Here is a 127553-nt window from a genome sequence, read left to right on the forward strand (position 1 = left end):
TTTCTTTCCCAGGAAAGCACATGAAAGAATGAGATGGGAAATTCTTTGTCCTCGCTTGAGTAAAGATTGGTTTTTGTATAGGTCCTTTTCAATGCAAGGACTAATTTTTTTTTTCCCCCCCTGTTTTCTTCTTCTTCTTCCTTCTTGTTTTTTATTAGAAAATTCGGACTATCGCGCTAATACTCGTGGAAACACACAAACTTGTTCCGTTCTGGTGCATGGGGTAAGGAATCCATCCACAGAAGGGCGAGTACGGGCCCAAATTGCTTTGAGTGAGAGAGATTGCGATTCAAGTACAAAGCCGACGTCGCTCAAATCGATTGCTTAACTACCCATTCTCCCTTCCTTTTATCTTCTCTTGAGGGTAAAATATGTTGTTTTGGAATGAGATGGCATGACCCAATAGCCAGGAAACATCCTATGATTTGTTACCAGCAAAAATTTGGCTCATTCCCCTAATCTAGCTCCTTGAGGAAAGCAGGAGACATATAGACGTTGTCATAGCTTTCTGGTTTTATTTCTTTTAAGCATATTCTTCTTTTTTCTGCGTGCCTGATGTCTTTGCTTCTGAAAAACCCAAAAGACACAGTATCCCAATATCATATATTACAGTTATGATATGGAATTTTCCCTGATCCTACCTGCTCGATTGTGTTAAGTGAAGATTGAGGAGGATCAGGTTGGTGGTCAAAAGAACAATAAATGCAGCATAATAGCTAAAAGCTACAATGAACAACTTTTTCATTGCTGGACCCAATCTAGGAATCAAGCATATTAAACTGTATGGAAAGCTACAAACAGAGAGATGATTATGGTAGCAAACAAAAGGTGAAGGTTTGCAATGAAAACCAGAGGATCCCTCATGTTTACCTACATGTATGTGCTTTTAAACAAACTTGGCAACGCTAATCGGACGGAGACATCGTCAGACTTTATAATCATAGTGAGCACATGATACAAAGATAGCTGCATAAGGATTGTTACTGCATGCAATTCAGTATCTCACACTGAAAAATCCAAGACTGGTGATGGTTAAATTCAAGCACATCTTCCACAGAGAGAGAGAGAGAGAGAGAGAGCTCTGGCCCTGATTCATGGCATTTTCTCAGGAGAATAATGAAAATGATGGACAACTCAACTGTGAAAAGGACATTCTTAGAAGGAAAAAATTTTCACCTTTGACAAAATACAAGGAATCCATTGAATGGACAGCAATAACAGAGGACGAGGGCCGTCAATCGGAAATTTTGATCCTTCCTTTTTCCCTTTAACTCTGGTCTCCAATTATGCCAGAGAGACATGCCACTGCTAGTCACTCCAAAGATTTGCAAAGAAGAAGAAAAGAAAGGCAAGATGAGAAAATCTTTTGGCCTTCAAAAGGTAATGCAGCAAATCAAGAATGCCCCCACTGATTTCAATGGCATACAGGAATAAATGCAGCCAAGTTAATATATACCCCACTGTCCCTACAATCTGTTTCCTTCTCTTCGTGGCAACATCCCTACGAAAGAAAGTGCGCTGATTTTACTCAGTTTTGAAGAAACCGTCTCATCTCATACACACCCTCTTTTCCTCTCTACTATACTTGAAAATCCCATGCACTCAAGAACATCATGGAAGCTTTCAGCTTTTCGGGGTTGTCCGGATCGTTTTGCTTATTCGGTCTCTCAGCGACCCACATGGGGCCAGCTAGCGATCCCCACTGGAAACAACGTGTGCATGCAGGTTTGAGAAGTCAAACTCTAATGGATTCCTGATGCTGTCCACAATCCTCAAGAAAATGTGAAACTGACTTGTGAACTGTTGCATTGTCCGGTCTTTTTACTCTGCAACTGCTTGTTCCATTGTCCGATTTCTCCTTTTTTTTCTTTCGGTTTATTTGTTTTACGGGTTTCCTTTTCATGTCATTGCTTTAAGATACAATGATTAAACAGATCGCGACAACATCAGGTTAGAATGATGCCGATGCCCATGGTCCTAGCATCTTGCTTGAATGACGGGACCATAACAGATGCGAGTCACAATAATCAACCACCATAATTCGTGCATGTTCAACTTACACGGCTTTAACATCTCAGTAATCAGTTTTACCACCGTGATTTATCAGATAAAATAATCTTTTGGATCAAGGCCAGGAGATTACAGTGTTAAATAAAATCCTACTACCCCCAGTAATGCGCCCAAGTATGCTAGTGCTAGCAGCGCTCTGCAATTCATAAAAGGATATGTCAGATTCCTATTTTTCCTGCCCTAATGCTTCCAGCATCAATTCTGGGTTATTCAAGAGCTGAAGTTTGAAACAGAAGCTCCAAGAACCACATCAATGCGTGCTATTCTCTATTGAAGATCTTGCAATATCACCTTACCTTTGGAAAATGAGTCCTTTCTTCTGAAATGCTTTTAAGCTAAAAATGGCTCAACCAACCTCCTCGACAATAGTTTACAAATTAACACAAGAAGGGTAAAGAAGATCTTGTGAATCTGTTTTCTTCTTTTTGCAGGCTCTAGTTAATTATAATTAGTCTATCCGGAGATGACTGATTGGATTGGATTGATCATTCTGGCAAAAGTAATTGCAGATGCATAATCACCAACTTCATGTACTGAAATGAGCAATATAACGAAGAATATTTGCCAATTTTGTTCAATTTGCCACGCCTCTATCAATTATAGATCGAGAAGAGTTCTCTAAACAATAACCAGATTCAAAGTCAAAACCACTAATATGATTCAGTAAACATCATCCAGTGCAAATCGTCTTTGAATGTCATTCATCATGTACTTCCTCACAAGCACACACTTAACTCAACCTTGTTGCACTGTTTACAGCATAGACATTGACAAACGAAGCTAGAAAGCAGGATATGTTTAAACAAGGTGTAGACAAAATTCACCAATCATAAGTTACCAGTAAGTATCTCAATCCAGTTCAAGGAAAAGTAATTCGACTTCTATGAACACAATCACTATGTTGCTATCATGATACACTCCTGTAATTGTCCCAAATTTGTTTTGACAAAGTTTGTTTGTATCTTCAGCATCAATAAGTCCTTTTGATGCCATTGTATATAGGTGCACAGTTTGAGTTGACAACAAGTCGTTGAACCCATCGTATGGACTCTTCAATGAAGTTGATTCCTTACCTGATCTTGCCTCTCCAACTGTATAGGGGGATAAAGATCCTTCGAAAAATTTATTGACTGAATGGAACCAGAGATACTTCTTGTATCCCCACTGCAAAGTGCCATCGATTTGTTACAAAATTGTAACTCTTCCAGTAGTTGTCTCTGCATATCATGATAAGAATATCTGCAAGCTTGTTTAGCCTTAGCTGATTCAGTGAGATTCATATAGCTTGGTTTATAAACTTTGGTCTCTTCTCCTCTTTCAACCATCAGCACCTTAGACACTGGAGTCAGAGAGGCAGATGTTGAAGCTGACGTTGTGCTTTCACCATAGAGGGATTCTGAGATTGGATCTGAAGATGAGCCAGTAATTTGACAGCTGGAAGGAGGTTTAGCACAGACTTTGGTAGTTATATTGTTACGTCTCACTCTAACCAAATCATGGTCAGAAAAACATGAATGGTTACTGACACGATGGTCTTGACTTTTTCGAGAAAAGACAGTTGCTTCTGATTGTCTACTGTGGGTTTCTTCCATTAACCTGTTCTCCCATGGCTTAGTTGCCATCCAACGATCTAACCAGCTCCATCCTGAGCTACTCTTATCCAAATGTCTGAGAGACTCTGCAGACTTATATTTCCTTGAATTTGGGCTTGCACTTGATCTTGGTTGCTGAGACAAAGTATGCATTAAGAGATCAATTATGGTGCACAAAAATTTAAAAAACAAGTAATATTGACCAACATGAAGAATCCTTTAACAACTCAAAATTATGAAAATGTGCAAAGAGAATTCACAGTTGCCAGAGAATTCACAAATCTGTTACCTGTTGAGCTAGGGAATATGCCAGTGCTCTCTCTCGCTTGATGAGTGCTTCTTGTCTCATTTGTAGCTTTGTCTTGACTTCTTGCAGAGTGCCAGGGCTAGCACACCAACGTTGCTGAAATTCACCATGGTATACATTGAGATTTGATTATAATTCCCAGACAAAGTAACAGTGAAAGAAATAGGATCTGCTTGATCAGGTGAAAAGAGTCCCATCTTTTCATGATTAGTGAAAGTGGCCTGAACCTATACCTCTGCCTGCCTAGAGGGATCCGCTTGATCAGAATGTTCAGCAAATAAATTTTGGATATCTTGCCCTTCTGAAGATGTTCTTACAGACTGTGCCCTCACGCGAGCTTGAGCTCGAACAAGGGCCTGCATGCACCTGAGTGTTATTGCAGCTTGCTTTCGGACCTGGCGGCCACGATAAATGGCCTGAATACGGACAACTGCTCTCAAGGCTCTCAAAGCACGCCTTGCCTACATATTTGGAGCAGTGCAATAAGAAGAAACCAGTTCGACACAATCACGAGTTGATTCAGACACAAAGCATGCAGATGCTGCTTAGAACTGCTTACTCAAAATGCAGATTTCAAGTCCATTGAAAATGCTAATTGAAAGGGAACTTTGCCAATAAACGAGGTCGAACATGTTTATCGGCTAATAATCTCTGGCCTACGATGTAGATTATGTAAGCCCAAAATATCAGCTTGCAAAAGTAAGCAAATTAGAGAATTCTTCATGATTCTGAAAAGGAGCAAAGTTCTACAATTTCTGTAAGCACCAAGTAACATGCTTAACAAAGTCAACTTAATCTAGCCTTATGCAGAATCAGGACCTAGAAGAGCTACATCGATTTCATCAAAGCTTTTTGACAGTTGATATGATAGAAGTCAAAAGTCTTTGCTTCATATACTCATCGAGCAAGCAAAGCAAAGATAATTCATAATGATTCTAAGCTAAAGGCGCTCGTGGTAACACCTGATATTGGTATCACTCAGGACCAAACCGCGATCTATAGCAAAGAAAGAGCAAAACTAACAAAAACAACATTTAGCAAAGCAAGAGCAAAACTAACAAAAACAACATTTCTTTATTTAGCTTGAAAGTAAGAGTCAAGAAGAGAAATGGGAATCGGGAAAACAAATGTACCAAGAATGCCCTAAATGCAGTCTGAATCCGGATTGCGGCCCATTCTTGCTTGATGACCACAAAATTCTTTGGTGGAGCGCGAAGCAGAGTAGCCATTGCAGAGGCCAATGCAGCATCATCAAGGGTGCACGAGGAATCGGACAGCTCCGAAGCCGCAATGTGGCTCCCCTTCAATCGCTTCCCCATTAAACCGATCCCCTCGGAGGAGCTCCTCCATAGCCTCCATTTCTTCTTTCCCTTCTCAACAACCTTCTCCTATGACATTTACACATATCCAAGTCAAAATTCGAGAGACCCTCTACAATTTGACAAGATGCAACTCAACCAAAAGTTCCAATGCCCATGTTACTGTGCTCAAAATGCAGACTCCCATATTTATGTAACTTCAAACGCAGGACACTGACTGGGTACCCTTAAATCTGTCATGACAACAAGAAATCTAAACCCTAAGAACCTGTTTATAGCTCAATACTATCTTTTCGCACCCTGCAAGGAAGATTCAGCTCGGAAATAGAAGGAAACGGTCTATAATGCCCAAAAAGAAAGAAAGAAAGAAAGAAAGAAAGAAAGAAACACACACAGCTTACTAGACAGAATCTAAACCCAAGAACAAGATTGCACAGTGAAGGAGATTAGATTCTTTCAGTGGACAGAGTGGCACGTGAACATGGCCCGGACGCCAGGACAAGCTTGACAGCGAAATAAAGGACAGCGAGAGCAGTTTAAGTGGGACTTTACTCGATCGCTGTTGGGCTGGGACTTTCTGTGACTGTGAGGGATGAGCGACTTCAGCCATTTGCCTCCGGACGCGCCCATCGAAGACGAACAAGAGGAGCTGCGAGACGAAGAAGAGTTATGCACGGGTAACGGGGAAATGAGGTTGTGGTAACTGGTACGTGAGCTAGAGAGAGAAAAGGGAGAGACAGAGACAGAGACAGAGAGGCAGAGAGGCGTTTGAATTTCGAATTTTGAAAGGAAAAGGAAGGGGCAACACCCTCAACCTGCTGTAACGTAACGGCCATGAAGACACGCCATCATTGACTTTCTTTTCTTTAATATGCAGCCCAAAGTGTTCTCCTTCTCCTTCTCCTCCTTCTTCTTCCTCCTCCTTTTTCTTTTCTTTCTTTTTTTTTTCAATTGTTCCGTCGAATCTCTCTCTCCTTTTCTTTTTTTGTCTGGGGGCCTTGCTTGAGTTCTTCACCACTTCTTCCTCCGACATTTTTTTGTTGAACTTGTCATCTTCCCGCTTTGTTCGATTTGTACGTTTAAATTCTGATCACGGGCTTTAAGGCCTTACTTGTTCTGACTAATTACGCACATAAAAAGAATCAAGGACGACCCTCATCATCGATCTTCGCCGGACTCTTAATTTGGGTTGACAACCCACCGATGCCTAGATTTAAGTAAGGGCCGAACCACCCTCACATGATGGTAGCCACTAGCCCACCATCTTTAGAAGGGGTCAGGGTAAGGGCAACGGGCTCTATCACTACTCGCAAAGCCGAGGTTGCTGCTCCTCTTCCTCGTCACAACGAGGATCGGCGGTCGGACCTAGGCATTCTCAAAGGTTGCCGGTTGACGACACTCTCTTTCTCTCTTGATTACTAACAGTTTTGTCTTTTCTTCTTCTATTTTGGGCGTCGCAGGAAGATTTCTAATAGGCGCTTGTCAAGTAAAAGCTTAACCCATGTGGTGTCGATACTTGGCACTTCAGCAATTCGACGAGATAAGTAACAAATGGCGACGGGACGACTTGAGGCTACAAATTCATCTAGCCAGAGGACTGGATTTATGCAATAGCAATGGCGACAATAGAACAAGAAAAAAGTTCGATTGATATACACTTTCTTTTTCTTTTTTATCGGACAATGACAAGTTGAAATGATCCGGTTTAACTCATGATATTAGTGTCGGCAGTAAATCAAGGTTTCGTGTCTATTAGGTAAGCAATCTACATATTTTTTTCGTAAGGACCTAAATAAGTTCTCCTCCAAGGACCCATCCTAAAACCGGGAACCGCTCACTAAGAGCTGGTTTCGAAAAATTGTAAATTGAGAACCGTCCATTGGTTCCATGAATCCACTTGGAAACTAGACCTTCGATCCGGTCCGGTTCCTGGATGGGTCAATGGAATTGGTTCTCGCCAAGTAAATGGAGGTGACCAAGAGCGAGAGAGGGAGACGATGAACGGTCAGAGGTGCGGCCATGAGTCGATGGGAGTCGAGGCCGTGAGTCGATGGGAGTCAAGGTCACGAATCAACAGACGGAGATGGAGAGACCGACATGAGTAAGAGTTTGAGACAGATGAGCGAGTTTCAAATTAAGAATTTAAGATTTTTTTGTTATGATTATAATTAGATAACATTAGCGATCCAGTCCGAGAGGGCAGTTCCCTAATTAGAACCGAGAACCGAACCGATTTCCTTAGGAACCACCAATTTTGGGCAGTCCGAGTGGTTTCCTATTCCTTTGCACGCCCCTAGGCCTTGGATCCCATCGGGATACCCTACAGCTTGGGCTTTCACCGTGAACCAATTGCTCTCAAACCTCCAAACGAATATTCTTCTCGTCCCAGAAAAAAAAGATGAGGAAATATTCTATCACTTTATGTTTGCTAAAAAAATTTTGCCACATGCATTTGTCAATTGAGTGGTAAGCTTAAGGCCCGTCCGTTTAGCTGGAAATCAATGATTTTGAAAATATTTTCCCGAAATGGATAGTTTGTATCGCTTAAAATGATTAATTAATAAGAGACATTTATCATTATCGAGAACAATTAATGCCCCTACATTTTCGTGATCAATGAAAAAAAAATTCATTTATGTATTTTTGTAATTATTTTTAAGGAAATATTTTTTAAATCATTTATTTTTGCGAAAAAAAGACTGAACCCAAGCTACAACAATCTTTCATTGAAGAGCGATCATCAGACAAAAGCTCCAGTAATACTCCTGAGTCCTGACGTACTAAAATCTTTCATTTGATACAACGTTATGTCACTCCCCATCCCAAACCAACTTCGGTACATCTTTGTCTAGCTTACCTCAAATTCAAAACTATCCCGTCCAACATAAAGCCATCCATTCTTCACTTTAGTTTGGAAATAAAAAAGGAAGGCATGGCTAACCCGAACCGTGAAAAGCAACAATATTTCGTCCATGTCGGTTTCGCGCCCTTACTGTTCGAAATTTTTGTACTTTTAATTTGTTCAGCCGAGTCTCGTGCTCGTACAAGTTTTCTAACCAAGTTCCTCCAATTTCGAATTTGATCAAATTCAAATGACGTGCCCCTCATGCCGTAATGTATTGTAGAGAAAAATTTACGCAATGTGGGTGCTCAAGCGGGCGTCCACATTGGAAATATCGTGTGCCTCTATATAGGCTAAATTTCATCCCCCATCATACTTTACCGCCATCTGTATAAATCAGTTTTTTCCGGCGCATGTCCACGTGGTGACGCGAGATATACATATCTCATCCGCCTCATAATTTTGGCGACGTTCGACAACCACGTCAACTGAATTTAATCATATTTGGCGTTCGCCGATACGAGTAAAAAAACTATGAAAATAGGAGAATTTGGGACGTTATCTGCTTCGAATTAGCATCGGTGAAGATTAAAATCACCGATCTTTTATCTTATTAACGAACTACATTTGAAAAGCTCTGCAATTCCTGACCTTTCCCGGAGATCCGATTCTCTTTTTCTTTGGCAGGAGGGGCGAGGGAATAAATGGTGTCTGCAACTTTTGATTTCCTTCTTCCTTTTACAGGAGTAAGGCCACAGCCATCAGATGAAAAGAAGAAGTCCCACTTCGCCATTTATGAAGTCTGCACAGATTTATTGGTTTGTTCATGAGGTAACTCCTGCAGGGAGCTTCTCAGAGATGCCACAGAAAAAAAAAAAAAGATTCTTCCATGGAATAGTATCTTTAAGACTGATCACAGAGAGAGAGAGAGAGAGAGAGAGAGAGAGAGAGTAGTTGACTTTGCTTGTGTTGAAAGGAACAACTTTTGATTTTATCTGGGGAGTTGGGGAGACGATTTCACGAGCTTCGAGTTGTCAAATGGAGGAGGAGGAGCTGATAACTCCTTCCATCAGCCTCTTCTTCTTAGCTATGTAAAGCTGGAACGACTTTGCTTGTGGAAGCAAAGAAGATATATCTCCACTCCAGCCCACCAATGCCAGAGAGGAGCAGAGATTCAGAGAGAACTTTTGTTTGCTTTTCGTGAACAGGGGCTCTTTTGGGTAACTTTCATTATATATATACACTCTGTCGATCATCATCGTCCGCATCCGCATCGAAGCTCACCCTTTTGCTAATCATCATCTGCATCATCGCGAGCAGGAGCAAGGAAAGGAAAAGATCAGAAATTTCCCATCATTGGAAATCGAGTCTGAGAGAGAGCGAGAGTGGAGCGGGGAGTAGGGATGATGCTGATGATCATGAAGAGAAGCTGCGTGGCTCTCGTGCTGGTTCTGCAGTTGCTGAGTGGGGTCTCCGCAAGAAGCTCGGTTTTTGCACGTAATGGCTATGATCGTCACGGGGTTGCTCTTCATCAAACTGGTTAGCTTACCCTTTGCCTTCTCCTCACTCTTTTTTCTTGGCCATGAAACCCAGTTCACATGTCATGAGTATCTTTTCAGCGAGATCTGTTGAGGACAGACTCCTTATGACTTCATTCTCTGGTTGCCACAAAATATCTTCTTCATCCTCATTTGAATTCTCGTGTCCACCATAGACACTGACCCATCTCACCATATTCTCCACAATGGCCGAGCAGAGACCGACCCGGAGATGCTTCCATCTTCAAAGCACCCAAGGACCTTATCAGAGAGAGCGCAAGAAGAGATCAGGAGCGGTGATGATGATGATGAACAAGAAGAAGAAGATGGGAAGCAAATGGGAGTGAGCAAGATCGGGTCGAGCCCACCGAGGTGCGAGCACAAGTGCTATGGCTGCACGCCCTGCGAAGCCACCCAAGTGCCAGCCACCCACGACGGGCACGCCCATGTCCGGGTCCAATACACCAACTACGAGCCCGAGGGTTGGAAGTGCAAGTGCGGCCCTGCCCTCTATACACCTTGACCCTTCCATTGACGAAACACAAGGATCTCTCAATCTTTATTTCCTTCAAAGTTCGATGTAATTACTAATTGACATGTTTCTCGCTTTTCGTAAATGCGTTTTGCCACTCTAAGGTGATAAATAAGCATTACTAACTTGGGAGTTAGATTAATGTTCAAAACAAAAATATTTATGACGTCAGCACTAATTAAAGGGAGAAAGGCTTGGAGGCGTTTTATTATATCAAGTATTAGGAGTGATCGGTTCCACGGTGGGTGGTTCTCACCCTAGAATCGAGAACCATCCGCTAGGGACCGGTTCCGCAAAATGAGAATCATGAACCAACCGCTCGTTCCATAGACCCATCGGAGAAGCGAACCACCGTTTCGGACCGGTTCTAGATCCGGTTCACAGATGGGTCCATGGAACCGGTCTTATCGAGTACCGAGCACCAACATCGGTTAAAAAAGATTGTACACGAGTGAGCCGATGAAGCCTTTCCCATGGGATAAAGAGACAGCATGAGCATCCGGCTTCAAACCATTACATCACAATTTGCCCCAAAAGATAATGAACCGAAGTTTGCAATCTTTAGCACTAAAAGTCCAAACTAGAGCTTAGTGTGGTCATCGACTCAATTAACAACTTAACATCATCGACCTAAGTTTAGTAAATAACGCACTCAAATCCTTCACCCTTCTAATATACGGTTGGTCACGTGATTGAGAAAAATAATAAAAATATATATATTTTATATAAATAGATTTGGTCCGGTTGGTCCGAGTGGGTGGTTTTCACTTAAAACCAAGAACCGAACCGGTATCCGCCAATTCCAGTAAATTGGAATCGAGAACTGGACCAAGACCTGGTATGAACCATCCAAAATTAGCTGGTTGAGTACGATTCGCTTCGGTTCGGGTGGATCCAAATTTTTTTGCTCACCCCTAGTAAGTGTGGCATCAGCACTATTAAGGGGGGTTAAGCTTAAAGGTTCGAGCATGTCCAGTAGCTCCCACGAGATTCAATGAAGGGTTCAAAACGGGGTTCGAATCGGAGGAGAAGAAAAGGCAGAAAAGTAGGTGACCAATTACCAGAAAAGAAGCAAAGAAAAGAAAAAAATTTCAAGACATTCAAAAAATTTACGTAAAATGGCGTCTTCGTCTAAATTTGTCTATGTCAGATTGTTGGTCATGACACATAGGATGTCTCTCAATGAACCACGTGAGAAATTCCAACGGAGACTTGATCAATAGAACTTGATTATGTTGTTACTCAAAGATTGATGACCATATTCATATAATCGAAAGGTTTAGGGCATGTTAGCTATTCTCCACCTATGTGATTATGCTACCACTGAGGTTGTTATTAGAACGGCGCATTATATTAGCACTAGTATGGCGTCAGTGCTATTAAAGGGGGTTAAGCTTAAAGGTTCGAGCATGTCCAATAGCTCCCACAAGATTCAATGAAGGGTTCAAAAAGGGGTTCCAATCTGAGGAGAAGAAAGAGAGAAAAGAAGGCGACCAGTTACTAGAAAAGAAGGAAAGAAAAGAAAAAAATTCAAGACATTCAAAAAATTTAAGCAAACTGGTGTCTTCGTCTAAATTCGTCTATGTCAAATTGTTGGTCATGACACATAGGATGACTCTTAATGACTTGATAACCTTGTGAGAAATTCTAAGGGAGACTTGGTGAAGAGAACTTGATTATATTGTTACTCAAATATTGATGACTATATTGATATAATCGAAAGGTTCAGGGCATGTTAGCTATTCTCCACCTATGTGATTATGTTTCCACCAAGGTTGTTGTTAGAATGAGTGAACAGCTTCAGAGAATGAAAGTTAGATAGTTGTGAAGGAATTTGTCCATGAAAGTTGTTCTCATCAAAACCCATTGTATTCAACCTGGTCAATTCCTAAAGAAGAATGAATTGTCCCTCCGATCTAATAGTAGAAATGGCAGATTTCGTAAATTTCCCAAATTCGAAGGGAGATCACTTGAAAGCTCATTTAGGAACATATTCAATATTTTGAGATTCGCGAGATTTTCGCTTTGTATCGGAGTATCGAAATTTATTCACGAGATTTTCATTTCGTATCATTGGTTGTCAATTGAAGTGACTCTAGCTTTGTACAATTCGGTATTGACAATAGCCCTAGTGATATTTCAACATGTATTGACAACATTATTAACTCTCTAAGAGGAAAATTTTCTTTCGGCCTTTTAATAGTTAATAATCTCTTTGCGAGGTTAATAACTTTCATATGAAAAGTAGGTAAGTGATTATACTAACTACTAAATGGCGAACTCAAAATTTACCTAGTGATATTTCAACATGTGTTGACGTATTCAAGTAACTTTTCACCAGTCGCGCATATCAATAACTAAAAATTTTGTCATCATGAAAAGTAACTTTACTTTGAATTTTTTTTTAACTTAGTAACTTCACAAAAAAAAAAAAAAAAACTAACTTCATTACGCTTATGGTTACTTTTTATTAGAGAAGCAATTTTGAGAGGAAAAGTACTAAAAAAATAACAAACCTTTTAATTGAATTGATTTAGTTCTAAATTTTTTCACATTGGTACCAATTCAATCCATCCGGTTGATTTATGCCAAAAATTGCTAACAATGGACACTAGCTATCTTACATGGCATGACTGGCTCTAATATTGACATTTTTTCATGATTTTTTTATATTTTTTATTTTTTTTCTTTCCCTTTCTTCCGTGGCCTATGTCGACACCGACAGAGAGTGAGCATCAGTAGGGGAAACCCTCGGCAGCCACCGGCACAGGCATGGAAGGAAAACAAAGAAATAAATAATTAATTAAAAAATATTTAAAAATATTCACATTAGCGCCGACCGTGCCACATAAGAAAATCAACATCCAAGTGACCCTAAATTGACCGGACAGGCTGAATTGGTATCAATGTGAACAAATTGAAGACTAAATGAGTTGGGTGAACAATTTTAAAGACATTTTCACACCACTCGAGATTTCGTGATTTGTTGGGTGACCAATTTTAGGAGCTGCTTCGGAAGCACCAAATTAATTTTTCCTCTTAAGCGTTTCCCAGAGGACATCTGCTCCTTCCAGAAGGAAATTGCCGGGTGCCCCGACAGCTTGGGCTCTCACCTTGGGCCTCTATTGTTAGTTCTAGTAGATCTGCTCTTCGCTGGAGGCCCATCTCACACCATTTCTGAGTCGTGACGCACGACTCTTTTCACACTTTGATCCCCGATAATGCTGTGTTCAAAAGAACCAATTGCCCTCAAAACCATACCAAAAAAAATGGAATAATTTTCCTTTCCCAGAAAACAGAGGAACTGTATTGTCATTCTATGTTTGCCAAGAAATTTCTGGCTTTTCCCAATGATTTCTTTATGAATAATGGTGAGATGACCGTCCTCTTTGGAATGACAAAGTGACGGTCCTTACACATTTTCATTGCGTGATAGATGGATCTGTGTTGTGCTGTGTATGGATCCCCCACACTCTTTGGCTTGTATTGGAGAGAGAACAAATTTGTGGCTAGTTTCTTACCGTCAGGCTGGCAACACTCTTTTCTTTATTTTCTTTTTCAAATCAGATCCCCGTATTTTTTGATTCATCGAAAAAAGCAGTTTTGCTTTCGCGGATTTTTTTAATCAAGTCCATTTGACGTCCAAATCCGAGTCGGTTAATCTAGTCGAATTTTGCATTAGGGGAATTTGAACGAAAAAAAAAATCTATATAAAAGTGGAAGGATTTGAATGGACAAATTAAACATAGATTGAGGAGACTAAGTAGAGTTTCAAATAGAAATATAGTGGAAATTCTGTGGGATTATCAAAATCGGTTGCTTTCCACCTACCAACCTGCGGGAAATAAAGTTGACCCCATCTTTTATTTTGTTAACTAACTCCATTTGAAAAGTACTGCAATTTCTGACCTTTCTCCGTCATCTGACCCCCTTTTCTTTAGCAGCAGGGTCGAGGGAATAAATGGCGTCTGCAACTTTTGATTTCTTTCTTCCTATTGTAGAATAAGGCCACAGCCACAGCCAGCACATCAAAAGAAGAAGACCCGTTTCACCATTTATAAAGTCTGCGGCACAAAACACAGCTAATCAGAAATTTTCTTGTCAGAGATTTTATTAGTTGCTCATGAGGTAACTCCTGCAGGGAGCTTCTCAGAGATACCCCACAGGAAAAGATTTCTTCCAAAAAATAGGATCTTTAAGATTGATCACAGAGAGAAGAGAGAGGGGGGTTTTGACTTGCCTTGTGTTGAAAGGAACAATTTTTTATTTTTCCTAGGGAGGGAGAGAGATGATTTCACAAGCTTTGAGTTGTCAAATGGAGGAGAAGGAACTGAGAACTTCAGCAGCCTTTTTTTCTTTTTCTTCTCAGCTATGCATGACAAGAAGCTAGAATGACTTTGCTTGTAGAAGGGAAAGGAAGATATCTCCACTTCTTCACACCAATGCCAGAGAAGCAGATTCAGAGAGAAAAACCCCAGAAAGAAAGAAAAAAAAATCATATCTGACGTGAAATTTTTTTGGATTGCTCTTCGTGAACTGGGCTTTTTTGGCAACTTCCACTATATTAAGATGTGAACAATCTGTCAAACGTCATCACCAGCAGAAGCAAGGAAAAGAAAAGATCAGAAATTGCCATCATTTGAGGTTGAGACTGATTGAGATCGAGAGAGAGAGAGAGAGAGAGAGAGAGAGAGAGAGAGAGAGATGATGATGATGATGGAGAAGAGAAGTTGTGGGGCTCTTGTGTTGGTTCTGCATTTGAGTTGGGTCTCTGCAAGAAGCTCCATTTCCGCACAGAATGGTGGTGATCTTCATGGTGTTGCTCTTCTTCAATCTGGTTAGCTGTCTTTTTTTGCCTACTGCTCAGCGCTCACTCTTTCCCTTGTGTTGAAACCCAGTTGCTTGGCTTCTTCTTCTTCTTTTTCGTGCGTATTGTCCTCTTCATTACGGCTGTTGATCTAATAATTAAAGATTGGATTTTTTTTTCCAATTCCTATTTTCCCCAACTTCTGTTTATATCTCTGAAGAATGTTTATCTGAGATACCCATTTTATAAGTCCATTCGATGGACTCAGTTTGATTTTAACAGACTATTTAGGCACTCGTGTCATACTCATAACTCGATCAATCGCCTGTTGTTCCTTATCAAAGTTATCAAATTGACACAAACTACAAAATGTGATCATCTTAAAACTCTGGGGTGACTATCTTCTTCATCCTCATTTGGATTCTCGTGTCCACCATAGACACGAGCAGCATTCCTGACCCATCTTACCATATGCTCAATAATGGCTGAGTAGAGACCGATCCGTCTTCAAAGCACCCAAGGACCTTGTCAGAGAGAGCGCAGGAGATCAGGAGCAGCGAAGAGGAAGAAGGAGAAGATGGGAATCAAATGGGAGCGAGCAAGGTCGGGTCGAGGCCACCGAGGTGCGAGCACAACAAGTGCTATGGTTGCACGCCCTGCGAAGCCACCCAAGTGCCAGCCACCCACGACGGGCACACCCATGTCCGGGTCCAATACACCAACTATCAGCCCGAGGGTTGGAAGTGCACGTGCGGCCCTTCCCTCTACGCCCCTTGACCCCTCCATAGACCATGAAGTAAAAAGACTTCTCGATTTTTCTTTCTTCAAAGTTGGTGTAATTGCTTGCGTTTTGATATTCTAGGCTTGTGGAGCTGACCTAAGGATGATCATTGGTTTTGTTGTTTGAGCCAACTCGTGTACGGAGAGAGTGATATCGACTTAAGTTAGTGAAGTAGCAATTCTCTCCGAGTGGTTGTTAAATTTAAACTTGTTGGTAATCTGAGCTTAAATAGTATTGGGTGATTTTGAGTATCTCTTACCTCAAAAACTAGCTCGAAGGACGAAATGTTTCCTTGTTGTATTTTTTGTTGGCTTCTTTATTTTTAAAATTGATTTTTGGCTTAATTTTTTTTAATTAGAAGGGAGATTAGAATGAGCCGCCCATCTAGATCAAGTGATCCAAGGCGGTGAAGATGGAATTCTAGTTTCTCCAAAATTTGATTTATAGTGTTCAATTTTTGGGTCATTATATTTTCTTAATGGCAAATATTTGAATATTTTTAGATTTTCTTATTATATTTCTTTATGCCTTAATTTGTTGTTTTTTTAAATCAGAGGGACATTAGAATGAGCTTCAAGTGGGAATTCTAGTTTCTGAAAATTGAGGGAAATTATTTAAGTAATATTTCAATTTTGGCCTCGAAAAAAGTCAAAAAGTCAGCTTAAATGTACCTCTAGAATATCATTGTAATGACCTGTTCAATTTGAGAAAATTAGAAAGAACACCAACATAAGTGGAAAGAATATAACTCGTGAGTTCACAATTTGACAATATTCCAAATATTTCCAAATAATTTGATAATATTCCAAAATGAACCATTTACCATCTTCCCATAGAATCTGGTAAGACAATAGTTTATTTTTAGCAAATTACATTACTTCTTTTACGTACACGAAGCGGCCTCAACAATCAACCCAAATAAGCAAAAACTTACATAAATTCCCTTTCTAGCATATGGGAATTGACGTCCGACCCCGGGTGAACTCCTGGTAATAGGAGTGACATCGGAAGCTCCACGAAAGCTAGACACAATAGATAGGACAAAATGGAGAGGGTACCGAACCATGTTTCCTAGCAAATTAATGAGGCAAAAATATCAGTAAAACGGTACATATTCATGCTCTATGAGCGCCGTTGCGCGTTAAAATCCTTCGACAAGGCTTTGCTGGTTATGGGTTCTAGGCCCAGATTGACTATGGCCCAAAGAAGGTTGCTTGCGTGAGAATCTTTTATCGAACTTAATCCGTTCGTTTTCCGAAAAGGAGTTCTGGGTCGCTTTTGGACTGAGAGTGTCAAATGCAATAGATTTACACGTAAGGGCGCGTTACAAACGGGCTTTCGACAACTTCGACGGCCCAATGCGCAATAGTGACGATATGTTGACAGACTTCGACGTGACCCTGGAATTGAATCGACAGGATCGGGGAATAACGTGGGACACAATGCTGGAATTCAATCGACAAAGACCCGGACGAGGAATTATAGGACACAATACCGGAATTGAATCGACAAGTATTGGATGGATGGGTGAAGGGTGCAACACCGGAATTTAATCGACGGCATCGAACCTAAAGAGCGCACGGAATCTAATCGACGACACCTAACTCTGGATATGATACTCGCCGGAATTGAATCGACGACGGAATCTCAAAGCTACGGCCTAGGCTAGGCTAAAGGCTAAAGGTTAAGAGCTAAGAGCTAGTTTGATAATGCAGGTGTTTTGGATTTGTTGTGTGTCCCCGTATCTTTGCTATTGCGAGGTATTTATAGGCAAGTTCTTTAGTAAACCGCCGAGCGGTTTCTTCCTTTGGCCCCACGCTTTGCTTTTTTCCATAAGCCACGTGGAATGACGGTTTCCTAGTCTTCGCGCCTTTTCTTTTACCTCGTGGGGATTACCGCCAACCGCTTTGATCGTGGCCTCTCTCCGCGCTTTTCTTGTTCTAGAAGGAAGTGGCGCCGGAATTTATCCCGACACGTGGCACCTTTCTGATTGAAACGTTCCTTGCTTCGGTGTTCCTTGCTTCAGTGTTTCTTCCCGTAGCCGATTATCGCTTCCTCACGTGCTTGTCACGAGTCTCTCTTGGATTATTTTGAGTGTCAACATATGCCCCCTTAAAAGATGTAAATCGAAGATTTACCTTTTTAAAATATCTTCCTCTCGGTTTGGTGATCTCCAACTGTACAAATGATGATTACGCTCTCCTTTTGATCTCTTTTCCCGAAACGCAACCTTTTCGACTTCGTACCGTCCACCGGCCCTTTTTCACCTTGGTTTTTAAGGATCTTAAAAAAGCTCCCAATTGTCGTCTTTCTTCATCGCAGCTTTTCCCTTAAACCCTAAACCCTTTTCTCTGAGCATTCCAAACTTTCATGGCGACCGAAACTCCCGAGTTCCTTCCTCACCAACTCATCGCCCGCTTCGATGGGATCATTAATAGTGATGATGCTGATCATTGTTTTCTCAAGTTGTTGAACTCTCGACGAGAGCACGCCGGTCTCATTCTCGGGCCTAGTCTCCATGATCACCACCATATTCCATCATCTCTTCGGTCTTGCTTTCCAACGCGGGCCGATGAGCGCCTTCCCATTCAAGCTTCTTCGCTAAAGGACATTTGGTCCATGCCGGCTCGGCGATTTAGGAGTTTTCCGTCATTTGATGACGGGGCTTATAATTGGTTCCAAAGGCTTCAAGAGGATACTCCAACAGTTGGCCTTTGGGAAACAGCGCAAATCGTGACAGCACTTGAGGTCAGCATGTTGACTCATGATTTGAATAGAGGTCTGCTAGGGTCCGTTACAAGCTTTTGGTCCTACTCCACTAATTGCTTCTTCTTCCCGTGGGGTCCTATGTCCGTAACCCTTCTAGATACTTTCGCCATAGCTGGTCTCTCTCCTTATGGGGCCTCGATCAAGAATCTAGGAAAAACTAAGGATTGCCCCATTTCGACGATTCTCTTGCTTATGGGAAGTTCATCGATGCCCATAGTAAAACGTCCGGGGATGTTTCCTCGAGGAACGAACAGCCTTCCTTCTTTTCCGTCGTCGAAATATCTATTCTTTAGCCCAACACTCAAAGTGTCCAAGGACTATTACGATCTCGCCCTTCTTCTAGCAAAAGGGAATCTAGTTGCCCTTGGCCCTCTTGCTCTTGCATCTCTCGTATAGGAGTGTTTCTTATGCCGCTCGGCTAATGTCGAATTCCAAAGAGGATGGTGTATTGTCGTGGCCGCTCTGGATTCTTCAATCTTGGATTGCATTTTACTTCCCTTTCATGTTTGAGAGCGTCCCTTCCTTCAATCCCAACATGGTTCCCTTGAAGCTTGGCATACGACTACTCCAAGCTGTCCCCTTGAAGGTCCCTCGGTGATGTTCGACCTTTTCGGTTCTTTCTTCGACAACTTCTATCTCTCGAGGCCGATCGAATAGATTTCTTTCCTTACCGTTCAGGTGAATTCGATTTTTGTTTTAACTCTCGAACCTTAAAACGGTTCAACCACCGTGATTTTTGGACCTTTGTCCTCTTCCCTCGGGACCTTCCAATCGGGCTATGTCTCAAGGGAAGGTACTATCCTGGTTTTGAACCATATTCCCCCCAATACCGCGCTAGGCAGTTTGGCCTTCGACAAGCAAAGGCCCATGCCCATCCCTTATCTCATGGATTTCCCATCGATGGACAAGAAGATCTATAACATCAAGATTGATGGGCCGTTCACCTCGCCGTGCCGAAATTACCACCATGATGCATCGGCGGTTTTCGTGGGATATCCCAACAATACTTCGCTCCAGCCGGGCGTGACTTCCGAGTTTACGACCTGGTGGACGTCCTTTGCCTTCGAAAGCCCTTTCGAAGATGCCATCTCATCCATCCTCCAAAGCAGTCGGATACTGCCCTTCGGTCCCGCTTTGAAGAAAACTGGGAAAAAGGGGTGCCACCGTGAGCCCTTTCGATTGGTGGTCGCAAACGTCCGACGATCGTTTCGTGTGGGTCTTTTTCTTCCCCGGGTCTTCGCAGATATCGGCCCGAGGTGATTTTTACTTTATTTTCGCCGTTAGGTGATGATTCCGACGACGGAGCCGATGAGGAGACGCTCACTTCTCTTAAACGGCGAAAGATGATAGCAAAGAAGAGCAAATCTCCGGTGGAATCTCCGATAGTCCCTCGGCCTGTCGAAGCGTCTCCAGCTGTTTGTCCCGAAGATCCTTTGGTAGATCTTGATCCACCCATCGGGGTGTCTAGCAATATTGCCATTGCCGAGGATCCGTTTGCACCCGCGGCTCCTTCGCCTTTAGAGCCTCAAGGGGAACCTATTTCGATGACCCTTGCTATTGTCCCGACCCCGATAGTCGAAGCTCCTTTGATAGCTGAAAGTTCCTCAACACCCGAAGATCCTTCATCTCGCGGATATTATCTCGGGATCTTCCCCGTCGCTTCTCTTCTTCGTCGCCCATCGAAGACGTTCAAGCTCATCCACTGGCTCTTCTCGCTCTTCGGATCACCCGAGTATGCCCGAATCAAGCGGCTCACCCGACTCGTAGATTTTCAGCAACCGGGAATCATGTTATCTTGCTCCCTCGACCTTGTTCATTCAGGGGTAGCCTCTTTTGTTGACAACCCATCGAATATTCGAAACATCCAATCCGTGATGGAGTGGTCGGTCAAAGAGGAAATCGCGCGAAGCTTCCTCAAGGCTTAGTCCGCCGGCCGAAAGCATTCTTGGAGCACTTTCCTACTCCCTTCATGCATTTTCGACGTTGTCGGGACAAGGTGCTTGCTCGTCGAACTTTCCCGATCGGCTCTTTTCTCCCGGCCCCGAGACCCAAGAGGCGAGGCAACTTGTAACTCAAGGAGAACAGTCCCTTCAATCCGCCGTCGACGAGCTTGTCGCTTTAGATAAGAAGGAGGCTACCCTGGAGCAACAAAGGTCGGCGATAGAGAGAGAACTAGAGGAGACTCGAAGTCGGCGATCGACAAGATTTCTCTCGTCGATCCTCTATAGAAGATCAACCGAAAACGCTCGCGGCTTCGTTAGAAGAGAGGAAACGAGCCGATTGCGCTCGGGTTATGCAGGCAGAAGTAGACCGACGTCATACTAGGAATATGTACATAGATAAAAATAAGAAGTTTGAACGTTTACTCGTGAACTCGCTTGAGGGAATCAAGGCGGCTTTGTATCCCGATTTTCGTCAATAAAATTTCCCCTTCTTTCTCCTTATTTTCCGTATTGCATTCTCGCCACGATCCATGTAATTGCCCACGTCCGAGTAATCGCCATCACAATCCCGAGTCGGTTACTTCCAAAATCCCTTATAAATAATGATTGCCTCCAAATGAACTCGCTATCAAGTTCACATGAGTACCCGCGCAGCCTTCCCCGCTTGTCGCGCTTCGACGCCTTCTCTCATAATGAGGCCAAAAGGGAACTTTCCTTATCCTTCATGGATCACCAACCCAAGAATGGTCACATAATTTTGGGTCCGCATTTCACAAGTTTGCCACCTCCCTCTTTACTGATTAATTGCTTTCCCCACTTCTCCGAAGAAGTCTTACCCTTCGAGCAATCTATTATCTGTGCCTCGCTTGGTCAGTCGAGTAACTATAGATTTTCTTCATACCCAAGCTTCGACCATCGGTTTTACAACCGGTACAAACGATTAGAAGGAGAAGCGGCTACTACGTGGGCACGAGCCGGGATAGATGTCCTACCGTCCTTTTGCGGTACATTCATTGATCCTTCGGAGTATGGCCTCGTCGGTAGTTTGTGTTGCTTTTGGTCACCATCATCGAACTGTTTCTTTTTGCCTATTGGTCCAGTGACCCCTACCCTTCTTGATATTTGGTTTCGACTCGGTCTTTCTCCATTTATCGATGGTGACCCTCAACCTCCGGACGACCAATTTTCCCTTGATATGTCCCGCCGCCTTGACTCGCCATATGGCGAATTCATGGATCGCCATGCTAAACCTTCGGGACCCATTCTTCTCGAGGAACATACAGCCTTCATTTTATGTTGGCTTTGCAAATATGTCTTTTGTCTCCCCACATGTCGAATTTCCTCAGAATTTCTTGATATGGCCTATGAACCGGCATGTGGTGTTGATGTTGGCCTAGGCCGAATGTTCCGGGCTGCATTATATCGGGGATTGTCGGATGCTCAATCTTCGCCGACGAATAATCATCCCGCCCCCTTTTCGGGTCCTTTATGGATTCTACACCATTGGGTCCGAATGTACTTTCCTCATATGTTTTTTGATCAAGCGCTCACTTTGACGATCGAATCCTCGAAAAGGGATGATGTACCCATGGCGTTCAATCGGGCCCTTCGCTGTGCCCCCGACAATCTTACCGCTTTCGATGACTTCCTTACCGAACCGTTGTCTCTCACCAGTTTTGATTTCTCCAGGCCGCACGTCGATAATGATATCTATAGCTCCTCCAGTGCAGATCCCGATTCTTGTCTTTTCTGGATGAGCGTGTTAGCCCCGGCTGACTTAGCTATGAATTTGTCCGGTGGGGGCAAATTCTCATCGAGACTTGAGATTTATAATCCTCATTATTGTGCTCGCCCGTTCGGGCTTACTCGGGGGATTCCAATGCCGGTGGTGTATTCCATGAATTTCCCTTTCTCCGCCGCAAGAAAGAGGTAACCGACATGATGGGCCATATCGAAGTTGTTCATGCCGTTCTCGGGCGCTTTGTATTTGTCCGCTCTCTCGACCATCCTTGTAGCACCTCATTTTTCGACAAGTGGTGGCTCTCCTATCGCTCCTCTTTGTTCTCAACCAATCTGCAATGGACGTTCTCTCGAAAGTCCGTCGACACTCATTGGGCTTATCGCATCCTCTAAGAAGACTCGCTTCTTTCATTATTCCGAGCATTATACTTGAACAACCAATTGATGAAGGTAAACCCTCCGTTGTTATAAGCAATCTGATAATGAAAGTGAGTACTCCCCGCATTCTTGCTTGATGTAATTATTGATCCGACCTTCTTCCCGGATGATTCACCGGCTTCTGATGGCCGCACGGATGACTTACCCAACAAATCGTGGGTTGTTCATATGAACATGGCGAGTGCCTCGGCTGGCCCATCGAATACTCTTCGCTGCGACTATTCATACCTTCGCGGCAAGTGGTCACGCCCGCATGACTTACTGGGAGGAGGATATGCCTACATATGTAACCAAGCGCCGATCGAGGATGAGATCAAAGCTCTCCTTGCTTTTCCGGCCCATTTGCCCTATCCGGTCCAATGTCGTGCCCTTGGATTTGCCATTAATGAACTTTTCCTCACATTTAGCTCGACTTTACGGTCCTTCGAGGATAAGGCGGCGTGAACTAGCGATTATCGACAAGTTGGAAACAGATTCCCTTCTTTGCCGACAATGAGCCGGCTTATCGACGTAGTGTTCTTGATACCCCGGAAAGTGACGGTTGTACCACCCCGCAAGTACTATCTCGCACAATTGAAGGCAATCAAACAAAGAAGAGGCAATTTGCGAATCATCGCACATTGATATGATGCAAGCCGGTCATCGAAAGGAGGCAATTGTTGACGCCAATTGCAACAGTGAAATGCTACTTCATAGTTTCGTCTTGAGTCTTGAACAGACGTATTGTAGTCCGCTGTTGCTAGTTCCATATTAATGCCACCGTCCTTATCATCTTGTTCTATCATTGAACCGCCGGTCTTAGTGTCAATTCTCCAAAGTTCATCATGACGCGATCTTCTCAGATCACCCTTTTCCATGCGGCATTTAATGAAAGGCGTCGTTTCCGATTTCTTCTTCTGAATTCAAATCGTCATGACGGTTCGTCATGGTTAATAGCCAGCGGAAAACCCGCCACTTGCGCCATTATGGTTGCTTATGTGTTTCACCAATCGCGATATACCTTCTCGCCTCGATAACCGTCCACTATCCTTTATCGCCTCGATCGTCGGAAGGTCGTGGGCGGATACTCAAGATCGTGGGGCGAACCGTTCCTTGGCCTTCATCTATAAATAGGGTTACTTGCCCGGAGTGCGTCTTCATCCAAACCCTTCTGTCCTTTGATTCTTAGAGAAAACTTCCTCAAAGCCTTAATGGAGCGTGCTTCTTCTTCTACGGCTTCGTCTCCCCCTACATACTTCAGCCGTGAGTTCTCGCCTATCTAGAGGGAGATTATCTCCCTTCTGAGTTACACCTACACCATGCTGGTGGCGAAACCGCGAGCCCTCGATAGACTTCACAACCTGCTCAACCGTTCTGCGCCTCAAAATCTTCTCTCCGACCATCCGTTCCGGTCGGACTACGAAGAGTTTGTCACGCTCTTCGACTACGGGCCGGATAAGTTTCACGGAATCGCGACCATGTCTCAAGATGATCTCACCGAACATGAAGTTTGGTGTAAGATCGAAGAGATTGAGAACGGAGAAGTGGTGCACAAGGAACTCTGCAACGTCCAAGAAGCTCTCCATGCCTCTCATGCTAGCGTCCTTCAACTTCGGAACATTGTTTCCGACCGCCCGACTACCAGCCCGGCGACACACTGCGAAGGCCTCTCAAGGAAACCGAGCAACGAGAACATGAACGGGTGAAGCCTCGTGAGACCCGTTCCTTGGCTTCCATTGGGCCCCCTTTGGAGGGTCTCAAGGCCATGTTGGACTCTACCAATGGTCTTCTCGTAGGTCGAAAGAGCACCTTCGCCGGGCCGGAGGGCGAGAAGGACAGCCGGAGGCGACACTGGAAGAGTTGGTCAAGCTCATCACCGTGCGCGGAAGAGAACGCCAAGTTGGAGTGCGGGCGCGGGGCTTCGTGGTTCGTTTCAGTGAGCACTTCCAAGTGAAGGTTTGCTGGGGCGAGCAGAAGAGAGAGAGGAAGGAAGAGAGAAAGAGAGAGAAAGAGAGAAAGAGGGGGAAAGAGAGAGAGTGAGGGATGTATTGAAATTTTATGAATGAATTGGATTTTCTCACTCCTTGTCCTCTAACGCTTCCCGCATTTCCCACATCGATGGGTGGAACTTTTTTAAATACTTCCCGTTGATTGAGCGTTGTAGTTCTCTTCCATCAATTTCCATTACTCGATATGCATTTCCCGGGAGGGCGTCTACTATCAAGTATGGTCCTTCCCACTTCGACGACCATTTGCCGAATTTTTCGCTGTCCAGGTTCATAGGCAAAATAGTCTTCCACACCAAGTCTCCCACGTCGAAACGCTTGGCTTTCGCGTGTTTGTTGTAAGCCTTGGCAACTCTTCGCTTCTGAGCCATCAATTTTTCCAGTCTTGTGGCTCGGTTTTCTCCCAATTCATCAATATTGGTGTACATCATTTCATCGTATCGCTCTTTAGCCATACCATCCTGGAGTTTTACTCTCAATGATTGCACCGTAATCTCCAGGGGTAACACGGCCTCTTGTCCATACGTTAGCATGTAGGGAGTGACCCAAGTGCTTGATCTTTTGGAAGTTCGATAAGCCCATAACACCGTCGACAACAATGAGTCATATTCCCTTAGGTTGTCCTCCAAATGTTTTTTAATCAATCCGATGATTATTTTGTTGGAGGCTTCTGCTTGGCCATTAGCCTGAGCGTAATAGGGCGTCGAATGAATCATCTTGATACCCCTCGACTTAGCAAAGTCTCGTATTTCTTGGCTCGTGAAGACCGTCCCTTGGTCAGTAGTGATAGTCTCTGGAATTCCAAATCGATGAATAATTCGCTCTTCGATGAACTCCCTAACCGTTTTTTGTGTCACGCTTTTATATGACGCCGCTTCAACCCATTTTGTGAAGTAATCTGTGGCTACTAAAATGAAACCGTGCTTCTTCGACGAGGGAGGATAAATTTTCCCTATTATGTCCATTGCCCAACCTCGAAATGGCCATGGCTTAATAATTGGGTTCATCGGTGCGGCGGGTACTTGCCGGATTGGTCCATGCCTTTGGCACGATTGACACCCCTTCGCGTAATCGATGCAGTCTTGGGTGATTGTTGGCCAAAAATACCCATGTCGTCTTAACAACCACTTTGTTTTCAATCCAACGTGATGTGCACCACGTATCCCTTCATGGACTTCCGTCATGACTAGCATTGCTTCCTTCCGCCCTAAGCACTTGAGAAGTAGTCCGTCGATTGTCTTTCGATACAACTCATTGTCGATCAACAAATATTTTAAGGCTTTCCTTTTGAAGTCCCTACCGCCAGAACCCGGGTTCTTCAAGTAGTTTACCAAAGGGGTTCTCCAATCTTGTTGGCCGCCGGTTTCTCCTTAGCTTTCGGATCGCTCAATCATCATTACCCGGGCATCTATTGATGGTAAGGTTCTTACTTGAGTAATGATGTGGTCCGCTAATTCCTTCGATATACGATATCCCGACGCCATCCGAGCCAATTCATTAGCCTCTCGAATTTTCACTCCTCTTGACATGGATTAGCTCGTATTCGACGAACTTCGACAACAATTCTTTTGCCAGGTGGTGATGCCTAATAATGTTTTCATTCAAACATTGATACTCACCATTTAGCCGTTTGATCACCAACTGAGAATCGCCCTTCACTTTAATTGACTCGATCCCCATGTCAATTAAAACATTCGACCCACGATCGGGGCTTCATATTCGGCTTGATTATTTGAGCATTCAAAGTCAAGCCCGATTATGAGTTTTGTTTTCTCGTCGAAAAGGTGATATGACCATGATTCTCGCGCCCGCCGAACCGGATGCCACCGACCCATCGAAATATAATATCTAAGGCGCAATACCCGGATAATTTTCATCATCCTCGACTTTTAAACCCGAAGGGTATTCAAGTAATGAAATCGGATATTGCCTCGCCCTTTTATCGCTTTGAGCGGCACATAAATCGATCGATTTCTATTAGAGTAAACGCCCATTTTGCAATCCGGCCCCTAATGATTGGCCTGGACAACATGTACTTAATCACGCCTGTTTTACAAATTACATGTACCGTAGTCGGCAACATATAATGTCGTAATTTTGTACAAGGCGTAGTACGTTGATAAACATAGTTTTTCGATGGACATGTATCTTGTCTCGGCATCGTTGAGCATCCTACTTAGGTAGTATACGGCCTGCTCTTTCCCTTTGTCGTTTTCTTGAGCCAGCATACTCCCGATCGTTATATCAGCAGCCGATAAATACAACTTTAATGGCCGTCCCGCCTTTGGTGGCGCCAACACTGGTGGCTTGACGAGATACTCTTTTAACCCGTCGAAAGCCACCCGATGTTTTTCTTCCCACATAAACTCTCGCTCATTCTTCAATTTGAGCAACGGGGAGAAAACTTCGATTTTTCCCGAGAGGTTAGTTATAAAACGCCGCAAGAAATTTAATTTCCCGATTAACATTTGCAACTGTTTTTTATTATCGGGAGATGGTAATTCTGAAATAGCCTTAGCTTTGTTCATATCTACTTCTATACCTCTCTTATGAACCAAAAAGCCAAGAAAGTTGCCAGCTTTTATCCCGAAAGCGCATTTCAAAGGATTCATTTTTAACTTAAATTTGCGTATTCTTTCAAAAACTTGCTCTAAGTGGTCCGGATGACTTACCTGGTCCGTCTTGACGATGACGTCATCGATGTAGACCTCCATAAACTCCCCAATCATATCGTGGAAGATATAATTCATTGCCATTTGATACGTAGCACAAGCATTCTTCAAACCGAAAGGCATGACGACCCATTCGAACGTACCAATGGCCCCGGGGCATCTAAATGCTGTCTTGTGAACATCCTCCGCCGCTATGAATATCTCGATTGTACCCGTAATGCCCGTCCATGAGGGACATCATTTCATTATTGGATGCCGAATCGATCAACATATCGGCGATGGGCATCCGGTACTCGTCTTTAGGGGTGGCCGCATTAATGTCTCGGAAATCAACGCACACTCGGAGTTTGCCGTTCTTCTTCTTGACAGGCACGATATTTGACAACCATTCGACATACTTTGCTGGTCTTATGAATCCGGCTGAAAGGAGACGCTCGATTTCCTCCTTAACTTTAAGGATCACTTCGGGAGCGAATCTTCTAGCGGCCTGTTGGTGTGGTCGAAATCCTCTTTTAATTGGTAATCGATGCTCAACTATGCTCCTCGAGAGTCCAGGCATCTCATGGTAATTCCAGGCAAAGCAATCCTTATATTTTTTCAATAGGTTTACCATTTGAACCTTGTATCTCCGATCGAGTAGTTGGCTTACATAAGTAGGTTGAGGACAGCCTCATCTCCGAGATTGACCTCTTCCAATGGGTCTTGAGCTTGAATTACCTTGTCGTCCTCCTTAATTGGTGAGTCTTCAAAATCTAAAATGCCGTCCGCAAGCTGTCGGGCTTGATCACTTTGCTCGCTTCGTAGGCCGCATACCTCTCAGCCGAGGTTTTGCGCAAATAATCGACTTTCCATCGGAAAACCGGGTCGATCGGTTCCACCGGTTCCTTTCTTGGGATCCACTCGGTACTCCCTTTGTCGAAACGGCAGAATGCAATATCTCTTGGGTCCACTTCGAGCGGCTTAGATATGCGAAGGCAATCATCCCAAGCATCACTTTGTCCCGACCGGATATACGGGTCCAGGTAACACAAGTCCGGGGATTTGCTTTTACATATTCCACTTTGTCCCCATTCCAAAATGCTAGCATCTGGTGAAGTGTCGATGGGACACATTGGTTTCCATGTATCCAATCCCGCCCCAACAAAGAAGTTATAAGATCCGTCGGCGTCGACAACGCAGAAAGACGTCCTCGATGTTTTAGATCCGACGGTCGTCGGCGACATATACTCCCTTTACTTCAGTAATTTCGCCAGTGAAATCAGATAACTGTATATTCGATGGGATTATTTCGTCATCATTCCTCCCGATTTTCCTGAAGAAGCGGTATGGAATGAGATTTAACGTTGAACCGCCATCCACCAAGATTACTTTCATTACGGCCGCCCGTTGATCTTGGCATTTATATTGAGCGACCTCAAGTGATTTGAGAGATCTTCCATGGGTTTCCGAATTCCATGGTCTCTTCATCGCTGAAGCAAAACCGAGCCCCTTCCTTTTCTTGCGTCGTTTCTTTATAGCCGCCGTCAGCCGAGGTCGACTCGAGTTGAAACTCGTGTGGTAACTTAACTCGTACCATACAAGAGCTTAGGGGGAAACCGACACGCTAGCAGGGGTTTTAAATCGAGATTTGGATGCGGATGTTTTCGTGTCTTTGTACCCTTGTCCTCTTTTTCTTGAGTCGGGTGTGTCTCTTCTCGGTCGTCGTCGCCAAACAGATTTCTCGGCCTCCGCAGTTTGGTGTGGTTAGGAGCCGCCGCCATCGAGTCATGACCGGGCTGGAATCTCCCGTTGCCGTAGTATGCGGACCCCTGTTCTTTCTTTGCACCATTCTCTTCTGAGTTCGGGTCAAAATTTTCTCCTTTTCTTGATCTTTCGTCACCTCATACCATGACCCTTCTACGGGGTTGCTTGGTATCTTAAGAGTGCGTCGACGATGTGGCTCATGAAGGCCTTGTCGAAAATCTCTGTCGAACTCCTTTCCCCATCCATAGTGGACTCTTTCTTGGGGATGTAGGGTTGATGGACCATAGCTTACGTAATAATCAAACTTGCCACTTGGCTCACCTAAAGTACCAATTGTAGGGTCCCCTTCATCGTATCTCCGCTTAAACGACTTATAAACTCTCCGATGATTGGAACTTCTTCGAGGTCCGGCACTTTCAATGTAAAAAAGCGTCTTATTGCTATGACTGGTTTGACCGCTCTTTTGGTACCCTTCTTCGTGTGTACTCATGTTTCCCAATTTTCGCCTGCAATAAGCGCATAAATTTGTTGACGTATGGCTTTTACTCGACTTCTTTAAAGATACCATTCCAGTCATTACTGGAAAAGGATCCGCGTCTACATCCATCGGGGGTTTCCCTTTGTCTTCAGCAAATTTGATCTTTCCTTGTCGAATCGCTTCTTGAATGTTCTTTTTAAGGACTAGACAATCCGATGTGTTATGGCTCCATGAGTGATGCCATTTGCAATACTTCTTCCCCGCTAATTCTTCTTTGGACGGTATCTTCGCCCCTTCCGTCGCCCTGATTTGTCCGTCGGCCCAATGATATGTCGAAAATTTCTTCTCGCCCGATTCGCATCGAATGAATAATACATCGCTTCTTTTGCTTTAGCCATTATAGTTGACTTTTCTTTCATCCTTGTCGGCTTCAGTGCTTGGCAAGTGTATGGCTTGTGATGGTTAATTGGGCGACGGCCACCTCGACGGGCTCCGTTGATTCTTCGTCGAAATCGGGTGGCTCGACAAAACTTACATCTCCTCTTCGGGTGTGCCTTTTGTCTTTTTCCTTAAGCAGACTTTCGTACTTTGTTGCCATCGTGGATAATTCGAATAGATCCGCACATGGATGACCCACCATCCTATCTCGTATTTCGAATTTCAACCCGTTGAAAGCGAACTCGCCGAATGTTTTTTCTGGTAAAGGAACTAAACATTTGTTCCTAGCCCGTTTAAACCTTGCAACAAACCGGTCGACCGTCTCGTTTGTCATTTGCTTCATCGTCGACAAATCTGCTACCGACAAGTTCGACACCGCTCTTTGAAACCGGCCATGAAACAAACGCTCCATCTGTTCCCATGTCAACACCGAATTGGGTGGTAATGCAAGATACCATGTAAAGGCTGTTTTCGACAAGGATAATGGAAAGAGCCTTAATTTCCAGTGATCCACATGTGTAGCATCCCCACATAGTGCTAGAACACGGTTGATATGTTCATACGTGGACCGATCATCTTCCCCAGTAAAAAGTGTGAACTCGGGTATTTTAAACCCTCTTGGATATGGGATCGTATCCATCCAATCCGGGTATGGTTTTCGGTAAACATTAGCCCGGTATCCTACCATTGGATCAATGTATACGGGTGTCCGGTCAAACACCGGCCGATGGTACTGCGGTTGATATGGCATTTGATATCCAGGTTGTGGAGGATGATATATGGGTTGCATAACCGGCTGAAACATTGGCTCGGGGACCTGGTGGTTGAAGGGCCCGATTCATCTGTCGATATCCAGGTCGTATGGCCCGGTGTCCATACTGTCCTTGCCCCCTGGCTTGGGGTAATTGATCTTGCCCCCTAGCCTGCCATTGCCCCCTAAAGGGTATTGCCCCCTGATTTTCGACAATCATGGGTACCGGTTGTTCATTGATAGGGACAGGGTTATGTTGGGCAGCTACTTCCCGACGAGCAATATTCTCGTCTTGTCGAACAGGGTGTCCCGGAAGCATAACAAGATCCGCAGGTATATCTTGTCGAATAGGATGTCTAGGGAACATACCTATGTTCGCATTTACCGGGGGTCCGGGTTCGTTGGCCGGTAACGCCTCTCTCTCGTTGCGAGAATCCGCGGAGGTGCTAAAGGCTGAGTATTCTCGTCTCCGTAAGGCCTATATTTGGCGGTGTTGTTCTTGGTAAACCGCCACTTGCTGCTGGTACGAAACCATTCCCTTCCCGAGCATGAGGTGGGTTAATTGTAATCCCATGTTGTCCTCGCAAAGACATTCGTGATACGTGTTGATGATTAATGGCCCGACAACCTCGGTCATCCGCCGTACCATGTGATCAGCAAACTCGTTCCGGACTTCTTCGATGGTCCGCCTTATCGATGTTAGCATGACAGGCGTCATTTCGGGATTTCTCCTTGGCTCCTCAACGTTCTGTCGAGAGATCTCGACGTCCTCTTGATGGGCCGTGGATGACTCCATTCGTTGTATTTCTTCCCGGGGCTCGTCTCCACCACCGTCTATGTTGTTACGTCCTCGTGTGCGTGGCATAGCACTTCTCTCGAACCGACACCAAATGTCCCACCGGGCGTGCCAAAAAAGATTGTTGCGCGTTAAAATCCTTCGACAAGGCTTTGCTGGTTATGGGTTCTAGGCCCGGATTGACTATGGCCCAAAGAAGGTTGCTTGCGCGAGAATCTTTTATCGAACTTAATCCGTTCGTTTTCCGAAAAGGAGTTCTGGGTCGGTTTTGGACAGAGAGTGTCAAATGCAATAGATTTACATAGAAGGGCGCGTTACAAACGGGTTTTCGACAACTTCGACGGCCCAATACGCAATAGTGACTGTATGTTGACGGACTTCGACGTGACCCTGGAATTGAATCGACATGATCGAGGAATAACGTAGGACACAATGCTGGAATTCAATCGACAAGACTGGACGGGGAATTATAGGACACAATACCGGAATTGAATCGACGGTATTGGACGAGATGGGTGAAGGGTGCAACACCGGAATTTAATCGACGATACCGAACCTAAAGAGCAGACGCCGAAATCTAATCGACGACACCTAACTCCGGATATGATACTCGCCGGAATTGAATCGACGACGGGAATCTCAAAGCTACAGCTAGGCTAGGCTAAAGGCTAAAGGTTAAGAGCTAAGAGCTAGTTTGATAATGCAGGTGTTTTGGATTTGTTGTGTGTCCCCGTATCTTTGCTATTGCGAGGTATTTATAGGCAAGTTCTTTAGTAACCGCCGAGCGGTTTCTTCCTTTGGCCCCACGCTTTGCTTTTTTCCATAAGCCACGTGGAATGACGGTTTCCTAGTCTTCGCGCCTTTTCTTTTACCTCGTGGGGATTACCGCCAACCGCTTTGATCGTGGCCTCCCTCCGCGCGCTTTTCTTGTTCTAGAAGGAAGTGGCGCCAGAATTTATCCCGACACGTGGCACCTTTTCGATTGAAACGTTCCTTGCTTCAGTGTTTCTTCCCGTAGCTGATTATCGCTTCCTCACGTGCTTGTCACGAGTCTCTCTTGGATTATTTTGAGTGTCAACAAGCGCAGATCTATTCCGCAAACCTAGAAAAATAAAGAAAATAGTATCTCGCTGACGAACATAGGTCTCTATCGCGGTGGAAATCATTTACAAGGCAACTGATATGCACGAAATAGAAGTATCACCACATGCTCGCAATATTTTTGGGGATATAAGGTGATAAATGTTACCTTTTCAGTCAAATCAAATTGCTGCATGATACTTTCTACTTTCCCAGGGTTACATTTTTTTCCAACGTCCTTGGGACGGTAAGCAGTAAATAAAGTCCATAAACTAGAAGCCATCCCTCATTAGAGAAGAAAGAGTAAAGAAAGAAGTAATTTTATTGTCAATAATTTGACCGCTTTGTAATTATTTTTTTTAGTTCAATTAAGGCGATTATTTATCAACGTAAAGTTTGTTACCCAATCTTTTTTGAAATGAGATTTGATTATTCAAACTTCATTTGAAATTTTTGGGAAGTTAATTATTGGAAATTTTGGTTAAATGAAATAGGGAAGTGAATTCATCGCTGCGATTAATCCATGTGCCGACGCGGAGACTTGCTCTCTCATGGGAATATGAATGTATGATCACCCAAAATAGTCATCTTGTTCTTTGACTTCGTGATCCTATGATAAACAAAACGATGCATTTGATTTGGACTGACTGACTAATGAGCGTAAAAAATCATTTGAATGGGATTGAATCATTATTTTTAGAGAGATTATTAACTAGACCAAGTAACGAGATAAACGCGTCTCACCTAACAACACATTCTCACAATGTAATTGAAAAACATAGGCTACAATATTGTCAAACGATAAAAGATTTTTATTATCCCAACATTTATCGCAATGGGGCATCTGATGAAACAGTCCACTAATAGTAAAATGTGACATGATCTGAGATTCGAGGGCATCACTCCCAGAAAAATCTCGCTTTACATAGACGGAAAACGGGAAACTTATCAAAAAAGTCCTAAATCTATGGCAATTGTACCAATTTAGTCATAATTTTTTTTTGTTGCCAATTTAGTCCTAACCTTTTGCGATTGTGCTATTTCAGTCCATCCAACCAATATTGGCCGGTGGCGCCGGGCGTGAACGCCAGGTGGCTAGCTATCCAATATTTTAATTTTTTTTGAATTTTTATAATTTTTTTTACAAATTTTCTTTTCGTTTTTTCTTTTTCTTTTTCCCTTTTTTTTTTCTCTTCCCCCTCCCTTCCCTAACTCTAGCTGGTCGCCGATCGATGACCGGCCCGGAGACAAGGCCGAGGGGCCGAGCCTCGCCATGGCGGAGCGAGGCTCAACCTCACAAGCCTAGATCTAGGTCGGCGAGGTCGAGCCTCGCGCGGCCATGGCGGGGCTCGACCTCACCGTCGCTACCTCGCTTGGCGGGAAAAAAAAAAGAAAAGAAAAAATTACTAAAAAAATTATAAAAAAATTCAAAAAATATTAAAGTATTGGGTCGTTGGTCGGCCGGGGTCCACATCAGCACCGGTTGGCCAAAATTCGCTGGATGGACTGAAATAGCACAATTGCAAAAGGTTTAGGACTGAATCGATAAAAAAAAAGATTTATGATTGGATTGGCACAATTACAATAGGTTTAGAACTTTTTTGGTAATTTTCTCATGGCAAAACTCATATTCCGGCCACGGTTCTTGCTATTCAAATTTCTCTATGAGCAACATTTTGGGGTATACAGCAAAAATGAGAAGGGTGGAACAAACCTCGAATCCGATAATACTTTCGCGTCTGTCCGTGATCGGGCATTGGACAGACTATTTCTCTGCTCAATTTTGTGCATTCGAAGATGACGAGTGATGAGCGTTTTGCTGGTTTGAATAATGCATCCAAGATTTGAGCACATCATACGCTGTGAACCCAATGGCCACTGAAGGCACCACCTGCAAAACATACCCAAATATATGCATAATAACATTCAGCTCGAAACTATATTGTTCGTCGCAGATAAATGTTTGCATTCCAAGTATGTAATCAGACTCTTCACACTACTATAATGAGTTTTCCGTGAAGAAATCTATGCGAGGATGCAAAATTCTAATCTTAAAAAGTCTGCATGGACAGATTGATTAGCACCAGACTTGTTAAGATAGCAAATTGGCGTTCTGGATTGGCTATAACGAGAGCTTGCCTTGATGTAATTGATGCTTAAACCGGCGTACAATTGTCTCCACCCTTGATTGCGAACGATGTTCGAAAGCCCCTCTATGGTGTTCTTGAACCGGGCATTGCCCAGTTCCGCAGTCTCAGCCTGAAAATTTGAATGCAGCAAACATTGTTGAGCCTGATAGACAGAGTTGATGCGCATGTTGATGTTGGGTCGTGGTTGGTTTTCCTTTTTCGCCCTATTTGCTTGTCATGGAGATGGAGACATCAAAAGTTGAGCATCTTTCGGTGTCGGAGTTACCTGCATCTGTCGCCTCACGACGTCCAATGGATATGTGAATGTCTGCCCGACCAACCCCGCCAAAGCGCCACAGGAGAGACGCATCACGATCGAATCTTGGCGATCCTCCGGAATCTTGAGCTTGAGCTCCTCGTAGATATAGTACTTCAAGCCGGCATACGGAAGAATCCCTACCAATGTCGGACCTGCATGGCACGTCGTATGAGAAGCGCAAAACGATCAGGACAGTCGATTATGTCTCGTGGGGACTACCTTGTCACAGGGATGTACCTATGCCTCGATAGAAAGCACGCACTCCGCCTTCTCGATAGACGTTCCTGAAGATATGGCGAAGCCTCGGGTGTCGAGGATGAGAATGAGGATTTTCACTAGAATATGAATCCATCACCTGGCCAAACAGAGCACGTGAATATGCCAGGAAAATTCGTTGCAGATAAGGTTCATGCAAAGGTTTTGAAATTCTGCTTGACCACATGACAGAATCATCAATATGAAGAGGACACAAAGCGAAAATATGCTCTGATTCTGCTCGAAATTGAGCCAAGTTAAGAGAAATTGGAACCGATCGAGTTCTCGTGCTAGGGAGCTCGCCCTTCATTTGTCTTTCCTTCCATCGTTTGCTAGTTTTGCCTATTGCTGACCTGATAAGCAAGCTTCGTCCGAGCCAGATCCAAGGGATATGTACACAGCACAGCCGTTCCTCCGGAGGCAGAGCCCGCCAGGAGGTCGATAAAAGGACCCGTCCCAAGCGAGGGACAGTTGTCCAAGATCCAACCCCGGTATTGCTCGTACGTCATGTATTGCAGCGCTGCGTACGGGACTACCCGGATGACGCTCGCGCCATTTCCTCTACATGTTTTTTCCAGAGAACCATAAATACCCAAGTAGAATGACCATAAGTCTCCAAGAAAAACCCCATGAAACAGAGGGGATGGGGACTCACTTGTATAGCCCTTGAACACCTTCATGCCTGAGGATCTTCTTGAAGGACTCGTACACACCAATGGAACGAAATCCTTCAGTTCTGATCTAAAACATGGGACAAACATTATCATTATACGCAAGAATTAAACTTCCCCGAGAAAATTGAAGGGACATAGCATGCCGATCGGTTCATTCTGTTCAACTTATGTTGATTCTTATGGTCTTTTCTCCCCCCAAAAGACATCACGAACGGAAAAGACAAAAGCACCTAAAATCTTGTCCTTGCATGGCCACATTAAACGCCCAAAAAGTACCTGCAAGAGAATTTTGATCCTTTCAAGGGGCGCCACGGCAGTCTTGGCAAAGGCACCAGCAGCACCTCCAGCGATCAATTCCCTCACGCAAACTGGCAAAGCATCGACGAAGCAGTCGTCCCCATTCTCTGACCAGACATGCATGAATCTTCCCACACGGGAAGATTCCATGTCTTTGCTTTTGTGGGTGACTGACAGAATCGAGAATAATGGAAACCAGGAAAGAGAAAGAAAGAAAAAAAATCTGAAATGATGTTGAGGGGTTGCCCTTTGTACATTTTTAGGGAGGCTCTGAATAGTAACTCTTTCTAAAAATGGAATTTTCCTTCTTCTCTCGGTTCAATCTACCTGTAGGAAGATTAAATTAGGAAGCTCCAGAAAATGGGCCGCAAAGGACAATCATGAAATAGCATCGGTGTGAATTTAAAGTGAGTTAGGATGGTTTCGCTCAAAAATTTTGATGTTCATATTATAGCAATTGAAGATTGGCTTGGGAAATGTGAACTCTAAGAGAAGCGGTAAGTCGTTTTGCAAATTTATTTCTTTGAGCACAAGAATCTCCATTTCCAGGATTTAGTTATTTATCTTTCATAGGATTTTGAGAAAATTCCAAATAAGGACCTGAAATACCCTTATTTTCTTGAAAAAGTGCCTTACCAAGGGCCTTTTTGTCATTTACGATTTAATTATTTTGTCTTTTTTTTTTACTTTTTTTCTTTCTTTTTTCATTTCATTTTCTCTTGTGGCCGGTCTTAGGCGATGGCCGGCCTCGCCTGTGGCGATCGAGGTCGATTTCGCTCAAGCGCGGTCACCTTGACAACCACAAGGGACAGCCTCGCCCGGGTGATCCCTTGCTGGCTGCCTACAAAGAAAAAAATAAATGGGAAACATAAAAAATAAAATGAGAAAAAGGAAAAAAAAATTAAAAATTAAATGACGAAAATGTCCTTGGTCAAGTCATTCTTTGAAACAATAAGTGCACTTTAGGCTCTTATTAAAATAATGTCTATTTCAAGCGCTATTTGATAAAATAAGTGCATTTTAAACCCTTATTTGAAATTTTTCCTAAAATTTTCAATGGGCCTTCATTGTTGGTTTTCGGTTCTGAGAAAGGTGATTCGAGGAGGATACAAGTATCTCATTCTTCTCTATGGCATGTGCATGCGGCGGTCCAATTAAGGCTATGTTTGTTTCATAGAAAATAAATGATATTTTCAAAAAAAAAAATTAAGAATATTAGCTTATATCGCTCATAGAAATAAATGAACGAAAAGTTTAGACATAAATCATTATTGACAATGACAATGTTTTTTATTAGTAGACTATTTCAAGCTATAAAAATAATTATTTTTGGCAAATTATTTTTTTAAATTATTTATTTTTCACGAAATAGATGAAGACTTAGAGTAAAGACAACATGACGGAGATTAGGAAAAGACAAATCGGAACATTAAATCAAAGAAATTGAAAGTGCAATAAGTGGGCCTTACCGAACAGGTCATTCCGGGTCCAGCAAGCTCAGATCACACTGAATGGGCTCAACGCGGAGCCCAGGGCGGTTTCTGCCCAAAACGACGAGCAACGTGCCAGGTATGGGGGAGCAAAAACGACGTGCCGTACTAGAACCAGATCTCCGATCTAAAAAGCGAAAAATATGAACTCGTAATCGAGCACGAACAGTTTCGCAGTTTCGCCAAAATCTCTTCCTGATCGCAAACCCACGCATCCATGGCGCATTTCTCATCTTCTCGCGTAACTCTCTCTCTTTCTCTCTCTCTCTCTCTGTGTTCCGAGACAAGTTTTCGGTTAAACAATTTTTGATCCTCCTGAAGTTATTGACTGTCTTGTGAATGTCATCGTTTGTACTTTGTGATGCTTTGAGCAATGCGAGCTGCGGTGAGATGTTTGTGGACTTCGATTTGATTTTTCGATTTCTGTCATTGCTCGGAGTTTCAATGGAAGCTGCTTGCGTTGAGTAAGAGGCACGATTCAGAGCTTCTGCTTGCGTATCTCTTTAGATCTGTTGGACGGTGATCTGGGTTTTGCTATTGGAGTTGTTTCGCCATGCATATTTAGCTCGATGCGGATTGAATATGCTGTGCAACTGATCTCTCTCCGCGCGCGCATGTGGAGCAGGGACTGATATTGAAAGTTTTTCGACAGTTCGATGATTTGTTATGCGTAAACACATCGTATTGATGTATGCTATTATACTTGTAAAATTAGATCGGATAGGTGGAGCAGTGGTTTTAAACAATTATGGATCTTAGGATTATGATTTCTTAATATGTCAGGGCAAACTTAAGAAAATGTAAAGCTGTTCTTTTTAAGAAGTTCAATGACAGCATAACTAGAAAATGTCTAGAATTTGAAGTGTGCTCTTGAGTGGCTAAATAGATGTCAGCCCAATTATTTTAGCAGACATTATAAACTGCTTCTGTTCACTAAGATGAGATCAGTACTTAAGATTCTGATTTAGTCTCTTATGAAAACGCCTGTCTCAATTTTATTTCCTTGATAATGAGTCAATCTGTGACGACTGAGCTAATTCGGTTAAACTAATCAAATTATCTCGACTACTTAGTTGGCTGGTTTAATGGAAATAGATCAGCATTTTTTTTTTTTCTCATCACGCTCTCACGAATATCTATTTTGCCACTTAATGTGGTTGTCATTTGTGTTCATAGGACTTGTGCCCTTTGGTGAAGAACATTCTTCTGCTGGATTCTGAAGGAAAACGTGTTGCAGTCAAATATTACTCAGATGATTGGGCCACAAATAGTGCTAAATTAGCCTTTGAGAAATCTGTCTTCACCAAAACTTTGAAGACAAATGCTAGGACAGAAGGTACTTCATCCGTAGAAGATATGTTTATGAAGATTCTGTTATTCAAATCCTTTTGCATTGATTTAAGTGAGTGGCGTTTCTTGTTCTATTATGGCGCTTCACCGATTTCAGGAGTTTGATACCATTTTGACTTGAGGGCGGTGTATTACATACTAACTATTTCAATCGCTGTGCTTGTAGATGTAGATGTAGATGTAGATAATATATCGCTCATGTAAGTTTCGTATCTTATGCATTTAGCCTTAGTGCAGAAGACCATACATGAATTCAGCAAGAATTTCCTTGGTTTGACACTGTATATAAACTTTGGCAATCAACTGTGTAACTGGTTGATTTCGACCTGCTCTGATGCTATGTCCTGCTTGGTGTCTGAAATGGATTTTGTCAGGCAGAGACGGAAAGGGCAAATAAGATTAGATTCGAATTGTCATGGTTTTCTTTGCCAAAATTAGCAAAGGATGCATCTTTTATATGTGGATGGATGAACAAGTTGCGTATAGCACCTTAGAAATGAGAAGTTAGTGAAGATTGCTTGGTTTATGGATATTTGGTCAGTTGGATGTCAGGTCTTGTCTTTTTTAATTATTTGAGCACTTGCAATATTGATCTAGAGCTATATTATCACTTTCAGCGGAGATCGCAATGTTCGAAAATAACATTGTCGTCTACAAATTCGTACAAGACTTGCACTTTTTTGTGACTGGAAGTGATGATGACAATGAGCTGATTTTAGCTTCAGTACTTCAAGGTTTTTTTGATGCAGTTGCCCTTATTCTGAGGTATTGCTGGTTTTATTTTTGGAGGATGGTCGAAATTTTGAATTTTGCAGCTCTCTAGTATCTTCATGGCTCATGTGCTTATCCTTTTTCTTCTATGTTCCACTCAGAAATAATGTTGACAAAAATGAAGCACTCGAGAATCTAGATCTTATTCTTCTTTGCATTGACGAGATTGTCGATGGAGGGTAAATATTCCTTCTGCACTTCCGTTTAGTTAGATAGCTTCCTTTGAGGTCCATTGTGCTAAATTAGCTTCAGGAAACCCTTCTTCAGTGAATTAGGAGGAGAAGGAAAAAGCTTGTACACTGGCTTTGTTCAAATTGGCCAAGCTTATCTAGTATCTTATATATCTGTTTCTGTAGGATGATCCTTGAAACAGATGCCAGTACCATAGCTGGAAAAGTTGCATCCCACAGCATTGATGCTGCTGCCCCATTGTCTGAGCAGGTGTTGCATCTCTCCATGTGTGCTTTTTCCTACTAGCAGGAATAGTTACAAGCTCTTAGATGATGCTCAATAACTGCTTCTGATAAGCTTAGCTAAATATCTCCTGATAGGAAACTACGTCCCTGCTTTGCTTTGCTTTGCTTCTGTAGGCTTTTCTGCTATATTTATTTATCTGCATGATTGATCTAACTTCTCTACAATTATTTACTGGTTTTTAAAATCTTGCAGACTTTAACCCAAGCATTGGCTACAGCTCGCGAACATATCACAAGATCCCTCCTCACATGATTTTTCTCCTTGTAATTGGTGATAAGTATGCTGCTTCTCTTTTTAGTTTTTATCCCCCCTACCAAAGAAAAAAATATTTTTGCATGACGATTAAGTTGTTTTAACAGCCATTGGTTGATTGGGCAATGAGATTTGTGTAATTCTGGTTGGTGCAGATCTCCTATTGAAATAATTAGCATCTATTGGAGTTTTCTTGTGGGTTTCGTTACGAAAATTCTAGTGACACAAAACTCTTTGGTTATTTATTAACTCACATGATACGTGTTATGATAGCTCTCTTTTCTAGTTGGTTGCGTTGTGGGTGAGGTGCTATCGTTCAGATAGATCTTGGTTATTTTTCAGTAAGATGATCTCTGTGCATGAAATTTTGTGATAAAACTACTATATGGATGATGTGATGCGGGGAAAACCACGCATTGCATGCGAAATGTGATGGAAACTTGAGGCATGTGTGTTTTTTTGTGAAATCCACTGTGTGTTTGGTGTCTCTCAAAATGCGATTGGCTTGATACGATATAATCTATTACACATGTGCATTTGCTTGGCGGTTCCGTATCGAAGCAATTGATGATGGTACCTCGGTTAGGTCATACGAAAGTTGTTGGAGAGTTCATGAAAAGGGCCCTTCGAGTGGCCGGGCTATCCAGTGTGATGACATGATTCTCTTGTGTGCTGTTTATGCTTGGTGGGGTGGGAAGTTAGCTGGGGTCTCCATCGCCCTGCCTGAAGAACCAAATATGGAACTTCATACGAATCAAAACGAAGCAGAATTTGACAACTGCCTTGCCTGTATTAGCGCCAATCGTATCAATTCCCTGTTTGACTGTTATACCATGGTGGTTGAAGGATAACCATAAGCTTATTTTCATATATTGTGCCTCCGGCAAGTAACATATCATATGTCGATGAACCCTTTTATATGTATTCCTCTTTGTTGTCAAAACCCTTTAGTCCACTAAATTGAGTCGTGTCGTCAGATGAGAATAAATTTGATATTTAATTACTCGACATGGCTCTTCGGGGAGACGTTGCGCAAATGTTCTAAAACAGCGTTTCTTGCCCGCAATTGGAGGATTTGTCACTAAATTAAGTTGCAATCCAAACTCTAACCTCTCGTTTGCAATCGAAATCAATGCTTCGCTGGTTGCCCCTCCCCTTTAGCCGCCAAGCATCATCAATCTGAACCCTCTCTCTCTCTCTCTCTCTCTCTCTCTCTAAGTCCTCTGCACCCACCATTCCTCCCTCCACAACCAGCTTCAACGCTAACCTTTCGACAAGACTCATTTCATGCTTGGTGGGATGGAAAGTTAGTTGGAGTCTATCGCGTCGCTAAAAGAACCGAACATAAAACTTCATACACTCCGTTTAAAGAATCAAGTATGAAACTTCATGCGAATCAAATCGAAGCAGAATTTGACAATTGCCTTGCCTGTATTAGTTCCAATCATATCAATTCCATGTTTGACTATTATATCATGGTTGTCGAAAGATCACCATGTTTGCTCATTTTTTCATATCTTACGCCTCCGGCAAGTACCATCTCATATATTGATGAACACTTCAAACATATTCCTCTCCGTTATTAAAGCCCTTTTGTCCTCTAAATCAGGTCGTCCCGTGGCTAGTTAGCCCGCCTTCTGATTGCTTCAATCCTCAATTGTTTTCAGTAAATATGCCTAGCGGGACCTTCCCTTGAGCGATACGTTACACCTAAGATTTGGACTCAATAACTGCTCTTGCCTTTAGTTGTTAGTGCGTGCTTACTGCCGCTACTCCCACCAGTTCTCTTCCGGTCCCTTATTTCTTTGGACTGGTTCAAACCCATCCTTTTCTAGTGAAGTAGCTCTCACCTCAATAATTCATAGAATCTCTCCCATTTCCCCATCCATATTAGCGAGAATTCCACTAGAAAGATGCCCAACCAGCCCACCCGAAACATTAACTTCGAGTCAACTACTCTTCGACACATGCAATCGCATATGCTTCCACGTCTGGTACACCTCCGATAAATAAGATTGGGTGAAAGTAGAATCTAACCCTGAATGCCTTTCGATTGATATAAACTTGCCACAACTAGAGCGTTGGTAGAGTCTAAGAGCTAAATCCGAGACGCATATATTGAAAGCTTTGATTCCAGAGGATTGTGTTCATAAATGAGCTAAGCTTATATGTTTTGGATTAGTTTGTCCATTGTAATCGAAAATTTCTTGTGCTTTAAGCAAAATAAGAAAAGAAAATATTAGCGGATATTATTTCCATATGTATTGAAACTAAGACTTAGGGTGTGTTTGTTCGGTGGAGAAATATCATGATAAAGTAAAATATTCTCCGGGAAATCATTTTTCAGTTTTCAGGTTATGGAATTTGTTTTTCTATCTTAGGCGCACATATTTTCATTGACTACAAATGGTTTTTCGTTGAGTGATCGTCTTTAGCAAACCAAGCACGTGAAAGTTCACACAACTAATTCGCGAAAAATTCCTTCGCTGAATGTGCTTGTTTCGGAGAAAACTTAATGATTAAAAAAAAAACTTTTTCGTGAAATAATTTTTCACGAAAATGTTTTCTTCTTTTTTAGGATAGGGAATTTATTTTTCTAATTTTAAACAAGCACGCTTTCTTTGACAACAAATGGATTTCCATTGACCGGTCATTTTCAACGAATCAAACTCTTCAAAATTTAAAAAATTCATCCGCCAAAAGTTCGCTCAGTCAAACAAACACACCTTCTAACAATAATATGAGCCCTGCTCTAGATCACCTTCACAAGTGGATCATGTCTGATTTGAATCATACCCTTTTTCTCAGACTTCCTATCTAGAAGATCAGGCTTAGCCCGTGTCTCTCGCCATTTTCAGGTCATGATCAGTGATGAAGACTTGGTCCTCAGGGCCAAACCTAATTGCCCAAGAGACTCATTTAATTCCAGATAATAATGTCGTCCAACCCCCATTTCCCTTGAGCTTTTGCTTCGGTCTTGCTCAAAATGTCACCCCACCTCAAAGTTTGATGTGGGTCTCATGAGATGATGCCGTGCCACTATCTATTGCAGTCTTTGCTTTTCTCATGGACAGTACAGAGTCGACTTGACAAATCAAAATATGAAAGAGAAACGACAATCCTTTATTCTTACCGAGCTGCAACAGGCTTTCTAAAAATTTTTAGGGGAATCCTCTTTAGTATGGGAAGAACTTCAAATATATCTTGTATTCGAACTTTCAAACTCACAAGAGAATTGGTAGGGTGATGAAAATTTCGTAAGTGATAAGTTTATTTTATTGGGAAAAAAATGGTTGGATCTTAGAATGTGTAAAGAAGAAGAAGAGGCTCAAATGTATAACCAACTGAAAAACTATAGGGAAAATTGTCGAAGAAGTCCTAAACTTATTGCAATCTTGCCTTTAAGCCCAAACCTTTGAATTTTATCAATTGAGTCATAAAGATTTTCACGTTTTGAGAACTAAGTTCATTTGGCCAATTTTGATCGAAAATCGCTAACGAGCCAGCCGGCCGACGCCGACATAGTCAAAATCTAATCACATTTTAACATTTTTTTTTGAATTATTCTCTTTTTTTTTTTCTTTTCTTTTTTTTTCTTCTTTTTTTTCTTCCTTTCTTACCTCCACCAGGCTCGGGTGAGGGCCGCTCTCGCTATCCTCAAGAGAGAGATGCCCGAAGCCCGGACTAGCAAGAACAACACTCGCTTGAGGATCGCCCTCGCTAGCCTCGGGAGAGGGACGCCCAAGCCTAGGCGAGTGATGGCCGCCCTCGCCCGGGCTAGCGAGAGCAACACTTAAGGGCGACCCTCGTGTGACACCGACGACCTTCGCCGAGCTCGTCAATGGCCGGCGAAGGGAAGAAAAAAAGATAAGAAAAGAAAAGAAAAGAATAAACAAATAAATGAATCGATTTGACAAAATATTAAAATATTATTAAAAATTATTCAAGTCGGCGCCGGTCGTCCCAGGGCCCTACGTGGCACGTCGCCCACGTCATCAATTTATGGCCAAAATTTACAAATGAACTCAATTAGCAAAACATAAAAATGTGTAAGACTCAATTGATAAAATCAAAAAGGGTTAGGACTGAATCAAAGCATAACTACAATAGGTTTATGACTTTTTGGATAATTTTTTTTCGAGAAATCTAGAAACCAAACTCAAAACCTTCTATTTTGATATCACCGTGAAACGAAGGCATAAACATTGTGTTTTTACTCCAAAAATTTTAAACAGCTAAAAGGAAATGCAATACATGTTTAACGAGTCTTGATAAACAAGCGCGAGACTTTTTAAAACTACCGACATCGAATTGCAAATATGCTCTACCGCACTTTTCGGACAAGAAAGCGTCCCGTGTATCTTTATGACGTGTCTCCACTCTCTAGCGGGCGACAGTGGTCAAATCAGTCGGAGAGATGTACAACTGCTTGGGAATCACGGCGTTTTGGTTTTAACTCGTGCCAATCCGTTCGATGACAATTAACCATTGGATGATGGAGCTTGGACCGACGAAATCATACTTCGTCATCAACTAAACAGTACGATTCTCGCGTAGAGAACTATTCGAGGTCTGTATTTTATCAAGGAAAAGTATCAAAAAAATTCTTAAATATGTTATATTGATATCAATTCGATCTCAAATCTTTTCAATTAGACCAATTTAGTTATAAACTTTTGCACATTGATACCAATTCGGTTATGGCATGGCTGACTCTAACATTTTTTAATTTTTTTATTAGATTTTTTTCTTGTCCTTTTCTTTTTGCCGATGTCTGGCCACGTAGAGGCACCGAGCCTCGCCCTTGCCCGGCGAGGCCGTCCTAGCTTGGGCGAGGATCGAGCTCGCAAGATCTGGCAAGAGGGGCCTCATAGCGCTCGCCTTAACCCATGCGCTGCCCGGAGAGGCCGATCCTCGCCTACGGCCACCATAAAAAATAAATGGGAGGAGAAAGAGAAAAGGAAAAAGATAATGAAATTATAAAACACAAAAGATAAAAATTAAAAACATCCACTTCAACGCCAGTCGTGCAATGTAAAATGGCCGGTATCCATGTCGGCAATTGATTGGATAGGCTGAATTAGTACCGAATTAAAAAAAAATGTTTACGATTAAATTGGTCCAATTAAAAGGTTCATGATCAAATTCGCATCAATGCAACATGATTATCGACTTTTGGGATACGTTTTCCGGCATATTTGCTTACATCCGAAATTCAAGTAGCCACCTTTTCTTCTAGTAGTGGCCCGGGGTCCCTTAATGCCCCCGTCAATTCCGTGCTTGAAAATCTTGTGTCGGGAGGTCATCTTCGTTGCAACTTCGTCTCTTGTTCTCAAGCGATCTAGAAGGTCAAGGGAAATCGTCCAGCACGTTACGCGTGCGAACGCCCTCTATTTTCGTGGGAAAAAATTGATCGGGGATTCTGGAGAAAGACAAATAGCGCGTGATGTTTCCACGTATTGACCCCGATCTGAACAAAGGGAAGCAAAGCAATGTTCTGTGCGGAGTCAAACGGATCCATTCGACGGACCATCGAACACCCCAGCGAGGGTCGCACGTTTTCATACTTATATCACAAGCCAACTCGAGGGAGGGAAGAATTACAAAGAGAAAAAAAAAAAAAAAGTCGTAAATCCACCGTATTTATATCAATTCAGTCCTAAAACTTTTCACATTTTGATAATCGAGTTTATTTGGCCAATTTTAGTTGGTAATTGATGACATGGATCCTAACCGTTCTACGTGGCAAGATCGAATTTGATATCGAAAATTTTTTTTTATTTTTATTTATTTTTTCCTTCCTTTTTTATATTGTTGAGGTTTATTTTAAATTTTGGATTTTTCTTTCTTATCTTTTTTATATTGTTAGCAGCCGACGAGGGCTCACACGCCATTTATTTATGAATAGATTCAATTGACAAAATGCTAAAATATTTAGGACGTAATTAGCACGATTGAAAAGTTTAGAATTAAATTGGCACAAATACGATGAGTTAGTGACTTTTTTTTTTATGTAATTATTACGATATTTTATTTATGTTTGCTAACATAATCGTCTGTGGGTCATTTGATGCCTTAGACAAAGCAATGACGTACTAAGATTGGATGACATCTTTAGCATTTCTCATTTTTTCAGTTAACCTATCTTTTGTTGAGGTCATGCAAACTTCGAGGTTAAGGAAGAAGAAAGGGATTGTTATATATATACACTTCAAAGTTTAAAGATGGAAATCGGAGTTAACCCATCGAAAGCTCAAATCACCACATTCATAGATATCTATTTATGATCTTATCTATCAAGATCGTGATCTTGACCTATCATTTGTTCGATTTGGTCGATATATATATATATATACATATATTTTTTTCAAACATTTTCCCCCCTTTAAAAGCCGCCTTCAGAATTTCAAAGTTTAAAATAAAGACAAGCACGAATGGGAGACGTTGGACTTGGACCCCAAGAGACGGAAACTTCCAATATGGAAATTCCTAAAACGTTTCGATATTCTTTTAATCACCTAGATTTTAAAGAAAAATTCCGAAACAAATTGCAATCGCAATTAGCTAAACGGGGCATTTCACAAACATCTCGAAAACTGCAAGTGTGACTATTTCGAAGAAAATTGTTAAAAAAGTCATAAACTTTTTGCTATTTTACCAATTTAGTCCTAAATATTTTAATTTTATCAATTCAATCCTAAACTTTTTTTTTTGTCGATTTAATCCTAAACTTTTTGTATTTATGCAAATTCAATCTATCCGGCCAACTTTGACGAGCTAACGCCGACGTGGATGTTGGTCCGCTCCGAGGTGAACGTCGGCATTGACGTGGATAAATTTTAATAATTTAATATTTTTTCAAATTTTTTATCTTTATCTTTTCTGTTTTTTTCCTTTTACTTTCTCTTTCTTCTACCTCCATTTGCACTGAACTTGTGTCCCTGCAGTAAACGATGAAACTCAAGAACAGAACGTGGAAGAAGAAGAAAGACCACGTCGCCGCCGCCGTCGCCGCCGCTGACCAACCCGACCAACTTCGATGGCCACTGCTGGCGGTAACCGGCCAGAGGCTAAGGCTGGCAAGCCTCGAGCAAAGCTCGCCCCTGCTGGCCACTAGAGGGGCGAGCCTTGCCGGCACTAGACGTGGTCTTTTTCTTCCACCACGTTTTGTTCTCGAGTTTCATCGTTTGCTGCAGGGACACGAGTTCAGTGCAAACGGAGGAACAAGAAATAGAAAGTAAAAGGAAAGAACCAGAAAAGAAAAGAAAAAATAAAAAAAGATTTAAAAAATATTATTAAAAATTATCCACGTCGGTTTCGGCATCCACGTTAACGTCGATCGGCTCAAAATTGACCGGATGGACTGAATTAATACAAATATAAAAGGTTTAAGATTGAATCTGCACACAAAAAAGGTTTGCGAATGAATTGGCACAAATATAAAAATTTTAGGACTGAATTGATAAAATTAAAAGGTTTATGACTGAATTGACAAAATTATAAAAGATTTTTTTGATAATTTGTCCAACTATTTCGAAAAGTTACGTCCTCATGGCGATTTCTCGAGGTCTTGTCCCGATAAATTTCAAGCATCACAGTTCCAACAAAACAATTGTAAAAAATGAGGACCTTTCGGTTTCAATCGTCGAAAATAAGTCAAGACCGTATTATTTACCGAAAAGGGCGTCATATTGCCGCCTTTTCCAACCACTTGCCTAGACAAATACTAAAGTTTTTAAAACAGGTTTTAGGTAAGAGGGCACAAGGGAAGTGTGTCCCCGTTACTAACATCCATTTTGTTTTTTTTAATGAATGTTTTGGAACAAGTCATTATTGCTCTTCAATAAAATCGAAAAGAGAAGAAGATCAAGCAAGGCATTTATGTCCTTTGGGGATCAGATCGATCAACGTCGGACGCGTTTGACATCTTCTTGATTCTTGTAATCGAAGCCGTCTACAAGAACACGCTCTTAATACATAAGATTAACCAAATTGAAAGCCACACGAGCCCCCCCAAAAAAAAAAAAAAAAAAAACAAAAAGTCAAATTGAAAAAGCCACCAAGAAACAGTCCAAATTCCTGGGCGGGATCGCGCCTCGTAAAACCAGATTCTTAAAGGGTTCCTCGGATTCAGTGTATTAATGAAATATTATTCTAAGCAAATTAATTATCATTAATGCTAAACCCAAAATAAATATAAAAAAAAAATAGCATAACCAACCCTCCTAGAGAACCGCCTATCCGGCGAGTCTTGCCATACAGCTGCCAGTTGAGAAAACCTTAATACATAGGTTTGTTTATCCCTCGAAAAATGAATAATTTGAAAAATATTTTTTTGAAAACGATCGGTTGTATTCTCTTGAATTAATAAATAAATTAAAAAAATATTTTTATCATTGGTAATAATTTATTTCTATAAATTTTTGTGGACGATAAAATTACTTTTCGTTTATTCATTTTTATAAGCGATATAAAGAATCATATTTAAGAAATTATTTTTTTTTTTCATGAGGCAAACACAATCTTAATATAATAATACTAGGATATATTCGAAAGTTAATGAAGGTCATCACCGGCTATTGACCATTGACATTAACAACAATTGGAGGCCGTCAAGGCTGGCCATTCCAAATGCCATGTGCCCCCTCAAAAACCCAAATTTTCTTGCTGATTTTTCCCTTCTCTCTTTTTTTTTTACCTTTTTTTTTGAAGTAATTTCAATCCAAGCCATCTGATCTGGCAAATCTTAGTTGGTGGTGGTAGATTTTTAAATTTAATTGCATGTGTTGGAGCACATGGGTTTCAATTTCAATAAAATGTATGGGATGGGTAGGCAGGCATGTATCAATCACAAATTTTACCATTTTAAAACAATCGAAAGCATAGTTAGTCTCTATTTCTTTTGCGAAAAATAAATAAAAATATATATATTTTTAAAGCCAACGGCTTGCATGACTTGAAATAAGCATTTCATTAAAATTGTGTTCATTATGGATGATAACTTATCCGAATAACCGTTCATTCATTTTGAGAAGCCATATTATCGATCATTTTCAGGAAAAAATATTTTTCAAATCATTCATTCTTCCGTGAAACGAATAGAGCCTCAATGGTCGAACTCCCATTTTTGCCTTTGCTATCGGCAAAAAGAACAAAAAGATATTGTTTCACTCTCGAACGTGTCCGGACGGGTCTATTGCAAGACCGTAATTTAGTGAAAAAGCCACAAAAAAAAATTATATATGGGAATACCACTCTCTCTTGAAAACAAGATTTGGCTTCTCCGAATAGCTGTGCCTGAGAGATGCATGAGCTCGGCATTAGCTTTGAAGAATTTCTTGCCTCGATTGATGATCCCAATCCTTTGAAACCTAATCACCCTATTATACTTTATACAGTATAGTCCCGATAAGGTGAACCCCACTTGTCATTAACACTAACTAATTATCTCATACCATGATTTTACTTTGTTTCTTTGAAATAAAAAGCCTTCCATTTTCCGTTTTTGTAGGCGGGTATTAATTCTATCTAGAAGAAGTACTTGGAAAGCAGGCGCGGTCCATTGGACTTGGGTCGATGCCACGTGGCCCTGTGGGGCCCAGGACGTACATTCAGGGGTAGGCTTTGGCTAGCTTCTCCTAAATTTCTTTTCCCGTTTGAGCGTGTATTTTTCGGACTAGATGGTGAATATACGTTGTTTCCCCTTTTTTTTTTTTTTGGTGTTTACTCGGTCTACAATTGGGTGCTGCCGCTGGACAGGTCATCTTGGAGACGAACGATGAACAGATTTGACAAAAAAAGAGAGAAAAAGAAAAGGAAAGAGGAGAGAGAGAGGGGTCCGGTGGTGAAAGAAAAGTCCTCCTCCTCCTGTTTGATGAAATAAAAACTCAAGAAGCCATTGTTGAATGTGTTTTGAAACTCCGTCTTGAGGTTGACGGACATAAAAGCACGCAGAGAGAGAGAAGCCCCCCCCGGGAATTCCTGCGGTCTGTCTTCTGCTAGCAGCTCCGTCGGAGACAGGGGCCATCTCTCTCTCTCTCTCCTTGATCTGCAATTAAAAGGAGGCTTCTTTGTCTCTCTTAATTCTTGATTCGCAAGTGGGTCTTTGTCGAATTGCTCCGAAGACGAGAAGGGCGATTTCAGGTACCCTTTTGAAATGTTTTTCTTGGGTTGGGACGTTGTGTTTGCATTTCCTTTGTGGGTCGATTTGTCTTGTCATGAAGAAGCAGCATTTTCCACCCTTCTTGTGAAGCTCATGCCTATGGTTCTAGCTGGGCATTGTCTGAGTTTTGGTGGTTCTGAATTCCGCTTGGGGACTCTTTCGAGAATTGAATTCTTGAGCTGATTCGCCGCATCTGTTATATGCTTTTGGCTATCAATTAAAGCTGCTTCTCTTGTCCTTCAAGTATAAAATGTCATCTGTCAGAGATGTAGGCATTGAAAAAGGGACTCTTTTAGTTCCTGATATCTCGTAGTTTAGATAAGTGCAGTGCAGTTAAGCATACAAAAGGTATTGAATGAAGTTTTGAATGTGATCCGTATTCACTCTGCGGTTTTTGAAACGAAATATTCTTCTTAAAATTAACCACATTCAATTCTTTAGGATTTTGTTGTTTCTTGTGCAATTTGTGTATAGCTTATTTAGTTTGGTGAATTGATACATATCTGTTCTGTGTATCTCATCAGGCTGTGGAAAGGTGTTGTGCATCAGTGACCCCATTGTAGTGATTGCTGAAGTGAAAGGAGTTTAAAAGGTTAGCTCTTGGTTATCATTGGGTGGAGGTAGAAAAATGACCTGGAAACCATTACAAGAAGCACAGCTATGCTCCTTGCTGGAGTCAAGATTTAGTTCTTATGTTTAGAGGATTATATATCGGATCCCATAATCTTGTGCTGAAGTGAAGAGAGATGACTCGAGGTAGGATAAGGGCAAGGATCCGCCAGAGCAACCTTTATACCTTCGGATGCGTCCGTCCCAACACTACCGAGACTCAGAACCCGCAGTCATTACAAGGCCCAGGCTATTCTCGCATTGTACATTGCAACGAGCCCCATGTGCACAAAAAGAAACCTCTGAAATACTGCTCGAATTACATATCAACCACAAGGTATAATGTCGTTACATTTTTGCCCAAAGCATTTTTCGAGCAATTTAGGAGGGTAGCGAATATTTACTTCCTTGTGGCTGCAATATGCTCTCTTTTTTCTTTTTCCCCGTTCACCCCATTGAGCATGATTGCCCCGTTGGCATTTGTTCTTGGGGTTAGTATGGCGAAGGAGGCTGTAGAAGATTGGCATAGGTTCATTCAGGATATGAAGGTTAATAACAGAAAAGCTAGTGTCCATAAAGGAGATGGAGTCTTTGGTTATAAACAGTGGCGGAATATTGGTGTAGGGGATGTCGTGAAAGTTGAGAAAGATCAATTTTTCCCTGCAGACTTGCTTCTGCTATCATCCAGTTACGAGGACGGTCTCTGCTATGTTGAAACCATGAATTTGGATGGTGAAACAAATTTGAAAGTAAAAAGATCGTTGGAGGCGACTTTGCCTTTGGATAGTGATGAAAGTTTCAAGGACTTTACTGGGATGATCAGGTGTGAAGACCCGAATCCCAGTCTTTATACCTTTGTGGGAAATTTTGACTATGACAGGCAGATTTATCCACTGGATCCTAATCAGATACTCCTCAGAGATTCCAAGCTCAGGAATACAGCTTATGTTTATGGAGTGGCTATTTTTACTGGTCATGATAGTAAGGTGATGCAAAATGCGACAGAATCGCCTTCCAAAAGGAGCACAATAGAGAGGAAAATGGACCGCATCATATATGTTCTTCTTGCTGCTCTACTCGGTATCTCATTGATCAGTTCTATAGGATTCTTTGTGCAGACAAAGTACCAAATGCCCGACTGGTGGTACTTGCAGCCCGAGAACCCTATGTCCTGTTATGATCCGAAGAAAGCAGTGGCATCGGGCTTATGCCATTTTGTCACTGCTCTGATGCTGTATGGGTACTTGATACCCATCTCTCTGTACGTATCCATCGAGATGGTTAAGTTTTTGCAGGCAATTTTTATTAATGGGGACCTGGATATGTATGATGAACAGAGCGGGGTTCATGCTCATGCAAGGACCTCAAATTTGAATGAGGAGTTGGGCCAGGTGGACACGATCCTCTCTGATAAAACCGGAACGTTGACATGTAATCAGATGGATTTTCTCAAGTGTTCCATTGCAGGTACTGCATATGGTGCTGGATCCAGTGAGGTTGAGCTTGCTGCTGCAAAGCAAATGGCCATTGACCTTGAGGAGCAGGACCCTGAGATTTCCAGCACCTTCACTGTGCGGGACAACAGAAACCAGTTTGGGGCATCGGAGATTGAACTAGAGACAGTCGTTACTTCTATGTCTGGAAAGCGTAAGAAATGCGCCATAAAGGGCTTTAGTTTTGATGACAGCCGTTTGATGGAGGGAAACTGGATGAAAGAACCAAAGCCAGATATGATTCTGCTGTTCTTCCGGATACTAGCACTATGCCACACTGCGATTCCCGAGGTAAATGAAGAGACAGGTGAAATCACGTACGAAGCTGAGTCCCCTGATGAAATAGCATTTCTGGTTTCTGCTAAAGAATTTGGATTTGAGTTTTGCAAAAGAACTCAAACAAGCGTATTTGTCCGTGAAAAATATCCTTCTCCAGTTGAAAGGCAAGGAACTTGCACAGAAGTATTTTCTGCCCCTATATTCTTCTTTGGTAACATTAATCTGACTGTCCTTGTCTTATGGTATGATTTTTGGATGTTTTCCAGGGAATATAAAATTCTGAACCTGTTGGATTTTACCAGCAAAAGAAAGCGGATGTCTGTGATAGTGCGGGATGAGGAAGGGCAAATTCTTCTTCTGTGCAAAGGTGCTGACAGGTTGGTCTTATGATAGCACTTCATATGTCGCATCAACATTTTCAGTTTCATTATCTCATGAGAAAGCGAGTTACCTCGATTCTCTTTCAGGTGCTCTCGGGGACATGAATTTTTATATAGGAGATGTCATACTCTGTCGTGATGACCATTTTTCTTAGACTATAGTCATTGCAACATTACAGTTTCAATTTTAATCAGTTTTTGTAGGGTTTCTTTGCATGTGATGAGCTTTGCTCATTGCCTTTTTTCCTTTTTTTCACTTATCATGGGGGCAATCAGTTAACCTTGCTATGAATGAGTACTTTGAAAACTGATGGTTAAATTTAAAAGTTTCTTCATGTTTTTCTAGCTTCTATTTTTGTACTACTGTGGATTAGGGTATACAAACAGATTTATTTGAAAGAAAGAGCTGTAAGTTAAAAGCTGATTTTGAAATAAGCATTCTCTTCCAAGAGCGGTTACCTGGAGGGTGGCACCACCATGGTGTCTCTTCTCACTTTTCTTTGAAGAACATCATCTGTGAACACTAGCACGGAATCCAGCCATCCCATCTTCATGCTCCTACTACTTTCTCTATTTAAAGTATAGATGGAGTTATGTGGCATCTCTTTGGACCCGAAGGTTAACTTTCATTCATCGTGCAGTATCATTTTCGATCGGTTGGCAAAGAACGGAAGAGTATATGAGGAAGCCACTAGCAAACATCTGAATGAATATGGTGAAAATGGGTTACGTACGCTAGCACTTGCTTATAGAAAGCTTGGAGAGTCAGAGTATTCTGCTTGGAATGACGAGTTTGTCAAAGCAAGGACTTCTATTGGAGCAGACAGAGATGCCATGCTTGAAAGGGTGTCTGAATTGATGGAAAAGGATTTGGTTCTTGTGGGTGCCACTGCTGTGGAGGACAAATTGCAGAAAGGGGTAAAATAAAAGAATCGTTCTCTTGAGTTTATTTACTCACATACACCATTTAGTTATTTCATCTGAACTTGAAGGTGATATCTACTGTTTTTCCCCTATAGGTGCCCCAGTGCATTGACAAACTTGCCCAAGCTGGTCTTAAGCTGTGGGTTCTCACCGGAGATAAGATGGAAACTGCAATCAACATAGGGTATGATGGTTGTAGCAAAAAGAAAGCTTTCCCAATACCTCTTATTTCAAGTAGAGATAATCAAGAAATTAATTTCTCGTTGGAAGTTTGGCAGAATAGGAAACCCGATGGTTTTTCTAATCCATTGTGTCTATTGCAGATTTGCTTGCAGTTTACTTAGGCCGGGGATGAAGCAGATCTGTGTAACAGCAACAAGTCCAGACACATTAGGGCAAGACTCGAAGAAGGTAAGGCTCTGGCCAGAGAGTTTGGACATTTTGATTTGGCATAACTGTTTCATTTGACATTTATTGCACATCGCATCATATCGTATCGCTGATCAGGCCATCAAAGAGAACATCATAATGCAAATCACCAATGCTTCACAAATGATCAAGCTAGAAAAAGATCCACATGCTGCCTTTGCACTGATAATCGATGGAAAAACTCTGACCTATGCCCTTGAAGATGACGTGAAGCATCAATTCTTAGGATTGGCAATTGACTGTTCATCGGTCATATGCTGTCGGGTCTCTCCTAAGCAGAAGGCACTGGTAACCTTCTTTTCCTCTCTCATAATTGTCGTAGTCCTGTCTACGTTGCTGAGGCATCTTCATATACATACAAGCTTGCAGTGCCTGTGGGTAAAACTTAAACGGAATTTTGTACTTATATTAGTAAGTCTGAACCTGACTCCAGGTGACGAGGTTAGTGAAGGAAGGAACCGGCAAGACTACATTAGCAATCGGTGATGGAGCGAATGATGTTGGCATGATTCAAGAAGCTGATATCGGCATTGGCATCAGTGGGGTGGAAGGTATGCAGGTTAGTGCCTCTTTTCCTATCTCCTTGTTAGAGCTATCATCGTGCCATCCCTGATGATTGGGGTGTGTTGGACATATGTCTTTTGATGGTTAACATTATAGAGCATCTCCTGCTTTTGACTACGAATCTTGTTAATAATTTGAGATCATTACTGTTTGCAGGCTGTGATGGCTAGTGATTTTTCGATAGCCCAGTTTCGGTTTTTGGAGAAACTCCTAGTGGTTCATGGACACTGGTGCTACAAAAGAATAGCCCAGATGGTAATTTTGCATCTCCCTCATTGACTTTATATTTTATCCTACTTTCTCGATTTATGCTGAGCAAGCATCCAAGTGACAACAAACTCAGGGGTCGTGTGTTCGTGTCAGACATCTGTATCTCTCCTGCCCACTGACTTTTTTATTCCCTTTTTTAATCCAGATATGTTACTTCATCTACAAGAACATAGCATTCGGTTTGACCTTCCTCTACTTCGAAGCTGTGACGGCCTTCTCTGGGCAATCGATCTATGACGACTGGTACATGATATTGTTCAATGTCTTTGTCACTTCATTGCCCGTCATTTCGTTGGGCGTATTCGAACAAGATGTTTCCGCCGAGGTTTGCTTGCAGGTAACCATTTCTTGACCACTGTAATTTTGAAAATGAACAGCAAAGAGCAATAGCTGATACCCACTTAACCTCGAGACTCTTCCATGATTGCTAATCCATGTTTCTTTCTTTCTTTCTTTTTTTCCACACTTTTTGTAGTTTCCCGCACTATATCAGCAAGGACCCAAAAATTTGTTCTTCAACTGGTATAAGATATTTGGGTGGATGACGAATGGTCTCGTTGCCTCCATCATTGTTTTCACCATCAACGTTCTCTTCTTCTACGAGCAAGCGTTTCGCTCAGGAGGCCAAATGGCCGACATGACAGCCGTGGGAACCGTGATGTTCACTTGCATCGTGTGGGTGGTGAACTGCCAGATTGCGCTCACCATGAGCCACTTCACATGGATCCAACACTTGTTCATCTGGGGAAGCATCGCATTTTGGTACCTGTTCCTCTTCATCTACGGATTGTTCTCTCCCATTTACACGGGGAACGTATACAGGATTCTCGTCGAGGTCCTTGCCCCTGCCGCGAGTTTCTGGGCAGCCACCCTCCTGGCGACGGTTACCTGTAACCTGCTTTACTTCTGTCACATATCTATCCAGAGATGTTTCTATCCCATGGATCACCACATCATCCAAGAAATCAAGTACTACAAGAAGGACGTCCGAGACCATCTCATGTGGACAAGGGAACGGTCCAAGGCCAGACAAGAAACCAAGATCGGTTTCACCGCGAGGGTGGAGGCAAAGATTAGGCTTCTGAAAGGGAGGCTGCATAAGAAGCACCTTGCCGTCGGATCGTGACAGGACTCAAAGAAGGTCTTGGTTCTAGGTTGACATGGGTACATTTTTTTCTTTCACTAGGGTTTGAGGCCATTGCAGATTTCTTTGTTGTGGCCCTTTTCTTGTTCAATTTTTTGTCCCAGAAAAAAAAATTGTATATCAGATGAAGAAGCGGGGATGATTGGATTCCCTCTTGTGCACAGATAAATCTGAAGTAGTCATAACCTCCCTGTATTGTAATCTGTGTAAAATTTTGTTGAGTGATATAGTGAAATTGCTTCTTTCTGTATCAAATCTCCACTCCTGTGCTAATTTAGGGCTTGTTTGGCAACGACTCCGATCCAAAACAGTAATTCTAATTAGAATCACATTTTCTAATTCTGTTTCTTGAATGATTTTTAGAGTATCAGAACGCGTTTGGTAATCGCATAAAATTTCCATTTCCGAGAACAAAAAGGCGGCGAGGATTTTTTTTAAAAAATTTTTAAATTTTTTTAATTTCTTTCATATTTTTTTCAAATTTTTAAATTTTTTGCATTTTTTTGAATTTTTTTTATATTTTTAAATATCCCTCCCTTTTTAAAAATGTTTAACTTTTTTTTTCTTAAATTTTAAACTTATTTTCAGATCTAATTTTAATTTTTTTTTAAGTTTAGAAGTTCTCGTGGAAGCTCACGTGGACTTAATCTTTTAAAAAAATTAAGACTTTGTTTTTTTTTATTTTGATTTTCAAAGTTGATTCTTTTTTCCAATCAACTTTTTTTTTTTAATTCTTGTTTTTCTTTAAAACCGTTTTCAGTAACAAAATTAGAATCATTTACGTTACCAAATATGTTTCTCATCTTTTTTGTTACGGAAAATAGAATTTAAGAATCATAATTGTTTTACTTTAGTTTGATCACTTCCGAGAAATGGATATTAGGGATGATTAGTTTTCGATCCGATCCGGTTTCCCTCAAGAATTGGGAATCGGATCGAAGGGATCGGTTCTCAATTTTTGGAATCGGGGATCCAACCGTCGGTTGGTCCGATCCGATTTCCGAGCGGTCCAATGGAACCGGTCGTTGTTCCTATGTGATGCATAGTATTTTGACCAATATCTAAAGATGCGTCAAACAGATAAACGATGAACGCCGCTCATTTGCCTAATTCGACACCATGTGACCAACTCATCAACAGAGGAATCATTAGCGAGCGTATTTCTCTTCGAGCACGACGTCCCGTTTTTCCATCCATCCACGACTCTGTCAAAGCCTCGGACAGAGCCAAAAGACAATCTCGGATTAAAACCTTTAGCAGAGGAAATCAATCTGATTCGTCACGCACAAGCCAAAGTCTTTTTTAGCAAGAAGCAGTCTCACTGCCATCCCAATGCAATCTTAATTCTTCCTATTCTGTGTCCAACATCTTTATAATTTCCAGAATTCGCGGGGGATTAGCAAAAGATATTGGACAGCTAATCGTGCTCTTGTTGCGACTATAGCTCTGATATTTGTCTACTTGAAACTGTGGGAGATTAGCAACTAGGGTCAGTGACAATGAGTAAGAAGTGATCGATAATTATGTCTATATTAAAAAAAATAAAAAATAGGTTAATCGTTCTGGTCCGATCTGATCATGTATCCACTAGAACTGGGAATTGGACCGCCGGTTCGAACGATTTCTGATTCAATCGGTCCATCTTTTTCACCCTTATGGATATGCAAGCAAACCGACTCATTTTTCTACTTCTAGAAAATGGTAAGCATGATCAAAATGGGATAAGTCAGTGTGGTGAAAATCAATCTCTCCATTCATGACTTACCAAGCCTAGATTAATTAAGAATTAAGAATGCAACAGCCGTAAACAGAAGGCAAACCGACCACAGATTGATTATACAAAGCTGCTTAACTATAGGAATTGTCATTTATGGGGGAAGTATCAAATTCTAGGAGGAATTTCGATGGACATGCAAGGTAATTGTATTAAGTGAAAAATAAAAATAAAAATAAAATGTCGAGCGTAGTAAAATAATATGTACTGATTAACATTTCGATGAGCAACTAAACAAGAGTCAAGACAACTAAACATATGATTAGTAACGTAATCACAATTAAAATGTCGATTAGATCAAAGATCGTCACCGTCTCGTTCGGTTCGGTATACCAACACACACACGCACTCTCTCTCTCTCTCTCTCTCTCTCTCTCTCTCTTCATCACCGGCTCAGTCGTCCCGGTTTCAATGCAATGAAGTCTCTCCTGTAGTCTCTGGATAAGAGCGCGCGTACCTAGGGTTTCTCTCCCCCTTCGCAGCAGGGCTTTGGAATTCGCTCTCCCATGGAGCCGCGCGTCGGCAACAAGTTCCGGCTCGGCCGTAAGATCGGCAGCGGATCGTTCGGAGAGATCTACCTCGGTGGACTGCTCGCTGACTGATGGCTTTTTTTTTTTTTTGCTTCGTCCGTTCTGCTTTCAGTTTGATTGTGATTGAAGTTTTTCCGTGAATTGTTTTCAGGTACTAATATTCAGACGAACGAGGAAGTCGCAATTAAGCTTGTGAGTGACTCTTCTCCCGGTTGAGTTTCGTTTTCTCCATTTTGGGCGTTTTAGTTTTCTTTAGTATAGTTGTAGTCATCGCATCGGTATTTTGTTGATTTAGAATTTTGATGTTTTTGCTTTGCCTTCTCTAAGGCGATATGGATTGTGCTTTGTTCCGTTTTATGGGTTGTTTGACTGGCATAGATGTCGTTTCACTGGCTTTCAGCAAGTCGGCGGTGCTAACTTCTATATTTTAGTACTGTGTTTCTGGTATAATACGATTGTAAGCCCGAGTAATGCATCTTTGGCGATATTTTACAATGTATGTCTCAACTTTGTCGACAAGTCAGCACACCTTGTGCATTGTTGAGCATCGACTTTTTGCCTGAAAGATTACTTAAAAGAGAAAGATAAAAGATTGATTTTTCACTTCAACCATGTATGTTTTGAATGAGTAAGATTAATTTGGGGGTTGCTAGGAACTGAGGCAATTGGAGTCTTCTTGTTTGATGACATGAAGAAGCTCTGTTACCAATCTACGAGTGTGCTAGTGTGGCTAGACCTATGCGTAGATCGTTCTTGCCAAAATGGTACATGCCATTCAGTGGAAGACCCTCTAAAGAAACAGTAGCAAGTACCCATGCAAATGATGAGAGATTTGTCTTTGGTACATGATGAGAGATTTGTCTTTGGTGAAAATTGAAATTATGAATAAAGGAGACTTAACAAGCTTCTTCAGATTTGTTTTCCTTTTCTGTTCCCGCTCGGATGATGTAGTCTGCATGCAAAGACTCGCGTTGTACATAAACTACTCTGAATTGGTATGAGAATCGAGTTTGGTTACTATGAGTAAACTCTATTGGTGCTGTGGGTCTGGGGCTCTACCAATTATGATTACATGGAGAATGCTACTGCCTTGTCTACTTGACTTAGTAGCGGAGAAGATCCTTCATGTTGGACCATTTTCTGTTGGTAGGTAGATAAAGTTAAGTTGATGACCAGTGGCAGACTGTTAAGGTTTGTGTGTTTGTAAACACTAATTGATTCAGAGTTGAAATGTTTATCAACGCAGATATTGACAAGGGCAAAAGTGACACAAATCAAAATACAACATTTCTTAAGCGTGCTCAAGAAAAATACAACGTTGTGCAGTGACACGACTTCATGCTTGTTCATAAATCGACTTTGACATGTGAACGCGAATTGCCAGCCTTTTGGGAGGGATACACCATTTCATTTTTGTGCATGTCTGTCAAAAGATAGAAGCATGGTCTCCTAAGGAAAGTGAACCATGCTTCTTGATTCTGTTGATTATTTATTTTGCAGTGCATGCACCATTTTGAATTGATTGTGCCTTTACTCTGTACTTGAACATTATTTAAAGATGCTTTTGAATTCTGAAGCACATGTTTTGCGCTATCCATGATGGTAAATGCTGATTTAGTTTTATATAATACCACTTGTTTAGGAAACTGTCAAGACAAAGCATCCTCAGTTGATGTATGAATCAAAGTTATATAAAATACTTCAGGGAGCAAGTAAGACCTCTCTTCCGCCCAACTTATGGTGCTTCTTTTTCTGATTCAACTGTGCGTGCTTATTGTCTTTGCTGATATTTATCATTATGCCATTGTTTTGCATGTACTTATCCTTGGCAGCTGGTATTCCAAATGTAAGATGGTTTGGTATTGAAGGCGACTACAATGTACTCGTGATGGATTTACTGGGACCAAGTCTGGAAGATTTATTTAACTTTTGCAGCAGGAAATTCTCCCTTAAGACTGTTCTCATGCTCGCAGATCAAATGGTAGGTTTCTTTATGCTCATGGTTCTTTGTTTACTCCACCTCTTATCATTTTATAGAACTTTTATGTTCTTTACAGATGAATCGTATTGAATTTGTTCATTCTAAATCATTTCTTCATCGAGATATTAAGCCAGACAATTTCCTGATGGGCTTGGGTAGACGTGCAAATCAGGTGGCTTTCAGCAACTCCTTTTTCGTTTGACTTGGTATCTGCATATAAAAGGGCTTGATTTTGATGCGTTCTTGCCTGCTTGAATACAGGTTTACATTATTGATTTTGGTCTTGCAAAGAAATACAGGGACTCCTCAACTCATCAACATATCCCCTACAGGTTGGTTTATTTTACATTTAGAAAGGATTTTTTGGTTAGATGCATGGAATTGGCTAAGCATTTTCTTCGAACAAATATAGAACCCGAATGGATGGTTTTATGTCTACTACCAGTTCTTCCTCCTAAGCTATGACCCATCATTCAGAAAACTGTTGGTACTTTAATGTCTTTGGGATTTGATAGTTTCTACCCCATTTTAAGGGTGGATGAGCGCCTTTGCTACTTTAGCAGTGCTAACGTTGCTGCTCTCGTATTCGCTAGCTTCTAATCTCTCCTTGTAATTGCTCATTATTCATTAGGATGGGATTGTGGTTGATAAGTTCCTCCTATTATTTTCTGTTTCATTTATTTGTCTTTTGCAATAGAAGCATGCATGTTCTGCTGGTCAGCATAATTCCTCTGGTTTGATGTGTTTGCAAAACCTGCGTTGTGAAGATGTAATTTGTTACCTTCCAGCCTTTTTGTCTACAGATTTCAATTATTTTGATATATGTTTCACTAGTTACATGCTTTTTTTTTTTTTGGGATATTTCCATGCCGATGCCGATATGGATGACAGAGAAAACAAGAATTTAACAGGAACAGCCAGATATGCTAGCATGAATACTCACCTCGGGATTGGTATGCTTAAGCCTATTTCTTCTATCATCTCATGTTACCCTCATAACATGACTGTCAAATGGCTCCAGTCTTTAGCTTCATTGCCCGCAGAAAAACTGACTATATTTTGCCTGATATTGCCAGAGCAAAGCCGTAGAGATGATTTAGAATCACTTGGATATGTTTTGATGTACTTTCTAAGAGGAAGGTAAAACTCTTGCCGACTCCTTTCCTCATTCCATCCTCTACGCCCTCCACACCCCCTCCCCCAAGACCCCTCTCCAACACTTTTCTTTTGTCTTTTTTTCTTTCTCATTTAAGTTTTTGCTTTTCTCTAGCCTACCCTGGCAGGGATTGAAAGCTGGGACAAAGAAGCAGAAATATGAGAAAATCAGTGAAAAGAAAGTTTCGACTTCTATTGAGGTGATCGCTACCTTTTAAAGTTAATTTGATTTGTAGCTAATAGATATTTATTTCTCTTTCGAACTATTCAATGACATTAAGATAGTCTTCGAAAATTGATATGCGTTCTTGTTTTTCCAGGCATTATGCCGGGGTTATCCTTCAGAGTTTGCATCATACTTCCATTACTGTCGGTCATTGCGATTTGATGATAGACCAGATTATGCTTATCTAAAGAGACTGTTCCGTGATCTCTTCATCCGCGAAGGTTCAAATTTAATCAGCTCATTGTTATCGGTAGTGATAGCATGTTAAGTTGTTTGAGAATGCAGTTCTGCCCCGTGTTAGATTGTTCCCCTTTTTTCTTGAGTGTTTTACCATCAAATTGGCATTGAAAGTATTTTGTTGCTCTAGGTTTTCAGTTTGACTATGTCTTTGATTGGACCATTTTGAAGTATCAGCAATCTCAGATTGCCACTCCTCCTTCCCGTGCTTTGGTGAGAATCATATTCCTCATGGAATTTTGTTGCCCTTGGTTGGTCAGATTCATTGGATTCTTATGCTATATTACATTCTTATGAACAGGGCAATGGGGCTGGTCCAAGTTCTGGTGTACCTCCAGCTGTTAATAACACAGAGAGGCAATCAGGTGATCCTCCCTTCCTTCATGACATAACTTGCCCCATACATGGAATTTTGGAGCAGTCATTAGCACATTGCAAAAATGTCCACTAATTTGATATTGCTTTTAATGTTCCAATGAAGGCGGTGAAAATGGTAGATCTGCTGCATGGTCTCTGGGAGATCCATCTCGTCGGAGGCACTCTGGACCAATTGTTACTTCTGGAAGTTTATCAAAGCCAAAGAATCCACTTACAAATGATTCTATCGCATCTAAAGAAGCTCTGGTGAGTCACTCATATTGACAACTAAGGAAATATGCCCCAAAATATTGTTATGGTTGTTGGCTGTTTTTAGTGTTGTAGTAGGCCTTCAATTGTATTCCATATGTTTGGTCATCGTCACTTGAAATAATTCTATCTGAATCCAGCTGTCGTGAATGATGCCACTGAGAATAATACTGTGATGAGCTTGGTGGGATTACCTGATTGTGCCTTGTCAGGTCATAAGACAAGTGGTTAGTTGCTGTGATTATATAATCATGTCCTCTGTAGCGACACCATTTTATCTGTTTAATTACCAAACTTATGTATCCAACTGATAAATTGCCTTTGAGTTTTGAGTACCGAACCCAAACTATGCAGTTCCAGCATCTGCTTGGAGATTTTTCTACTAAAATTTTGTAGGGAACATGTTGCACACTTTTACTTTGCTAGGTGGAAAAGTGCAGGTCCACTGTGATAATTGGTTTTTCAATCTTAATGCATGTTGCTTGGTCTCTGTTTCTCATGTGCATAATATAATGGATGATTAGTTTCTCTTTGTTAATGAGACATATATTCTCTTCAATGTATGCAGTTATCTAGTTCAAATATTGTGAGGTCAAGCGGTTCATCAAGGAGGCCTGCAGTTTCTGGCGGTCGGGATGCTGGGGTTCTTGGGACTGAGTTGGATGCCTCTCACCGTCGTACCACAGATGTAAGCCCAGGAGTTAATCATAAATTTTCCAGTGCCCAAAGGAATTCGCCTGTTGGATCATCAGAGCAGAAACAGGCTTCAAGTAGAAATGCCTCGAACATAAACAATTTTGAGACCACTCTGAGAGGGTTAGAGAACTTGCATTTCAACAAGGAGAAGTTGCAGTATTAGTGAGGTTGAAGCTCGAATCACCACCCCGTTGTAAATTCGTTCATGGTATAATATTCATGCACTGAGTTTGTGAAGTCTGTTTTATCCTGCTGGGGGGGTTCTAACTGTAGCTACACAATAAAGATTATGCTCTAAGTGAATCCCTTGATTAACCCAGCTTGGTCTGTAAGAGCTTCTACCATTCCAGCTCAGTTGTATTACATGGTTAACAGTTTTTTAACCTCTGCTTGAATCATGGTGTGAGGAGTGTCATAATGTCCGGGTTTAAACCGTTTGTACACGTTCCTTCACATTATCAAGACGAAGAGCGTGTCATGCTCTGTCAGGAAGCTGATAGGAATTTATGACATTACTTTTGGAATTGACCTTTATTTGTCTGGAGGTTGCTCATACTGTTATAATAGCAATCCCTTTTTCATGCCTGCCTAACTGAACTTTTGCGTCTAATTGACGTTTCTTGTCCGGCTGGGTTAGATTTCAAATGCTGGGTTAGATTTCACGTACAGTGGTGGCTGAGTGCTTAATGATTTTCGTTAATATCATGGAGTAGTAGAGTAGATTTACCTTAATCCATGAGGAACGCTCTCTCTCTCTCTCTCTCTCTCTCACACACACACACACACACACACACGCACGAGGATTCAGGTTGGGTCAATCGTCAAAAAGCTAACCCAGCATTTGAAAAGGGAACCTGCCGAGGTGGACGTCTGGTACTCCATTTTGAGGAAGTGGCTTATTCACTTCACTTGACAAGGGGAGGACGAGTACTGCCAAACTTGACTCGACTTGCATATTCGGTTCTCAAAACTTGACTCTAGCTCAATTGAGTTTATCCAGCTCGAGCTTGATTCGATAAGAAAGTGGAGATGCTCGAGCTCTATATGAGTTTGACTCAAATGCAATCAATTTATAAATAAAAGACACTCGAGTTTGAGCTCGAGATTATGTAATCTTGCAATTACTGAATATTTGTTGAGAAGGAAGGAAAACTCAATCAGGGTCGTGAGTTAGGAGGAGCTAGTTTTGACAAGATCTAGTTTGACTTGACAAGATACCTAAATGGTTCGAACTCGAAGAAGTGAGGTGAGTCGATCCCAAGTAGTCATCGAGCCGAGCTCAAGCTATATGCGACTGAGTAGCACTTGGTTTCACCCATGGGGAAAGGGGAATCTTAAAATGTGGTTTCTATAAATATATGGTCATGGGTTGTCCACATTTTCATCTGATCTTAAATGCAGACTAGGTCTCCTCTCCATCTCCATCTCCGGCTCCTAGCTCCATTAGTCTAGTAGTCGCGATGTTGTTGTGTGAGTACTTGCCAATGGACGAAGTGACGGAATGTCACTTTTGCTCACACGTTGGGTTCAGGGGAGAAAAACCAAGAGTAATGCAAGTTATATGCAAAGATCAGTTTGCAAAATTGATTTATTAAATGATCCGACAAACTGCAAGATGATATTCAAATCAGCAGGTCACACCCCGTTACTCAGTAAGAGTTGTTTCGTAGTAAACATGGATCGTTTCAACTAGTGACAATAAACTTTGGCATGCTCAAAAACCCAAATTGTCTTGTTCCAAAGCAAAACTCAAAACTGATTGCCCTGATGCAGTTGGTTTGGAGCTTAAGTGAGTTTGGAATGAACACGATCAACTTCTTCTACTTTATTTTTCCTTGAACACCATTGATTTGTCTATTTGCAATTTTGCACTCAAGTCACCCTTAGTTAATGTTAATCTTTCGTTTCCTTATTGGACTCTGGATACATTTGCATGTTAGGTTCCCAAAAAATCGGCAGGAAAAACAACATTTTGAATATTTTTCCTTCCTCAGACCTGGGACTTCACACAACGTGACAATGAAGCAACCTCATGGATCATTTAAATGTTCTACATGAAGCCACCTCACGTTTTCCAAAGAACACTTACTTTAAAGCGGCCCACATCGCCATCGACAACATTTGCAGATATTAAGGTCTCCAGTTCGCCGTCAGAATTTGCCCCCTCAAAAAAAATAAAAAAATTAAAAAAAAAAATCCTCTGCCAGGGACTCTGCAAATTTTCCCTTTTGCCCCTCTTATGACAAAGATAATCACTCTTTTGCCTATTCTCCATTTGCTTCAATCTTAATGCCAAATTCTCTGAATTGCAGCTAATATTAGATTAAATCAAATATAGGTTAGCCATTGAACCAGAAGATAAGTTAGGAAGATGTAATGGCATGGATGGAGAAAGGAATCAAGGAAAGATGCTTCCTTAAAGTCCTTGTCATTGTTAGCAATCCAGAGATCAACTACAGAAAGAAAAGTCTCAAATGAAAGTCTTTATCAATTGTGTTTCTCAGACTTCCCATTTTCTTCTTTCTGTGCCAGAAGTCAGTGCAGATTGGTCAATTACACCCTGAACTTGAAAAGTACATAATTACTAGCATCTCTCAAGTTGGATCAACACCTTGACTATACAGATCTGATGAAACTAGATCGAGACAGGCACGATGTGGTCTACAACCACCTTAAGATTTGCTCTTTTTTTCTCCCCTCTCAGAAAAATAACAGAGACGGCAAAGAGACAGCTCCACACGAATTTGCTACATCAAGTACTAGGTTTATTTTTAAGAGAAATTGGGAGATTTGGCATTTGCAGACATGCCATATCCTCAGCACCTTTAGCCTCAAGTGAAACACAAAACAAGGAGGAAAGAAGAAGAAGAAGAAGAAGAAGAAGAAGCACCTTTTTTTTTTACCTTTCTATCATCACCACCATTCATCACCACCATCCATAGACAACTTGGGTACACGTGTTCTTGATCCACCTGAAGCTCTTCTTGAGGGACCCTTTCATCTTGCCCTCCACGGCGTAGGCCTTGTAGCCAGCGACCCTCGTCTTCCTCTGGAGCTCAGGGTCGCCGAAGGTCCAGCTCTTCGACGATGCAGATCCGACCCTGCTCTTGCTCTTCTTCAACTTCACCTCCTTGCCGGGCACGAACGTTGGCGGGTTCGAGGAGGAAGAAGAAGAAGACCCGGCAAAATTGGCACTGTAACTCCTCAGATCATGCATGCTGCTTGGGGCTGGCCTCCCTCCACCATAGTAGCTCTCCATCTGCATTCTCCCATCTCTGCATGACTTGGATCTGTATTCTTCCATTGACCACAACACAAACCCAAGAAGCAGAAAGAAGAAAGAAGAAGAACCCACTGTGTGAAAAGTGTGAAAATTGGAGTTGGTATATATATAAGAGAGAGAGAGAGAGAGGACAAACTAGAGAGAGAGAGTTCTTGGGTGGGTTCTTTTCTATTTCTCTTTGACGGTGATATAATCAGAATGTATTGCCCTTTGAGTCACCCTACACATTTTTGGGTTATCGTAGAGCATTGGGAACTGCTCAATTCGAGCAGATGGCGTAGTGTGCTGCTTAACTTTTTTGAGCGTTGGGCATTTAAAGACACTTCAGGAGAGCAGTGGCATGCCGTGTATTACAACTGCATGAGCTTCCGCGACTCTGCTAATTTAACTAGTGGGGAACACGAAAAAGAAAGAAAAACAAAAGGGCAAAAAGGAAAATACAAGAAGCTGCAGTTGGTTGGCCGCTATGTTTGAACGGGCATGGAGGGCCCAGTGACCAGCTTTGGATAATTAAAGCCAGCTTTGACCGCTTACTCAGATCTTGAAGGTGACACAGCGTGGAGAACCAACCAAACGTGCTTTGCTGATTCTTTATTTTGGTTATAGTATTAGTGCATCCTCATTCGCGACGATATAGATAAATTGAAAACGATTAGCGAACACGAGATGATTGGACTCGGTTGATTTTGCTGGAGGCAGATTGAGACCGTCGTGAATAGGCAGCGATTGTGTGCAGATGATCGAAATTCCTTTAGACTGATCACGAACCGATCAGATGGTGAGGGTTGCGGGGAGATATTTTTGCAGCTTGTGGTTGGGAGCGACTGGTGTGTTCTTGGTGGCAATTTGTTCGCTCAGGAATTGGGTTAATGAGCCTTCAATCATCTTGATTATGACAAATGGGTGGGTCCAAAAAGCACAAAAAGAAAGGCACGGTGGTTGAGCCAAAAGGGCCCTGCGGATTTGAACATTATGGCGATTATGATTGATGTTAGCTGAATCATCAACCCCTCGCGAAGAGAGCCTGTCGTTAAGAACTAAAAGAATAATTTTGGCAAAAGAAAAAGAGAATATACAACTCCACTGTAAGGCTCAGATCAAGACCTGACAATTGAAAACGATCCCATGCGTCTCGTCTCAACTCTCAGAATCCGGGAATCCATAGGATCTCCCTCAAATCACAAGATGCATCAACGAAGGATAAGTAGGATATCACAATGTACAAACGTTTCTCGTACCATCTCTTTTACATTTGCCACTATTTGAGAAAGAATATCATGTTATGATAGGTATCGGCACCTACTCATCCAGCTTCATGCGATTGTGCACAGCTAGACCAAATTCTCAATACTCAATTGCTTACTGATTCTATTCACTGATAATCATGACTTATTTCAAACTTTAGAGAGGACAGAATGCCGATTCGCTCGACTGAATCAAGTGAGAAACCCTTAGATTTGCTTTTAATCTGATTCCTTTCTAAGAGAAGAAAATACAATAATACAGTAGTCCAGACCAAAGAAAAACTAATGATGATGACGCAGCAGTTCGAAACCTGATTGACACTGGGATTTTTCTGTGAGACATTAATATGAACAAGAATCTGATCTAGCTGTGCACAAACGCATGAAGCCAGAAATCACTAAATCCTAAGTTATCTTACTTCCAAAAAAGGGGACAAGGGAATGAATAAAGTACCCTTTCGACGAGAGAATATAATAATCAAATAGCATGCGTTGCCTGAGAAATGAAAAGAGAGATAAAGGACCAGGCCATGCCACATTACCACTATCACACACAACATCAAAAAGTAAAGCTGTCACCAGAATGAAAAGACCATGCTTAGACCAACTAATGACTTTGTCCATAACCTTGAAGGAAAAGCATAATACAAAACCCTCCCTACAACAAAACTTGAAGCAGTATTGCAATTGCACCAGGAGAATAATGATTTAATCAACAGATCCCTTTGGACATCAATAACTTAGGAAACTACTTTTTGAGGAACCAAAACAGAATGCTGTTAATACCTCGAGAATAACAAAAATCCCTCCGCCTAGACCAATAAGAAAAACTCATCAAAGAAGATCAGCAACATTGGACGGTAGCTCCTCGATCACCACATTGTAAAATTTCTGAATATCAAATAGCATTCTCTCATCATCTCTGGTCACAAAATTAATCGCCACACCCTTTCTTCCAAAACGACCACTTCGTCCTATACGATGGAGGTAATTTTCTGGTTGAGTCGGCAAATCATAGTTTATAACAAGCGAGACCTGCTGCACATCAATACCACGAGCCAGGAGGTCAGTGGTGATAAGAACCCTAGAAGATCCAGAACGGAATTCACGCATAATAATATCCCTGGTGTTCTGGTCCATGTCACCATGAGTTGCAGAGACTGTGTGGTCTCGGCTTCGCATCTTATCAGTGAGCCAGTCAACCTTCCGCCTGGTGTTCACAAAGATAACACTTTGGGTGATGGCCAATGTCTCATAGAGATCGCACAGAGTTTCAAGCTTCCATTCTTCTTTCTCAACATTGACGTGGAACTGCTTGATACCCTCAAGGGTGAGCTCATCACGCTTAACCAAAATCCTCACAGGTTTATTCATAAACTTCCTTGTGATCTCGAGAGCTTCTGGCGGCATAGTAGCCGAGAACACTCCAACCTGAATCTTAGATGGCAGGAGCTGGAAAATGTCATAGATCTGCAAATGAGAAAATGCCACCGGTCAATAATGTCCTTGAAGTAGGCTCATTAACATCAGGAGGTGAACACCAACCAGTTCAAGTTAACAGGGACCCAATGCTCACACGATGCAATAAAAACATCTAGAATTTAACAATCATGGGATGATTCGACAGATTTGACAAAAATTAACAAAAAGGCACTGCATTCATACCTAGCATCAAGAGAGGTCTCAAATACACCAGCCTTCTTTGTGGCCTTGTGGTTGGGCTTCAGCAACCCAACCTTCAAGGTCACAGGAACAAAGGCATGGGTTTGTGTGTGTGTGTGTGCGTGTGTGTGTGTGTGTGTGTGTGTTGAGAGAGAGAGAGAGAGAGAGAGAGAGAGAGAACAGAAGTAAATCAACCAAGTCATGAATACATTTTCAGAACACAAATTTCTGCCCTGAAATTACATGAATGACGCTTCTATAGCATCAATGACCGAGTAATCTATTATTGCCAGATTGAGAATTTTCTTTCTTGCATGATATCAATATAACATCTACAATATCCACCGCAAAATGCTCTCTTTTTTTTTTTCCCGCAGGTACGAGAAATTGTTCAACCTGGACACAGGAATTCAGGAAAATCTCAGTTTCATTGCATTTGCTCAAGCTCTAAAATAATCATAATAAATCAGCAAAGAATACTGAGTCGAGGAAGGAAAGAAACCTGATCCTTGAAACCTCGTGAAAGCATCTCGTCAGCCTCATCCAACACAAACATTTTGATGCAGTCTGGACGCAATGCTTGCCTTCGCAGCATGTCAAAAACACGACCAGGGGTGCCAACAACAACATGAACACCACTTTGAAGAATGCGTTGATCCTCGCGAACGCTTGTTCCACCCACACAAGCATGAACCTTCACACAAAGATAATCACCAAGGGCCCGCATGACCTTTTCAATTTGTTGTGCCAGTTCCCTGGTTGGTGCCAACACCAATGCCTGGCACTGGACTAGACCATAATCAAGTTGCTGCAGGATTCCAGAGCAGAAAGTTGCTGTCTTCCCAGTTCCTGATTGAGCCTGCTGAATCACATCAAGACCCTTGCAGAAAGGAACAATTCCTCTTTGCTGGATTGCAGAAGGCTTCTCAAAACCTTCACATTAAATTGAGTAGCATTTACAACAACTTTCAATTGATATTGTCTAACTAGACAGCAAGTTAGGTTGCCACTCTATTTAAACTCCATTGTAGAATTTAGGCACTTATGTGATCACAAAAGTCTACGAATCTACAGGGAAAACCTAGGCCACTGGATATATGTATGTGTTTGTATGTAAGCATGTTTTCAATTAGTAAATAACCAATCCGGTAAAATTGCAACTTGGGACATCCCCAACTATAACAGTTCTCCAGTTAAACAATCTTTTTAATCAGCAGTGCCACATAGGAGGCAAACAGTAAACAAAGAAAAAAGATCCTGGAAGGTACCATAAGCATAAATGCCTCTCAAAAGGTTTTCCTGCAAACCCATTGCATCAAAACTATCATAAACTTCATCATACGAGGTGAAGAACTCCCCTCCATCAACAGACCTACAATCCATCAAGAGATTATAGTGTTATCTCCTTTGAGCCAGGAACGACACATTTTGGTACACATTTAACAAAGTCATAATACCAGAGCTACGAAATAGAAGAAAACTACTTACAATTCACTCATCTTTGCATCATACTGACGGGGATCAAATTGCGAACCTTCTGGTGCCAGTCCTGCCATACTGGATGGAAAGGACAGTATGTTCAATATCAAGATATCAATTGCGTGACTGCATGGATGCATGTGTGTCGCACGAGAGAGAGAGAGAGAGAGAGAGTTCTATCCGCACAAGAGACATTTTTTCCAATGCAGAAAAATGTTACAGAAAAGCCAAACTTGCAGACCACTAGGACAGGGCTACAAGCATTAAATTCTGTTTCAATTTCCGAAGAAGAACTATAAAGGGCGGCTGGTTATCTGAAATATCAGGAAAGACTCCTTGAGCACCAGTAACCACAGCGCCCACTTCTCCAGAGTTACAGAAGACACCGGAAGTCTAGCTAAGAAACGATATAATTAAAAGTACACACCATAGAGACTCTTGAATGAATATCAAGGAGCAGGGAAAAACAAACGCAAACATAGGGCAGAAGAAGTAGGTCTTTGCAAAGCAAACGGCTTGACATGGCGAACATGGTTTCATCAAAATATTCTCCAACCAACGCTAGCCTCACATCAATGAGCATAGCAGCAGCTAACACACCGCACAAAAACTATTAATGGCTGTAGAAGAAAAACTTCAAACTCCACATCGAGCACATACCACGCACGAAAACTACTACTCGCTGTCCAAGAAAAACTTCCAAATGACGACTGAAAGAAAACAAACTTTTGAATCAGTCTGCGTTTGGAACACCAAAAACCGACGTCAAGCTACAACAACAAAATTGTTCAAACGAAAAACAAGCCATTATACGCATGAGTTCGCCAGCGATGCTATAAAACAATGACAACAACAAACGAAGAAAGAGGACGATCTGGAAACTGTCAGCGAACAACACTATTAATCTCCTTCCAACGAACTATCTTACAACTACAGAGAACACAGAAAAAGAAGCAAACAAAACGACCTCCACAAAAGGGCAAAAAAAAAAACGGCGAAACAAGCTGGGAAGAGGCAGAGCCAGCAGCCTCAGATCCGATACAGTGTCCGCCAAGACAAAGCGACATCAACCAACAACAGACAAAGCCATCGAGCAATCCGAAAAACCCAAACGTTCGCAGCATGTTTAGCCATCAGATCAAACGACCACACACTCCATATTAAGACTAGAGAAAGAGAGACAGGCAAGAACCTGATGGGAGAAGACGAGAATGCAAGTCGATCGAGAGAGAGAGAGAGGAGCTAAAAAGGAGGCTGATTTGGGAGTTGAAGAGGCGAACTAGGGTTTTTCCCAAGCTCCTCGGATCTGCGCCGCGGAGCTCCAACACAGCGCGAGGGAGCGCCCCTTCCAATTTATACTTCCCTTTGGAAGCCCACGGCTCTTAGGTTTTCTCTCTCTCTCTCTCTTCAAGCCCCCACACAAAGAGCTAAATTTCCCATCTTGCCCTTTCTTCAACCGGGTAATTCCTCTCTCTCATTCGCATTTTTCCATTTTTTTTTTTAATTATTTGGCGAAGTTTAAACAAACCATATCCACATTTTCCACATAATTAATTAATTTGCAATCTCGCACTTTTTGAAATAAACGAATCAAGAAAACCTGATCCATCAAGAGATCTATCTAAAATATCGAGAGATTAACATGTATAATTAGTCTTAAAATTCGTCATAAATCAATATTTTTTAATGCCATTGAAAATGCAACTCTACTTCTTTTTAATAGGTAATTTCTTTGGGAATTAGTAGGAGCCGCCCCCAATTCCCTTTGAGTAAATTTCCTAAAAATAGAGACGCGCTTTCGCTTTCGTCGGAAAGAGGGAAGATAAAATTCGCTCTCTATGAAGAGTCCCTCAGCGCCTCTGGAGTTTCGAACCCTCGACCCTGCCGCTCTCTCCTTCCTTCCATCGCCTCTTGGCCTTCTTCCCTCCTTCACTCCACCCCCCAATTCCCGCCAAAATCACGCACCCCTCTGCAACGACCCAACGGTCGTCATCGTCTCTCTCTCTTTTGCTCTGTCTCCCCCATGGACTCGATCGTGTCGTCGGCCCTCGAAGAAATCTGCAGGCGGGGCAAGAGCGGCGTCGCCCTCGCCTCTCTCTGGAACGACCTCGTGCCAGCTCTCGCCTCCGCCGGCCTCGAGCTCGAGCCGGGGCTCAAGAGCGCCCTGTGGCTCAATCTCCTCGACGTTCCGGAGCTCCAATTCCGGTACTGTAGAGGCGAGAAGGACGCGTTTTGCAGTTCCACCGATCGCTCGATACAGCACGTCGAGGACGCGGAGGAGCTGGGTTTGAAGATCGTAGGCAGCGATGGTCTCAGAGGATGCTTCCTTGGCCTCTACGACGATCACCTCGCGGACTCAGAGGTCTCCAAGTCTCAGCGGAAAGCTCTCGAGCTCCTCGCCCTCGCTAGGTTCACTCTTAACTCCGCGACTTTTCTTGCTTTAGGGAAATTCCGTTGTAGCAAGAAGGCCTCATCTTGATTTAAGATGGAATCGTGTCACTTGACTATCGAAATTTCATGTTCCTAGCTAGGTTGTTTAAAGATCGTCATTAATCGGCTAGATAGTGAAAGCTGCGGATTTGAGATGATAACTTGCTAACGGTGTATACCTGCAGAACAGCCGGAATCGCACAGAGTGAGCTTTCTAAGGTGCTTGGAATCGAGGCTAACAACTTCGCCTATGAACTGAAGTCCCTCGAGTCTCGAAAGCTGATCACTCGGCAACCGGCGATCCTCAGAACGGGAAAAGCTCGCTGTCCAGGGGACTCTTGCAAAGTGGTTTCTACAAACTTAGTGTTTATGTCTCGCTATTCGAAGCATCTAGGGTCTCGAGGGAAGTTCGAGGTTTCGAGACAAGAGAAGAGATTGGATATTCCCACGAGTGTCGATGGGAATTCTACCGGCGAAGACGGTTTTGCTAGTGAGGGTGTTGAGGAGGAGGTGCTCGTAAAGGATTACCTACCTGCGATGAGATTAGTCTGCGAAAGACTTGAAAAAGCCGATGGCACGGTACATTAGCAAGGTTCACAAAGGTTGAGTCTGCAGAGTAATTTGGCTTACACATACTGATTTGGTTAGCCATTGTTTTCTTCTAGGTTCTTGCTGTAAAGGATATTAAGAAGGAACTTGGCTTTGTTGGATCATCTTCAGCACATAAAGCCTGGACAACTGTAGGTTATTGACATTTATACCTGCAGTTTCGCCCCTCAGTTTGCAAACTCTCTTTAAACAGAGTCTCCTCAAGTAAATAATACTTCTTTTCCTGGATGAAATTTGGTTCAGATTCGTCGGATGTTGGAGGATGCTGGCTTCGTGAAGGAACAAGCCAGAGTTGGAGACAAGGCAAGTGTAAAAAGTATCGCGGCATATGTTTTCCTTTCACTTGTTTGAATCCAGCATGTCTTAGATTCCACTTATTCTTTAACTTCTGTGGTGACTGATGGCTGTATTGTCATCACCTCCGAAGTATTTCACTCATAGTTAATCTTCTGAACCATGTCCTCTGATGCTCTAATCTGCATTGTCATTGTAAATCTCAAGCTTTGAACATCATGTCGGAGAAGAGATGAGAACAAGCAAAACAACAATGATCCGACGTATACCTTTTTGCTTGATCCTTCGCTTTGAGCCTGTCAATTAGCTTGCCTAATGCTAATAGGCAGATAACAGAAAAAATTATCATCTGAACTTATTCCAGATGCAAACACCACGTACGACATTAAGTGCATCCTGATCAGTGGCTTGGGATCTCTCTGTTTGACAGGATGAAAATTGCTTGCAACTGGTGAAAAACTTCTATCCAAATGCCTTTGTATCTGGAGCTGAAGACATTGATAATGAGCATCAAGTAACATATGGAAGGAAAAATCATCACAATGAGATTGTCATGGAGCTTCCTGTGCAGCAGCAAATATACCACATGGTTGCTGATTCTGGGTCTAAAGGTGTGACTTCGATGGAGGCAAGTTCGCTCTACTTACGTATTAGTCTGCAACAAGCCTCTTACTTCACTCACATAAGTAATTTTCTTGCATATACTTCTCAAATCTATGGTCTGTAGAGTTAATTTCTTTCTTACTCTAGAAGAGTCTATAAACTTGTCGTGGAAGAACAATCAAGTCCTAAAACTTTTAAATGGTGCAAATAGGTTGTATAAAACTTGTCCATTTAGTACAATCATACTTTTCTTATTTTGTCCAATATAAGTGACGTAAAATATTTAATTAAAAAATATATTAGAAATTGTCCACGTCAGTGCCGGTGACCCACGTCAGTTCCGGCAGGTGAAATGGACTGAATTGACATAATTGCAAAAAGTTTAGGACTCAATTGGTAAAAAAGAAAAAAGTTTATGACTGAATTGGCACAATTGCAGTAGGTTTAGGACTTTTTGGGTAATTCTCCCACTAATATAGGTACAAGCACTGTGGTTTTCAACTGAAATGATTTCAATATTAACCGCCGCTTAGTTGATTGTGAAGATTGTGTAATTAATACTTGGGCCGATATTATTAACCAAGCTAAACTTGGTGTGAAAGTTATAGATGAACATGATGCTTATAACTTCCTTTTAAACCGAGTTGCTGTCGAAGTGCCATTTATAAATCTATGACACTTTGGTTTTAGTATAAGTGAAGAGAGTCACATATATGAAAGTACAGGAGCACTAGCCAACAGTCTTAATAGAATAAGAAATTGGTTATTGCACCATGGTTTACTAAGACCTCACTAGCTTTGGTAAGTTTGACTCGAAGAAAGATGAAACAAGGACAGAATCACTTGGCCTTAGTATTGGTTTATTCTAATTTTTTTACATATACATAATTTATGCTCACCCATATTTCTTAATTCTATCCATAACATTTGTACACTACCCTGCCATCCACTGACTATTTCACAGGTTCAAAAGAGGCTTGGAACTAGGCTTTCGCGTTGGTTCTCGAAAAACTACACTAGGCTTGGGATGGATAGGGAGAAAGTAGGGGTTGTTAGGGACGAAGGAAGTAATTCAAAAGCAGTTGCCTATCGGTATCGGATCCTTGGTAATCTCAATCTTACACAGTCGGTTGGACTTCCAAGTGAAAGCCGGTGTCTCCCAGTACAGGCTGACAACCAAGCTTCTAATGTAGACTTATCTGACATAGGAGGAGTGACCTTAAGTGATTCTTCGACCGCCCAATGTAATGGTGCTGCTGAGGAGAGTGTCCTGTTTAACCCAGAAGAGTTGCATCTAGAGCAAATGAAGTGTTTTCCTGATGAAGATGGTTATCCTGGACAAACACAGACGGAAGCAAATATTATTCAGGCAGCTCTGTCCTCGCCAGTTACATCATTAACTACCAATGAAATTCGAAGACGACAGAAGATATTGGATCGACTCCAGGTACCTGCATAATTTATAGCAACTCTGGAGGCAGAGAATGCTGCTGAATTTACTACAAGTTCCAGTGCTGAAGAATTATTGCTTGCTACTTTTTTTTTCTGCAGGATGAGAAGTTCATTTTGAAACGTGAGCTGTATGGTTGGCTTGTGAATCTTGAGAAGGAAAGGGGTATGACCATGTGCAGGAAAACCATGGACAAAATTCTAAAGAAACTTGAGCAGCAAGGGCTCTGCAAACGTGTACATACGAATGATAATCCTAGCTGTAGTCGTAGTGCTGAAGTGGTCTTGCACCCATCTGTATCCATCGAAAGTATCTCTGCAGAACTTCAAGAAAAAATCAGGTCCTTGAAACCGCCAAAACGAGGCCCGGTCAAGACTCTGGATACCATGTGTCCAGATCCTCAACCTCCCAGACCAGAAGCCACACAAGCTGATGGGTCCACTCTTGGTAAAATGGTCGGTGCAAAGTCAACCTTACAGCAGGTTAGATTAAATAAGTGACAGAAGTGACTGGGGTCCTATTTTTTAGGGGTAACTGAGGAATGACTTTTTTGAAGCATTCACCTCATATATGTGTTCCATATTAACTTCTTTCTGTTTTTGTCATTTGGGAATTGGGATTACTGATATATGTTTGCGCGACTACTTGTAGGCAATACAAGTTTATTATCAGGAGCATGAACAAGAGCACCATAAGTATCAAGGCGACATTCTCACTGATCAGGAGACTAGAGTAGAAGAAACACATGCTACAGCAACTCACATAAGAAAGAGATTTCAAGAAGCTATATTGCGGGAGTGCACAGAACTTGATATAGGAGGATGTATGAGGAGACGTAGTCCTGCCAGACAGCTCGATAGAGCCGAACAATTCAGGGAAGGAGAAGCTGTATCAATAGCTTCTTCCAGACTGCACGATAGTAATTTGCAGGTTTATGACAAAGCAGGGGATCATCCAGCAGATATTGAAGAGTCTGAGCCTAAAAAAAGCAAAGTGTGTACTATGTCCATTAACAGGAATGCGTCTTCAGCTATGAACCCAATATTTCGAAGAAGGTTTACATGGACAGATGAAGCGGATAGGTATGTAACATGTTACACAATCTGGACAAGTTAAGGGTTTTACATCGTTCTACCTTGTCAACTCCAAGCTTCAGTACTTCTGTTTGTCTTTCTGTAAAGAAGATACATGACTCCTTTATACTATGCATGGTGTCCATTGTGTTTTGGTTGTTGACTATTCCTTAATCTTTCTCAGGAAGTTGGTAATCCAGTACACAAGGATCCGTGCAGTAAAAGGTGGAAAGTTTCAACGCGTAGATTGGAATCAACTCCCTGATCTTCCAGCACCCCAAAAATGCTGCCGAAGAAGAATTTCCTTGCTTAAAAAGAACTTCACCTTCAGAAAAAACTTGATGGGTCTCTGCAACATTTTAAGCAAACGGTTTCTAAAGCACCTTGGAGAAAAGCGGGAGGGCTTACATAACAATAACAGCAAAGTTGTGATGAAGGATTTATCAAAGGAAGGTCTCAACATAGGTTCATCAAATAATTCTGAAAGCACCTCAGAGGTCAGTTCTCATAATGGAGAATGGGACAACTTCGATGACAAAACTATAAAGGCAGCCCTCGAGAAGGTTCTCCAGTATAAGCGCAGAGCCACATTGGAGGAACACCATGATGATTGTATATACAATGAAGAAAATGTAATCAATGACTCGATCATAATGCCATGACTGAAATATACTGTATATTTTGTAATGATATTAAGCTTTTCTGAAATTTTAGTGCTTCTGCAGGATTCCCTGCCCTCTGATATGGTCCTTTCAGACAAATGCATTGAAGATATTAATCACCATACTTTGGGACGGTATAAAGATTCTGTAGACCAATCAAACTCCTGTCATCTTCATAAGAAGCACACCAAGCTATCGAATAATAGGAGGAAGGTCAGCAGAAAAGTCCATAGATCCGTGGCCGTTTCTAATGCTGTGGAGCTACTTAAACTTGTCCTTTTAAGTCCATTGAGAGAAGACGGCGTGCTCAATCAGAGTGCAGAACTCCTGCGTCAATTTTCAAATGACGAGCTTTTTGCAGCGTTTAGTTACCTGAGTGAGAAGAAATTCATGGTAATTGACCTCTTCCTTTTCTCCAGACTCTGTTAAATGGTATGCTGGGTATGTAGTTGAAACCGCAGCTAAAGACTGCATGCGAACCTGTTTCTCCTAGTTGGAACAAACTATTTATGCGTGCTTACACCAAAAGGATTCTGAATCTATCTATGTTTCAGTGCATATTACTTCTAATGGTATTGTTCTCTTCGCACTGTGCTAACGGTAATTTCACTTTAAGACTGTTGGTGGTGTCTTCCAAGCTACTTCTTACTCCATTATACCTACTAGAAATGGATTCTTGACCAATGACGTATGATATATTTCAAGTAGAACTTCTGCGCGCAACTTGACCTGATTGCTTGATTGCATGTACTTACCTTTCCCCTAGAAGAATTCTTCTTTTGGTGCAAGTTTGGAGGTGGATGGATCATGGAACCTCCCAATCTGTCGACCCAATGAAATGGGTACATCAAGCCTAACCTTTTACTCAAGCCCACTAACTGCTTTACCGTCAAGCCTCACAGACTTGGGTAGGCTGCCAGACCCATGATCAGTCCGAGCACTGACCTACAGCCACCGAACCATTTTTTATTGACTTGGCATCTTTTGGCTTGCCAAGTTTCCCTAAGATCTGCTTCAGTAGCTTCCTTTACTTTTTCTTGCTATTGTACTTCTTTGTTTGCATCTTTACACACGTTTGAATTTTTTATTTCTCTTGGAAGATTTTGCGTAATGGAGATCAACCTTTACTTTCTCACACATTCTTGGAGAATATTTCGAAGTCACAATTCCACCCTGGTACTGGACAGCAAGCAGCTGAATTTTCCAGACGGCTTCGGGAAAGACTAAAAGATCTTATCCAAGGGCAGGTTTTTCTTGACCGTGAGTTACAATGTGGAGAACTCTTCCATTTGTTTGGTTTAGTTGCTTTGGGAAAATTAAATATTTCTGTAAGCATGCCTGAAGAAGGTGTTGGAGAGGCTGAAGACTTCAGAAGCTTGAAACGTAAGTCTGCTGGTGATGAATTTCCGGACTGTGGAAAGGCTAAGAGACCAAAATCAATAGCAACAGATGTTCTCGAAAATCGACGGGAGAAGGGTTTTCCAGGGATTAGGGTTCTGGTGGAACCTGCATCCATTTCAGGAGCTAATGTCCTGACATTGCTCGAGGATGGAGATCTCTTGGCTGCTGAAACTCGCTTGCCTCAGGAAACTAATAACAAGGCTGTTGCAGATCAGTTCAACAATACCTGGTTTCCTCCTGGATGTGACTATAAGGTAGTTCAAGAACTTGACGATGTAGTCCCCATGACCAGGAAAAGTGATGAGTCATCTTGGGATGCTATGACATGGTATGCCGGATATTTGATGTTGACACCCTCTGATGGTAAGCAAGCAACTTACCTCACACCTGACATATTTAGAGCTGTCTATAGTTCCCTTAAAAGGAGTGGTGAGCAAGGTTTAACCGCCAAAGAAGTCTCACATATAATAGAGATGCCTGGTGGGTTGCTAATCCTTCATTGAATTTATTTTCTCCAGATAAAATGAAGTAGGAAACTTAATCCGCTACTATATTCTGTGTAATGTTGCAGATGAGGCAATGCCTGAAATTGTCATGGACGTACTTCAAGCATTTGGATTGGCAATAAAGGTATGTTGTAGTGAAACTGAATCAAGTTTAAGAATATTATTGTGTAACCACCAAAAAATTATTCTATTGAACTTCACAAAATGCATTAGTTTGCTCATCGGAGTTTCCTCTGGCTGACTTTCAGTACCTCTTATTTCTGTATTTGTGCTTGTGATTTCTGATTAACTGTTAATGCACCGAATTTTCTGGATTTAAGATTTGAGGTGGGTCTCTCCGTTTAAAGCTACTTGAAAGAGAGACAGAGAGAGCACCCGGGGGGGTGGGAGTGGGGGTTTGTTGTGGGGGCAGCAAGTATATTCACTTCAAGACAAGGAACCTGATTTTTTAAAGTCGGAGATGATAAGCAGCCATTACTTTCCTAGGCTGCTAAAATTTCTCAGGGGTCATACCAGTTTCGTAGCTTCATAAAGGACATCTAGCTCAGAAGTTAAAAACCTGATATTCAGAACTGGAATCTTCTGTTGAAAAAGATATATTGAACTTCCATTGTCAATGATCTTTACAGGTCAACGGATACGACTCAACTCGTCTAACTGATGCTTTATATTGCTCCAAGTACTCTTTGCCCTCCAGGGCAGTTTCCGGTGGGGACTGTAGAGAGCTTTCCTGGATGAAGTCTCAGGAGAGGAGTGATGACTGCACAGTACCTCATCCCAAAGATAATAATCATGATGTTGGTTGTCTCAATTCAGAGAGAGTTGCACATCGCGATACTGATGGAACTCCCATAACGACTATTACTGACTGTCACAAAGATGTGGGTGCATCGACAAATACAGTCCCATCCAGCAGTGCGCGTAGTTTGCTGGATACTTTTGTCGTGCCAGTGGAAGATTCTAAGGAGGCTACAAGTATCAGCTTCTCTTATGATGACACGTATAAGCCAATTCTGCCATGGTTAAACATAGATGGGACTGTCAATGAGATAGTCTTTAATGGGCTAATATGCAATATCCTTGGTTTTGTGATGCAAAATCCAGGAACAACAGAGGTACTTCATCTTCCATCTGCACTTTTGCCAAGTAGATTTACTTCTCGTTATTTTTGAAACATAATTTTGCAGTCATCCTTCACAGCTTGACATTTAGTCAAGAATTCACAAAGTATAAGCAATGCTGATTTTCACATGGAGCAACTCGCAATCTTGTTAAAGCTACAGACATCTATATCTGCCCTTGAGGCAATCCCAATACTCCTGGCAGATTTCCTCATGAAAACAATTTGTAGATTGTGTCCCAGTCAGGTCTATGCAGTGGCCATAAAAACAGTGTGTTGCTGCTTCGTTATTCTCATGTCTTACACCTAAGGGTTTGTAGAGAAATAAAGCTCGCAGTCGACTGGTTTGATCTCTCTTCTTTCTAATGGTATTGCAGTAGTTGATTTGACATATTTAGAAATAACTTTCTTTTTCAGTCGTTGTAAGGAGTTTTCCAGTGGACTAAGGTAGAACATAAGCTTTTTCAAGTAGCTCCGAAAATCCAACCAAGAAAAAAGAAATGCATGTCCACTCACCATATTGCAATTGATTTTCCAGGATAATATCATCCGTCATGTGGATATTCTCAACCCTCAGGTAAGCTAATAGTCTCTCACATGTTAAAACTTGTACTCCCTACTTTTTCTTTCTTTGTCGTTTTCTAGCTTCTCATTTCCCTTTGAAATCTATTTCTGGAACAAAAATTTGTTCCAAAAAAACAAAAAAATAGAATTGCATTAACAAACGAATTTCTGTTTCAGAAACAGGTGACAAAGAAATAGAATGGTTATCATGCGTGCCCCTAATTGTCTCCGTCATTCTATTTCGGGCATGGACTTTGAAAGAGTCTTAGATTGAGGCTTCATTTCTATTAAATTTGTTCAAGATCGCTATTAATAGAATTTATAGCTTCTGAAGGCAAATGTCTGTCCTAGGAGCTTTGCCATAGCTGGTCAGCTTCTGGCCATAATGTTTTTTCATGCCAAGTTAAAGAGAGCTCATCTTCACGATCCTTTTGCTGCATTTAAATTGATCTTCTCTGTTCATGGCGTCTAACGGGTCTTCTTGAAACCTCATAGAGCTGTAGAAAGCTGTTGGATTTAATGATTCTGGACAAAAACCTCATTGTGAGGAAAATGCATCAAGCTACGTCTCGTGGTGGTGCCCCTCCCATATTGCGGTCAATACTCGGGAACAGGTTCCGTGATTCGAAGTCCATTGTACGTGATCATTTTTTTGCCAATCCCACGAGCACAGCCGTCTTATAGGTACTTGAGTCTTGAATGTTTGATTTCTGCAGTGGAAATTATTGGGAAAAAAAAAATTCCCTGCGAAGAGTCTTGTATATCCTGCTAAAATCTCCATTTTTGGTGTGTGGCTTAGGTAGATCCGGACAGAAGCATTTTTCACCTTTCTAGTCGTTGGTATTTATTCCGGGTGCTATGCCAACTCAAAAGCAATAAGGTCCGAAATGTATATCAGCCAACATGAGAGTGACCACCCCGAACGAGGACAGTCTAATCTCTGGTATCTCGGGGACGTCCGAAGATTTTCCATGTTTGATAATAATACTCCAAATGTAAAGTCAATTATTATTTAGCTTGGAGTTTCGATAGGCATGCATGGAATTTCAGATGGGTCACTAATTTCGTGACATACGAAAAGTTCAGAGTATGATTCTTCACGCCCTTAGTTGTCTGAAATACGATATATTAAGATTAAATTGATAGCTGTTGATAAATATATCGATTTTGTAGAGTGGCAGTGATTAAGTTACTACCATAGTAGCTGTTGACGATTTTCATGTTATGTACGCATTGTGAGATAATAAAACATCTGCTTGCATTTGAGTGAATAATTTATGCAATGTTATTTATCGATTTTCATTGGGCTATCATGATAAAAATAAAATAAAGTAATGCATGTATTCGTTCAATTGCCTTTAATAGTTATTTTGCATTGATCTTGATTGCACATTATTTTGTAGGTATAAGGTTGAGTGGTAAAATTAATCACCTATCTTAAACTTAGAGATTTGGCTCACCTCTTAATTTACTGAGCTCTGGCTTGCCCTTTAATTTTCCAGATTTGTAGAATGGGTCTCCCACCGTCACTGCTCTTTGGAGTTCCCGTGTATTTTAACTGTGAATATATAGATGTGCTTATACCTGAATCGATAGTAATTTGTGCTAAGTGTAGATTTATCATATTAATCAACGTGGGATTGCAAGAGTGTATTCCATATTGACTTGCCGCTTGATATTTAAAAATTTACTGAGAGTTAGTTGGACTCTGAGGGGCTTCGATATTCCCCTGGCTTCTATGGCAACGGCGATGTGCCAATGGGAAAGGTTATCGACCCAGTGTAACAACTCGACTTTGGTATTTAAAAGTTTTGTTGCAAGAGTAGGGGTGTAGGGATTACTTTGGGAAAATTTAAAAAAAAAGGCTCCAAATGCCGTCATTTTCTCAAACAAGGGTATGAATTAAACTTTTTTTCAAATAAGAGCCCGAAATGCTATCATTGTCTCAAAGAAGGGCTTAAAGTGGCTATGGTTGTTTCAAACAAGGGCCTAACCTTGCCCATTGGCCGACTAGCCAAATTTTTTGGCCGATCAAGGGCATTTTTGTAAAAATATAAATTTAATCTAATTTTTTATTAAATTAAATTAAAAAAAAAAAAGCAAATGTAGTTGCCGCCCCACCCGTCGAGGTCACTGGCTCCTCGGCGAGGGCCGCGACCCTCTCCCATATTTGGGCCAAGGTAGCGGCCCTCGCATAGGTTTGGCCAAGGGTCGAGACCGAAGGGAAGACCGACCTCCCTAATGGAAGTGACTTAGGCCCTTTTTTAAGACTAATATAGTCACTTCAAACCCTTATTTGAAATAATATGAACTTTATGCCATTTTTTGACACAATGAGGCCACTTTAAGCCCTTATTTAAAATAAGATCAATTTCAAGCTTTTATTTGAGAAAATGATGGCACTTGGAACCCTTTTTGGAATTTTTCCGATTATTTTTGACCAACCCTCTTCCCAAGATTGATGCGTTGTATTCGCTTTTTTTTTTTTTTTTTTGCTTGTATTAATACTTGGAAGAGGATATTAAAGGAAAAATCCATATTAAATTACTTAAACTTGTCAATTTCCTTTTATCATATGATGTGATTGTTTCATTGTGCTTTCGCGTGTCTAAAAGAAAAGAAATAACTTATTGAAATATTTTGCGTTGCGCATGACGTTTTCAGATGTCACAATTTCAGAGCTATCATCAATGCCAAAATTTGCGATTCCCAATCACTATATATGTCTCGTGCAATCCGTGAGTGTATCTCCAAAATGTATTCATCATTCAAATTTCGCACGTATTCCTTTTAATTCTTTCCCGTGGTCCAATCCAAACACAGCTAAGTGTGCAAGTTCTTCTCATGAATACGAAAGACAAGACAGCTTCGGCCAGTTCGTGGGAATATTGAAGAAAAAAGAAAAACTAAAGTCCAAAGTATGAAATAGGCTAAATGGAGGAGATCGATCTTTTCATCCCAGTAACGAGATGATGGGTGGGGTCTGCCGATCTTCTCCAGACTCCATATGCCCGCAGGCCATCGTCATCCACAATTACTCATCACTGCCTCCGCCATGGCCACCGCCATCCTCGTTCTCTCCATAATCTTCAAACTCATCTCCTACACTTCTTGAAGTGTCATCTATTGATGAGTCCATCTCTTTGTTCGGCTCCACTTGAATACTGTATAGGGTCTCCGTTAATTCTGCCCAATCCATGTTAGTAATCTCTATCGGGATATTGCAGAGACCACTGTCATCCTGGGAAAACAGAGTTACTCTGTGGTCTGGCCAAGAGTACTCAACATCAACTACATTGGGACTGGCGTTTCTTCCCGTGTATCGCGCCCATGCCTTGTACAGGGCTCTTGCGAGATCCTCGTAGCTTGTCAACTCAACAACATACACTTTGCCCACTTCGGAAATCTGTTTCAGTTGAGATGATGAGAAAGGTAAAGCCAAATATATCGAAACCCCTTCCTCCTCCATAGTCACTGAGGTGGCAATTTGTTTGAATTCTCCCCAACTTAATGCCGTTATATCGACCGGTCTTCGATTTGCGCCGCGGTAAGTGGCGATAAAGTGTGGCCAGGGATTCTCTTGATCTATACCGGATACTCGTGGTCTGCTTAGAAGGTTCATCCACTCAGTATGGACAGCTTCCGCAAAGCTGTTGTATGCCGAGAATTGGTCAAGGCTTAAAGAGGCTATCACTTTTTCAGGTGGGGCCTCGCCAAGGTGCTCGGTTCTTGAAACTTTACAAATCTCGAAGAAGGCCGTTTTCTTCTCTGTAGTCTCCACGTTCTCTTCATCTACACTCGGGCCTCCATCCATCATTTTCACACGAATGAAGCATAGTGCGTACTTGAATTCTTCCCAAACCATGGCTGTACTTATGGGATCCTCCCAACCAAAAAGGGTAATCCTGTATCCTGGCCAAGAACTTCCAATATCCACCACGTTAGGATTAGGATTTCTTCCCCTATACCTTGCCCACTCCAAGACTCCAAGTGCAGGACATGTGCAAGATCCTCATAGCTTCCCAAAGGGCGAAGATCCGCTTCACCTACTGCCTTTTTGGCTTGATTATCTTCAATGAGATAAATGCTAACCAGGTTATGAAACATGCGCACACAACTCGCAACTTTTCTGAATTCTTCCCATCTTAGCTCTTTTACTTCTATCTCAACGGGACTGCCATCTGCTTCACAATAAAGTGTGTCAAAGTTTGGCCATGGCTTGACTATGTCCACTTCCGGTTGTGGTGTTCTACCTGTGAGCTTCACCCATTCAGCATGGACAGCTTGTACAAGAGGTCCATAATCCGAGAAGTCACTGAGCATTAGGGAAGCTATTTCATCTTCAATACTCTGATTGAGGACATTAATGATTTTAAACACCCTTCCATTTCCGTCACCATCTTCTTCTTCTTCTTCTTCTTCTTCTTCTTCCGTGGCCATGTCTTCCTCTTTGTCATCTTTTTCTTCTTCTTCTTCTGTGGCCATGCCTTCCTCTTCGTTATCTTCTTCTTCCTCCTCTTCTAAGTTATCCACTTCCTCCTCTGGGTTGGACCTTGAACTGAAAGTAACGTACTCCCTGCGTAACATGCAAAATCACAGTAACAGAAACAACGAAATATGTATAGCTACAGTAAAATCCAATCAAAAAAGTTTTGTCTGACTCTCTTCAGGCTAATCTCATCTATAAATGCACCTGGATGCACTCCTCCCCCCCGCTCAAAAAACTGAGTATTTCCACATTTAGTTTTGATTTACCTCCTTTTACCGTCTTCATTATCCTTTTGAGTCGTTGTTCGTGAGTTATGGAATTGGTAACTGTGGCCGTAGGGACACGTGTCGCCGGCTAGGACCATCCTGAAGACCTCAGTCCCATCATGTGGATGCCCGATGCCATGGGCGAACTGGTAGTGGTCGCCGTAGGGACATGTGCCTGTCGGTTGCCACTTGTTGCACAGCTCCATCTCGAACGTCCCCTGGCTGGAAACTTCGAACTCCAATGCCTCCTGCTCTTTCTTACCACCTGGCAAATACTCGCGCTGTTGCACCTGCACACATCGAACTCTTCTTCCTGAGATAATGCCATGGTCGATGACAATTTTAACTAAGGAGACGCCCGTTCAATTCAATCGACAGAGACTGGTCAATCAAACACCTTCAGCAACATGTTCCGAGAATACAAGGGAAATACGAGATGCCGGTTCAGTCAGTAGAAAATTGAGATCGAGGAAGCACAGTTTCGCAGATCATTTGATAGATTGCGAAGAATCTGTGGAATCCAGAGAAGAAACTCACCTTTGTAAGCTCCTGTGCTCTTGGCATGCGGAGCCGACTCGCTGGTGGTCGACTCGAGCGGCTGTAGCTAGCAGCAGCCTGGTTCAACCTAAAGTAGCCACTGGACCTAATCTTCAGCAGCCAAACTCTTATAGGATTGGTCGTCTCATGTCCGCTCTGCTCCACGACGCTCGCCGATCTGTAATTGCAGACGCCCTCGCTGGAGAAAACCGATCCCATGGAATTAGCATCAGAGAGACCGAGACGGCGGAAGCAGCTCTGCATCGCGAGCTCGGAGTTGGCCAAGCGAAGCTGCGCCAGCGAGTCGATCTCCTCTGTGAGGTCGTACGCGCAACGGAGGAGATCGCAGGGATCGCGCAGCTGCTGGTTCTCCAGAACGAGGCGAGCGCGGTGCTCCAAGGCAATGGCGCTCCTTGCTGTTGCGCTGTGGTGGTCGTCGGAGGAAGCGGAGCACGAGATCACCGTGGAGCTAGAGTGAGGCGATTTTGGCGGGAAAGTGGAGCGGCACAGAGCGCTGAAAGTGGCGGCGAACCGCTGGGTAAGTGCGGAGATGGAGAACTGAGCGGAGGCGTCGTTTTCCATGTCCGAACAGAAGGAAGACTAACATTCAGGAGAGCAAGTTTATCCGTCGAAAGATGTTACTGAGACAAACGAGAGAGAAATCCGATATCAACAAGAGTCACCGAAAGCAAAAGAGATGGAAGCGAGAGATACGTCGATGGAGAGCGAGTCTCACCTGGCGCAAACTGGGAGAAACAGAAATGGATGTAAAAGAAGGAGCTGCTCCTTAGTCATGGATGGGCAGCGGGGGGGAAGAAGGGGAAATCAAAAGCAATCGGGTACTCTCTAGTTCAGGATAATGCCGGTGCTCGCGAACTCAAAATGCTCAAACCCCCACGTGGAGGGAGGCCATTGGCTGCTGACATGGCATGGGGATGGACATTTTCCCGCCAGCGCCTAGAATCCCCCCTAAACCGTTTAGAGAGAGAAGCCAGCTGGGCTAGAGAGAGAGAGAGAGAGAGAGAGAGAGACGGTTCGTTACATGGGGGAATCCATTCGGCGACATGGTAGATAACTGTGTCTTGATTTTAAGACCAGGGTTTTTTTTTTTTTTTTGGTCGGAATCTTAAGACCAGGTTACGTTTGATTTACGTCGCGAAAATTAAAAGTGAGGTTTGGAGGTGATGAGTATCAAAGAGTTCCAAAATTATTCCAAGATAAACTTAAATTATGGTCTCTATAATCAATTCCCGCTCATTTTCGCGGGAACGTGACGACATGCGAATTATTTTTGCTCGTGTTTATGAGGACGGTAGCACACGCTTGTGTTGTTGGTCAGCCGAGTTGCTTTGCGAGACCATTCATTCGCACTTATAGGATTCGAACGTTCGATAGAATTCGTTCCTCTTGTTTATAGCCTCCATGCGATCAAGTGGAAATTTATGCACGGTATTTAAGCATGATTAAACTTTCAAATATTTTGAATGAAAGGAAATCATGGTAGGGTCCATATGATTTTTTGCACTGATGTTCATGCAATTTTTGAGGAAAAAAAATATAATAATCTGATAGTTTAATTTATGTATGGTAGAGATCTAAACTAAGATAATAATAAAAAATCCACCCAAGCGTCTATCATTCTTCTTCCACTGCAGCTCCTGTATATTCAACATTTCGTTCAACCTTCTCCCCTTCTACAATTAAAGTTTATATTCTATCCTTTCTTAGTATTATATCACCAAGACATTTATGCTTAAGATGCCTTTGGGTAAGAAGCTGCATGGCTCTAACACAAACAAACAGAAGTTGCTTCAATAGAATTCATGACAAATTTTCAACGTCCGCCATTCATATCAGTTAAAATGTCGAACTGGTATTCGATGGTTAAGATATAAAATCCCTTGCGAAGAAACTGTATACTCCATCCTAATAAAGCACCAATCAAACTCCTTCCCCTGATTCTGTCGAAAGCTCCAGAAGGAACAAACACCGGTTACTCAGAGATGAAGCCCACCGAAGGGGGAAATCAGCTCGGTTACTTCAGATGCAAGATTCGCTTCGCTCTCAGGGTCCTCCGAGCACAGGTGCCTGACTACACTTGATGATGAGGGGTGGAATCGCATCGAAAGCAGGCTCTCTGTCGCTCCCGGATTCCAAGCATTCGCGCCGAAACTGCTCCCAGCTTGCACTTGATCCGTACTAAGGAAACAAGTGATACCATGAGGAGAATCCCATGTCTTTGGAACTTCCTGATCCCTATAGAACGGAAGTTACGAGATCAAATAAAACAATAGTTTGTAATAGATCAATTCGAGTCAGGTTCTTGAGATCATTTACCCAAGGAAAGTGAATCACATAGACTATTGATACGTTCTCGAACTGAAGTCAGGGAAAAGGGACGAGACTTACCCCTCAAGACATCTTACGGTGCAGCGACTAATGAAATCATTTGCATATGCTTTGAGCTCGCTGTCGAGACGTTCAACCAGTCTCGCTGCATCCCTTAAGGGCAATGCATCCCAAATCTTCAGGATTTGGATGTATCTTAGTTCCTTTAGTACATCAACAGTGCACAGCAAGTAGAGACCATCAACCTCGAATTGCTTCACGATATGAGAAGAGCTTTCAGGGAGTAAACCTACACTGCTCTTCTTGGGTCTCCAGCCACCGGCAAGTTTTGAGATGAAGTTCATGATCGACATCTTGGTACTAATTGACGTCAGCTTTCTGAAAGACGTCACAAAGTTGTCACTGAAGAAAACCTACAATTGACAAGAAAACGTATTGTTATTGATTCTGCAAAAGACGGATGTTCATTTTGAACCGACGAATATAGCAAAGAAAACCATCGCGCAAACTTCTTTACCCTCCACCGAGCATTTCTAAATAGCACACCATTTCCACCAAGCGGATCATCGAGCCAAATATTCTCTTCCTTCCCATCCAAACTGGCTTTAACTACATCAGTACTGGGGGAACATTCTCGGCTCTCAGCATCACGAAAGCCCTTTGCCCTCCAGCATGCATTTCTAGTTGGAACACTCCTTCCACCAACTGGAGCATCAAGCTGATCATTCTTCCCATCCAAACTGGCTTTAACTTCATCAGTACTGGGGGAACATTCTCGGCTCTCAGCATCACGAAAGCCCTTTGCCCTCCAGCATGCATTTCTAATTGGAACACTCCTTCCACCAACTGGAGCATCAAGTTGATCATTCTTCCCAGCCAAAGCGGCTTTAACATCATCTATGCTGAAGAAACATCCACGGCTCTTAGCATCATGAACCAAAGCTTCCCATACAGATTTACTTCTCGTCAGCGTCCCCCCGTTCCCCAAAATCCAAAGAGAATATCTACATAGAGGCAGCAAAAAGCAGGTATTGTTTGTAAATAACATCTTATGGCAAAATTTGATCGCTCGGTTAAGCAGGAATACAAGAGACTACCTTGCCCTGGTGATAGTCACATTGGTTCTCTTAGTACAAGAAACAAACCCAACAGATCCACGAGGGTTTGATCTCACAGTGGATACTATTATGATGTCTTCTTCACCCCCTTGGAACCCATCCACTGACCTCACTTTCACTGTAAAGCCTTTAATATTTTCATATCTTTTTCCAATTTTCTTTTGTATTGCAGCTACCTGAGCTCTATATGGAGATATCACGCCAACACTTAGATCTTCCCCTGAAGATTTGCATGCTGCAGAAAAACCAAGGCGACATAATTAGATGAGGGAGAAGTTACAACCACACTCGCGTGAAAGTATTGTGTACACCTCCGATTACGGTCTTATGTGTACTGTAAGGCCAAGTTAATGACCTGAATGACAAGAAAGAAGATCATCTCCGGTGTCAAAAAACATTGAAAGCTATGCAACTCCCTCTAAACATGCCAAGAAACTAAATGGACTTGATGGTAAGATTTGACAGAAATATCATTCTCTTGAAGCTTCGACAGTCAACAATTGCCCGCCCATGCTCCACGACAGTATAGCAAAAGGGACATCCACTTATATAACCAAACAAGTGCAAAGATGTGGTCGTTATTTGCATTAATTCATACAAATTTGGCAGGAAATGATATAATATGGAGAAAACCTCTCATGGCATACCTCCGTATAGATTCCTCAAAATCATCAGGACAACTCCTACCTCAACATAGTTTCTAAGGCTATGTCCATCATCCCCACTTTCTTCTCTTCCATTGGAAATATCTATGAAGGAGTACGGGCCAAACATCGGCCACGGCAAATGACATTTTCTGTAACTTTCGCTGGTAACTTTCGGCCCATTTTGAATTTGATTGTTGTAAAAGGTTGCTGTTGGAAAGCGACTTATCTCAGGATGCATTCTATACTGGATATTGAGAAGGTGCCTTGGATGACCCAGAGAACTCAACCTTTCGAATAGACTCCTTCCAAAGCCAGCCTTGCTAGAAAGCTATAGAAATAAAAACATACACAAACTTAAAAGTCAATTAAGCATAAAATCATTCACGTTTATGTGTGCTTGCGTTAAAGGTCAATTTAGCATGAATTCATTTATGTTTTTGTATGCTTGTGCACGTTCCTAGTCAGATATTCAGCGAGGACATACCTTGCTCTCAACCATAGCAGGCAACTGACATTCATCTCCAACTAAAATTGCGTGCCTGACTCCGTGAAGTTGTAGCGGTATCATTGACTCGCATTCTTTCAACTGGGCAGCCTCATCGATCACCAATAAACTGACAGGCTCCATTTCCATGGAGTACAGCTTATATGAGCTTGCGGCAGTGCAGAAAAACAAGGAAGCCGCTTGATAACAGAACTCAGCTATCTTGCTCTTACCCATAGACTTTGCAAGATTTAGCCTTCCAAGAGACGTATTAAGAGTTCGCAAAAGAGAGAGGCATTCACGTCTCTTCATCAACAATGATGTATATAGTGGATCTGTGCCCGTCTTTAATGAAGATGGGCCCGATGAAAATGCTTCCTTCAACTTTCTGGAATCCAACTTCTCTCTATATAGTGAAATTTCAAAAGAATCAAGTAAGATGAGAAGGGACATGATATCCTGGAAATTATGTTCCAAAAGGTAACGTTTGGATATATGAGTGCATAAGATAGAGAAGCATCTTCGGAGAGACTCTGCACTTGACCTGAATCTGTGCTTGAAAAATTCCAGAAATGATTTAAATTCAGGTTTGCATTCCTTTTTGCTGCTTCTATATTTGCTTGCAATATCATTACCATTAGGCTTTGATACAATCTTGCGTTCATTCTCCACAAAAATGTGGTATTGGCAGACAGAGTCATCGAGAATATCAATCATGGAAGGTAGACAACTCTGCCAACCAGTGAGTACGGAAAAGCACTGCGCAAGACAATCAATGCGATGATCCAAGAATATTTCCTCCATATCTGAATCTACTTTCATCCGCTCCTTGTTCCCGAAACATAGCATGTCTCCTAAGTTACAGACCAAGTGTTCCCCATGAGAGTTTGTGCAAACCGATTGTTTTACCATCTGCAAAACACGAGATGCCAATTCCTTGATGGCAACATTTGTTGGAGCACAAACAAGGGTTCTGTGTTTCCTTTTCAAGAGAGTAAAGAGCAGTGCCGCAACAGTTTTTGTCTTCCCAGTCCCTGGAGGACCCTGTATCAATTTTACGGCTGACCTGTGTTGACACTTGATTGTATCAAGACAAGTGAGAACAGCTTTTGTCTGGGATTCATTCAGACTACCAAACAAGTTCTTATCGAGACACTCATGCCCAGAGCCATGACTTTGAGTAGTACAGAGATTGCAATCTTTCTCAGCCTGCAAAAAATAACCCAAGTAAAACTTAGAAACTGTGAAAAATTTGTTGAATATGTTCTATCCTTGTACAACCTGCACTAATGTCGAGCACAAAGGATCTTGTGATTTATAAACAAGGTCTATCGCTAAACCTTGTGTCAATACTACTGCATCATTGAAAATTATGTGATCGCAAGACTTGGGGCAATCTTCTTTTGACTGTTTGGAGAAATAACAAAGCTAACTCAAAAGAGAACGGAGTTTTTTCTCATAATCAGAATGAAGTTTTGTTGCTGCACTTATGCATTCACCGTTGACCCTACGGAGATAATAAGTACGAAAAAAACAAAGTCCTTACCGCTGAATCCGTACAGAGAACTTCCCTTACAACTTTCAAGTTCCCAAATCTGTGTAGCACATTCCATATCCTATTGTTAGTGACTGCATTTATTAAAAAAACTGCATACGTTGACTCCCAGGTACGATCATCATTCATTTCATCGTCCAAAAATGCCTCGACTCTGAACGTTACCGATGTTTGAGCATCCTCGTCCTCGTGTTCTACAATTCCAACGACCGATGCAAATGTCCATCTTCCTGCAAACCTTTCTAAGCTGGGAATGGTATCCGGCTTAGCATTAGTTAACATCAAAACATCCCCAGGCAGAGTTTTGTAAGGTTCCTTGCCATTGTTAGTGAACCTGTTTCTCCAGTAGTCCACTTCCACATGGTAAACATTCTTCTTGCCTTCGACAAGCCCAATAACTTTCGCGAAAGGCAGCCTAGATACATTCTGCATACTTGAACAGAGACTGGCTCTTGTTTCCTCCAGCAAAGGAAAGATATAAGAAGCCAGGTACAGGTCAACTGATTGAAATGACTCCAGGATGCTCTTCACCTACAAAAAGGGCGTATTGAAAATCAAACATGGCCGACCAACTTCAGTCGAGCGACTTTGTCGTCGTACATATGAATTTCACACGGATGCGACAGAGTATAGCGATTAAGGAGGGAAGTATATCCCTGAACTCCCAGAAAGAGACGGAGAGCAAGTCCTTCCCCACTTTACAACAATCCCACTTTAAATAACAAGGTTCGCAGGAGAAACATTGCAAAAGTGCAAGGAACTAACATCATTTAGAACATTTTCGAGCATGATAAAAACAACAAACATAGCCCCAAAAAGAGGGGGGGTGGGGGGTGGTAACAAGGAAGGAAAGAGACTGAGAAATGAGAACCTTATCCCTGTAGAGATTCACATCGAAGATTTCTCGAAGAGACCAAGAGAGGATAATATCAGTCAGGTCACCGGGCTTGTCTCTCTTCCTGCCAGGACCAGCCTGCGCATCTTCTGTAGAATCCATGGCCAGTCCCATACCCATCTCGAAAGCCATAAAAATCCTTACTTTCCCCTCGAAGATGACGAAAATGTCCGAGAATTTCAAGCGACGACAGACTGAGAGAGCAAATATGAACAAGCGAGCAGCTTTAAAGTCGGGAATCAATCCCGTCCGAGACGAGCATTTAAAAAAGACGATCGGTGAGTGACCGCGGGCAGCGTGAAAAAGGGACGAGAGAGGAAAGCTGATGACTCTTGAAAAGTCTTGGTCTCCTCGTATTCCCGCACAGCGTATGATCCGATTTCGCCAAAGCTTTAACGTGCTAAGTTTTTCGCACAATGCATGTGGCTTCGCAACACATGCTTTTTCCATCGTTCCCCACTTACAGCGAATCAAAGCAAGATACATATGCCTTTCCGACCAAAAAAGGTAAGAGAGATGTAGATGTAGGCCTCGAACCCACGAACAATGGTTTGCTTGGGTTAAGCTTTCTTGCATGCTGAGCTTTCGTCACTGTGCCGTTAACACGGCCTTTCCTCGTCTGAAATTTCTGATGTCCGAACATGTTTGGAGCAACACATACTCTTTTTCCTCGTCGGTACATGAGTGCTGAAATCACTCGAGGAGTTGACGTAATACCATAGCCACCTTTAATGAGGCGATTCAGCGGGTATTTATGCACCAGACAGGGAAAGAGTAACGTTATATGGTTATTTGGCCCCCTTGAAATACTTCATGATAAATACTCCCGTATGGTGATGTAAGATTAGACTTTCTGACGTATTGAAATGAAAGGAAACTTTTTAGTGGGTTCATATAATCTTGGCAACCGGGGTTTAGTGGGCGTTACATAAAGAGATTTGAAATTCGAGTGTCGGGAGATTTATGGGATTACATGGTAACTCTAGCTGAAAAGATTTTTAATGACAAATTAGGAGAGATTTATGGAACTGTAGCCGATTTTGGTCATTTCCCATCAATTGCGTTTATCAATGTGGAATTTTCGAACAAGAAACAGTTTTTTTTTTTTATTAAGTGAGAAAAGAAATAGTTTGAGAAGTATTCTGAGCTTACTTTACCAATGGGAGCACGGAGCCAACACGCAAGCGTCCCTTCATTCTCTTCCTCTGCACCTTTGATGTTTTCGACATTGATCGACAACAGCCACCTCTCTAGTACCCTAAAGTTGTAATCTGAAAACCGAAATAACGATCATTTAAGACCTCGGGTCACGTAAGAGGGGCAAGAGAGGAAGCCGATGACTCTTAAAAAGTCTTAGGTTATGTTTGATGGCTAGGATAAAAAACAGGATATCTTATGTTTTATTTTTTGGCCAAGATAAGATGAAGTCGAAAATAAAGAACGTATAAGATGGATAAAAATAAAAATATTCAACGCGAGAGGTGAGACAAAGGTAGAAAGAATTTTTCGTATTCATATTCATAGTGTAAAAGTTATTTCTCTTTTCATATAACAAACTTCTTAAATTTTTTGAATTAAATAACAAAAAACATAACAACAATGTTCGCTCTTATTTATTCATATTTTTATTTGTATATTTGAATCTCTTTCTACTCTATAATATATATTATGTATATATATTAAGTATCGATATTTGTTACACATTTCAAGTATATTGGTAAATATTTTAATTTAATAAAATTTTATTAGGGAATGATGGGGGGAATAAAAAATAAAAGAGATTAAAATAGATGGAAATTTTTACAAAAATAAGTAAATAAAATATAAATTAGAAGAACCCAGATTTTCAATAAACAAATTCAAATTTGAAAAGAATCTTTCTAATTCTCAAAAAATGAGAGGGAATAAGATTTCTAATTCTTTCTCATTTTTATTCTCTATTCCGTTGTATTTGTGCACCTAATCTTAACAAACTCCATGTGAAGAAGGGGATGTTTATGTCGAATTGAGTGTAGTAGTCCACCCCCTGGTTCTGTTAGTTGACATGGAAGACTCACTCTCCTGCAGATAGTCCTCGGAGAGTAAGTGGTTGACTCCATCAAGAAATTACTCGAGAAAGCTCAATAGTGGGTTCCATAGGGATCCAACGCAAGATCTATCGGATCCGGCAACCCAAAGTCGTTAGTACTTGATCGAACACTTTATTGGCTACATCCTATGATAAGAAGCAGCATTTCATCCCCAGCATACTAACACACTTTGGCATTGTCAGCACAGATCATATGACACCAGTACTGCCATTTTGAACTTCATTAGGACTTCAACACAGCAGGCAACCCCCTATCAAACGAGGGAATCCCAGGTCTTCGGAACTAGCTTCCGTTTCGGCGTCGGGGCATTTGACCAATTTTTTCCGACACTTCCTAATTGCAATAAATCTCCAGAAATTGATGTAGAATGTTGGCTCACAGTCATGTCTCTCACTCAAAGATGAATGAGAGAGATCGTTTGTCCAACTTTGGGGCTTATGCGTTGCGGTGGCTCATCCTCGCTTGTTGCCGTCAACTCAACATGGTTTTGCTGGTTTTTACTTCTTCTTTTTCCTTACATCTGGAGGAATTAGTTGAAGTCGTGTAATTATCGCTGCTTTGATATTTCATATATAGTTTCTACCCCCATCAAGTACTACAGATACGTTGAAGCTCCAATTATTGTCATTCAGTTTACATGTATATTCAACTTTTACACACATATCATGTAGGGCGTGCTTAACTCAATATGCACCAACTGGGTATTTAACTCGAATACTACTTCTTCAGTATAGGGGAGGAATAAGTAAACAAATCGAGAACACTTATATGGAGTTGGACCTAAGTAAACAAATCGAGAATACTTATATTGAGTTGGACCTAAGCAAGTCCTTAAACAATTTCGTCTAAACTCTGAGACGTAAAATTGGGGGATATTCCCTTGAGATGAAGGGAAGAAAAATATTCTCATTCTCAACTTAGGACTTCATTGCACTTTCGCGACAAGTTTTAGGACTTCTAACGAACATATCCAAAATATATATATTACCTATATTTATTTTCATGAAAAACTTATATGACGTGGCTTCATATTATTAGTTACATCTGATCATGAAAGTATTAGGCCACAGCCGAAGGAGACAGAAGACTGAGTTGAGCAATCTTAGCAAAAATAAGGCCTAGCCTGGCCCATAAGGATAGTATTAGTCGATGGTAATTGGCAAGCTTTTTCAATGATTAGGCTCGGCCGGGCCTAAACCCAGCCAATAAATTCGTCTTGTGCGTGAATTTTTATAGCCCGTTTGGTTGCATTAATGAAGTGACGTTGTAATAGCTATTATAGGTTGTTCGGTTTAGGTAATATAGTACCTGTTACAATGCTTGGGTTTCATGAATAAATATGTAAAAAGGGAGATAGCATTAAAATTTCCAAAGTACTCCTAAAATTAGAATTAAATGGACTATTGTAATTATCACCTGCGCCACCTTAAGTATATACCAACAGATCTGACGTTGGCTAATCGTTATATTTTTTTCTTTCTCGCATGACACTAACTCAATAAAACAATTTTGACTTATAAACCACACTATTAACACCGATAAATGTTAGCTATCCATACTGAGTCTCTTATGACAAATCCAATCTCGTTTTAAAAATATTGGATCGTGAGGTTTCCGTTGATAAATAATCGAGTGAGCTGTACAACAAACGGAAAATCATCTACTATCAAATTTTATTCAACAATAGATATAAGACAATAAAAACAAACTTTTGCATGATAATAACGTTTGAATCCTATCAGAATAACAACCAGATAAGGGATATCTCATCATAGAAATTTATCATATTTTTCCTTAGTTTCATATTCATTTTCATGGTGTTGACAACTGATTAATTAATTTGGAGCAAATCTTAACTATTGGAGCGCTGATTGCTTTTAGATGTCGTGCATGACTTAGTGTAATTGCACTACACCACATCGATTTGTGACCGAACTCGGGTCACTCAATTGTTTTAGAATGGTATTTAAGTTGTTCTTTAATCTTGACGGTAAAGCTTCGCTAAAGGTTATCTTACTTGGATCCCGAATTCTCCAAAAAATGACCTAAGGATCGTTCTCATGCATGTGAGGCTATGATGCATGGCCATTACCTTTGTCGACCAAACTAAGCCGAAGTGATTGGACCCGACTAGTCATGACTATGTAAGTGAGGCGGCAACTAGTAATGATGAACATGCATGAGGCCGCAACATGTCATTCCATCCGTCACTTCACTTTGCTAATCAACGACCCCCGCCGACCATCCCCCACCCTCGCTAGCCATTGCTGTTGATGGTGGGTGGCAACGGCGGTGAGGGCTTCCAAGCCCTCGTCACTAAACAAATAAATTTCAATTTTTTATTTTTTTATTTTTTATTTTTTAGTTATTCAGCTCATTTTTTAAATTTAATTTAATTTATTAAAAATATTTTAACTTATTTTGTATAAAAAAAATTGCCTCGTGAATGCCATGTGGATTGACTTTTTAAAGAAAACTCCACATAATATTAAAAAATTAATAAAAAATATCACATGTACTGTTTGGCCGGAATTGTCACTTAAATAATCGTTTTTTGCTGGAATTTGCACTTAAGTGATTGTTTTTTTTCCAATTTAGCACTTCAGTGATCTAAAAAAAAAAATTGATATTAAAGTGAGCGCCGTACACAAATATTGGCGCTCTTGGTATCTTTTTGCCCATTGAAATCATATCAAAATAACTTTGTGCTAAGGGATATCTCAACATAGAAAATTATCACATTTCTCCTTATCTTATTTTTATTTTGTTACCTATAAATGTATAATAATTACTTCCACGGACTCATCCTCCGACTCCACTTGAATGTCGTCCTCCAGCTGACATTTTAGAGTTATAGATAGGCAGTCCATTTCTTCGATATTTGTAGGGGTGAAGAACACTCTCATCTAGAGTAACTCTATAGTCCGGCCAAGAGTTTTTAATATTAACAACATCGGGATAAGATTTCTTCCGAGGTGTCCTATCCATTCCTTGTGCATCATAGCCTACCAACTCCGAAACATAAACGGGAAAAGGACACTTTTGGTGCCATAAGTTGTGTACGGATATCACTTTGGTATCAAAAGTTTTATTCGAATCGCTTAAGTATCAAGTTCTTGAAAAATTGATTGCTTTAGTGCCAAACCCAATTTGGTCCGCCGGAATTCTGATGTGGCATTATTTTATTAATAAGTAAAGCTAATATGGCTCCGGTGAGGTCCAATCAACAATTTAAAAAAGGTAAAAATTGAAAAAATATAAAATATAAAAATATAAACTTAATTAGTTTACAAAAAATAAAAAGATAAAAATTGGAAAAAAATTAAAATACAAATTTATTTTAAAATAAATTGAAAAATTAACTTAAAAATTACAAAAAAAGCTTAAAAAAAGGCAACAAAGCAGAACCAAGCGGTAAGGGCGATCGCTGGTGAGGTCTTGGGGCTTGACGACACCCGCCGGCCCCGCCGCAGCACCGCCGGCCATTGCCGGCGATGGTGGGGCTTATAATAACCCTCACCGCCGAATCCCTCCTTTAATTTTTGTAAATTTTAAGCTTTTTTAATCTTATTTTTTATTTATTTTGAATAAAATTTGTATTTTAAACAAATTTAGGTTTTAACTAATTTTTGAATTTAAATTTGATTTATTTTAATTTATTTTAAAGTGTGGAAGTCCACGTGGAAGCCAAGTGGACTTTTTTTTTTTTAAATGTCATTTTATATTAAAATTTTAATTGAAAAAGCCACGTATTAATTTTCACTAAAAATTATTGTTGGAGGTACCAAAGTGATCCTTTTGTCTCCGATTTAATATTTAAGTGATCCGATTGAAAGTTTTCATACTAAAGTGATCTCCGAACACAACTTATGGCATTAAAAGTGTCATTTTCTCAAACATAAACTATGCCTACTATTTTGAAAGCCTCCTCTTGCGGTTTTTTTCCAATTTAATTTTTTTTTTAAAATATTTACGGATTTGGGCCTCGCTCGGCAGCCCAACCGCCGAGCAAGTGTTTATCTCTTTTTTTTTTAATTTCATTTTTTTAAGTGTTTTAATTATTTATATTTATAATAATTTCGTATTTTTTAACATATTTATATTTATATTTATTTATAAATTTTTTTGTGAAGCTTATATTTATAACATAATTAGTAATAATTAATACAAAAAATTATTAAGATATATAATTCATAAATAATGTTGTAATTATGTAATTAATTGAAAATATTCACATAAGGAAAATCCTCAATACCAAACGAAAAGAAACCCTAGTTGCAGTATAAAAAATAGAGCCCAAAAACAAAATTTCTTGGGGGCGTTGCCCCCGAACCCCCACGCAGATCTGTTCGCACCGCAAAGGAGATTTGTTCGCTTACTCCGAGTTGGGCCTATCGGCCCAACTCGAAGCAAACAAACTAAATCTCAATTTTTCCTCCACTTTTTGGGCCGCACAAAAATATGTCGGGTCGGTGAAAGATTATCAAGAAATGGTGCCGAGTATTTGCATGAAAAATGAGAGTGCCACATAACCTAAGGCAATCTCCTTCCTTGCATTCGATCTATAACTAGTTGAATATCCGCGTGTTGCGCGTACCTAAAAGCACTAAATATAGCATCTAGTCATTTTAAAACCTAAATTTGTTTTAGACTTCTCATTTTAAAACCTAAATTTAAGGTGATTTATTCATGACCTATTTAAATAATTTTAAGTTAATAAATAGCTCTAAAACCTATTTCAACAGGTCTATTTGTGAATGTGGACATATGACGGTGTAATTGGTCGGAAGAATGTCCGCGCGGGATGTTGTAAGAGAAGCCAAATTTGAGATTGATGCGCAACTCCTCCTAAAAATATCTTCTATCACTCTGAAAAGTCCGAAAGAAACTCAGGTCGTGATCAATGGAAGACGGTCCTTTTGAGTTTTGAGCATACAGTCATGTGAACAAGCAAGAGAAATTCCTTTTCTTGGATCCAAAATTTTGAATATTTATGTAGCTTTTTTTTTTATCAGAATATATTTACGTAGCTTGATAAGTGAAGTAAAATCTGAATGAAATTTCTACAACTTAAGAAAACTGTTCAGATTGATAAATAAGAAAAGGATATTCATGGAACATAGGTACCAAAATTGAATATTAAATTCTTCTCCGTGTGTAGTTAGAATCTAATATGATCTAAATTACATTCATGTGAGATGATATAAATAAGAGAAGGACAATCCAAAAACTCACTCGATTACAATCATAGATCTCTTCTCGATCTAACGGCGAAAGTCATCAATTATATTGCCCACCATAGGAATATTCTAGGAAACCTCTAGACCGTCACATATATTTAATCTCTACATATCATTTACAAAGTAACGGCTATTTTGTATAATATAGAAATGTAAATAACTTTCGAAACGAAGGGGGCGAAATAGGAACAAGATGGATCTAGATCCTTATCCTTCCCTTTTTTTGAAAGAAAAGGAGGATTCGGACAAAATTGATAAAGCAAGATAGGTTTTCTTTGCTCCACTTCTAGGTCACAAAAAAGTTTATTTTCAAGAGATTCTTACTTATCACAGTTAAATTGCTCAACATAAAAAAACGAGAAAATTATCTTAAAAGTTCAAAGCATAAAATTTAATCCTAAACTTTTTAATTTTGTCAATTGAGTCCTAACTATGGTCATTTTGCCAATTAAATTCATCCTGTCAATTTTGATCGAAATCGCTGACTTGGACGTCGGTCGTCCCTACATGACATGACCGATATTGACGTGGACAATTGTTAATATTATTTTAATATATTTAAAAAAAATTCTCCTTTTCTATTTTCCTTATCTACTTTTTTTTTCTATTCTTTTTTCATTTTCCCTTTTCCCCTTTGTCGGCTATCATCAAGCCTTGTCGATGATCACCGGCCTCGGGCAAGGGATGCTCGGGCATAGGAGGGCAAGGGCAACCCTTCGCTAGATCAAGGGCTGCCTCGCCAACTCGGGTGAGGGCGGCCCTCTCCCGCCAATGGTCGGTAGAGGGAAAAAAACTCAAAATGAAAAAAGAAAAAAAAAGTAAAGAAGGAAAACAGAAAAAAGGAAAAATAAATAATAAAAAATTGGAGATCTTTTTTTTTTAAAATGCATTATAAAGGGAAAAGGCCACAAAAAATTCTAAATTATGTTCATTGTGACACATTTACTTCCAATTATTTTTTGTGACACCACAAACTCCAAACTTTTACTTGTATAACACATTTACCCCAAACTATTTTTTATGACATCAAAAATCCTAAACTGTTACTTACGTGACACATTTACCTTCGATTGTAACTCCGTTAGAAAATACCGTTAAAAGTCCTCCGTGGCCGCCGTGTGGTCCACGGAGGGTAAACAAAGCTGATGTGGCGCCAAGTTGGATTAAGTAAGGGTAAGTTTTTTCTTTTTTCAAATTATTTACCTGGCTTCACAAGGGAAGGACTAGCAGTGCCTCTCTCTCTCTCTCTCTCTCTCTCTCTCTCTCTCTGAATTGCACAAAAAAATTGCCCCAAATTCTAGGGTTCCTCTCTCCCTTTGAAAAGCTCAATTCATCTTTGCACTCTATCAGTTCCTCCACGTTCTCTCCTGGTCGATGCTCTTTCTCTCTGATGATTTTGATTCGTGGTCGAGTTGTTGCTGAAGTTCTATTCGTGGGAAAGACACTCTCTCGCCCTCTTTCTCGTTGACGGCAGGGGGTCCGGGCATCTCAAGCGGGATGCCCTGAGCTCGTCGGCTTCGCTCAAGTCGGCTCGTCAGAAGCTGAACGGCCCCCTCCAATGCCCCGTCGCAGTCGGCTCTGACGTCGATGACCTCATCGCTCTTCTCCACGGCTCTGGTCCCGTGCGCGTCGAGGTCAGTCGCCTTGAAAAAGAAGTCTGAGGTCGTCGACTCCATTTCCTTCTCGAGGACCTCCTCTCCTCTAGTTGCTTAGTAAATTCCTTGGATTGCTCTTTGAGCGTCCCGGTCATATCTGATGAGGTAATATCGAGTCCAGTGAATGTTCATTTCTCATGCTGCATTTACTCGTGTTTAGCAATAATACCTAAATTTTGCTCGAGTGCTCTCTGTCTGAAGCTCCATTTTGTCCGCACAAACAACGCATTTTCCTCTCTCGCGGTTGCTCCGTAGAACTCGATTTGGGGCATTTTCCTCTCTCGCGAATACTCACAAAACTGGGGCTTTTTCTAAACTTTTGTACTGGTCTGGCCAACATTTTGTGAGTATTCAACGATCTTTACTTTTGAGGGTCTTGTTTCGGCAACTTCGCTATTTCAGTAGTCGTGTGAATGAACTTTCACAAGCAACGCAAGCTGCTCGCTAGCGGATGTGTGTGTCCATCTTAGTTTGGCAGGAAGGACTGGGAGCGATGTGTTGTGCAATGTAGGCGTTAAAAGGATGAATGCTTGCTGCATATTTTGTTAGCTGACATGAATGAATGTTCTTCAAACTAATCCTAATAGAATTTATATATGCATTTCTTTTATTAAATGTTGGTTGATGTATATGAGAATTCACTGTTGTTCTGACAAGGCTTATGCCGAAACATTCAAATCTCTTTTGCTTTGTAGTGATCTTCCAAAATTGTTTGCAGATATTTCCAGGGCATCTCTTAGGCTATTTCGGACTGCTCTTATGAAGCTCATCGGGTTGATGTTTTCTTATAGAGTACCATATGATATTGGTCTTTTTTTTAATGCAAGTGTAGCTGATCGAAAGACATTCGAAAGGCTGATTTGATTTTTAGAGACTGTTTAACTACAATTCTGGTTCCATCCAATCGTTCAGAGCTAGGAAGTTGGTTTTTTTCTTTTTTTTGGGAGGAAGTTGTTGCTTGGTTCTTTTTGGTTATAATCCAATTTTAACCACAACTCTTTTTTTAGGCTATGCGTGAATGAGCTTCAGTATTAATCATGCGCAATTGTAGTGTATTGGTTTCACACTTTTGGCAAACGAGCTGCCTTTTGATTCGATGATGGGTCATTATTGCTCATGCGCAACCGTTATACTAATGAATTGTTTGACGATTGCCGTAGATTATTGATCATGTGCAAATCGTGGTGTAATGGTTTCAAACTTTCTAGCGATCGAGATGCCTTTTGATTCAACGATGAATCATTATTAGTCATGTGCAATTGTTTTATAAGGGAATTAATTGTTTGACAGTGGCCGCAGATTATTGGTCATGCACACTAAGTTCAATTTAATTTCTTGTCGCGAATGTTGCAAAACTTACCATTTTATCCTTTATATGATGTGAAATGCTTACAGATATTGACAAGTAAGCACTAAGCAGCGACATCTATTGACACAGACCCATAATGGTAAATGCAATTGAAACACATTCAAACTTGGATTTCCTGATACAATTAAGCAAAATTCAAGTTGGATTTGGTAATACAATGAACACAATTGAACTTTTTTGGCAGCATAACATCCATAGTGTCTACCAACTATCCTCCACTGTCCCTACCCGTAAGCACATAAAAAAAAAAAAAAAACGGTAGACAAACAACACCTTCATCACCAATCAAATATTGTTGCCAATCTAAGGAAATGAAAGTTGTGTTTTTTGTCCAACATCAACAACAGCATCGCGCCCATCAATCCTATAAATACAACTATGCCTCTCAAATAGATCTTTTCTTTTGCTTCCAATTGAGACGCTTCCACTTTATGTTGTTGTTCTGTCGCTTACTCTTCTCTTAACTGCATTTGGAGAACGTAGACTTTCTCCTCAGCTTTCAACGGTCTTTCCATAATGTCAATCCAAGGCTCTTTCTTGTCATTGATCAATCCATAAATCACTTGCCTATCATGCAATGAGGGTTTAGGAACAATCCATTTAAAAGAACCACCATCATCGACTTGTCCATCAGTAAGAGAATGATCCAAACATGGGTGAACAAAATGCAGTACAACATGGTGTGAGGAGAATCACATTCACGCGAAGGTTTGCCAAATAAAGTATAGCATAAGTAAATGACAATTGCGTTTGTGAAGCGACTAACACCGCGAGATCCATGGACGGGAAAAGCCAATAGAAGTCGGCATTTCTGTTCATAATTCGGCCCTCCACTGAGTCTGCTGATACAATTGCTTGATTGGAAAAGATTGCGCCAATGATTTGTGTAAAATTCAACCCCAACAAATTGCTCCCTACACATCCACACTCAAAACATATGGTCCTCGACTAATCTAGTTGTCAAGTACCGATCACTACACAGAAACTCAAAACGTGTTACCCAAAAAACATATGGCTTGCTTAAACCTCCTTCAAATTGGGTCAAAAGAAAGGACAATCAATATACCTCCTTTTCAACAGCATGATTCGGGTTCTAACAAATAGTAAATTGCTCAATTTGACGGAATATTAGGAGCCGTGATTGCCATCCTGCGGGTAAACTCGTGGGGTTTAATTAAGAGAGAGATGTTGGGATAAATAGTTGAGAAGCTCCATGCTTACTCGAAAATTAGCCGGCACAGGCACAGAAATGACAAGTTCCTTGGCGAAGAAATGGTATTTTATTTGCCTTCCCGATAAAAGCACCAATCACTTCCTCCCCCAAATGCGAAGCCCGCCGAAGAGGGAATTCACAAGCCCGCTCAAGAGGGAATCCAGGGGATTCTTCCTTTCATCTAGCTCGGTTGCTTCGGACGCAAGATTCAATTCGCCGGCGTTGTCCTCCGATAGCAAGTGCCTGACTACATCTGAGGATGAGGGGTGGAATCTCATCGAAAGCAGGCTCCCTCTCGCTCCTGGATTCGAAGCATCGGTGCCGAATATGCCCCCGGCTTCAACTTGATCCCGACTATTGAGACAGGCGATGCCACGAGGACAATCCCATGCCTTTGGAACTTCCTGATCCCTATGCAGCAGAATAAATGTGCACATATAAGATACTAGTTCGAAAAAGATCAGTTCAAGTTAGTTCTTGCGGTTTTTTATCCAGGGAAGTGAATCTTAATAGACTATTGATAAGCCTTCGATGGGGAGTTACGGAAAAAAGATGACTTACCCCTCAAGACATTTCTCGTTGCAGCGACTAATGAAATCGTCTGCATATGCTTTGAACTCCCTGTCAAGATGTTCAACCAGTCTCGTCGCATCCCTAAAGGGCAATACATCCCAAATCTTCAAGATTTGGATGTATTTGAGTTCCTTCAGGATATCGACAGTGCACAGCAAGTAGAGACCTTCGACCTCGAATTGCTTCACCATAGGAGAAGAGCTTTTAGGGAGTAAACCCACATTGCTCTTCTCAGGTCTCCAGCCACTGGCAAGTTTCGTTATGAGCTTCATGATCGACATCTTGGTCCTAAGTGATGTCAGCTTTCCGAAAGACTTCACAAAGTTGTCGCCGAAGAAAACCTACAGAGACAAAATAGTTGACAATGAAATCATGATGTCGTCGAATCTGTAAAAGTCGAACATCCATTTCGAAAGAAAAGAAAACCATCTGCAAAGTGCTTTACCCTCCACCGAGCATTTCTGAACAGGACACTATTTCCACCAAGCGGATCATCGAGCCGAATGTCCTCTTTCTTCCCATCCAAAATGGCTTTAACTTCATCATTCCTGGAGGAACATCCCCGGCTCTTAGCATCCTGATGAGCATTTCGAAATAGGACACTATTGCCACCAAGCGGATCATCGAGCCGAACATTCTCTTTCTTCCCATCCGAAATGGCTTTAACTTCATCGGTCCTGGAGGAACATCCTCGGCTCTTAGCATCCTGACGAGCATTTCTAAATAGGACACTATTGCCATCAAGCGGATCATCGAGCCGAACATTCTCTTTCTTCCCATCCAAAATGGCTTTAACTTCATCGGTCCTGGAGGAACATCCTCGTCTCTTAGCATCCTGATGAGCATTTCTAAATAGGACACTATTGCCATCAAGCGGATCATCGAGCCGAACATTCTTCCCATCCAAAATGGCTTTAACTTCATCAGTCCTGGAGGAACATCCTCGGCTCTTAGCATCCTGACGAGCATTTCTGAACAGGACACTATTTCCAACAAGCGGATCATCGAGCCGAATATCCTCTTTCTTCCCATCCGAAATGGCTTTAACTTCATCGGTCCTGGAGGAACATCCTCGGCTCTTAGCATCATGACGAGCATTTCTGAACAGGACAATATTTCCAACAAGCAGATCATCGAGCCGAATATCCTCTTTCTTCCCATACGAAATGGCTTTAACTTCATCAGTCCTGGAGGAACATCCTCGGCTCTTAGCATCCCCACGAGCATTTCTAAATAGGACACTATTGCCATCGCCCGGATCATTGAGCAGAATATCCTCTTTCTTCCCTTCTAAAATGGCTTTAACTTCATCAGTACTGGAGGAACATTCTCGGCTCTCAGCATCACGAAGGCGCTCTGCCCTCGGCCGCGCATTTCTAAATGGTACACTACGTCCATTGACCGGATTAACAAGCTGATTATTCTTCCCATCCAAAGCTGCTTTAACATCATCTGTGCTGAAGAAACATCCACGGCTCTTAGCATCGTGAACCAAAGCTTCCCATATAGATTTGCTTCTCGCCAGTGTTCTCCCGTTTCCTAGAATCCAAAGAGAGTATCTACATAGAGGCAGCAAAAAGCAGGGATTGTTTGTAAAGATCTTATGGCAAAGTTCAAATTGTCCAGGTTAAGCATGAATAGAATAGACTACCTTGCCCTGGTGATGGTGACATTGATTCTCTTAGTATCAGAAACAAACCCAATAGAACCACGAGGGTTTGATCTCACCGTGGATACTATTATGACGTCTTCTTCACCCCCTTGGAACCCATCCACTGACCTCACTTTCACTGTAAAGCTTTTGGTATTTTCATATCTTTTTCCAATTTTCTTTTGTATTGCAGCAACCTGAGCTCCATATGGAGATATCACGCCGACACTTAGAGCGTCTCGTGAAGATTTGCATGCTGCAGATTAAACCCAAGAGGACATAATTACGACCACACTAACATGAAAGGGTTATTATGTACACATCTGATTACTGTCTTATGTGTCCTGTGAGGCTATGTTAACGGCCTAAATGACAAGAAAGCACATCATCTCCAGAGTCAAAAAGCATTTAAAGCTATGCAAATCTCTCCAGACATCTTAAGAAACTGAATGGACTTCATGGTAAGATTGAACAGAAATATTTCTCTGTTGCAGCTTCGGCAGTCAACAACTGGCCGCGAATGCTCTGCGACAGTATAGCAAAAGGTGCATCCACATACATGACCAAACATGTGCAACGATATAGTCATTATTTGAAGTAATTCATACTATATAGCAGGAAATGATATAATCTGGCAAAATTCTCTCATGGCGTACCTCCGTATAGATTCCTCAAAATCATGGAGACAACTTCTACCTCAGCATTATTTCTAAGGCTACGTCCATTGTCTTCACCTTCTTCTCTTCCATTAGAAATATCTATGAAGGAGTAGGGGCCAAACATCGGCCACGGCAAATGACATTTTCTGTAACTTTCGCTGTTAACGTTCTGCCCATTTTGAATTTGATCGTTGTAAAAGGTTGCTCTTGGAAAGCGACTTATCGCAGGATGCATTCTGTACTGGATATCGAGAAGGTGCCTTGGATGACCCAGAGAAACCAACCTTTCGAATAGACTCCTTCCAAAGCCAGCCTTGCTAGAAAGCTATAGAAATAAGAACATACACATACTCAAAGGTCAATTAAGCATAAAATCATCATGTTTATGTATGCTTGTGCACGTTGCTAGTCAAACATTGAGCGATGACATACCTTGCTCTCCACCATTGCAGGCAACTGACATTCATCTCCAACTAAAATTGCATGCCTGACACCGCGAAGTTGTAGCGGAATTATTGACTCGCATTCTTTCAACTGCGCAGCCTCATCAATCACCAATAAGCTGACAGGCTCCATTTTCCTTTCCATGGAGTAGAGCTTATATGAGCTGGAGGCAGTGCAGAAAATCAAGGAAGCCACTTGATAACAGAACTCAGTTATCTTGGGTTTACTCGTAAATCTTGCAAGGTTTAGCCTTCTAAGAGACTTATTAAGAGTTCGCAAAAGAGAGAGGCATTCACGTCTCTCCGACAATAATGCTGTACATAGTGGATCCGTGAGAGTTTTTACTGAAGATGGGTCCGATGAAAATGCTTTCTTCAACTTTCCAGAATCCAATTCCTCTCTACATAGGGAAACTTGAAAAGAATCAAGTGAGATGAGAAGGGACTTAATATCCCGGAAATTATGTTCCAAAAGGTAACTTTTGGGTATGTGGGTGCATAAGATAGAGAAGCATCTTCGGAGAGACTCTGCACTTGACAGGAATATGTGCTTGAAAAATTCCAGAAATGACATGGATTCAGGTTTGGATCCATTACCATTAGGCTCCGATATAATCGTGCTTTCATTCTCCAGAAAAATGTGGTATTGGCCAACACAGCCATTGAGAGTATCAATCATGGAAGTTAGACAGTGCTGCCAACCAGTGTGTCCAGAAAAGCACTGCGCAAGACAATTAACGCGATGATCCAAGAATATTTCCTCCATATCTGAGTCTACTTTCATCCGCTCCTTGTTCCCGAAACATAGCAAGTCTCCTAAGTTATAGAGCAAGCTTTCCCCATGAAAATTTGGGCAAACTGATTCTTTCACCAGCTGCGTAACACGAGAAGCCAATTCCTTGATGGCAACATTTGTCGGAGCACAAACAAGGGTTCTGTGTTTCCTTTGCAAGAGAGTAAAGAGCAGCGCCGCGACGGTTTTGGTCTTCCCTGTCCCTGGAGGACCCTGTATCATTTTTACGGCTGACCTGTGTTGACACTTGGTTGTATCAAGACAATCCAGAACGGCTTTTTTCTGGGATTCATTCAGACTGCAAAACAAGTTCCCATCAAGACTCTCATGTCCGGAGCCATGACTTCGAGCAATACAGAGATTGCAATCTATCTCAGCCTGCGAACAAACGCAGAGTCTTCTGAAAATTCACACCCAGAAAACCAAAGTAAAAGGTAGAAACTGTGAAAAAATTGTTGATTATGTTCCATCCTTGTACAACCTGGACTGATATTGAGCACAAAGGATCTGGTGATGTATAAACAAGGTCTATCACTCATACTACTGCAGCATTGAAATTTAATGTGATTGCGTGACTTTGGGCAATCTTCTTTTGACTGTCTGGAGAAATAACAAGCTAACTATAATTTTTTCAGTAATCGAAATAAGGTTTTGTTGCGACCAATAATATGTTTACCGTAAAACTCTACGGAGATAATGAGTACAGAAACAGAGTCCTTACCGCTGAATCCCTACAGAGAACTCCCTTCTCAATCTTCAAGTCCCGAAATCTGTGCAGCACATTCCATACCCTATTGTTAGTGACTACGTTTATCACGGCAACTGCATACATTGACTCCCAGGTACGATCATCCTTCGCTTCATTATCCAAAAATGCCTTGACTGTGAACTTTGTAGATGCTTGAGCATCCCTGTCAGCATCTCCTGCAATTTCAGCGACCGATGCAAAAGCCAATCTTCCTGCAAACCTTTCTAAGCTGGGAATGGTATCCGGTTTAGCATTAATTAACATAAAAACATCCCCAGGCAAAGTTTTGTAAGGTTCCTTGCCACGGTCAGTGGACCTGTTTCTCCAGTTATCCACTTCCACATGGTAAGCATTCTTCTTGCCTTCAACAAACCCAGTGACTTTTGCGAAAGGCAGCCTAGATACATTCTTCATACTTGAACAGAGACTGGCTCGTGTTTCCTCAAGCAAAGGAAAGACAAAAGAAGCAAGGTATTGCTCAGCTGATTGAAATGACTCGGGGATGCTATTGCTCTCCACCTACAAAATGAGTGTATCGAAAATGAAACATCACCAACCAACTTCACTCGATATATCGAGCGGCTCTGTCCTCTGTCGTATCAATGTCACAAGGATAGGACATCATATAGCATACTGAAAAGGCAAACATTTCCCCTGACACCTAGTGACTTCGCCACATAGAGACAGTGAGCAAGGTCCTTCCCCACTATACATCAGTCCAACTTTACATTAGCAACGCTCACAAAAGAAACATTGTAAAAGAGCAAGGAACTAACATCATTCAGAAATGCATTAAACTTATACTGATGATAGTACGAAAGCGTGATCAGAACAACAAACACAGCCCAAGAAAAGGGGGAAAACAAGAAAGAAAAGAGACTGAGAAATCAGAACCTTGTCCTTGTAGAGATTGATATTGAAGATCTCTTGAAGAGACCAAGAGAGGATAATATCAATCAGGTCTCTGGGCTTGTCTTTCTTCCTGCCAGAACCAGCTCCCACACCCATCTCTAAAGCCATAAGAGTCCTTACTTTCCCGTCGAAGACGACGAATGTGTCTGAGAATTTCAAGCAAACAAGAGACCGAGAGATCAAATGTGGACAAGCGAGAAGCTTTGACACTCGGGGAATCAATCCCGTCCGAGACGAGCGTTTAAAAAAGGCGGTAGGAGAGTGCCCGCGGGCAGTGTGAAAGGGGGACTAGAAAGGAAGCTCGCGACTCGTGAAAAGTCTTGGTCTCCTCGTACTTCCGAAGGGTATATGATCCGACATCCCCAAACCTTTGACATGCCAGGTGTTTTTGCACAATGCATGTGGCTTCGCAATACAGGCTTTTTACATCGTTCCCTACCCCACTTACAGCGAATCAAAGCAAGATATATATGCCTTGCCGACCAAAAAAGGTAAGAGAGATGTGGGCCCCAAACCCACGAACAATGGTTTGCTTGGCTTAAGCTTTCTTGCATGCTAAGCCTTTCGTCACTGTACCGTACACACGGTCTTTCCTCGTCCGGAACATCTGATGTCGGACGTGCTTGGAGCTTGGATTGAGATTGGCCAGAATCGCGTTCCTTTTTCTAATTCGAACGACCACACATGCGTACACGCGTCTTGCTCTTAAGCATGATTGTGTTTGACGTCCACCTTGAGGAGGACCTAAAACCGTAGCCCCTTAACGAGGCGATCGTCGGATTAAACTTTGGAATGTAACGAAGGAAAGAAAAAACTTTTAGAGCGTCCACATAATTTTGGCGACTGGATCCTAAGTGTCAAACAGATGAGTCGAGATATGATCCAACCTATACCGATTTATTTAATTTATTTTGACTCATTTTCATGCTATACAAATTAAGTGATCCATACCCCGCTCAACATGTATTGTTAAAATAATTCAATATTAAAATCCAGTTTAGAGAAAATTATCTTTTATACATTTTTAGAAATATAGATATTGCTAAAAAAATTTTACTTAACTCATTTATGACCCATTTAAAATCCATTTAAGACCCATTAAGTTTTTAAGTAACTCATTTACGAATCACTTTTAAAATTTAAGTAATCTATTTATGATCCATCATCACGAAATATGAGTCGAATATGGGTTCTAGACCCATTCTGTCACTTTTACTAATGAGGTCTTACATGGAGCGATTCGAAGTTCGAGCTTCTGAAAACTCGTGGGGTTATATATGGTAATTCTAACCGCAAAGGTTTTCTATGAAAAACTACAAGAGATTCATGGGATTATTGTCTATCACGTTATATTTCGATTTTGGTCGCAGTAAACGAGATAGAAGATTAATTTGTTTCCCACCATTTTGCAATTCCTTGAAAAAGAAATATTTATGCGCTTATCGACATAATTTTGTTTTTCAACCGTTGCCTTTCTAGTCCGCTAAAGGCCGAGAGCCGTATGGTGGAGCCCTTCCACTTCCACTCATGATTAGAAAAAACGAAGGAATGCTCGTTTAAGACCTCCGGTCAAGTAAGGCGGGCGAGAAAGGAAGCCGATGGCTCTGGAAAAGTCTTGATGAGATTCCTCGTATTCCAGAACGCTACTTGGTCCGATTTCGCCAGGACTTTACAGGCCGGGATTATAGAAGAAAATTACTCATTCAGTCGGGTAAACATATAGTGCTGATGTCAATTTAGTTTTCAATTTTTTTTTAATTTTATCGATTTGGCCCTCAACTTTCTCGTGCAATTCGATCCTATGCAATCTTTCTAGCCAATTTTCGCCAAAAACCGCTAACATCACGATGTGTCACGTAAAATATCCGGCAATGACTGAATCGTTATATCAACAATTTCTAGGAAAAATTTGACAGAAAGGATTAGATTGAAATTTCGACCAAAGGTTTATGACTTAATTGACGAAATTAAAAAAATTTAAGGTTGAATCGATATTTGTACAATAGATTTAAGACTGGTTGGGTAATTCTCTCGAACTTTTTGCATGATGCGTATGACCTTGCAAGACAGGGAGTTTCATCGTTCCACACTTGTTTCAAAGCGGAGGAGCTGTGTGACTCGGAGCAACAAAGAAAAAGTTACTTTGGATAAAGCTTTCCTGCGTGCTGGGGTTTCTTGCTTGTACCGTACACACCACACACGCCTTTTTTCCTTGGGTCTGAAGTAATCGGTGTCATGGATGTCTGGAGTAGACTAACAAGCACATGTTCCATTTTCAAATTCAAATGGCCACACCTGTGTACATGCGACTTGATCTCATGACTGGTTATGAAAATTGGAAATGAGTTTAGGTCGTGATTAGTACGTGATTACTAAGTGTTTAAGTTGTTGTTATACCACATCGATTGTCAATGCGTTCCGTAAGCTCTTTATATTCACGTAATCTCCTTTCACTTATCGGTTTAAGATTTTGAGTTGGATTTTCTAACATAATATCATAGCCATAGAAATTGTCATTGTACTCGTGTGAAGGGCAACAACGAGATTGATTGCATCATAAGCACAATTAAGTACGCTTCCTTAATGGGAAATGAGTCGTTAATTTCTGCGTTTTACCTTTTCATTGTCTCTTTGATTTTTACATTTAAAGATGATGAATTTACGAGTTTCTTAACAGGAGCGAGGGAATTCGATATAGTCCCGTAAATATATAGATGATAGTAGTAATCCAAATAAAATTATCTGGTCAACCCAAAATTGTAGCCGCCGCTACCAGTGCCAACCCCTAATTATACAATCCCACTTTTACCATCTAGACCCTACACCTTCCGAAGTGGAAGAATATCGGGCCACGCGAACGGCCCAGATTTCTTTTTGCTCATGCACTTACCCAACGCATAATTCTGCTCTCTTGGTCTCATTTCCTATTATTAATAACAAGATTAATATCATGGAAAACTTTAAATTAGTACATCTATGATAAATTTATCTTAAATTATTTTTTTATCACAAATATTCTTAAACTGATATACTTATGACAAATTTATCCCAAATTGATAAATATGTGAAAAATTTACCCTCTGTTAATTTTCGTTAAATCTAATCGTTAAAGTGTTAAGTTGTATGACACGTAGCAATTGACGAGTGTATCAGCTTGGGATTTTTACCATTTGTTTATCACAAGTGTATCGGTTTGAAAATTTTCGTGGTATTAACTCAATTTAACGAATGGTAAATTTATCACGGATGTACTAGTTTTTTATTTTTTGTGGTAAAAAAAATTAGTTTATGGTAAATTTATTACATATATACCAATTTATGGTTTTTGATGGTCAAAAAAATAATTTTGGATAAATTTGTTACAACCGTATCGGTTTGGGATTTTTCGTGATAAAAAAAATAGCTTGAGGTAAATTTGTCGTATCAATTTGGGATTTTTCATAGTATGAACCCTTAATAATAATTGTTTGGATAGCAATAGCATTACATCATGTCGAAGAAAATGAAAGATTCTAAAACCCCCAAAGAAGAAAAGAAGAAAGAAAAAACTCGAGGGTTGAAAATAAGAAAGAATTAAAGAAATGATAAAAGGAAAAAAGACGCAAATAGTCTTTGAACTTTGGTCCAACATGTAACGCGGTCTTTGAATTTTTAATTTGTTCAATAGCGTCGGAGAACTTTAAGCCAATATATAACGAGGTCTCCGAACTTTTAACTAAGATATGAGCTTTTAGTACATATTTAATTTAGTCCCCAAGCCATATGAAAATGTTCGTTGTCGACCCTATCTTAAATAAACGGAACGACTATATTGAATATGTACCAAAATTTCAAGAGTTAGATTGAACAAAATAAAAGTTTAGGGTCCACATTAAACATTACTGTAAAATTCATGTACCATATTAAATAAATTTAAAGTTTAGTAATCATATTACATATTGGACCAAAGTTAAAAGAGACTATCCGTGGATTATCCCCGTGATAAAATTCAGTGCGATTCTGCCATCTCCATCCACTGTCGTGTTTGGCTTGGAAACCACCCTAAAATCCACTGCGATTTGCGCATCCTTCTCGCTTGATCATCTCTGGATTTGCGGGTAATTCGAGTTGCTGGGTTAAGCTTCCGGCTCCTCCGTGGATCTCTCGCTCCGGAGGTTCCAGCGAGGGGAAACCAAAACGACTTGCGCTTCTCGCGTCGTCAATCGCTGGAGAAAGGTGAGGTGCAAGTGGTGTTCGTTTCGTTGCTTTCGGTGAATTGATCGACTGCGTTTTTGCCTCTCAGTGGTAAACGAGATGATGGAGAGCCAATTACGGATATCTCGATTCGCTTTGGTTTTAGATTAGGATCAAGAGTATGTTACGTAATTTTGTTAGCCCTAGCCCAGACACCTGAACAGAACATTCTGTGCTATTAATCCAAACAAACATATCCAGACATAAAAGCTAGAAGAAGATAAACGACTAAGAAGGTCCGCGCCTTCTTGAAAATGCCCGGCATGAGCACGGACATGGAAATTCTTGCCCTATATGAAAAATTCCTGGTGAAGAAATTGTATTTTCCCCTGGTTCTGTCAAAAGCTCCTTGTGAAGAAGGGAACAGATACGGGGTTTCTCAAATACGAAGCCCACCGAAGATGGAACGCATCTCTTGATCTAGCCCAGTTACTTGAGACCCGAGATTCGCTTCGCTATCCTCGTCTTTCGAAAGCAAGTGCCTGACTATACTAGATGACGAGGGGTGGAATCTCATCGAAAGCAGGCTCTCGCTCGCTCCCAGATTAGAAATATCGGCCCCGGTACCATGGAAACGAGCAATACCATCAGAAGAATCCCATGTCTTTGGAACTTCCTGATCCCTATACGACGGATGCAACATGCGCCAGTAAGATTAGTTCGAAAAAAGATCAATTCAAGTTGGTTCTCGAGGTCATTCGGCCAGGAAAGTGAATCATATGAACAATTGGATAAGTTTTCGATCTGTAAGTTAGGGGAGAAAGATGAGACTTACCCTTCCAGACATTTCTCGTTGCAGCGACCATTGAAATCGTCTGTATACGCTTTGAACTCGATGCCGAGACGTTCAGCCAGTCTCATTGCATCCATTAAGGGCAATACATCCCAAATCTTCAGGATTTGGATGTATCTCAGTTCCTTCAGTATATCCACAGTGCACAACACGTAGAGACCTTCGACCTTGAATTGCTTCACCATATGAGAAGAGCTTTTAGGGAATAAACCCACATTACTCTTCTCAGGTCTCCAGCCACCAGCAAGTTTGGATAAGAGGTTCAAGATTGCCATCCGGGTCGCAAGCGACGCCAGTTTTCGGAAAGACTTCACAAAGTTGTCGCCAAAGAAAACCTACGGAGACGAATAGCCAACAAGAAAAGGTATTGTCATCGATTCTGCAGAAGTCAAATGTTCATATTGAACCGACAAATATAGCAAAGAAAACCACCGCGCAAAGTTCTTTACCCTCCACCGAGCATTTTTAAACAGGACACTAATGCCATCGCGCGGATCATCGAGCCGACTATCCTCTTTCTTCCCATCCGAAATGGCTTTAACTTCATCAGTCCCGGAGGAACATCCTTGGCTCTTAGCATCCTGACGAGCATTTCTAAATAGGACATTATTGCCATCTCGCGGATCATTGAGCCAAACATTCTCTTTCTTCCCATCCGAAATGGCTTTAACTTCATTGGTCCTGGAGGAACATCCTCGGCTCTTAGCATCCTGAAAGCAATTTGCCCTCCACCTCTCATTTCTAAATAGCACACCACTTCCATCAACCGGATCATCGAGCTGATTATTCCTCCCATCCAAAGCGGCCTTAACATCATCAACGCTGAAGAAACACCCACGGATCTTAGCATCATGAACCAAAGCTTCCCATACAGATTTACTTCTCGTCAGCGTTCTCTCGTTCCCCAAAATCCAGAGAGAGTATCTACACAGAGGCAGCAAGAAGCAGGGATTGTAGATAGCATATTATGGCGAAATATAGATTGCCCAGTTAAGCAGGAATAGAAGAGACTACCTTGCCCTGGTAAGAGTGACATTGGTTCTCTTGGCATCCGACACGAACCCAATCGAACCGCGAGGGTTTGATCTCACAGTGGATACTATTATGACGTCCTCTTCACCCCCTTGGAACCCATCCACTGACCTCACTTTCACTGTAAAGCCTTTGATGTTTTCGTATCCTTTTCCAATCTCCTGTTGTATTGCAGCAACCTGAGCTCCATATGGAGATATCACGCCGACACTTAGATCTTCTCCTGAAGACTTGCATGCTGCAGAAAAACGAAGACAATACAATTAAAGGTGGCATGGTAGTCTATTCGAAAGATATAGTGGTTATTTGCATGAATTTATGCTATTTTGGCAAGAAAGAATATGAACTGGCAAAATTCTCTAACGGCGTACCTTCATATAGATTCTTCAAAATCGTCGAGACAACTCCTACCTCAACATAGTTTCTAAGGCTACGTCCATCATCCCCAACTTCTTCTCTCCCATTAGAAATATCTATGAAGGAGTAGGGGCCAAACATTGGCCACTGCAAATGACATTTGCTGTAGCTTTTGCCAGTAACATTCGGCCCGTCCAGAATTTGATTTTTGTAAAAGGTTGATATTGGGAAGCGACTTATCGCAGGATGCATTCTGTGCTGGACATTGAGAAGGTGTCTGGGATGACCCAGAGAACTCAATCTTTCGAATAGACTCCTTCCAAAGCCAGCCTTGTAAGAAAGCTATAGAAACAAAAACAATTCAAAAACTAAAGGTCGATTAAGCATAAGTCCTTTCATGCCAGACAAAGATTCAGCTGTAACATACCTTGCTTTCAACCATAGCAGGCAACTGACATTCATCTCCCACTAAAACTGCGTGCCTGACACCTCGCAGTTGTAGCGGAATCATTGACTCGCATTCTTTCAACTGTGCAGCCTCATCGATCACCAATAAACTGACGGGCTCCATTTCCATGGAGCATAGCTTATACGAGCTAGAGACAGTGCAGAAAATCAAGGAAGCCGCTTGATGACAGAACTCCGCTATCATGCTCTTACTCGTAAATGTTGGAAGGTTTAGCCTTCCGAGAGACGTATTGAGACTTTGCAAAACAGAGAGGCAATCACGTCTCTTCATGGACAACGATGTATATAGTGTATCTGTGCAAGTTTTGAATGAAGATGGGCATGACGAAAATGCTTCCTTCAACTTTCCGGAATCCAACTTCTCTCTATATAGTAGAATTTCAAAAGAATCAAGTAAGATGAGAAGTGACTTAATGTCCTGGAAATTTTGTTCAAGAAGGTAACTTTTGGATATATGGGTGCATAAGATAGAGAAGCATCTCCGGAGAGACTCTGCACTTGACTTGAATCTGTGCTTGAAAAAATCCACAAATGACTTAAATTCAGGTTTGGATTCGTTTTTGCCGCTTCTACATTTGCTCCCTAGATCGTTACCATTATGCTCCCATATGATATTGCACTCCTTGTCCAGTAAAATGTGGTATCCGAGGACACAGTCATCAAGAGTATCGATCATGGAAGTTAGACAACGCCGCCAACCAGTGACTACGGAAAAGCACTCCGCAACACGATTAACGCGATGATCCAAGTATATTTCCTCCATATCTGAATCTACTTTCATCCGCTCCTTGTTCCCGATACATAGCATGTCTCCTAAGTTACACATCAAGCTTTCCCCACAAGTTGTGCAACCCGATTGTTTCACCAGCTGCAAAACACGAGATGCCAATTCCCTGATGGCAACATTTGTCGGAGCACAAACAAGGGTTCTGTGTTTCCTTTTCAAGAGAGTAAAGAGCAGAGCCGCGACAGTTTTGGTCTTCCCTGTCCCCGGAGGACCCTGTATCATTTCCACAGCTGACCTGTGTTGGCACTCGATGGTATCAAGACAAGCCAGAACTGCTTTTGTCTGGGATTCATTCAGACTACCAAACAAGCTCTTATTGAGACCCTCAAGTCCAGAGCCAAGACTATGAGCAATACAGAGATTGCAATCTTTCTCAGCCTGCAAACAAACACATATCCTTTTGAAAATCGACACCCTGATAACCTAAGTAAAAGTTAGAAACCATGAAATTTATTGATTTTGTTGCATCCTTGTACAACCTGCTCAAACATTGAGCACAAATGATTGTGCGATGCATAAGCAGGGTCTATCACTGAATCTTGGTTATATTACTGCAGCATTGAACTTTGTTGTGATTTTCTTTCGACTCTTTGGAGAAATAAAAAGCTAACTCAAGAGAGAATGGAGTTTTTTTATAATCAGGATGAAGTTTTATTGCGGCAATAATATGTTTCACCACTGACTGTACGGCGAAAATAAGTAGAGAAAATCCTTACCACTGAATCTGTACATAGAACTTCCTTTACAATCTTCAAATTCCAAAATCTGTGTAGCCCATTCCATATCCTATCGTTAGTGACGGCATTCATCAGATAAACTGCAAACATGGACTTGCAGTTGCGAACATCATTCGTTTCGTCGTCAAGTAATGCCTTGACTATGAACTTCGTTGATGTTCGAGCGTCCCCGTCGTCGTCGTCTTCCACCATCGCAGCAACTGATGCAAATGCCCATCTTCCTGCAAACCTTTCTAAGCTGGGAATGGTATCTGGCTTAGCATTAGTTAGCATCAAAACATCCCCAGGGGAAGTTTTGTAAGGTTCCTTGCCACGGTTACTGGACCTGTTTCTCCAGTAATCCACTTCGACATGGTAAGCATTCTTCTCGCCTTCAACAAACCCAGTGACGTTCGCGAAAGGCAGCCTACGTACATTCTGCATACTTGAACAGAGTCCCGCTCGTGTTTCCTCCAGCAAAGGAAAGATAAAAGAAGCAAGGTATTGCTCAACAGATTGAAATGACTCTGGGATGCACTCCACCTACAAAACGGGTGTACTCAAAATCAAACACGACCAACCTTCTTCACTCCATAGGATCGAGCAGACTCAGTCGTCTGCCACATCAATGTCACTAGGATAGGACATCATATAGCCAATAACTTCCCCACGTAGAGACATAGAGCAAGGTCCTTCTCCACTGGACAATAGTCCAACTATACATAACAAGGCTCACAAAAAAAAAACCATTGCCGAAGAGCGAAGAACTAACATCATTTAAAGAATTTCGACCTGACACCCATTAAACTTGTACTGATAATAGTACCAACAAGCACGATCCGAACATCCCAATAGCCAGAGAAAAAAAAGGGAAAAAACAAGAAAGGAAAGAGAATGAGAAAAGAGAACCTTGTCCCTGTAGAGATTGATATTGAAGATGTCTTGAAGAGACCAAGAGAAGATAGCATCAGTCAGGTCACTGGGCTTGTCTTTCCTCCTGCTAGAACGAGCCTCTGCGCCTTCTGTAGAATCCATGACCAACCATCCTTTGCTCATTCTCAGAGCCGGCTCAGAAGCCATGAGAAAAAAAAAATCCTTACTTCCCCGTCGAAGATTGATAAATATGACTGAGAGTTTCAAGCAACGAGAGACTGACAGAACAAATATGAAGAAGCGAGCAGCTTTAATACTTGCGAACCACTCCCGTTTGAGACGAGCATTTAAAAAGTGGCCGTAGGTGAGTGCCCGCGGGCAGTGTGAAAGGGGGACTAGAAAGGAAGCTCATGACTCGTGAAAAGTCTTGGTCTCCTCGTACTTCCGAAGGGTATATGATCCGACATCCCCAAACCTTTAACATGCCAAGTGTTTTTGCACAATGCATGTGGCTTCGCAATACAGGCTTTTTCCATCGTTCCCTGCCCACTTACAGCGAATCAAAGCAAGATATATATGCCTTGCCGACCAAAAAAGGTAAGGGAGATGTGGGCCTCAAACCCACGAACGATGGTTTGCTTGGGTTAAGCTTTCTTGCATGCTCAGCTTTTCGTCACCGTACCGTACAAACGGTCTTTCCTCGTCCGGAACATCTGGTGTCGGACATGTTTGGAGCTTGGATTGAGATTGGCCAGAACCGCGTTCCTTTTTCTAATTCGAACGACCACACATGCGTACACGCGTCTTGATCTTAAGCATGATTGTGTTTGACGTCCACCTTGAGGAGGACCTAAAACCGTAACCACTTGATGAGGCGATCGTCGGATTAAACTTTGGAATGTAATGAAGGAAAGAAAAAACTTTTAGAGCGTCCACATAATTTTGGCAACTGGATCCTAAGTGTCCAACAGATGAGTTGAGAGATGGTTCAATCTCTATTGATCTATTTAATCTATTTTGACTCATTTTCATACTATACAAATTAAGTGACCCATACCTTGCTAGACATGTATTGTTAAAGTAATTCAATATTAAAATCCAGTTTAGAGAAAATTATCTTTTATACATTTTTAAAGATATAGATATTGCTAAAAAAAAATTTGGTTAACTTATTTATGACTCATTTAAAATCCGTTTAAGATCCATTAAGTTTTTAAGTAACTTATTTACGAATCACTTTTAAAATTTAAGTAATTTATTTATGACCCACCATCATGAAATATGAGTCGAATGTGAGTTATAAACCCATTTTCTCACTTTTATTAATGGGTCTTACATGGAGCGATTCAAAGTTCAAGTTTCTAGAAACTTATGGGGCTTTATGGCAATTCTAACTGCAAAGGTTTTCGATGAAAAACTACAAGAGATTCATGGGATTATTGTGTATCACGATACGTTTCGATTTTGGTCGCAGTTTAACGAGATAGAAGATTAATTTTTGTTTCCCACCATTTTGCAATTTCTCGAAAAAAGAAATATTTATGCGCTTATCGACGTAATTTTGTTTTTCAACGGTTGCCTTTCTAGTCCGCTAAAGGCCAAGAGCCGTACGGTGGAGCCCTTCCACTCGTGATTAGAAAAAACGAAGTCATGCTCATTTAAGACCTCGGGTCAAGTAAAGTCGGCGAGAAAGGAAGCCGATGGCTCTGGAAATGTCTTGACGAGCCTCCTCGTATTCCCGAACGCTACTTGGTCCGATTTCGCCAAGACTTTACACGCCGGGCTTTTAGAAGAAAATTACTCATTCAGTCGGGTAAACATATAGTGCTGATGTCAATTTAGTTTTGATTTTTTTTTAATTTTATCAATTTGGCCCTCAACTTTCTCGTGCAATTCGATCCTATGCAATCTTTCCGGCCAATTCTCACAAAAAACCGCTAACATCACGATATGTCACGTAAAATATCCGGTAACGACTGAATTGTTATATCAGCAATTTCCAGCAAAAATTTGATAGAAAGGATTAGATTGAAATTTCGACCAAAGGTTTATGACTTAATCGACGAAATTAAAAAAATTAAGGTCAAATCGATATTTGTATAATAGATTTAAGACTGGTTGGGTAAATTCTCTTGAACTTTTTGCATGATGCGTATGACTTTGCAAGACAGGGTGTTTCATCGTTCCACACTTGTTTCAAAGCGGAGGAGTTGTGGGCCTCGGAGCAACAAAGAAAAAGTTACTTTGGGTAAAGCTTTCCTGCGTGCTGGGGTTTCTTGCTTGTACCGTACACACCACACACGCCTTTTTTCCTTGGGTCTGAAGTAATCGGTGTCGTGGATGTCTGGAGTAGACTAACAAGCGCATGTTCCATTTTCTAATTCAAATGACCACACGTGTGTGTACATGCGGCTTGATCTCATGACTGGTCATGAATATTAGAAATGAGATTAGGTCGTGATTAGTATTTGAGTACTAAGTGTTGAAGTTGTTGTTATCCCACACAAATTGTGAGTGAGTTCCGTATGTTTTTTATATTCATGTGGTCTCCCTTCACTTATCAGTTTAAGATTTTGGATTGAATTTTCTAACATAATATCATAGCCATATAAATTGTCATTGTACTCGTGTAAAGGGCAACAACAAGACCGATTGCATCATAAGCACAATTAAGTACACTTTCTTAATGGGAAATGAGTCGTTAATTTCTGCGTTTTACCTTTTCATTGTCTCTTTGATTTTTACATTTAAAAATGCTGAATTTACGAGTTTCTTAACAGAAGCGAGGGAATTCGATGTAGTCCCGTAAATATATAGATGATAGTAGTAATCCAAATAAAATTATCTGGTCAACCCAAAATTGTAGCAACCCCTAATTATACAATCCCACTTTTACCATCTGGACCCTACACCTTCCGAAATGGAAGAATATCAGGCCACGCGAACGGCCCAGATTTCTTTTGCTCACGCACTTGCCCAACGCATAATTATGCTCTCTTGGTCTCTTTTCCTATGATTAATAACAGGATTAATACCACAGAAAAATTTAAATTAGTATACTTATAATAAATTTATCCCAAATTATTTTTTTATGACAAAAAATTCTAAACCGATACACTTGTGACAAATTTACCCCAAATTGATACATCTGCGACAAATTTATCCTCTATTAGTTTTCATTAAATCTAACCGTTAAAATACTAAGTTGTATGATATGTGGCAATTTACGGGTGTATCAGTTTGAAAATTTTCGTAATATTAATCCAATTTAACAAAAGGTAAATTTGTCATAATCGTACCAATTTTTTTTTTTTTGTCGTCAAAAAAATTAGTTTAGGGTAAATTTATTACATGAATACTAATTTAGGGTTTTTAATGGTCAAAAAAAAAGTTTTGGATAAATTTGTCATAACTGTATCAATTTAGAATTTTTCATGGTAAAAAAAATAGTTTGAGGTAAATTTGTCGTATCAATTTGGGATTTTTCATAGTATGAACCCTAATAATAATTATCCGGATAGCAACAATATTATATCACGTCGAAGAAAATGAAAGATTCTAAAACACCCAAAGAAGAAAAAACAAAAGAAAAAACTCGAGGGTTGAAAATAAGAAAGAATTAAAGAAATGATAAAAGGAAAAAAGACGCAAATAGTCTTCGAACTTTGGTCCAACATGCAACGCGATTTTTGAATTTTTAATTTGTTCAATGTGGTCGGTGAACTTTAACCTAGTATATAACGTGATTTCTAAACTTTTAACTAATACATGAACTTTTGGTACATATTCAATTTAGTCCTCAAGCTATATGAAAATGTTTATTATTGACCCTGTCTTAAATAAACGGAACAATCATATTGAACATGTACCAAAATTCCAAAAGTCGGATTGAACAAAATAAAATTCAGGATCCACATTAAACATTACTGTAAAGTTCATGTACCACATTAAATAAATTTAGAATTTAGTGCTCACATTGCATATTGAGCCAAAATTGAGAGATTATCCGTGCATTATCCCCGTGATAAAATTCAGTGCGATTCTGCCATCTCCATCCACTGTCGTGTTTGGCTTGGAAACCACCCTAAAATCCACTGCGATTTGCGCATCCTTCTCGCTTGATCATCTCTGGATTTGCGGGTAATTCGAGTTGCTGGGTTAAGCTTCCGGCTCCTCCGTGGATCTCTCGCTCCGGAGGTTCCAGCGAGGGGAAACCAAAACGACTTGCGCTTCTCGCGTCGTCAATCGCTGGAGAAAGGTGAGGTGCAAGTGGTGTTCGTTTCGTTGCTTTCGGTGAATTGATCGACTGCGTTTTTGCCTCTCAGTGGTAAACGAGATGATGGATAGCCAATTACGGATATCTCGATTCGCTTTGGTTTTAGATTAGGATCAAGAGTATGTTACGTAATTTTGTTAGCCCTAGCCCAGACACCTGAACAGAACATTCTGTGCTATTAATCCAAACAAACATATCCAGACATAAAAGCTAGAAGAAGATAAATGACTAAGAAGGTCCGCGCCTTCTCGAAAATACCCGGCATGAGCACGGACATGGAAATTCCGGCCCTATGTGAAAAATTCCTGGTGAAGAAATTGTATTTTCCCCTGGTTCTGTCAAAAGCTCCTTGTGAAGAAGGGAACAGATACGGGGTTTCTCAAATACGAAGCCCACCGAAGATGGAACGCATCTCTTGATCTAGCCCAGTTACTTCAGACCCGAGATTCGCTTCGCTATCCTCGTCCTTCGAAAGCAAGTGCCTGACTATACTAGATGACGAGGGGTGGAATCTCATCGAAAGCAGGCTCTCGCTCGCTCCCGGATTAGAAATATCGGCCCCGGTACCATGGAAACGAGCAATACCATCAGAAGAATCCCATGTCTTTGGAACTTCCTGATCCCTATACGACGGATGCGACATGCGCCAGTAAGATTAGTTCGAAAAAAGATCAATTCAAGTCGGTTCTCGAGGTCATTCGGCCAGGAAAGTGAATCATATGAACAATTGGATAAGTTTTCGATCTGTAAGTTAGGGGAGAAAGATGAGACTTACCCTTCCAGACATTTCTCGTTGCAGCGACCAATGAAATCGTCTGTATACGCTTTGAACTCGATGCCGAGACGTTCAGCCAGTCTCATTGCATCCATTAAGGGCAATACATCCCAAATCTTCAGGATTTGGATGTATCTCAGTTCCTTCAGTATATCCACAGTGCCCAGCACGTAGAGACCTTCGACCTTGAATTGCTTCACCATATGAGAAGAGCTTTTAGGGAATAAACCCACATTACTCTTCTCAGGTCTCCAGCCACCAGCAAGTTTGGATAAGAGGTTCAAGATTGCCATCCGGGTCGCAAGCGACGCCAGTTTTCGGAAAGACTTCACAAAGTTGTCGCCAAAGAAAACCTACGGAGACGAATAGCCAACAAGAAAAGGTATTGTCATCGATTCTGCAGAAGTCAAATGTTCATATTGAACCGACAAATATAGCAAAGAAAACCACCGCGCAAAGTTCTTTACCCTCCACCGAGCATTTTTAAATAGGACACTAATGCCATCGCGCGGATCATCGAGCCGACTATCCTCTTTCTTCCCATCCGAAATGGCTTTAACTTCATTGGTCCTGGAGGAACATCCTCGGCTCTTAGCATCCTGAAAGCAATTTGCCCTCCACCTCTCATTTCTAAATAGCACACCACTTCCATCAACCGGATCATCGAGCTGATTATTCCTCCCATCCAAAGCGGCCTTAACATCATCAACGCTGAAGAAACACCCACGGATCTTAGCATCATGAACCAAAGCTTCCCATACAGATTTACTTCTCGTCAGCGTTCTCTCGTTCCCCAAAATCCAGAGAGAGTATCTACACAGAGGCAGCAAGAAGCAGGGATTGTAGATAGCATATTATGGCGAAATATAGATTGCCCAGTTAAGCAGGAATAGAAGAGACTACCTTGCCCTGGTAAGAGTGACATTGGTTCTCTTGGCATCCGACACGAACCCAATCGAACCGCGAGGGTTTGATCTCACAGTGGATACTATTATGACGTCCTCTTCACCCCCTTGGAACCCATCCACTGACCTCACTTTCACTGTAAAGCCTTTGATGTTT

General features: G+C 41.3%; 11 protein-coding genes and 1 non-coding gene across 32 annotated transcripts in view; 5 read left to right on the forward strand and 7 right to left on the reverse strand.

Annotated features, from left to right (window-relative positions):
* Positions 1–2748: 2748 nt before the first annotated feature.
* On the reverse strand, positions 2749–6017 carry LOC115737465 (protein IQ-DOMAIN 6-like). The gene is made up of 5 exons (XM_030669582.2): positions 5841–6017; positions 5103–5357; positions 4203–4430; positions 3952–4065; positions 2749–3797 (listed from the first exon to the last, which is right to left on the reverse strand). Exons 1-5 carry the CDS (start codon positions 5916–5918, stop codon positions 3123–3125), a joined length of 1350 nt encoding a protein of 449 aa, XP_030525442.1. The 5' UTR covers positions 5919–6017; the 3' UTR covers positions 2749–3122.
* A 3058-nt stretch (positions 6018–9075) lies between these two features.
* On the forward strand, positions 9076–15793 carry LOC115737488 (EPIDERMAL PATTERNING FACTOR-like protein 3). 3 transcript variants are annotated; one of them, XM_048274057.1, is made up of 4 exons: positions 9076–9669; positions 9887–9964; positions 11060–11062; positions 15570–15793. In XM_048274057.1, the coding sequence occupies exons 1-4, from the start codon at positions 9534–9536 to the stop codon at positions 15782–15784; spliced, it is 432 nt and encodes a 143-aa protein (XP_048130014.1). In that variant the 5' UTR covers positions 9076–9533; the 3' UTR covers positions 15785–15793. The 3 variants fall into 3 exon arrangements, with proteins under 3 accessions (XP_048130014.1, XP_048130013.1, XP_030525486.1); XM_048274056.1 differs by lacking the exon at positions 11060–11062 and having other exon boundaries at positions 9887–9950; positions 15550–15793; XM_030669626.2 differs by lacking the exons at positions 11060–11062; positions 15570–15793 and having other exon boundaries at positions 9887–10239.
* An 18523-nt stretch (positions 15794–34316) lies between these two features.
* On the reverse strand, positions 34317–36452 carry LOC115737433 (mitochondrial carrier protein CoAc1-like). Its single transcript, XM_030669555.2, has 7 exons — positions 36275–36452; positions 35980–36065; positions 35678–35885; positions 35307–35424; positions 35037–35221; positions 34761–34880; positions 34317–34512 (listed from the first exon to the last, which is right to left on the reverse strand). Exons 1-7 carry the CDS (start codon positions 36443–36445, stop codon positions 34399–34401), a joined length of 1002 nt encoding a protein of 333 aa, XP_030525415.1. The 5' UTR covers positions 36446–36452; the 3' UTR covers positions 34317–34398.
* A 1426-nt stretch (positions 36453–37878) lies between these two features.
* LOC115737552 (coatomer subunit zeta-3) lies at positions 37879–40878 on the forward strand. 2 transcript variants are annotated; one of them, XM_030669725.2, is made up of 6 exons: positions 37879–38026; positions 38962–39121; positions 39753–39900; positions 40008–40085; positions 40263–40347; positions 40576–40878. In XM_030669725.2, the coding sequence occupies exons 1-6, from the start codon at positions 38003–38005 to the stop codon at positions 40633–40635; spliced, it is 555 nt and encodes a 184-aa protein (XP_030525585.1). In that variant the 5' UTR covers positions 37879–38002; the 3' UTR covers positions 40636–40878. The 2 variants fall into 2 exon arrangements, with proteins under 2 accessions (XP_030525585.1, XP_048130011.1); XM_048274054.1 differs by lacking the exon at positions 40008–40085.
* Positions 40879–50483: 9605 nt separating this feature from the next.
* Positions 50484–56988, forward strand: LOC115737325 (probable phospholipid-transporting ATPase 4). The gene is made up of 11 exons (XM_030669392.2): positions 50484–50778; positions 51322–53342; positions 53445–53555; positions 54200–54476; positions 54578–54666; positions 54806–54893; positions 54990–55199; positions 55345–55470; positions 55632–55730; positions 55891–56082; positions 56221–56988. Exons 2-11 carry the CDS (start codon positions 51544–51546, stop codon positions 56869–56871), a joined length of 3642 nt encoding a protein of 1213 aa, XP_030525252.1. The 5' UTR covers positions 50484–50778; positions 51322–51543; the 3' UTR covers positions 56872–56988.
* A 2032-nt stretch (positions 56989–59020) lies between these two features.
* On the forward strand, positions 59021–64668 carry LOC115737326 (casein kinase 1-like protein 2). 2 transcript variants are annotated; one of them, XM_030669393.2, is made up of 14 exons: positions 59021–59245; positions 59345–59385; positions 60836–60905; positions 61026–61174; positions 61251–61346; positions 61436–61506; positions 62066–62127; positions 62251–62314; positions 62445–62529; positions 62650–62776; positions 62923–63005; positions 63094–63157; positions 63274–63416; positions 63988–64668. In XM_030669393.2, exons 1-14 carry the CDS (start codon positions 59170–59172, stop codon positions 64276–64278), a joined length of 1422 nt encoding a protein of 473 aa, XP_030525253.2. In that variant the 5' UTR covers positions 59021–59169; the 3' UTR covers positions 64279–64668. The 2 variants fall into 2 exon arrangements, with proteins under 2 accessions (XP_030525253.2, XP_048129987.1); XM_048274030.1 differs by lacking the exon at positions 61251–61346.
* Positions 64669–66889: 2221 nt separating this feature from the next.
* LOC115737328 lies at positions 66890–67583 on the reverse strand. The gene has a single exon (XM_030669396.2). The coding sequence runs from the start codon at positions 67417–67419 to the stop codon at positions 67042–67044; it is 378 nt and encodes a 125-aa protein (XP_030525256.1). The 5' UTR covers positions 67420–67583; the 3' UTR covers positions 66890–67041.
* A 1577-nt stretch (positions 67584–69160) lies between these two features.
* LOC115737327 (eukaryotic initiation factor 4A-14) lies at positions 69161–73128 on the reverse strand. Of its 3 annotated transcripts, none has more exons than XM_048274034.1 (6): positions 72976–73128; positions 71793–71861; positions 71573–71676; positions 70807–71237; positions 69407–70112; positions 69161–69375 (listed from the first exon to the last, which is right to left on the reverse strand). In XM_048274034.1, the coding sequence occupies exons 2-5, from the start codon at positions 71858–71860 to the stop codon at positions 69477–69479; spliced, it is 1239 nt and encodes a 412-aa protein (XP_048129991.1). In that variant the 5' UTR covers position 71861; positions 72976–73128; the 3' UTR covers positions 69161–69375; positions 69407–69476. The 3 variants fall into 3 exon arrangements, with proteins under 3 accessions (XP_048129991.1, XP_048129992.1, XP_030525255.2); XM_048274035.1 differs by lacking the exon at positions 72976–73128 and adding an exon at positions 72384–72406; XM_030669395.2 differs by having other exon boundaries at positions 69161–70112.
* Positions 71995–72106, reverse strand: LOC115737612. Its single transcript, XR_004015038.1, has one exon. It is a non-coding gene; the product is annotated as a small nucleolar RNA snoR98 (small nucleolar RNA).
* Positions 73129–73669: 541 nt separating the features above from the next.
* Positions 73670–83595, forward strand: LOC115737322. 4 transcript variants are annotated; one of them, XM_030669385.2, is made up of 17 exons: positions 73670–74192; positions 74399–74792; positions 74879–74953; positions 75066–75125; positions 75547–75744; positions 76684–77166; positions 77271–77651; positions 77821–78251; positions 78427–78874; positions 78968–79297; positions 80005–80164; positions 80252–80785; positions 80877–80935; positions 81441–81926; positions 82470–82508; positions 82991–83179; positions 83295–83595. In XM_030669385.2, the coding sequence occupies exons 1-16, from the start codon at positions 73807–73809 to the stop codon at positions 83177–83179; spliced, it is 4653 nt and encodes a 1550-aa protein (XP_030525245.2). In that variant the 5' UTR covers positions 73670–73806; the 3' UTR covers positions 83295–83595. The 4 variants fall into 4 exon arrangements, with proteins under 4 accessions (XP_030525245.2, XP_030525246.2, XP_030525243.2 ...); XM_030669386.2 differs by having other exon boundaries at positions 76684–76825; positions 76928–77166; positions 80005–80785; XM_030669383.2 differs by having other exon boundaries at positions 80005–80785.
* Positions 83596–89631: 6036 nt separating this feature from the next.
* Positions 89632–121662, reverse strand: LOC115737324. 12 transcript variants are annotated; one of them, XM_048273987.1, is made up of 10 exons: positions 121477–121662; positions 111243–111788; positions 109718–110899; positions 109283–109610; positions 108627–108882; positions 108281–108534; positions 107721–107770; positions 90654–90983; positions 90197–90549; positions 89632–90043 (listed from the first exon to the last, which is right to left on the reverse strand). In XM_048273987.1, exons 1-10 carry the CDS (start codon positions 121645–121647, stop codon positions 89785–89787), a joined length of 3729 nt encoding a protein of 1242 aa, XP_048129944.1. In that variant the 5' UTR covers positions 121648–121662; the 3' UTR covers positions 89632–89784. The 12 variants fall into 12 exon arrangements, with proteins under 12 accessions (XP_048129944.1, XP_048129943.1, XP_048129949.1 ...); XM_048273986.1 differs by having other exon boundaries at positions 107721–107760; positions 108271–108534; XM_048273992.1 differs by lacking the exons at positions 107721–107770; positions 108281–108534; positions 108627–108882; positions 109283–109610 and adding exons at positions 91234–91489; positions 91902–92229; positions 92386–92929 and having other exon boundaries at positions 90654–91140; positions 110268–110899.
* Positions 121663–125910: 4248 nt separating this feature from the next.
* LOC115731655 (helicase sen1-like) overlaps positions 125911–127553 on the reverse strand; it is a 4276-nt gene continuing 2633 nt past the window's right edge. The window contains exons 4-7 of the mRNA XM_048273519.1: positions 127395–127553; positions 126959–127304; positions 126492–126844; positions 125911–126339 (exon numbers count right to left, since the gene is read on the reverse strand). The exon at positions 127395–127553 is cut by the window's right edge and continues 97 nt beyond it. Coding sequence (XP_048129476.1) covers positions 126096–126339; positions 126492–126844; positions 126959–127304; positions 127395–127553 — 1102 coding nt within the window. The 3' untranslated portion in view covers positions 125911–126095. The remainder of the gene's footprint in view (positions 126340–126491; positions 126845–126958; positions 127305–127394) is intronic.

This window comes from Rhodamnia argentea, chromosome 2, assembly GCF_020921035.1.
Source record: "Rhodamnia argentea isolate NSW1041297 chromosome 2, ASM2092103v1, whole genome shotgun sequence".
In the NCBI taxonomy this organism is placed as follows: Eukaryota; Viridiplantae; Streptophyta; class Magnoliopsida; order Myrtales; family Myrtaceae; genus Rhodamnia; species Rhodamnia argentea.

Bases quoted from the DNA above. Each gene is read 5' to 3' on its own strand.
- LOC115737327 (XM_048274034.1), bottom strand. From the start codon at position 71,860: ATGGCAGGACTGGCACCAGAAGGTTCGCAATTTGATCCCCGTCAGTAT. The intron at 71,677-71,792 runs GTAAGTAGTTTT...GATGGATTGTAG, and splicing joins GATGCAAAGATGAGTGAATT to GTCTGTTGATGGAGGGGAGT. The intron at 70,113-70,806 runs GTTTCTTTCCTT...TCTCATTTGCAG, and splicing joins CACGAGGTTTCAAGGATCAG to ATCTATGACATTTTCCAGCT.
- LOC115737433 (XM_030669555.2), bottom strand. From the start codon at position 36,445: ATGGAATCTTCCCGTGTGGGAAGATTCATGCATGTCTGGTCAGAGAAT. The intron at 35,222-35,306 runs GTACATCCCTGT...CGTGCCATGCAG, and splicing joins TGCTTTCTATCGAGGCATAG to GTCCGACATTGGTAGGGATT. The intron at 34,881-35,036 runs GTAACTCCGACA...TCAAATTTTCAG, and splicing joins TCGTGAGGCGACAGATGCAG to GCTGAGACTGCGGAACTGGG.
- LOC115737322 (XM_030669383.2), top strand. From the start codon at position 73,807: ATGGACTCGATCGTGTCGTCGGCCCTCGAAGAAATCTGCAGGCGGGGC. The intron at 74,954-75,065 runs GTAGGTTATTGA...AATTTGGTTCAG, and splicing joins CACATAAAGCCTGGACAACT to ATTCGTCGGATGTTGGAGGA. The intron at 80,786-80,876 runs GTGGGTTGCTAA...GTAATGTTGCAG, and splicing joins ACATATAATAGAGATGCCTG to ATGAGGCAATGCCTGAAATT.
- LOC115737465 (XM_030669582.2), bottom strand. From the start codon at position 5,918: ATGGGCGCGTCCGGAGGCAAATGGCTGAAGTCGCTCATCCCTCACAGT. The intron at 4,431-5,102 runs GTACATTTGTTT...CCAAATATGTAG, and splicing joins CTGCATTTAGGGCATTCTTG to GCAAGGCGTGCTTTGAGAGC. The intron at 4,066-4,202 runs GTATAGGTTCAG...GGTGAATTTCAG, and splicing joins ATCCCTCTAGGCAGGCAGAG to CAACGTTGGTGTGCTAGCCC.
- LOC115737324 (XM_048273982.1), bottom strand. From the start codon at position 95,285: ATGGAAAAAGCATGTGTTGCGAAGCCACATGCATTGTGCGAAAAACTT. The intron at 91,490-91,901 runs GTATGCCATGAG...GTTTTTCTGCAG, and splicing joins TTTGAGGAATCTATACGGAG to CATGCAAATCTTCAGGGGAA. The intron at 91,141-91,233 runs GTAGTCTCTTGT...GCCTCTATGTAG, and splicing joins GTGACTATCACCAGGGCAAG to ATATTCTCTTTGGATTTTGG.
- LOC115737488 (XM_030669626.2), top strand. From the start codon at position 9,534: ATGATGCTGATGATCATGAAGAGAAGCTGCGTGGCTCTCGTGCTGGTT. The intron at 9,670-9,886 runs GTTAGCTTACCC...ATGGCCGAGCAG, and splicing joins GGTTGCTCTTCATCAAACTG to AGACCGACCCGGAGATGCTT.
- LOC115737552 (XM_030669725.2), top strand. From the start codon at position 38,003: ATGGCGCATTTCTCATCTTCTCGC. The intron at 39,901-40,007 runs GTATTGCTGGTT...TGTTCCACTCAG, and splicing joins GCAGTTGCCCTTATTCTGAG to AAATAATGTTGACAAAAATG. The intron at 40,086-40,262 runs GTAAATATTCCT...CTGTTTCTGTAG, and splicing joins GACGAGATTGTCGATGGAGG to GATGATCCTTGAAACAGATG.
- LOC115737325 (XM_030669392.2), top strand. From the start codon at position 51,544: ATGACTCGAGGTAGGATAAGGGCAAGGATCCGCCAGAGCAACCTTTAT. The intron at 55,200-55,344 runs GTAACCTTCTTT...ACCTGACTCCAG, and splicing joins CTCCTAAGCAGAAGGCACTG to GTGACGAGGTTAGTGAAGGA. The intron at 55,731-55,890 runs GTAATTTTGCAT...TTTTTAATCCAG, and splicing joins ACAAAAGAATAGCCCAGATG to ATATGTTACTTCATCTACAA.
- LOC115737326 (XM_030669393.2), top strand. From the start codon at position 59,170: ATGGAGCCGCGCGTCGGCAACAAGTTCCGGCTCGGCCGTAAGATCGGC. The intron at 61,347-61,435 runs GTGGCTTTCAGC...GCTTGAATACAG, and splicing joins TGGGTAGACGTGCAAATCAG to GTTTACATTATTGATTTTGG. The intron at 62,315-62,444 runs GTAAAACTCTTG...GCTTTTCTCTAG, and splicing joins ATGTACTTTCTAAGAGGAAG to CCTACCCTGGCAGGGATTGA.
- LOC115737328 (XM_030669396.2), bottom strand. From the start codon at position 67,419: ATGGAAGAATACAGATCCAAGTCATGCAGAGATGGGAGAATGCAGATG.